Source organism: Nipponia nippon, unplaced genomic scaffold (assembly GCF_047370975.1).
Source record: "Nipponia nippon isolate SJK-2023a ecotype South Korea unplaced genomic scaffold, ASM4737097v1 scaffold_5, whole genome shotgun sequence".
Lineage (NCBI taxonomy): Eukaryota > Metazoa > Chordata > Aves > Pelecaniformes > Threskiornithidae > Nipponia > Nipponia nippon.
Window position 1 is genome coordinate 51,900,475 of NW_028262369.1, and position 121,896 is coordinate 52,022,370.

At 53.8% G+C, this 121,896-nt stretch overlaps 2 protein-coding genes across 5 annotated transcripts; one reads left to right on the forward strand and one right to left on the reverse strand.

The window, feature by feature from the left end:
* Positions 1-48,904: 48,904 nt before the first annotated feature.
* Positions 48,905-62,875, reverse strand: BRINP2 (BMP/retinoic acid inducible neural specific 2). Of its 3 annotated transcripts, none has more exons than XM_087731980.1 (8): positions 62,742-62,875; positions 55,245-55,591; positions 53,117-53,307; positions 52,755-52,945; positions 52,257-52,362; positions 51,662-51,898; positions 51,230-51,452; positions 48,905-50,879 (listed from the first exon to the last, which is right to left on the reverse strand). In XM_087731980.1, the coding sequence occupies exons 2-8, from the start codon at positions 55,523-55,525 to the stop codon at positions 49,763-49,765; spliced, it is 2,346 nt and encodes a 781-aa protein (XP_087588106.1). In that variant the 5' UTR covers positions 55,526-55,591; positions 62,742-62,875; the 3' UTR covers positions 48,905-49,762. The 3 variants fall into 3 exon arrangements, with proteins under 3 accessions (XP_087588106.1, XP_087588104.1, XP_087588105.1); XM_087731978.1 differs by having other exon boundaries at positions 48,906-50,879; positions 55,230-55,591; XM_087731979.1 differs by having other exon boundaries at positions 48,906-50,879; positions 55,230-55,586; positions 62,742-62,805.
* Positions 62,876-65,383: 2,508 nt separating this feature from the next.
* ASTN1 (astrotactin 1) lies at positions 65,384-121,539 on the forward strand. Of its 2 annotated transcripts, none has more exons than XM_009463596.2 (23): positions 65,384-65,702; positions 86,399-86,586; positions 89,802-90,195; positions 91,038-91,184; positions 91,673-91,780; positions 92,878-93,027; positions 93,185-93,352; positions 93,559-93,643; positions 101,296-101,370; positions 101,840-101,977; positions 102,354-102,504; positions 103,231-103,397; positions 103,594-103,788; positions 104,110-104,237; positions 106,512-106,616; positions 106,791-106,979; positions 110,064-110,332; positions 110,584-110,717; positions 111,390-111,541; positions 111,888-112,023; positions 112,154-112,254; positions 112,879-113,062; positions 118,129-121,539. In XM_009463596.2, exons 1-23 carry the CDS (start codon positions 65,420-65,422, stop codon positions 118,361-118,363), a joined length of 3,882 nt encoding a protein of 1,293 aa, XP_009461871.2. In that variant the 5' UTR covers positions 65,384-65,419; the 3' UTR covers positions 118,364-121,539. The 2 variants fall into 2 exon arrangements, with proteins under 2 accessions (XP_009461871.2, XP_087589493.1); XM_087733367.1 differs by having other exon boundaries at positions 120,523-121,539.
* Positions 121,540-121,896: the final 357 nt, after the last annotated feature.

Here is a 121,896-nt window from a genome sequence, read left to right on the forward strand (position 1 = left end):
TTGGATGGGAAGAACATCACTTGGTGATCTTTGTTAAAGACCTGTGGAAGGAGATCTTCCACGGGGGTTGCAGGAGTTGTGACTAGAGTGTGCTTTTGTATCCAAGACAGGCAACAGTGAACAAGATGGACGGTGAGCTAGCTGGTCTAGGAGTCTGTCTGCGGTGACTGGAAGATGCTCTGACTGCGTCAGAGGACTCTGAGAGCCTGGAGAGTGAGGCTGAGTGACCTTAAAAATACTGGTGACTTAAACTGACGCATCTAAGATTGCTGGAGGAGAGGCAAGGGGGTTGTTGTGGGACCTCCTGGGCAATTATATACATGGATGGTCAGCAATATTGCCTGAATGCCCCAGCAGTGATGCCAGTCTGTCCAGTTTTCTTTTATCGGAATTAGGGTCAGATGAGGATAAGATTGTGTTTTAATAAGTATTTGTTAACAAGTGCTTTCCCTCCCCCCTCCCCCCTAATATTGTTAATTTTCCTTGCAGTAACACGTGCATCTTTCAGCTTCTGTTGCTCCATGTGTCGTGCTCTGTTACTCCGTCTCGCTCGGAGCCGCAGAGCGGAGGGAACGCTGCCAAGGCTTTTTCTGGGAATTTGCTCTGGTCCTGGTACTTCCCTGGGAGTGCTCAACTGATGTGTTTTGTTTGCAGGGGGAATAAAATGCTCAAATGTCAGCTTCTGAACAGACTATCAGAGACCAAGGCAAGAACCAACTGCTCCTTTGTCTTTGTGAGCAGGTGCCCGCATACACATAGCCACGGTAAGTTTTGGGTGATGACTTTTTGAGAGAGAAAAGTTGCTAAGCAGTACATGTGATCTTCTTGCCCAGTTGTAAAAGATGTGAGACTTTGCTTAAGGCAGCCTTAGGATAAAGGTGATTTCCCCCCCCCCCCCCCCGCCAGTCCTTTCCCAGGTGCAAAAATGGGGGCTGCAAGTGGCTGCGATACGCCGCGGAAGGGCACTCCTCTCTGTCTGAGATGCAATTGTATTTTCACATGGGCTGGGTGTGAAACGGTGTTAAAAAAACATTGGTAATTGAAATGCATCGGTGAACACATTTTTAAAACACCTGCTTTCTTGTTGGAGACATGATTATACTTACCCAGACTAAACCGCTGCAGGGAAGGTAGAGATGTGGTACTCTCTGCGGCTGGCTGGGCCGTTCATTTGTTAGCAGAGGGCTGGATTTCTGATGACTCAGAAGGGAGCTTGGCTGCCCCTCAGCTATTTGCAGATCTGAAGATCAGTGGTACTGTGGTTATGAACCAGGACTCTGAGTATTGCATTGAGCAGAGCTGGGACCAAAAGCCACCTCAGACTCAAAGTGCATATAAAAGCAAGCAGCTGAGGGTTCCTGAGTGCCAGGTTTGCACAGGGCACTTGCAGGCAAGTCCCAAAAAATAATAAGGTGGATGCTAGGTATGGGATACTTGCTGCTTGCATCAGTTTCTTTCAGGCCATGGGAGGGAGCAGGGGGAATTAAAAATTTCAAGCCTCTGTTTGAACCGTCTGAAGTAGATTAGGAATGAGAGATGAATGTTGTGGAAAAACAGGGGCTTTACTACTGAAGGAGCTGGCGATATTGAGTATCTTATACTTTCTGATTTATAATTCCTTCCTGATCTGGAGTCTTCTATCAAATATCTGTATGCAAAGCCTGAGGAATATTTGATGGGACATGCCTGTGAGCCTTCTCTACCAGGTAACAGCAACTGCAGAGCTCTTGGCCACCAGAGTAGGCCAGAATTACACAAGCACAGGACTGGTAAGCAGTGGTCACTAGTTTGTATAGCTCCATGACCCACACCTATCCCTGCAGCACTCTGGGTTGCAGAGCCTGCGTGCACACTCAATGTATTTAACCTCAGCTCTGGCTGCAGTAGGTAGCTTCATGCTGTGCTCTGAGCTCCCGGGCTATGTTTGACCCTCTGTCCTACCTGGGTTTCCTCTTTCTGAGGTCTCTAAGAGTTGGACAGGTCAGCTGCCCACACCCAGTTGTAACACCCTTCCTTCTTGCCTTTCATTTGGTTCCCTGAGAAAACAGGGTTAATGTGGTTTTGGCTCCTTTTTGCCCACCCCTAATAAGAGGTCTTCAAGATGAGTTCCTACCAGCTTGATATAAATAGATGGCCAGGGAGAAGACTTTATCCTTGCCCCTCTCTGCCAAGGGAGTTCAATCCTTATCAGTCCAAGAGCATCTGTGTGTGAGAGAATGAGGGAGAGATGTTATGAATGCCTATGGGGAAAACTGCACTTGGAGCTGGTATCCTACTGCATCCTGGAGAATCCCTCCGTGATGTGTAACTCCATGGAAAATGGAAGTATTCCTGGCTCTGCTACTGGATGAGCACTGTGTGAGGCTTTCTGTTGCTGTATTTCACCTCAGCCTTTCATCAGAGGCTGGAAGCAGCGATGTGTGACGTGTTGCTGGCCTGAGTCAGAGCAGAGAGCTCAGGGACAGGAGCCTGGCACTGGAGCAGCGGGTTACAGCCTGCTTCCCAGGGAGATGAGGCTGTTTTAGCCTCTGGCTGGTTGACAGGGCAGCTTTCCCCTGCAGCAGCACTTGCTTTCCCTGGGCAATAGCCACTGTTTCTAGGATGGTCCTCTGGCTCATCACCCAGCTCCTTTCCTGCCCTCTTTGCCTCCTGCAGAAAGCTGTTTAATCAAGGGTGTATCAAAATCCATCTGTCTGCACTGGTGTCAACAACCCAGCTTCAGGGACATTTTAAACAATTTTTTCTTTCCACACCCTGTAATGGATTTCATGGCTGAGGGGATGGAGAGCAGGGCAGCAAAGGTATTTTAATTACATCTGATTGTGGCATCTTGCAGGCTTGCCCTGTCAGTTGTTCTGGCACAGCACCATTTAGAGCCCACGTTTGCCAGCACAGGCATGTTAGCTGGAGGTTTACTGGTCACAGAGGAGAACATTGACATCACCTTGGGGCTGTGTCTTCTCTCTCTAGTACACTTCTGTGGCATCAGCTTCTTCCACATTAGAGGATTTCAATCCTTCTATATCATGTCGCTTAGAAGCAGTAAAAAACACAGTTACCTGCCCTGTTGTGTGGGCATCATATCTGGGCAGAGCAGAGGTCCTTTGCTTGCTCTTAAGAGAACCTGCCTTACTGCAAGGGACATGTCCATTTGAACCCTTTCCCTAGCTCACATTTTAGTTTCACAGCCTATCAATATAAAGAGGGCTCCCCTTTTTCTCAGTCAAGCAGGGGAAGGTTGAAATGCTGACTCCAACAAGACTATTTGGGGGAAGAAGGAGGGAATGAGACAGGGAAAGCTGCTAGTCCCGCTGTGCTGAAACACCCCGATCAGACACACGGGGCTGGATCAGCAAGTGGAGTAAGTCCTGGGGCAGGCAGGAGTGTGGCAGGTGCAATAAAGCACGTTTTCAGAAGCACCTGCTCACCAAACAGGAGGAACTCCAGCTGGATGCGCATTGAAATGTCAATAACTATTTTATCTTTACATGGCTTTAGGTGTATTTTCATTAGCACTCAGGGCTAGTGGTATCTGCAATGCTGCCTGCGTGTTTTCTGGAGTATTCAGCAGGTAGCAGCTCCCAGTGCCCACACTTTGACCTGCCTTTTCAAAGTGTTTAGCACACAAAAGTCAGAAACTGTTTGAATCTAATCTGGGGTTTGGAAGAAGGAGAGTCCAAGGAGGAGGAGGGCAGAGTTAAGGTCATTTTTTGTATGACTACTAATATGCATTTCCATTCTCGCCAAAGCTTTTAGTTCTGATTTAATAGGAAACTTAATCCTCAATATCCACAATTTTTCAATGTTGGAATGTGTTTGTGTTCCTAACAACACTCATCTGTGTCATTTTCTCCTCTTAATAGGTATAACCTCAGCTGCAGATTAGAGAAGTGTTTTGTTTGTGATTCCTAGGTGCTCTACACTTGATGCATTGTCTTGCTACAGATGCAGGGCAAACTCTGCTCCTCCCTTCTGGCCTGGGTTGCAATGATGGATTAAGTAGGTAAGTAATAGAGTGGTAATGAGATAACCACTGACATCGAGCATTAACGTGGGAATAAATGAAGTTACCATCCAGAACTAATGGCCTGAACTATCACTGGGTTGTAATTAATGAATGTGGTGGCTGAGATTTACAAGGATATTTTAGGATGCTGCTTGCATGCAGCTTTGGGTTTTATGGCTTGGTTGGAGAGAAATCAATTAATGCCAAGAACTTAATGAATGGGCAGAAGCTGTTCTTTGTCAGTTTGTAATGCTCCTTTTGTGGAAGAGGCTATACTGGCACATGTGGACTATCTGCCTTTTCTTTACTTCAGGGGGGTGGAAGAAGGTAGGATGCTGTGGCCTCTGACTCCAAGTCACTCACTCTTTAGTGCCTAGTAGAGATGTTGCAAAGTATCTTGAAGGTTTTGTTTCTTCTTCTGTTTTATTAGGGCAGAGTAGCAGGAGTCTTTGTGGAAACAGTGCATTTGAGGTGAACTCATGCAGCAGGCTGCAAGTTTGCCTGTAGGTAGAAGGGATTGCTGGTGTTGGGGATTCTCCAGCCAGGACCTCTGAATTGGGCAATGACAAGCTGCCCTGTTTTGCCCCATGAAGGTAGGAGATCTAGTTCCTTCTTCAGATCTTCTTCTTCCTGCAGCTGTGGCTCTGTCTCCTGCATGTCACCCCCGCCCTTGCCCTGTGGTCTCACTCTGGTGTCCTGTGTGATCCGACGACTGCCTGTACCTAGTGCGTGAGCCTCCTGGAACAGGAGTTGAGGTGTCCAAGCTGCATACATGAACCGCGGCTCAAGGGGCCTTGTGTGGAGAGCTATCCCTCCCTGCTCGCATAGCTTACTAGGCACGTGACCCTGCTAAACACTTCTCAGATGTGTGAATAACACTTTTGAGGTGGTTGCTACGCTCTTGCAGAAAACACAGCAGAGCAGTCAAAATTCTTCATGTTAATTGGTAGGAATACTCCAGCCATCTCACTGCTGCCTCCCTCATCTTTCCATGGCAACACTCTCTCTACAGCAGGCCAGGTGCTTGTGGTTGGATATAGTGGGATTTTTTGAGCCCTCTGTCTTCCAAATTGCCCCTTGGAGCATGGAGGGAACATCTGTACTTTTAAAGTATGGGCATCACGTGATATATCAAATAGCTTCCCTTGGTGTAACCGTATTCCTTTTTCATGCTGTCAGAGACAGAAAACTTTGGAAACATGCCTGAATTGAACCCTTGCATTTCTTTGGTGGAAAGAGCTGTTGCTCTGTGTTTATTAACAGGGAGAGAAAGGTGCTGAAAGAGTCCTGCGTGTTTCTCTTCCCTCCCATGGCCTGAGCCATCACGCCTTTCTGTGAGCTGCAGAAAGGAGAGGGACCACAGCTCACAGCATCTGGTGGGCAACGGGAAGGACAATCTTTTTCTCTCCTGCAGAGCCTAGCCTGGATGGAGCTGTGATGTCTCCTTCAGGAAGCCAAGATGGTGGCTGGAAGGAGTCAGGATGAGAAGAGGGAGGGTGGACAGGAGAGAGAAAGCTCAGGCATTGCATCATCCTCACCTCTGCTCTCTGCTGTGAATAAAGGTGCGTGGGACACATGAGACAGCACAAATAGGGGCACTACCTGTTGGGTGATGCCCAACTCTGCCAGCGTGGGCAGAGTTGGGCATTGCAGAGCAGAGGGCTGGTGTGCAGGACAAGGTGTCCTCTCTTCCTGCTCTGCACCTCTCTGAAACGTTCTCCATGTGTATTCTAGCACTGTTATCTCTTTCAGGACCTGTTTTACAGGTGTTTTTAAGATTCCAGGGGAAAACGAGACTCAGATGGCCAGTGATGAACCCAGCCCAAAGCTGCCCAGACTTGGGGAGCTTGCCACTTTGCCTGGAAACATTACATTTCCTTGGTGCGGGCTCAGTAGTTCCCTTCCATGCTGAACAGGAAGAAGAAATTTCCACCTGCTGCACCAGCACAAGCCAAGACTCAAACTGAACAACGAATGGATGGTGTATTCAGGGATATGTCAATCCTCCTCCCCCAGCCTTGGGAAGTTTATTGCCCTCAACAAAGTACACAGTGTAGCTGTCATTCCCGAGGAGCCCAGGTGGGCCGTTATGTGACAAGGGAAAATTACCCAGGCTGTTCTGCAGAAGGCAAGTGAGCAGGAATTTTCCTCCGACCAGTTCAGGACAAAGTTAATGTAGGGAAAGCCATTAAAATTAATGCCAGTAAACAAGGATAAAAACCAGCAGGGTTGTTACAAAATTTGGACCAGATTGGGTTTCCCAGCTGTCATGCTGCATCCTGTCTTAAAGGCAGCAGGCGGAGGGAGAGGGTAAGCTGAGCTCAGAAAGCTCTTGTTGGAGGGGGCTGTGTGGTTGGGGTTGGGGGCATCTGGGCTCCAGTGGCACCGGCTTTGTGGTCCAGCACTCTAATCCACTCAGTCCCACTGTCTTTTTCTGGGAAGCAGTGATGCTGTTTTGTCTGATGGTCATTACATCTCATATCTATTAATGTAATGGTTATCTGCTCTCCTCCAGAGGCTGCCCTCAAAATCCAGGCCCTGCTCTAGGGCTCTGGAAATGAGCCCACGTGTAGTTGCTGGCTGCAGGTGTTTTGTGTGAGCATGTTTGGGAGCAGATCTCAGGCTGTTGGAGCAGTGACTCGCTCCAAGAACTGATTCTCAGAGTTCAGATGGGAAAGGTGCAAAGGGGCATGGTGATTCCCCTTTCCATTTCGTCTGCTCCGATGTGAATGGGAGCATGCTCAGGCTGGGCAGAGTGAGGATTATTAGGGATGGGGGTCCACTGTACTCGGAGGAAGGCTCAGGTTTGATGTCTTCTCTCATACTGGTGGTGGGTACAGGCTAAATGGGGCCCAGAGCATCCCAGGGAAAATACCTTGGCACGGGAGCTGTGTGCTACTGCACTCTTCTAGGTAAACGGCTTTTTCCAACCCCACAGCATACTAACACAAGCCAGTCAACTTCTCCAAAACTCCTGGCAGCAGATACTCAACTGACTTGATGCTTTGGAATAGGTTGAATCTAATGTAACCAAGCTAAAATGTCTAGCCCCAGAATTAAAGTGATGGCCCATATTTTGAAGTGACCACTGATTTGATGGTAGTGGTGAGAAGGGAGAGGTACAAAAGCAGCTAGATACTTTCTTGCAGTGCCTGAGAGACTTGGATAGTATGTTTGAAAAGAAAGAAGGCAACAGTCTCATCTGTGACCACAGCCATCTTCAGCATAGATGAACAACATAGATGCCAACAGCCATAGAAAACTCTCCAGTCCACCAGTCAGTGCAAATAGCAGCAGAAGGATCCTTTGGTTCCTCAAGAGGAATCATATACCTTGTGTCTCCCTAGTGAGGCTGTGTTTGCTCAGATTTCAATGATTTTGATGACCCTGTCCTGGATGGTCAGGTTTTGCAGGACGGGTTGGGTTCTGGTGGAGTCTTCATGCAGCGACTCACAGAGCAAAGTGAAGCTGCTGAGATAAAGTGCTGCGATGTCTCCAGCTGAGTGCAGAGAGCTAGAGCTGGATGTCTAAAGTCATCCTCATCAAACAGATGAGAGAAGGTCTGGGTAGGTTAAGACTGATGCTGGAATGGAAAGCAGTGTGGAGAGAGGCCCAAAACACAAGTTGTCTTTTGGAGCCCTCATCCCTGGGGGAATCCACAGGCTGCCCCTATGGGGAGACATCAGCCCCTTTTCTCCAGTCAAACTGCTGGCAGGTTGCTGTCTCAGAGGTACTGTAGGTGAGGTGGGCAGAGGTGGAGAGCTTTCTTTTGTTTTTCCTGAGACACCACCAAAGAATCAGGGTGACAGAATTATTTTTGTGGAAGTGACTATGTGAAATATTTTTTCATTTTGATTATTTGAAAACCAAAACTGTTCATGGGTTTTAAAATTCATGTCCCCTCCAGGTTGCTTTGTTTTGTTTTGTTTCTTATTCCCTCTCCCTTATTCCTCAGAGGGAACCATCTAAACCTAAACAGTGTGTTATTTCTTGAGGAAATGCAATCGATTTCTAGTCGAACCTAGGCTGGAAATGCTTCTGGTGATTCATTTGTCTGAGAAATTTAACAAAGCTTGGATGGAACAGAAACCAGGCTGGTTCAGGGGAAGCTTTCTTGTGTTTAAAGACCCACTTGAGCAGGGGAGTTGTTTCAAAAGCTTTTTATTGGAAAAAGAAATTTTTAATAGGCTTTGTTTGGGAGACTTGGGCTCCAGCCATTCTTCTGTTGCAGCTTCTTGTATGGTACCAAGATCTGGAGCCTGGCCATCCTGGTCCCAGCTTCCCATGCCTGCTGCATTGCAGAGCTGTGCCACCTCTCACCGAGTCCTGTGTCCTGAGCCCTTTGCTCTCCAGTGTCACCACTTCTGCAGGGTGGGATGGAGGTGATGCCATCTTTGCCTTGACTATACTTTGTACCAAAAGTCTTCCCCAAGAACGAGGATCATATGGGCGCAGAGCTGTGTCTTGAGTGCAGCAGGGACCTTCTGCTATCACACAGGGAAGGGTTCAGGTCCCACATTCATCGTTACAGTCTGCTCAAGCTACTCGCCACCAAGAACCTCTTTCTGAGGTTTCCCAACACCCAGTGAGGTTCAGAGCCAGGCACTAGAAAGGCAGATGCAGTGGTAGTAACCACCACAAAGTCCCCTGCAGAATATCTCTCTTTGGCCTTCAGTTTCCCCACCTATAAAACAAGCATGTTTTAATGGTGTGCTCTTCGAGGCATGGCTTTCTGTTCCCTCATACAACAAGGAGTTGTGGAAAACCACCAGGCAATGGCTGAAGTCAGATGAGCCGGTCTGTCACATCCCAAGAGCAATCATGGGTTTTGGGGGCTGTTCTTATCTCCATGGTATGTCCCAGAAGTAGCTTGATTGGAGGCAAGGTGCATCATGGAAAGAGGACCGTGCTGGAGAGACTTGGGCAATGAGGATGCTTCACGTGGGACAGGAGCGGTGGCAAGTGCCTGTGTGTCTGGAAATACAGCAAGAAGTGGGCTGGATAGAGCAGACCACCTACTCCTGTTGCTGACTGCTCTATGAGCTGCCAGCTCTGCTGTCTAGCGCTGGCCAGATCTGCGGTGTAACTGCTCATCTCTGGTCCCTGCCTTCTCTGCTGCTTCTCCTATAAATAGCCCGGCGGGAAGTGGAGCGCAGAGCCACCGCAGATGGCCCCCAGTTCCACGTGCAGTCGTGTGTGAGATCCCAGATAGGGGCTGTCAATTCCTTGCCTCAAGCCACCCATGAAACCTCATTAAAAATGGTGTCCTCTTCCTTAACCCCCAGCACCCCCTCCCTTCCCACTTCAACTTGCCTGCATTCAAGCACCCTTATTAAACATGCACTTCTAAGCAAGGAGCGCTGACTTCCCCTTAATTGAGGCATAATAATTAGAGCATTAACACATTAGGAGGGTGAGACAGCATGTTTAGCTTTTGTGATTAATTATCTGAGGATTGTAATAAGTTGTTAAGACATTAATTACTCTGGCATGTTTATTGCTCTTTATTGCAGAACAGACACTTGGTAGCAGCAAGTATAGTGCGTCTGGAAATACAGTGAGAAGTGGGCTGGAGGGAGGAGACTACCTACTCACCCACAAAACAGTGAGCTGCTGGTGGTGGGGATGGAGTAGGGACATTGTCCTCGGTGGACCTTGATGACCAAATAGGTTTATTTCTCTTCCGTCTCCAGGAGGCCACGGGTGGATAGAAATGGTATCTGAGTCCCTTAGGACAATCTAGGACCTGGAAGGTCCTTTCTGATCTTTTCATCTGGATTTTTCTCCTCTTTCAAATGAAGCGTTTCCTTCATGATGGTTTGAGCTCTCCCTCATTTGGGTCTTTGTGTTTCTGAGTCTAGTCAGTGTGGCTCAGTCTGTGTCTGGATCTTACAAGGGAGGTTGTCTGTATTAAAGACAGGCTAAAGTTCGGAGTGTCAGCAGTGGTCAAGGAATGGACCAGGACTCCAGTGCCCTCCCTCACTCTGCTCCATTGGATGAATTTTCTTCTGGAGAATTGGGAAGGAGGTTAGGGAAGGGTGTTGCTCCAGTGGCAGGAGAGATTTGGACTGCCATATCCTGATCTTTAGACAACAAGCTGCTCTGTGGCCCCTAGACAACTCCACGCTGGTCTGTCAGATTGTGTCTACTGGCAAAGTTCAGGCCTGGAGGACGAGTAGGTCTTGTGTACTCTTGAAACTCCGACGAAGAGAAAAGACAGCCAAATCAGCAGAAAGACGTGGTGGGCCTGTTCCCAGCCTTCTGCTCTTCCCATGAAATACGGACAGTGCCAGACCCTCACTGCCTTCACCTCCCTCTCCAGTTATCTGGGCTGGGGAGAACAGGGGAGACACAGTGGCAGACCCAACCACCGTCACGGATAAAGAAATTTGGGAAGATGATGAAAGAAAAGAAGGTGGGGAAGCTATGGGTGCAGTGTGTTGATATAGATTTCCTTTGGGACCCCTTGACCTGATGTTTCTGGTTTTTAGGCTGTTGCTGTGTCCTCAACGTTATAGCAACACGTGCTTGTGTCTTGGGGCAGCAACCGATGGATGCATGGAGCAGGAAGGGGGTCCTCCTGTGTCGCCTCTTGTCAGAGTTAAAACACATGATGATCCTGACCAGTCTTTCCCTCCCCACAACTGACCCAGTGGTCTCTTTCCCCATGGCTTCCACCAGCTCGAGCCGGTGTTGCCGTCACTCAGCTGTCTTGGTGGCAGGGGAGGCCGAATCCCTTCCCTGTGCGCAAGCTGGGATCCCTCTTGTGTCGGCTGAAAGCAATCTGCTGCCTTCAGCCCCTTGGCGCCCCTGCCTGCCTCTTGCTAGCCCAGCCTGGATTTGGCATTCACTGTCAGGTGCCTGATTTCTGCATTCATGGAAAGTGTCAGCCCGGCATTTCCCGCTCAGCTCCTAGGGACAAAGCAGGTCATGACTTATGCGTTTTATCATTAAAAAGATAATTTCCTCTAGATGTGTGCAATAAGACAGTGGCACTGACCTGTGATCCTGGCATTGCACAGCATTAATGATTTCCCTTTGCAGGTAATAAGCAGCAAATGTACACATTTTGGGGAGATCTGAAACTTTTTTTTTCCTTTTAAGACTGCTGTCTTCCTAGGCCAGACTTAATTAGCAGACCTCATTATTTCCTCAAATGTAACTTGACTTCCATTGAATGAGAATTGTTCAGTGGATGGGGAGCAGCAGAGCGGTACTGCAATATTCATATTGTTTTAATTGCAACATTAACATTTCATGCCACTCTTGGCATACTTTCAGGTGCGGCCCTTTAGCTCAGTGCAATGCTGTGAAAGGTTGGATCAGAACAATTAGGATAGAGTGACTGGATTTCTGGATATTTTTTTTTTTGTTTTTTTCAACAAATGCAAGCCTGGATTCAATCCCCATCACTCCTTTTGTTGGGCAGAACAGGGAGTCAAGCACCCCTGAAGTGTAAATCCTTTTTTTGGAATAAAGGATGTGCTGTAGTGCATGTTTAAATTCTCTTTTTGCGGAGCTGAAGCCCTGCAGGTACAAGTGATACATGATCCATCGGGCTGATGGCACCTCCTGGGACTTGACCTTTACCAAGTGAATCAGAGAAGTCCCAAAATGTGTCTGGTCAGCTGGGCCAGCATCACATACAAGCTGGAGGGAAAAAGGCTTCTCAGTTACTTCCAGGGCTCTGGGATGCCTGAGGCTTGAAATGACACTCTGAACAGGTAACGACTGGGTCAGTGCAGATCCTAAATGAGCAGAGAGATTACTCTGCTCTGTCCCCAAGCTACATATGGGGTTTGGCTTTCTTGCAGCGGGGTCAGACAGCACTGAAATGTTGGGCTCAGCCTTAGCAAGCTCCGGTCACCTTTGCTGCCTGGCTATGTACCATACACTTTCTGCTAACCGTTCCTGTACCAGAGCATGGTGATAAGTGACAGGAGTTCCCGGCAAAAGTGACTCCAGGTTCCACCCTGGAAGAGCCTGATGAGGGTCTCCTAATTGGGTCACTGAAAGGAGGTGAGCAAGGAAGGCCAGCCAGCAGCTGTAGTAAATGACTTCTTCATGTTGCTCTCCGAAGGCTATATCGCACTGTGTGATGTGCAAACTGTTTAATTGACTTTAAAGGAGAACCAAGAGGCTGTTGTGTCCCCTTCAGCCTTTAGGAAAAAGAGGAAGGGTTGCTGGGGCTCCCCCTGTCCTGCCAGGGAAAGGCTGAGCTTTGCAGCCCTGCTGCTGCCTGCCAGCTCTGTGCTGGCATTGGCTTGGTGAGTGGGTCTGGTCTGCAGCAAGGACCTGTGTGTAGAGGGACAAGCTCCCTCTCCCTTACAATAAGAAGTGCCACTAATCAGTCAACCCGCTGATGGGTAGCTTGGTGTGTAAGTGATACTGCTGTGAGCTCCCCGGGCGGCTGCTCAGACTCTGGGCTGCCTTCCTGGCATTTGCTGGCAGCAGCCTGCGGATGAAACATCTTGCTGGAAGGTGAAATCTCTGTCCGTGTGGCAGAGAGGCAATGGGAAGGTTGTGGGGCTGAGGGAGCCACTCTGCCCATCAGTGTTCCCCCATGGAGCTGGGCATGTCCCTTCCATTTCAGGGAGCATCTGAACTCATCCAGAAGTCTGGCATGGCAGTTCAAGCTGGAAGTGCAGCAGGACCTCAGCTTGGTCACTGGAAGAATGGCAAGGGAAGAGCACACAGCCCATTTCCAGAGGCTTTCCAGAGGCTTTCCAAAGGCTGAAATGACATCTTAGCTGGCTGGCTTTCCTATCAGCCAGGCATGCTCAAAACCTTCTCCTGTTAGTACTGTGTGCAGTAGGATCCATGAGGCCTCATCTCCTGTGGAGCCTGGGTTTGGATTCTCTGGTGTCTAGTAAGCTGCATGTGCTGAATGGAGCGTCTCCCCATACCAGGATATTTATAGCATCTCTCTCTCTCCCACGCAGATTGTCTGATGTCTAATAAGGGATGATACACTACGGTTTGGAAGATGCTAATAATGTCTCTCCTCTGTTTGACAGTCTGTTCCCATGAAATTTATAGACTCTGACTGTCTCTGAGACCTCTGTGTCTCTGTCAGATCAGGTTGAAATCTGTTTGCAGTGTCAGAAGTTGCTGGGGAGTGGGCAGAGGACAGACTGATGCAGCAGGATTACATATGCTTTGCACTTCTTAGGAAATTAGGCTGAAAATATGCCCAGCTCTGTTTCCTGCAGATCGGGGGGGCAGCTGCAGCTCAGATCACCAAATTGTGAGTTTGGGAAAGCAAGCTGGTTACGTGGGAGGAAGGTGATGAGCTCAGAGACTACCCAGAAGAAGAACTGCTCTCTGCCCCCAGCCGTCTTGCACGGGCTGCCATGCTGCGGGCTCTTCAGGCACGTTTGAGCTGCCTGGGGTGGTGAGTGCAAGTGTGGAGTGTGGCCTCTTGTGGAAAACAGCCCCTGAGGAGGATAAACGAGCAAGCCCAGAGCTCCTGGCTGGTGTGAAGAATTGCCCAGCTAAAGGATAATGAATGCCACAGCAGGAGACAGAGCGTTTCTCTGAGGCCATTCATCCCCTTTATCACCCTGCTAACAAGCCCCAGAGCGACTTCAGAGAGACTTCTCTGGAGCAGCACCATCCCTCAGCCGTGCTGATGGCTGGGTGCTGGCGGTCAGGAATACATCGTGTGGCAGGAGCGCTCAGCAGGAAACCACAGACCATCCCCCCAAATAACAGCCCCGAGTTTGGGTGTCAGCAGTAGGGACTGTGCAGTGGCTCTGGCTTTGCTGGCATGGAGATCCTGCCCTCCTTCCGGCCATGTGTGGTCCCACCTGAGAGATCCGGACATTAAAAGCCAAGCATCCGTCTTTTTTAAAGTACTTTTGGGCAGCGAGGGCCCTGCAGCACCCTTAGGAGGATTGCTCTATCCTAACTCCCAGCTCATCTAAGATTTAAGGTTTATAAGATTTATACAAGACCCAACAGGAGTTTGGTGCCGCCGGCACGGAGGTAAGTTGGTTCTGCTTCACTTGCAGCACAGCTGAGTCTGTGCATGAGTTGTGTGAGGAGGAGAGGGCAGGAGTAATGTGCTCTTTGCAAGAGCTAATAAAAGCTAATTCATCCCTTTGCTCCAAGACAGTAGGAAGCATTAGCAGCTGGCTGAGTGCATCCTCCACTGCGGCAGCATGCTGGGTGCCTGCGCCTTCCCCCTGGCTGGGAGCAAAGCATGTCCTCCCCGTGGAGGGGAAGGCGTCTCTGTCAGCAAGAGCTGCACCATCTGCAACTGCGTCAACAGGCAGCCCGTGGTGCTCTCTGTAGCTGGCATCCCTCCTGGGAAGAAAAAACAGCCAGATAACCTGGGCAGGCGGGTCTGGGAATGAGGATGGACATCCCTTGGGCAATTTCCCATGCTGGGCTTCAGCTCCAAGCAAGTGCGTTTGCCTCTGCCCCAGGGCTTGGGCCGCAGCTTGTGGGAGCAGAGAAGAGCACCGTCCCTGATGTGAGTGGACTACAGGAGGCCCCCAAAAGGGCTGCAGCCATTTGTGCCCAAACAGGTGACCAAATAGTTTGGAATACCTTCAGCAAGCACCTTGTGTGCTCACCTGTACACTGTGTATGCAGGTATGTGGTGTGCCAGCCTGCGTGCTCACCTACCAGAGTGATTGTGTCTGGGGCATGGTGCACAGCAGATGAGCAGTAAGTAGAGCTAATTGCCAGTAATTGGAAGTTTTTTCTTTTTCCTCCTGTCTGTTTTCTTAATTTCTCCTCCTTTTCCTCCAGGTTTAGCTGTTGGAGGATGTGTTTTGGGTGGTCCATGGTAAGCACTGCACATCCAGTGCCAGTGGCAGGCAGGGTTGGGAGAAGATAGGGAGAGGGGGAGGAGGAGAAGGAAAAGCAAACAGGAGAGGTTGTGTTGTGTTTGGGTGTCCTCAATGCTGGTGGTTTTGTAGGGGCAAAAAAGGAGGAGAAAAGCTGCAAAGCTTTGCAGGTGGAGGGTGCAGAGAACGCCATGATGGGTAATTGGGTTGTTCCAGTGAGGGCAGAAACAGCAGGAGAGCAACAGTTGGTGGGGATGGTTTGGAGTGTGTTTGCAGAGCTGTGGCTCTGGAGCAGAGGAGAAAGATTGGTGTGTTATGGAGCCAGGGACTTCCTTGAGTGCAAGCAGCACACCAGCAAGAGGACTGTAATCTTAATTTTTTCTCTCCATTCTTTATCAGTAGGTCTCCAAGCATTTTAAAAGGAAGCTAACACCGTAGATTGAAAAACTTCACACCTTGAGGCTTCAGAGACTAGTTCAAAGCCAGCCAGAGGAGCCCAGGCCACCACCTGTGAGTGCTGAGACCCTGTCACGTGCTCTTCTCCCTGTCCCCAAATATTCTGCACTCCAGACCTTGGCCTTTCTCCCAGGCCCCTGTGCTGAGCAGACTGATGATGGGGAGCTCGTTGGAGGCCAGTCATGTTCCACAAGATGACTGCAGGACACCTTGCCTGCTGTGGCCACATGTGATCAGCTGGACTGCCTCTGGGGGGAGAGCACACTGGCACATGAAATGGCCCTTTGAAGTGGGGTTGAATTTATAGGGGTATGCTCTGGTCCCAGTCCGTGAGGCCTCTGTTCCTGCCCTGACCTCTCTCCACGTTACGAGAGGATTTCACTTACAATCTAGAAACATCTGGCATTTTTTCTCCTTTTGCTAGCACCATTAAATGTCGAGTTGAAGGGAAACACAATACATCACCTTCCTTGTGGGCTGCCATTCAGCCAAGAGTAACAGAGATTAGCCTTCAATCACACGGGGGCTGGAGCTGAAGGAAACCTTCCCGAGGACACGCTGGAGAAACATTTTCATTAGCAGAGGAGAACCTGACAGAGATGAAGTGTCCCTTCACCTCGACTGCCGGACCTCTCCCCTGCCTGGCGTTAACAGGATGGGGAGATGCTAACCGAGGAGGTGGTGCCAGATACAACGCTTTAAGTGCTGTCTGCATCCAGATGTGAGAAACAGCTGTGGAACAGTGAAGCAGCACTTTTATAGGCTGGTGGGGGTGGCTTTGGTTTTTCTCTGCCTGTTGCTGAGCACTCACTTCTGGAAGCAAACTGGCTGTCAGTTGAACAGAGGAAATGGGTGCTAGGTTGCAAGCCATGTACCTGAACGGGCGCCCTAGCGTGGGTCAGAAAAAGATGTCCTTGGGTGATAATGTCCAAGGGTCCAGGAGGTATCATGGGCTCTGCCTCTTGCAACATGTTTTGCAAATGTAACAGGACTGCCTTTGGGGTAGCAGAGGCTTTCTCTGCTCCATGGAAAGCCATTCCACGACCCACTATTGCAGGCATGTAGTCTGCGTGGCCCCAGGGCAGTCAAGATGCCCAGGCCTCACTTCTGCTATTGATGTCTCTGTTGTGTTGGAGACACACAGCCTGCACCCCAGCTGGGTGCCTGGCACAGACCTGTCTGTCCCCGTTACTGGGAATTAGCCAGCAGGATCCCTGCAGTTGGCGTCTGCCATCCTCCACCTCACCTCCCTGGGGCTGGCGTGCTCCTGACAACTGCAGTCTCCATCTCTTTCACTCACAGCTGAAGGATGCCTTGCCTGGTCCTGTCTTGCAGGTTGGAGGGAAATTGTTTTAATTTGTGTGGCACATTCCTTTGGGGGGTGGGGAGGGGGAAGAAAAGAACCAACAGAAGCTCTGGCCATTCTGGGTATTTTTAGCTCTTTGCAAAGGACCGTTAACATCTCTTTCTCTCTCTCTTTTTTTTAACTCCCTAAAGGCCGTCCTCTCTTTGGGGCTGCCTGCGATACTGCATTAACATCACATCTCTGTGGTGAAGGTAGGCCGGTGCTCAGCACCCCTCAAGACTCTGACTCTCAGGGAGCCTCATTTGCTCTCCTTGCTCTCTGGGTGCCCGCCACGTGCACAGCCCTCTGAGAAGAGGCTCCCTGGGCAGGAGGGTGACAGGCTCAGAGATGTTCATGGCTTCTGGGAAGGGTTTTATCAGGAATGTGATTTCAGCTTCTTGAGAGGGAGGTGACGCAGCCTGGCAGCTAGGGCATTAGTTTGGGACACAAAATCCAGTGGCTTCTGGTTTTGGAGTGTTCTCATGTGAAGGTGCCTCTGACTTCCTCCCTTTCAGAACTGAGAGCAGACAAAATTAGAGGAAAACCTGGCTCCTGTGCTTTTTTCTTCTGAACCCTTCACCTGCCTTGTTTTCCTTTTTCTCCAACAGTCTCAGCTGGATGGGTTTCAGTGCCAGCCTATTGAAAGGAAAGGCACGTGCTGGCTTATGGAGGGAGAGAGACCTGAGACGAGATAAATCTGGAGGCAATGAGATTGGGGGGAGGCAAGTCAGCTGCTCTGGCGCTTTTATTATGGAGCCAGGCTGCTTGGGAATGAATCTTTCTTGAAGCATATATTGCTGGATGACATTTCTACCAGGTCCCAGCAGTAACCTTCGCCAAGCCTCGCTGCCCAGCCCTGCACTTGCCTGTTCCTGGGGCAAGGGGAGCGAATGTCAGCTGGAAATGCCACAGGCAGCAGGGCTCGATGGTGCTCGATGCACCTCTGATGAGTCTGAAAGCACCTGGACTTTAGCACCAGAAACTCTTCAGGCTTTGGTGACTTAAGCTTATGGCAACATGTGTTGTTTTGCAAGGGAGGTGTTGGCTTCGGCATGTGTTTCTCATTTCAGAAATGAAGAGGATGCAACAGAGATCAAAATGAAATCCTCCTCGGAGTTGCCCAGAAGGATGGATAACTGCAAGGAAAGATTACCCCACGGCTCTGGAAAAGGAAGATCTACTTGCTCAGTAACCTGGTGATGAGGTACTGGCTCTGCTTCATGCAGAGGCTGGAAGTCAGAGGAGATTTGGGGTTACAAAGAAGGCTGGGCGGTGTTTGCCGCCCTCTCCGCTCCTTTCATATATCACTGTCAACTTAGATTTCACATCAAGAGGGTGATGTTATGGCTGGCAGCGACAATAGCAGAATGTCACTGGCAGAGGTGAAATATTTCCCTCTGTGAGGGTACTTCTTCCTTTCCCTTCCCCTTGGCTTACATCAAGAACCGCTGGCTCCCAGTGCCAAGCAGGGCATGCATACATGCTGCCCGAGGGACAATGTATATTGTGCTGAGCATCACTTTTCTTGCTGTGTCGGTAAGCAGCTCTGTGTCACTGATGCCTCTTTGCTGCATGCGTGACCTGGGGCAGAGGGTGAGCCCTTGTCACTGTCTGAGGCAAATTGGGGCCATTGGGAGCTGCCATGTTTGCCATCATGGGGAGCATTGCACTGAGTGGATCTTTGCCATGCTGGCACCCTTGTACCAGCAGGAGGTCTGCCAGGGATGTCCCTTCAGAGCCCCAGGGGCCATCTGTGCTCTTCAGGGGCCAGGTCTGAACTAAGTCAAGGTCTGAGGGGCAGATAAACATGTGTTAATGGTTAATGTTCTCCGCAGGCTGTCTCTCACCTCCTCTAAATGGGAGCTAATCTCATAGAAGAGTGCCTGTGCCCACACCACTCCAGCAACTCCTCTGCCAGCCTTCTGTCCTGGAGGGCCAGTTCAGCAAAGCCTTAGTGCTGTTCTGGGTCCAGCTTTCGTTTTCCAGCTGGTTACGGAGGAGAAAATGAAGGTAGCTGCTGCTGCCAGGCCACGCTAGAAAATAGAGACAGGGGACGGGCCTCTTTGTGCACTTGAAGATCCAAGAGTTTAATCGGATTCTGGTTCTCTATTAGCCCAGATCCTGTCTTGCATCTTTTCCAGCTAATGCCTGAGCCTGTCTTTGTTTTTGGTTTGGATTTTTTTTTTTCTTTTTCCCTTTTTCCCTCACCTTATGAAAAATGGCTTTGCCATCTGCATCTGTCAGGAGTCCGCTGAGCCGGGTGTACGGCTCAGTGAATATACAAATGTGCGGTTGGATCGTGGCCCCCTCTGACAGGCCGGAGATGAATACCAAACGTGCAGGGAGAAGAGTGTGTTCCCTTCCTTCGTTGCTGCTGCCTCTCATAGTTGTTTTTCTTATCCCAAGGAGGTGTGAGAATCGCCTTTGGGAGCAGTGCTTCCTTCTGCTCCTGTTCCGCCTTGCCAAGGTTCAGTTCTTTACCATCCATCATCAGATGAGTCCTCTCCTCGCTCCCACATCTCAGCTGCTGACAGGAATGCCGGGGAAGGGGTAACCATTTTACCCTGCTTTTTGCTACCAAGCTTTTCCCTCTCCCTTTTGTATCTCACCTCCCAGGCCCATTACAAGCCAATTGCCAGGCTGGGGCTCGAGGACACTTGCCTTTTCTTGCTGGTCCGGGTGCCTTTGGAGAGAGGTAAGGATGAGGTAGAGGGGAGGGGATTGTCTGACCTTGCCCGAGTGGCTTAAAATGTAATTTTAAATGGAAGTTTTCAGCAGTGTTGTATGTGACTCCATGTACGATGTGCTGAAAGCACCCAAGCGCTCCTGCACATCTTGGCCTCGCTGCATCCCCTTTCCCTGCTGTAGGTGACCAGCTCTACAGAGCTCTGCAAGGAGGAATGCACCAGCTATGAGATGCTCAGATGCTGTAACTCTGCAGGTTCACCCCTGTACCCAAAAGGAGATGACAGCCTGCCTTGACACCCATGGATTTGCTCACCTCCTCCTGCCTCTTGGTTTCCTGCAGCCTGGTACACGAGCTGCTTCCCTGGCCTCGATGTACTAAGAAGCTTTCAGCCAGGTGGGCTCAGAGGAGCAAGCAGGCAGAAAATGAAATGAGTCTGTCCATGCTCTTGCCACAGCTATCTGGTCAAGGAGGGGAAGTTTCTGGGAGGGCGGACCCCTGCTTTGGCAGGAGAAGAGAGCAGGCAGGTTGAGCTGAGCTGTTTTTTTGACAAGCAGATGGATGTTCAGCGGGGGCCCAGGAAAACCCTCTTGCTTCAGGCTAGCTGCGAGCCCTCCAAACCAAAGCGTTGTGCTGATGCAAAAAAAGTATCGCTCCATTGATGCTTGGCCTGAATTAGCTCTTCCAGGCACCTGATTCGGGGAGCAGCGACCATCCCCTCCTGCCACTGGTTCCCAGGAGGAGCAGCTGCCTGCTTGTGACCAGGCAAGGATACAGCAGGAGCTGTTGAGCAGCTAGGAGGGAGGAAGGCGAGCGATGGCAGATTTCTCTGGCATCTCCACACCGCAGGGCTCTTGGCGAGTGAGCGCTCATCTGCTTTGAAAGCTCTTAGTGCTCCTGCAGGTGGGAGCCAATTTGTCTGCTTTCCTGCCCAGGTGCCATCTGTTTGTAGGATTGCCTGTGCGGTGGATGAGCACGACGGGGATGGCGAAGGGAAGGGCCTGCCGGCGTGGGAGAGATGAGCCTAAAACTTTCCTTGGGTAACTTCAGCACTTCTGGCTGCCATTGCTCCCTCTCCCCTGCATCGCGGCAGGGAAATCACAGCCTGTCATTTGCTGTTCCTGGAGCGTGATAGGGAGCCGAGGCACCGCTAATAGCAAGCTATCATTTTAATGCTAATTTCCTACTGTTAGCTCAGGCTGGGGGAGGCTCAGCCTGGGTGGAGGGAAGCCATTAGCAGATGGAGAAGGGGAGGATGTATGGGGATTGTTCTGCACCTCAAGAAGGGACTTCCAGAGGGCAGATGATTAACCACCACTGGGAAAACCGGTAGCAGGCACTGGGGTTGGTCTCGGGTGGATGTGGGAGGGAGGGAGAGGGACACTTTGTTCCAAGTCATCTTCATGTAGGAATTTCTCGAGTGCTTCAGGCTTTGGCTTGAATTTGGTGTTTGCTGTTTGTTGTGAGCCCTCAGTGCATTTTGACCAACGGGATGCTCAGAGTGCTGGCAGGGCTGCGGCTGGTGGCATCATTGTCCGTTTAACGAAGGACCCAAGCAGGGTTGGGTTTAGCTACTGTCGTTTTGTGAGGAGCTCCCCAATTCAGGAGCCTGGACATCCGTGTTGGGTGATGGGCTTCAAAGCAGGGAAATTTTGAAGCCATCCTTGAGATACCCAAGAGCAAAAAAAATTTGCCCTTTTGCCATGGGAACAAGCTCAGCTGCTCCAAGCTGGAGAGCTGGCAGGAGAAACCAGTGGCTGAGTTTGTAGTCGTGAAGGAAACCGAACCATTTCCCTGCCCTTTCCAGAGGTGGGAGTTCCAGCATCCAACCTCTTGCTCAGTGTCCTCTAGTCATACTTACCAAGCGGAAGAGCCTGTGCTGCTCCCCAGGCTGGTGTAGTTGCCTGGGAGCTCCTGGCGAGTTTGAAGAGAGGTGACTGGTTGTAGTAGGAGTGTAGGGCCTGTTTGGGATTGTGTTGGCAGCAGCCAGAGAGGTTCCTCTACCATTTCTAGACCTGCTTAGAAACCTTGGGACTAAAGGGACGGGAGCTCGGATGCCGTGCCTAGCTGGGAAGAAACTGGTTACCTGCTGCTGAGGGACAGCGTTGTTTTAAGGCAAGGGCCCAGTAGTCGCCTGGTCTGCAATGTGACACAACTCCTGAAGACCCACCAGCCTGTGCTGATCTAGATATCAGGGTTTAACCCCAGCTAGCAATGAAGCACCACACAGCCGCTCACTCACTCCCCCCGCAGTGGGACAGGGGAGAGAATCGGAAGAGTAAAAGAAAACTTGTGGGTTGAGATAAAGACAGTTTAATAGGTAAAGCAAAAGCTGCGCATAAAAGCAAAGCAAAACAAGGAATTAATTCACTACTTCCCCTTGGCAGGCAGGTGTTCAGCCATCTCCAGGAAAGCAGGGCTCCATCACACGTAACGGTTAGTTGGGAAGACAAACGCCATCACTCCGAATGTGCCCCCTTCCTTTTTCTTCCCCCAGCTTTATATTGCTGAGCATGACGTCATATGGTGCGGAGTATCTCTTGGGTCAGCTGTCCCAGCTGTGTCCCCTCCCAACTTCTTGTGCACCTCCAGCCTACTCGCTGGCAGGGTGGTGTGACAAGCAGAAAAGGCCTTGACTCTGCGTAAGCACTGCTCAGCAATAATGAAAACATCCCTGTGTTATCAACACTGTTATCAGCACAAATCCATACAATCTACTGTGGAAAAAATTAACTCTATCCCAGTCAAAACCAGCACACTAGACCATTGGCTTCATCATTGTATATGGAAGCATGCATGGATTTTTTTTAGACCACTTAAAGGCCATTTTAAAACCATTTTGCCATCTAGCAGAGAGGCAGTGGAGGGACAAAGGCAGCCATGATAAAGGGAACAGTAACTGGTTAAATGGCAAAGGGATGGGAAGCCAGGAGGGGACCATCCTGCCAGGAGGAAATTAACACAAAGTTACATTAGCACAGCAGCACTGCTCGCTGCGGTTCCCAGCTATCAGATCTGCCCCGGGGTGGAGCGTGACTCACTGTTTTTAGGGACCTATTTCCATCTGAAAAAATGGCTCCTATCTTTTCTAGAGCCTCTTCCTTGCCTTGGGCGAGGATAGAAAGAAAAAAGTGAAGGGCTACTTTTTCCTAGCTGAGGAGACTCAAACAAACTTTCCCTCAAGTAGCTGAGTGAGGAAGTCAACACCTTATGTATTCCCAAGAATAATACGATCAAGTAGTTGGGGGAAAAAAAAGAAATAGCATTGCTTTTCCCAGTTCAGCACTCTGAATAATGAGCCTACAAGCCGGAGGGAGAGCTCCCAGGAGAGGCGCCTGTGTACAGGAGATGGACACAACAAGTGTCTCGGATGGGCCAATATCTGAAGCGATCTCTCTCTAATTTTCTACATCAGTGAGAACACAGCATGGCGCCATCAATCATAGTCAACCTCCCCTCAGAAAGCCACCTCCTGCCTCGTTGTACTGCGGTGTCCCCCCTCCACTTCTGCCCCCGGCTGGGGACCGCAGGTGTCCCTGCCAGCAGCGCCCGCAGGCACGTTCTCTCCCAGGGGCTTTCTTCTTTGTCGCGTTTGAGCCTGCTTGTGTTTCTGTCTTTCTCCTTCCTCCACCCCCGGCACCTGTTCCTCGCTGGTGCTTTATTTCCAGACTGCATCTCCCTGTTCTGGAGTCAGAAAAGGCCAAATTCTCCTTTTATCCCCAATGAGGAGAAGGTGTGGAGCCACTTGTCCTGGGATAACAGCCCTTGCTTGCTGCCTGGAGGAAGGGTGGGGGTGGTTTTGGTGCCTGTAGTGCTCATCTGGGGAGGGAGAGGTTGGACTTTACAGCTCCCTTGAGGCTGCTTCTGCAGTAGTGGCTACCAGGGCATGTTCTGGGGATTGCTGGTTCCTTCACCCCAGCCCCAGCTCTCGGCATGGAGCCGCTCAGGGAGTTGTCTTTCATGCTGGGCTGGTGGTGCAATGCAGCAACTCTTGGTCTCTTGGTTTCTCCTTTTGTGAAGTCCTCTGCCCCTTCCAGGCCTGGCTGTGTTTCCACCAGACCCAAGGGCACCTCTTTGGCCCGAGCACTGGTGGTGGGTGTCCTCCTGACCAGGCCCAGGCCACATGCACTCCTAAGCTGGCTAGAAGGCTGGTGGGACACAGAGCTGTGCTTGTAGCTTTCTTCTACTGCAGCGTGGATACGGCTGGTAGGTTTGGTGGGTTTTGCTTCTCCATCTCTCTCGTGCTACATTGGGTACTCTTGCTTGATTGTGGTGGCTCTTGGACCTACCAAAGCCTGGCTAACTGATGGCAGCTGTCATAACACAAAAGTGGTTTGCAGTCCCATTTCTGGCTCCATGGACTTGAGCACCAGCTAGAACCAAGAACCGTGCTTCTTGCTCGAGCACAGCTCTAGACAGAAGCATCTTCTGAATAAACCCGTGCAACTGCCACCTGCCTCTCAGCTTCTTATGCTGGCTTCCAAGAGCTGCCAAGGATCCTTGACCTCTCTTTCAGGCATGGTTTCCTGCGTGTATCAACCATGCTCTGGTGTAGTGGAGCTATTGGTGCCTTCTGTAATAGCTGCTTTGTTTACTTCCCAAATGCCTGCCCTTTCTGTAATGAGCTATAATTCATCCTGGTTTATACAGTGCTCAGAAATACCTTGAGCAAGGAAGGTGTGCCATTAAACCATCTTCTAGGTTGCTCTCTGGACTGGGGTTGCTGATCTCCTGGAGATGTAAAACAGGGAGGACAAGGGGGATGAGATTGAAATGGGGAATAATTACCTAGCAGGGTAAAAGGGGCTGACACACAGGTGCAGAGGAATGGCTACGACAGGCAGGCAGGGCAGAGGGATGAAAGATGGTTTTTTAAAGCGTCTGCTTTCCTCTCTTCTTCTGCTTTATAACCTGTTTTTATAGAGACTGCATGAGGAACACATTTTTTTATTAGCAGCTTGGGAGTGGAGAGTAATAAAGATTAATTTTTTTAATAATTCCTTGCATTATCTTTTAATTTCCTGTGGCAGGGTTTGACTTTTAAATCTGCAAACGGAGTTAACCTCTAACATGCTCATCAGTTTGGAAGTGGCAGCTGAAGGAGCTGCGGGACTTGGCAAAGGTGGGGGAGGCCCCAAAGTTGAGCCTGGAGTCCCAGCCTCTCCTGGGCTGGCCACAGTCTGTTCCCTGGCCATAAGGATCTCTTCAGGTCTGCAGCACTGGGCTGTATCTCCATCCCAGGAAAACTCGGAGAGATCTGATCCATACTGCAGCTCATAGTGTCCATTTTGCTTCCTTCCTTTGATGGTAATGATGAAGCTTCCCTGAGGAGGAAGGAGGGAAACCTGATGGCTCTGCTCTGCTGCTGTGGGCAATGCATCCTTGTTGATCTCCATCCAGGACAGCATGTGCTGCTGGGACCAGGGCTGAGATGCATGGGATGGTGGGCACATGGGTTGTCCAGACCAGCTGGGATCCTCAGTAGTCTTTCTGGTGCTAGCGGGAGGTGGTCACAGGACTGGGAGGAGATATTAGGAAGAAATAACAAGAGAGCAGTTGAAGGAGAAGGGGATGAGGTGAGAGAGAGAGTGACAACACTGGGGATGTGATATAGAAAGGCTCTCCCTGCCCCCTTCATCTTCACCCTCTATCCCAGCCTCCGTGATGCTCTGCTGGGCTTTAACCTGCTGGGAGACTGGCTTACAATGCAGCTGAGCGACTTTCGCTGGCCTGGGTGAGCTCACGTGCCCTGAAGGGTACCCACAGCAAGGGGGGCACTGAAGCTGGGCAGAAGCGATGCCCAGCATGCAGAGACCCCAGCCCCAGCTTACTTTGACCGCTGACTTTCTTTTTGTAGCTTGTTCTTCATCATATGGCCATGCTGGCTGCTTGAGCTTGCTCTGAACTTCTGATCTCTCTGTAGAGCAAGTGGTGGAGGCAGAGAGCAGCCATTATGGAGAACCAGCCAGCGTGGACAGGAGCAATTTGGCTCACACTGGTATGAAAGCAGCTGTAGCTCAAGTGCCTGGTGTGGGCTTTGGGGAGGCAGAGGGGAAGCTGAGTGAAGAGGGGAGCACAGTGGAGTGTTGACCATGTCCTGAAAAGGCATTTTAATGGATTGCATCATTTCTGTGTTGGAACCAGGACTGGGATGAAGGTTTTTGGAGATGTCTGGGGATGGGAAATAGCCAAATTGTGCATGGGGAGCGCTCTGACCCAGACAGCTCCTGCCTCCCTCTGACAGATGCCATCTGGCGCAGGCTTTGCGCACGCCTGGGTGTCTGTGTGCTTCGGCAGCCCTCTGATGGCCAGCTCTGCTGACCCAGTGTGGGAGGACCGTGCTCTCCGTCCTCAGAGTCTGTCTCTGCATGGTTGGAAGACCTGCTCTGCATCATGGCAGAGGGGCTCCAGGCTCGATCCAGCCTCACAGCTGCTCCCACATCTCCCCTCACTCCTGGGAAGAGGAGAAGCACACCCCAGCCCATCCCCGGGTTGTGAAGGTCAGTTGCCCCATGCCAGGTCACCTGCATTTGTTGGCATTTTGCTGGACAAAGCTGTCCCTGATGAGGTCTGGGTTTGTGGGCACAGTGCAGAGGGATGCGGGTGGGTCTGCTTTTGGAGGCTGTGCGACTGCCTGGCACCAGACATCCCGCTCGCAGCAGTAAATGTGGTTTGGGTTCTGGTTTTGTACTTTGGCAGCAGGCTGAGGTCTCGTCCTGCTGGCCAAGCTTCATCCGACCTGGTCCTCTGGTGTCCAAGAGAGCGATAACAAGCTTTGGTGCATGTGGCTCCTGCATGTTTTGGGTGGGAAAACACAGTCCTCAGCCCTCTTTTTAGATTCTCTGAGTATTCAAGCCTTGGACAAAAAAAAAGACCTTGCCTTCTGCCAGCAGGATAAGACAGAAGTGCCTTATGGATGCTCCTGATCTCAGGGGGGAAACTGAGGCACAAAGAGGTGGCTTGGTGCCTGTACCACTAGCACCTTGGTCACATGCGCATCCATCCCTCTGTGTACGGCTGCCAGCCCTGGTGTCCCAATGTACTACGAATAACCAGAGTTGTGCTTTTCAGCCAAAATAAGCATCATTTGCTAAAGTTGCCGGGTGTCAGAAAAACTGGGGGGCAGTTCCCAATTGTCAATATCTGTGCAAAAGCAGAAACCTCTCCTGTTGCGGTGGGTTCTTTTATTTTTTTCTTCTGAAGTCACACAGAGAAAAATGGAAATAAAGAGCAGCAGGGAGAGAGCTGTTAAAAAGCTTAAAGCTGTCACAAGGCATTGGTTAGTTTATGTGCAGTGAAGTATACAAACAAGTTTTCAGCTTGTAGGTTGGAGCCAAGGAGCGGGGTTTTTTGTGTGATGAATATGTTTTATGGGTCTTTTATGGGATTTTTTAAAACTGCTGTCCCAATAAATTATTTACCAGGGTAATAAAAGATCAAGGAAATTGGTCCAACCGTATCGCTGAGCATCTAAATCCCAAACTTTTACTGGAGTGGAAGGACCTTCTGAATTCCCATGGCCTTATAAAAGATGGTCCAGGCATGCTGTTTGTCTACGGTGTTCTTCTGGAGGCCAGGTCCCCAGCCAGCCCCAGCACTCAGTGTATCTCCAGGAGGTCCTGGGGGCCTGACACCAGTTTTCAGCCCCTCAGCATCTACTCCTGGAGATGGATAGCATTTCCCTCCACCGCTGGCTCTCACAGCTGCAAATCTCTTGATAGTGTCTGACTCTATTTAAGTTTCCAAAAGGTCTCAGAAGCATAAGGGTCCTTCCTGGTGTGAAACAGGAGGTAGAAATCACTTAGGAAGAGGCAAGGAGGTTGAAGAATGGCCTTAGCCCCTGCACTACAGGCTGGAAAGACTACCACGTAGTCCTGCAGATAACGGGGACCTCCTCCCACCCCAGACGTCTGGGTGGGTACGTTTCTCCTTGCTTGGTATCAACCGCTGCGCAAGGGAAGGGCCAGATTCTGCTCGCTGCTGGCCTGGTCACTGTGGCAGACGAGCCCAAAATAGCCTTTGTGGCAGTGAAATAAAAATTTATGGCGTTCCAGCCACGGAGTCTATAAATACATCTTTTGGGGCATTGGACCAGGCTTTAAGAAGTTCAGTCACTCTCCCTCCCTGCTTCTCTCAAGGGGACGGAAGAAGGAGAGGGCTGGGGGTCCTACAAGGGTCCTTGCATCAGGACAGGGCAAATACTTTGGCTGCATCTCAGACTTTCTATAGTAAGTGGGATTAGATTTAACCCCCAGTACAGTTTAAAAGACACCCAGTTGTTAATGCGGTGGCTTCTGTAAGGACTCTGGTCGAGAAAGATGCATCCCTGTGCAGTAAGCTGCTCATAAATAAATTTAGATGGGATTTTAGAAGCAATTTCTGAGGTTTGAAAGAGATAACTCTGGAGTGGCCTTCAAAAGAGATGGTGGGTGGGAAGGGACAGCCACGGTTTCAAGACAGCTCTCAATATTCATGGGAAGGATTATTCATCTAGAGCCTTTCCAGAGGGGAGAGTCCTTGGGTATCTGATGTGTTGAAGTGAGACTGAATTGATCTTTGTTCGTGCTGTCTTTAGCTTACATTAATCCCATGCCTCAGGGCGTCTGCTGTCCTCCACATGGTCCAGGGAGGAATCCTCATCTCCACTGATGCATAATTTGGCTCCTGGGTTTGGTGGTGGTCCTGTCTCTCTCTGAGATGGTGGAGAGTGGCCAGAGCTGGAAACGCATCTGGGGACAGGGAGATATTTCCCTGGTCAGCCAACAGGGAGCACAGGGCTTTATTTGGCTTCCTTCTGGTGCCTGGAGGCTTTTCCAAAATAATTCCTCTGTTGTTACAAGGCCCTAGGAAATTCATGGAGCTGCTAATCTTCCTCGTTTGCTACCCGTGCCACATTACAGTGGTGCCTTTTGGACTTTCCTTGGGCTGGTCCTGCAGCCTGGGGCATGGCCGTGTCTCCAGACCCTTTGGTCTAACTGAAGCACTGGGATGGAGATCCTGGGCAGCTCCTGGATGTCCTAAGCAGCCCTTCTGAGCTGTCCTAAGCCTGGGGAGAGGGCAGGCAGTAAAAAGGGGGCTTGCTCCCCTAATCTGGGAACTAGCCCAGCAGGACCAGCCCCTTAGAGTCCATTCCCTTGGCTGGTGGCTGCCAATGCTTTGGGGTGTGTTGGCTGCGCCCCAGAGGATATCGGTGCTGGTGCCCACTTCTGCAGTGCATCCCCAGTGAGTGGGCTAAGCTGGGCTGAGGGCTCAAAGCCCATGAATCATTAAGGTTCTAGCCTGGGAAAGGTTTAAACTAAAGCTGTGTAGTTTAATGGGTGATGTTTGCTGGGGTCAAGGCTGTGTGGTTTGGCTTTTCGGCTGGCGGCTGGGGACTGGGTTTCAGTGCAGGCTTTCCATTGGGGGGAGCAGAGGCTGGTGCAGTGTCTGATGTTTGGCTTTAAAGAAAAAAGGACACATCTCCCCACATCTCTCTTATTAATTGTAAACATGTCCTGCCAGTTTGGGAATGGATGCTTTAAATTTAAACGAAGGTTGAGCCAGAATGGGACAGGCATAAGAAGCCCGGAAGATGTGTGTAGGCAAGGTTTAGCATCTCCTCCCGCTCGCTCCAGGCTATGCAGCACGACTCTGCTGACTTTGGTGGCATTTCCTCCTGGCTCGCCTCCTCGTGATGGGAATTGGACTGCACATAATTGAAAAGGATGGGGCGTCTGCCAGCAGACTGTGAGCCATCTTCCCCTTGGCAGCTTGAGCTTGCTGGTGGAGGACAAGGGAGACAGGCTGGGGTGGACACCTGCATCAGGGGGAAGTGGGGAGCCTCAGCATCATGGGGATCCCAAATCCATCTCCATCTGAAGCTCTCTGGACGCGGCTCCCCACTGTGTAGGGGTTGCCCATGCCCAGAGGGGGACTGATGTCTCCAGCTGCTGTTGCATGAGCAGTAATTTGCTCTCATTCGCGATCTCCCCCTCGCTGGCACCAGTACAGACATGTGAATAACTGCTCCTCCGAGCAGCTTTCTGAACCAAGGATTTGATCTTGAAAAGCATCCTGTGATCTGGCCGGCTGTTGCTGACCCTGGGCTTTGCACCACCATGTCTCCCTGCCCAAGCATCAGTCAAGAGAAGCCGAGGGAGGTAAAAGGCTCCCAGGTTTCCCGCAGTCCCAAATGCTAACGAGAGCTTGGCGTACACGGACGGTACAGCGGGTCTTGGTGTAAGGCCAGTGATCAAGATGCGAGGGCATTGTAAATCCAGCACCTACAAAGATGTGGGGAACAAAGCGGGGCAGGATCTGCATTTCAAAGAGCGTTGTCTCTGTAACCGCACATGGAGCAGACGTGCGTGCCTGCCTGCCTGCCACCAAGGCGGAGAGATGAAGCTGTTTGAACTACAGTCTCTGGGAGCCCGTAATCACCGGCTCCACGCTCAGGGCATGGTTAAAGTAAAGCTTTATAACCCCACACTAATTGCATGGTGCTGAGCCCAGGAGGTGATGCCTGCTGAGCATGGCTCTGCCTAACATGGGCTGCATCACGTGAAGATGTCTTGAAACCAGGCTTTGCTTTTGAGTGTATGTGGTCGCTCACCTGGCCACTAATGACGGAAGTGTCCCTGCTGCTGGACTGGGGCTGGCCATGCCAGCGCTAGGAGGTCCTCCTAGGGAGAGCCAGGTCCTACCTTAAAAAGCCTTTGGTCCAAGCAGGAGAGGCAGCCATAGGAGTAGGAGGTGAAAGAAAATCCAGCAGTGATGAAATTATTTGGTTTTATCTTCCAGTTATAGCAGGGATTGAGTTGGGAATGACTGGACATAGCCAGAGCTCCAGCCTGGCCACAGTCACTGGACAAGGTGGCCTCCTTCACTGCATATGGCTTCTTTAAAAAAAAATTGGGGTTGTTTTTGGCTGTGATTTTTTTTTGTTGGTATTTTCTGGAAGGAGAAATTCTAGAGGGTGGGTGCTTTTGGGCAGCGTGGCACAATTTTCATTTCTCTGTGTTGGCCAACTCAGTGGGAGATGGAGCATCGCCTCCTCAGTGCTGCTGGCTGCCATCACGCTCCCAGGGCAAGTGTTTCGCTGGGGGAAGAGGGACCATCAGAAAATCCCAATTTCTGAGTGACTCCAGCCTGCCCTGTTGGGCATGGGGTCGTGACAGGCTCAGTTCGCGAATGTCTCCAGGTGATGGACAAGATCCTCTGAACGCAGACCTCTGCGTTCCTCGGCAACCCTGCTGACATCCAGACCCTCAGAGCCAAGACTGGGAGCAGCATCCTGATGCCTGGCTTGTGTTGAAACCTTGGAAGGGGCTGGAAGGAGGGGCAGTTATAGGGGGAGATGCTTCCTGTAGGAAGCAAAATAAAATAGAGCAAGGCGGTGGCTGGACATATCAAATAAGACAGCTTAATGTCCCCCCTCCCATCACCAAATTGAGCGGGGAGCAAGGATGGTTTTTATGAAGAAAACTGTTCCATGTTTGTCCAGGTCAGTCACCTGTCCGGGTCACCAGTGTGCAGTTATTTACGTATCAGAGGGCACCGTCAGGGCAAAAAACAAAAACAAAGAAGAAAAATCCCATCTGTGCCACTCAAAACACCTCCATTCACTTGGGCTGTGGTCCAGAAAAGCACTTAAGCGTGCGTGAACGCCTCCCTGGGCAGCAGCGTGTCGCATCCCTGCCCGGGGCAGGTCAGCAGGGGTTTTGCTGTGGATGTCGGGAGCCAGGGAGGACCTTGCTCTTGACCCCTGCCTTTGCAGCATCCTCATGAGATCCTCTGCAAGGTAGCCCCTCTTGGTGATTCCTGATTTGATCATGGCTGAGCCTGGGCTGGGAAGCTACTATACTTTCATTTTTGTTCCTTAACTAAGTGACCCTGCCTGTGAGAAACAAACCTTCCTGGAAATGAGGACTTGCTCCTTCCTACTGGGATGACTGGAGGCCTGCAGAATGTCACCCTGAGGCAGGACATCTTTTCTCAGAAAAATAAGTACTTTGGGGTTGCTTGGATGTAAAAGCAAAGACCTTAGGTCACAGGACCGGCCTTAGGCCAGCCTCTGTTTCAAGGCTGCATCTACACAGTCTTGCTCCTGAACCCATGGAGACCTCAAGCCCGGTTGCCAACACTGGTGTGGCTGTGGGACCTGTGTGAGTCTCTCCTGGGAGCGGCAGAGCCCTCTCTTGATGTGCCTCTCCAAAACACCCACATTGGCAGGAGGGTGGGGGTGGGATGGGCTTCTCCTTTGGCTCAGAGGACTCCTACAGATGGCAAAAGGGTGGTGAGCATCTCCACGGCTGAGACCATATCTGGACCCAATGTGGTCACCACCATTGCCAGGCTGCCCCGGTCTGCTGCGACAGGGCACGTGGCTAAGAACTGCTCCAGCCAGCAGCCCCATGGAGACAGGGGATCCCACCTCATGCCGGCTGCCGGTGTGCAGGGTGTCACATCATCAGCACGCATTTGTGCATTTGCTGTTTTACAAACCTTGGCTGGGTCATTAACAGAGGAAGGAAATAAAAAAGCAAGGGCTCCAAATGGATCCCAAAGGGATTCCCTGTAGCAATTAGCTTTATACTTGAAAACATATTTCCAATCTTTACTGCCTGCTCTCTGTATTTGAAATAATTTTCTACCCAATAAACCTTAGTAGCCCCCAAACATAATTTTAGCAATGCATTAATTAACGACAAGGCGACCCGATGGTTCAAAAGCTGAGCAAAACCCAATGCATATATTAGGCAGCGAGGCAGTATTTCTGAGATGCTCACCAGGGCAATGTACGGATGCAAGTGCTTAATATAGGACATTACCTAAGGCCCGGCTGGCTCGAGTGGAGAGCAGTCTGGGTTCTCGGTTGCTGACGGGCACCTTCTGCATTGGATAACCCCGCTGGAATTTGAGATGTACCTCTTTCTCTTGCAGAGCTCTTGTCTGGTTTTTAGTCCTTCATAATTTTGGATATGTTAGGCTTAGGAAGGTCTCTGAATCTGAAAAAAACCCACTTAACATTCCTGGTGCTTTGTGGCACGGAGTTTCAGGTGTTAGACATGTGCAATATATCCCTTGAGCTGTTGTGCAATTGCCCGCTTTCCCTTTGCTTTGATTTACGTCCCCATGGGTGCATTAACCAGCAGGGCTAGCTGAAAATCCCTGGTGACTCCTTACCCACAGCTCCCTTGGCAGTAATTCGCACTGGAGGGAAGCACAAGCCTTGAGGTGTCTGGTTGCTTCTGGGGGTGCAAGCCCTTCAGTCAGAGCCTGTGAAGGCTCCTGGGCTGGGGAAGGCACCAGGCAGAGGGGGGAATATGGAGTCACTGCACAGTGCGGAGCTGATGCACGTAGAGCTGGGCTCCCCTGAGCACAGTTAACCCAGTCCCAGCTCTGGGACCCGCTCCCGTCCAGCTTCTGCAGAGCGTGGGCAAGGATGGCAGGAGCGTTGCCAAGGAGGTTGGATCTGCTCCCTGTGGGGCTTTACCCAGGCAGGTCTGCAGCCCACTGTGGACTGGTGGAGAATGATGCACTGGTGTGATGCCTTCATCAGGTCTCAGCTGGCCACCTGGGAAATGGCCAGCCAGTAGCTGGCAGTGACCATGAGGGTGGGGACCCTGCAGGTTGCCACCGTCGTGGAGGCCATAGTGGAGGCAACCAGAGCACCGATCCAGTGCCTCCTGCTCTCTGTGTGTGCGGTAAGCTTGTAATCTACTTAACAAAAGATGGGAGGTAGCATTACAGGCTGCTGGAGCTATCTGGGTTTTCAGTTATCGCAGAGTCATTCTGCTTTATCTGTTGCATGTGAAATATCCCATGTAAAGCTACGCAAAGCTGCAAAGCTACCGTAATCCTTCCTAAAGCCACCCTGCCCTTCCATGCGAATATTATATTAGATTATATGCTTATTAAACTCACTCAACAGAAGTTTTACTTCCAGCCGGTGGTGATAGTCTTGAAATGCCATTAAGGTAATAATTATATCACGTTGTCCTTGATCCAGATTTGGGGCGGTAATTGTTCACACCTGCTGCCAGCTGTTTAAGTGATAGTAGATGCAAGGGAAGGGTTGTGGCATAGCGGGTGGTGTGATCTCAGCTGAGTAACATGCTGGGCATGGGAGACCTGTGCTGGCTCCTTGGGGAAGTTTTGTTACTGCTCTTTGCTGTTATGCTAGTCCTGGTCAGAGCTCTGTTCCCAGGCCACCCCAGAGCTCCTCCAGCTTCTCCAGTAGGATGGGCTGAAAAAGGGGGAGAAGGCATAGGGCTGAGTGGAGGTGGGACCTGGGACACCTCTCTGGCACCCGCTCTCTGGTGGAGGACCTTCCTGGCCACATGTGAACCAGTGCCTCAGTCTGGGGCTGGTTGATGGGTGGGAGGTTCCCTGTCCCTCCCTTGCACATCTGGGTTGCCTCCATGCCTTGGAGACACGGATAGTGCCATTTAACACCTTCATAAAGTGCCTTGAGTTCTGCTGGCAAACTGAGCGATGGAAACTTCATGCTCAGAGGAGGAGAAAGGGAAGGGAAGTCTTCGAAATGGGACTGCTGTGGCTCATTCTTCATAGCCATGGTATTGTTGGATCCGGGTCCCTCTGGTTTGCTTGGTCTATGAAAAGCAGCTGGTTGGCCAAACCCCTGTGCTGGAGGTAAGGGACAGAGCCATGGATGTCACTTTGCTCCTGGCTCCTCCACTCAAATGTAAGGCTGAATTACCTTAGTTATTTCTATGAAGCTTATAAGTTATATGGAACTCACTCCTATCAACTCCACTTAAATCTTGGGGGGGGGGGGAAGCTGCAATTTTAAATTTAGCAAAATTGCAATAGGTAGTTATTTTATGAGTCAAGTGAACTCTATTTATCCTCAAGTCAGATGTGAGCCCACTGCCTATCACTCATCCCACCCCACTCTGCCACAGCCCTACTGAGATGATCTGTTTATCTGTAAGCCCTGTGAGCCTAGAACGTATTGCTTCCTGGGTTATAATTGGATTTAGCAGAGATGAAAGCTTCCCTTCACTTTGTTGGTATTGAGTAGGAGCAGAGCACAACCTGACGTCCTGGTCCAACAGGATTTGTAAGGCTAAAGACTCCGAAGACTTGTTGAGGTGTCTCCCTGGACTGCAATGGCCCTTTACTTCTAGTGAAGAAATCTGTTCAGATTTTGCATGAAATGGGATTGCTCTGAGTGACTTTGATCGCCAGCCCCAGCAGGAGCAGGAGGCATCCCCCTTCTGCTTTGGCCTCAGTGAGATACCAGGGAGTCTGCTAGGCTGCTGGGTAGCTTGGAGAGGGATCCCACCTCTCCTGAACACCCGGGGAGGAGAGGGAGCTGTGTGGTTGCACCTGGTGCTATGCAGAGGAGGTTGTGACTCTTGAGTGTTAAGAAGGAGCCCCAAGAGGACATGGCAACCCAACCTGGCTGTACCCCTCCTTTCAAAGATGGGAATTTAGTCTTCTCCCAGAAGCCATGATAAGCTTGTTCAGAGGAGCACTCCACCAGCCTGGGTCTTGCTCTTGTGCTGTCTTGGACCTGATGTCAGAGTGTGGACATGATCCCAACCACTATGAAGTCAATAAGGATCGTTATCTCCTTGCTGGGAACTGGATCAGGAAATGAGACACTGGCTGGGGGGTTTATTGCCCTCCTGGAGAGGATAAACCAGGAGTGACAACAAGCCAGGAGAGTTCCTTATGGCTGTGGGATGAGGTAGCACTCCATTCCAGAGGTCAGTGTGAAATGCTGCATGCCCACTAGCTGGTGTGAGTCTCTCTACTCTGTGGCAAAAGGAAATGAGCTAGTAATTGATTCCTGGGTGCAGCCAGCTGGGTGGTCACTGAGATCATTGAGAGGGCAGTCAGACCACCTTCCAGGTCCTCAAACCTCTTAGCACTGGTGGCTGAGCAGCAGGTAAGGATCTCCAACCCCATCGTCAAGGCCAGGTGGAAATGGTGGCGCATGTCTCTAGGAACCTCTAGGTGGGCCCCAGCTCAGCCAAAATAATTAGGTTTTGGGACTTCATGCCTTTGCTAATGTGTCCTGCTGCCTCCAAGGCTGAGCTACCAGCCGAAGGTGATTATGTACGCTGACACAGAGATAAACAGATGGACAGGCCATGGCCCCAGGCTCTGGTGTTGGGCATCCCATCCTCTGCCTTCAGCTTTCCACCTCTCTGAACCTCTGGACAGCAAGCTGCTGGCAGACATCTACTACCATCAGTCATGGGTGGGGAGTGATCAGCTGGGTTAGCATGACACTGATGTAAATTTAAATCCTTCTTTTGCTCTCTCTGCTAGCAGTCCTGCATTTTCAGGAAGAAAGAGAATGGGAAACAACTTTTTTAATGAAGTAGAGCATTTAAATTCTCTTTATATTTAGTCTGATCTGGAGCTCTTTACCCAAATGAAGCAGAAAGCATTTACAGCTGTATTTTCCATCACACCAACCAAGGAATATATTCATTTGCAGTAACATGGCACTCAGTGAAGTGGAAAATAAGCTCCCAAAATTGCTCTCACTATGAAACGGTCTCAATGACTAGGAAAAGCCCGTTTGGATTCCACTGACCAGTCACTTTGGGTATGATAAAAATTAATTTGGTCAAACACCTGAGCTGTGGCGGAGTAGACACTTGGCCCTGAGATAGCTCTGCTCAGGACGGGGCTTGGGGCTGCCTCCTCTGCCGCAGCTCCCACCGCTCCTGCTCTTGGCTTTGCTTGCCCAGGAGACCTGACCGAGACCCCAGTGCCTCCAAGGGCTGGCCATCGGTGGCACATGGATGCACGGCAGCTGATGTCCCATGCGTCCTGCTGCACATCTGCCACATGGCCGCAGGAGGGGACAATGCCAGCGCCGTGGCAGTGCTGGCCCACAGTCAGAGGCAGCTTCACTGCCCATGGCCATCATGCACAGACCAAGTGTACAGGAGTCCCTGCGAGCGGCAGGCTATGAGCCGAGGAGATGTAAATGGGTTCCTCCTTCCCTCTGCAGTGTCCCGAGGAGGACGTGAGTGGAGCGTTAAGCAGGTACCGACCGAACACCAGCGGAGGGTTCTGCTAATTGCTTGTGATGTCTAGTCCAACTCCATCGGCACAAGCAACAATTGCTACTAGAAATGCAATTAATAATTTAGCACCCAGCGCTGGCAGGTGTCAGCAGGAATCCACGGGGCCCTGCATCCCCCGCGTTGACACCTCCCTCTGCCCGCACGGGAGCCGGCAGCGCCAGGCAGGATGCAGCCCTTTGCTGCCTGGATCGATACTCGATGAGATGCAGATTCATGCCTTGAAGAAATAACTTGCTGGTGGTAGTTCCACAGCACGGATGATGGCTGCCTGCCGTTGGGGCTGTGGGCAGCGGGATGGGGGCCGAACACTGCCTGCCCAGCTGTCAGGACCTGGGTGTAGTCCCCAGTTAGCATTGCAGTGGCGCTTCCCGGCTCTATCAATCCCTGCCCAGGATGTTCTGTGAGTGTTTTCCATCCTTGCTGTACAGACAGAGTGACTTTGGGTGGAAACTGCTTGGCAGCGCTTCTACGCAGCATTGAAGACCAGGAGTGTCTCCCCCCAGGTCTGGCACAGCCACCTCGGGGGTGACCAGGGTGGCTGGGCTGCAGGTGGCTGAGGGATGATGCCCTGTCCTGGCAAAGGAGGGAGCTTGCTCTGTCCCTGAGCAGCATGTCTCCCAGCTGGGGATGATGGTACGCAGCGGAGCCGTCCCAGTCCTGGCTGGCAGAAAGCAGCACGTTGATGCATTGAAATGTCTTGCTGAGATGCCCTCCTGGCTTACTGCAGTCTCGGGACCCCCCTGCATCCCCAGTCACAGGCTCAGCCAGCATCCCTTTCGCTTGCAGCTTTGGCTGCTGCTTGTGATGACTTACAGCCTTCTTCAAGCTGGCTTTTATTTTTAATTACATTTTGCCTCTGAAGATGGGCTGCTTCGCTGGTTCGTTATTTTCCCCTGCTCTTTTTCTTTTACCTTTTAAAGGCCAACAGAGTTTAGGCTCCTTGAGAAATTGCTTCAGCTTTTAGGAAGGTGCAGAGCCTTTTCCCTGGGTAGCAAAGTGTTGATTTCCTACCACAGGGCTGAGTGATGATGATTCCCTTATTAAACTGCACTTAGAGGCAACGACTGTCAGGCAGGGATGGAGAGCTTCTCCGATAAGTTGGAGCTATTCATTATTAAATTATCTTCATTCACTTGAACATCTCATTTTCATTGAATTAGATGAAAAGTGCTCAAAGGCAGCTGCTGAGGCTGCCAGGAGCAGCGTGCAAATGTCACTTCTGTCCTTTCCTCCCACACCGGCTGCATCTGACCCTTTCCATGGGATGGCCGGGATCTTGCAGCTGGTGTAAATCTCCTGGAGGTAGCTGGGGAGTTGCACCAGCTGATGGCATGACCTTGGTGATCTGGATGCACCAGCTCTGAGAGCTGGAGCTAGCAGGGATCGACCCCACCGGGGACTAGGGTAGCATGGCCCCGGAGCTGATCTCTGACAGCTTGGGAGGGCTGACCAAGATGAGTGTCCCCAACAAGTGGGGGCTGGTGTGACTGCTGGGGGGGCCTGCCCCAGTATTTCAAAGGCTGCATGTCCTGCTGGGGGGGTTGCAGCTGGGCTTGGCTGAGTTACAGTTTAAGCTTGGCTTAAAGGACCCTTGCAGGGCATGTGAGCTCACCCAGGGTGCCAGGGAAGTGTGCCGCTGGCGCAGGCAAGAAGCAGGCAGGTAGCACGGGGTGGGCAGCAGGGACTTGGGCATAAAGCATGTCATGGTGCAGGCAGCAGCAAGCTGGCTTTGTCTGTGCCCATCTGAGGCAGAGACAGTGCGTGGCACGGGGGGTTTCGTCACCTCCGTCACAGCAGAAGGGATGCGGGAGCTGCCTGGGGCTAAGCAGGTCTCAGCCTGTCTAGAGGGGCTGCCTCTTGGTGTTGGGCTGTCTGGTTGTCTTACCAACGGCAACAACCCTGTCCTTTGTCTGCCACCCAAGAAAGAGCTTTCTCCTCCTTGCCACCACCCCTTCACCCCTTTTTATCACTGCCTTTCTTGGGCCGTATGTGCTAGGCAATCAAAAGCTGGGCATAAGGGCATGGCTTGCACTTAAACATGTAGTCAGCCAGACTCTGGATGCTCTTGAGAAACACCAGTGATGGCACGGGCTCCCTGCCTGCCTATCCCTGCAGATGGCTTTACCCCTGCTCCTGCTGCCCCTCCCCGCCTGGGCGGCAGCGTGTTCCCCCTTGGGACAGCCACCGGTCGCATCAGGCCCAGCTTTAGCTTTAGCCCTCAATTGCAGATGAGCTGGTGGATATTTTTGTGGGAGGATGCCATCTGGCTGCCCAATCTCTCCGCTTTCACCTTGGCATCAGTAGCTGGCACCCAGCCCCATCGCTCAGCACTGAGCCAGGGGGCTGCTGTCTGGGCTTGCCAGCTCACAGCTCTTCAAGAGGTTTTGTGGAGCCTGGGCTGGTTTAAAGCTGCCCTCGAGGAACAGGATGCTTTTGTCTCGAGGCAAAAGGCCTTGGACACGGCATGCTGTGCCCAGGCATCACTGATCTCTGTCCCAGTCGTATGTAAATCTGCATCTTTCCCTAGGAGAGCTCAGAAATAGGACACCTGGCTGCTACTCAATCCCTAACATTTCAGGAGCAGCCTACAACCTCACTGGTCAGTGAAAATCCCTTTTCTTTGGCGCCCTGGGTGCCATGAAGTCCTTTGCACCTCCTACCTGCAGCTACCATCTTGTTCCCAGCGAGGAACCGCCGGCCCCTTGGACCAGCTCCTCAACAACTGTTGCTTTTCCTCACCAGTAAATCTCACCCGAAGAAGCTGCTTTGATCAATGCACTTGGATTTCAGCCTTCAGCCTTGATCAAGGCAGGGGGAGGGACGAGATCGAGTACTCGCAGGCTCTTTGGGGATGGTCTAGAAAAGGAAGCTCATTCTCCAAGAAAAAACCTGCTTCAAAGTAAGAGGCGGTGCTGTCAGAATAAGAGTGAACCAGGCAGGCAGAGGAGGAGGAGGAGGAAGGCTGCTGGGTTCCCAGGGCCCCAGCTGGGTTGGGCCAGGTGTGGGTCCAGCGGGGACAGTGATAGTGACATTGCCGCGGGGCTGGAGCTGCTGCTGGGTGAGGGCAGGAGACCACAGCTTGGGAGGTACAGTGGGGAGGGGGAACCTATGCCTCCCCCTATGCTTAATTCTGCTGTAAACCTGATTTTCTCTGCGTGTTAGCTTTTTGGCTCTCCCACCTTCCCCAGCCCTGGGGACCTGGGGTCAAGAAAGTTTTCTGAGCCGAGAAGGGGGTTTATTTGCTTCCTTGGTTCAGTGGTTTCCTCACAGTCTTTAACTGGTGGGGATGGTGCTGCAGCTTGGGCGTTATGGACCTGAGGACAGCTCTGGGACAGGAGCAGAGGGCGAAACAGCACCCCCTCCTTGCCAGCCATGGTCTGACCCTTTCAGCCATAAGCATTTTGTGTTGGATGGAGGGATGCATATATACACAGCTCTAGGTTTGATCAGATCAGAGCTTCTGGTTAATGGTAATTAATGGCCAGGAGGAGACTTCCAGGGGCTCGCCGGCTTTGTTTCCCCCACTGGGGCACACAGGAATACTGTGTCAGCAGCTCCGGCAGGCACAGGCCCTTCCTCTGCGGGTTACATTACCCGGGAGGGGAGCAAAGGACTGAGCCTGGGTGCAGAACCTGGCGGTCCCCATCAGCGGGGGAAAGCTCTGGCCAGAAATCGCCCTCCAGCACCAACCTTCCCCTCTCTGCCAGTCCTCCTCCTTCTCCTCCTCCATTCCTGCTCCCGCTCCCTCTTCTCCCGCTGTCGCCTTCCTCAGGTGTGCGCACACACACGCACTCTCGCCTCTCCTTTCGGCAACAGATGGTAGGCAGAAAAACCAGCCAGCCAGATGTGTTTTTCATAGCTCCCAAGCTAGGCATAACTAAACATTTACATTTATTACCAATTAGAAGGGAAACAGACTGTAGTTTTATGTACTGTATGCGTCTGGATATATTTCAGTTTGTGACCTTCCTTACACCCCCCCAGGTTAGGAGCAAACCCTTGGAAAGCATCCGCAGCACCAGATCCCATCCCAGCATCCCATCTCCCTGCAGTTAGGAGATGACGTGGGTGCTGTAGCAGCCCCTGACACTCAGTGGGCACTGGCCACTTTGCAAACGGCTGCAGAAAGCCTGCACAGGGGGCTTGCTCCAGGAGGATGCTGAGCATCCCTAGGGACACTGGCCTGTCACATCCCGGTGGCAGGGATTGCCGTGGTGCCCCGCCTCCGGCGGGAGCCGTGTCCATTAACCCTGTGTACGGATTAGCACACAGCGCAGCTGTCAATTTATGGCTTGCGAATGCCCGAAGCCCGCGGCTTCTGAGCCAACATCACAGAGGCTTTTTAGCAATGCCCGAGCCAACAGCAAAATGCAAACAAATCCATAAGCAGACTTTGGGCCTCGCTGAGAGCGGGAAAAGGATGGAACAAAAACTGCGTGGTGGCAGTGATGCCCCATGCATGGTCACTAAGGGACTGATGTCCTAACGAAGACTGGATCTTGTCTAGCAATGGTCCAGCCCCAAGGTGGCCACCACAGTACAGTGCCATTGCACTGCTGCTCGCTCATCTCTGCGAGGCCAGCAGCTTAACCAGAGCTGGTTCAAGCCGCAGGAGCTCAGGACAGGGTTTGCATATGACCAGCTAGCCCTGGACAGACTGACGGACTCCCAGTCATGTGGGGATGAGGACTTACTGGTTCTATGGGGATACTGGGTTTGCTATACTGCGACGTTAGCTCTTGATCCTGCCTCGAGGAAATGGTTAAACTGCAAAGAAAAAAATCTCAGTCCCCTTCATCAGGCCACCATCCCCTTGGCAAGAGAAATGTGCAGCGAGGCCAGCACACGTTGGACAGGGGTGTTCTTTAAACGAGGTTGTCCCACATCCACCCTGATACTGGGAACGTGCCCACCCAACGCCAGCCCCGCAGCAGCCCAACTGGGATGCAGGATGCCGCAGCCACTGACCCCCACGCCGCCTGCCCGTGCCTCCCCCGCCCTCCCCCCCACTCCCAGCAGGTACCACAGCCATCGATTCAAGCTGCAACATCCCAATTCCTTCCTCGCTCCCGCTTTTTTCCCCAGAGGGTGCCCTGAACCCTCCGTCAATCGTGTCTGAAGCTCACCTCTGGCTGCACCGCCTGGATCCCTGCGCCCACCTCTGCTGTTGCTCAGGCAACAACCTCTGGGTTGGATGCGAGGTTTTATTTCCCTCCCCTCTCCAGGATGCTGCTGCTGGGGAAGCAGCCCAGACACGGAGGGAAAGCCACAGGCGATGCCATACGGCGGTTGCATGCATCCTTCCGGCTGCTGCCGGGGATGCCAGAGGGATTTATTCCATCATGAGAGGGCTTTAGAAATGCATTATTTTATTAGAAGCCTATTAAACTGTTCAAATAGGTGATTAAGAGAAGGGCAATGTTGCGGTGGAGGGTGGCAGCTGGTGCAAATCGAAGCAGGGTGTGGGCGGATTTCCCACTTGAGCAGGGAGAGCCATGGCCTGGCATGGCCAGAGGGCCAAGGCTGGCTCTACAAGGCAAAAATAAGAAATAAATAAAGCTGAGAGGCAGAAGCAGGGGGGTATGAATGGCTTCAGTATTTTGGCAGCGCTATTAGAGAGTGGAAGGGACCAGCTCTGGGGTGGAAATAGTCCAACCCAACCTCAGCCCATGGAGGACCTGTTGCTTGCGGCCATCTCGTGGGGGGCAGCATCCTGCCTTCATTTAGACAGGAGCCACCAGGTACAGACAGGACTGTGGGTGCCACAAGCCTTGGCCCCCAGCCTTTGGTCCCTTCTAGAGAGGAGCCGGCGTGGGGACGGGGCTGCGTGGGGAATCTTCATCTGGCAAGGGCTGGAGAGGAGCAAGATGAGAGGTGCAGCATCAACAGCTTCATGCGTGGATTTGTCCCGTCATCCTGCTAATCAGCAAATACAGGTGACGGTTTACCTGGAGAGCTGGGTTTAAGATTAAATAATAATATTTTTTTTTTTTTTTTCCCTCTCCTTTAACTTTGCTGGAGTGTGACAGGGTGGGAGCTCTTGGCAGCTGGCATGTTAAATGTTTTTCTACATGGTGCCTTGATTATTAATGGATTTTAGTACTTGACAAAGTAGAAATTAGGAGATAAAAGCTATTAGAAACTAATTTGGGTAATCACTGATTCAGTTCCCCCAGGAGCCTTTCTGAGAGCACTGCTCCCAACACCACTACTGAGGCTCAGGAGAGAAGGAAATCTCTTTTTAACTGAGTTTCATGGGCTTCAGGGGAGCTCCCTGATTTACAGCCGATGAGAAGATGGGTTGGATGGAGCAGGCATGATCCCAGCATCGCTCTTCTCCCAGCAGCCTACTGGGATTTATAGTATTTCACATCCCTGGACGCTATTTGGGGTGGTTTATATGCCGTATTTTTTTACTGTTATGTCAGTGAAACAACCATAGAAACTAGTTTGGGAAAACAACGTGGGAGATGATAGATAGATAAATTCTTGGTGGCATGGGCTCTCCCAGCAATGAAATGGGCTACAGGTGGAGAAAAAGGTCCCTGAGATCCTTTTCTCCTTCAATTCCCATCTCCCTGAGTGGATCAGTAATGCCAGGGGCAAGGAAAGGGCAAGGAACCATCGCAGGGAATTGCATTAAGGGAAAAGCTGGAAGGTAGCGGCCGATGTGGTAACCACCGCTGATTTTGAGGCAGATTGGCTGGGAGGGTTTGCGTATCCTCATATGGAGCAGAGGCTGCTTGTAAGCTGGGAGAGCACTTTTAAAAATAATTTGACTAATCTCTCTCCTTTTCTTTCTTTCCATTCATTTGGGCTCTGCTTCTCGCACGCGTATCGGGAGGGAAAGGTCTGGATCGCAGCTTTGTCTGGTTTTGTTTTGGTTTTTTTTTCCCCCGATCTTTGCCCTCCAGGGAGATCCCTCCAAAATTCACTGACCATCTCAATGCCCAGCCCAGGAGCAGAGCCAAGAGGTCCCCTGGGAGCGCTGTCCCGGGGGCAGCCGGGCCGGCAGGGGGGCCAGGGTCTGGCCCGATGAGGTAAGTCCTCCAGCCGGGCTCTTGGCCGTGAATCAGTGATGCTCCTGGCCCCGGCACTGCTGATTTACTCCAGCTGCGGTGGCACCCCAGAGCAGGGCACCCGTATTTAATGGACGGGGGTACCACTGCTGTCAGCAGTGGCTCCCAGCCCTGAGATGAGGGAGGAAAAAGCAATTTGCCATCGGTGTTCCTGCTCCCCTGTGAGTTTCTTTGCTTGCAGCATGGGATGCTGTGAAGATATGTTATTTGATGGTATCTAAAGAGGTCTTCAGATTCTCCTTGAGAGCTCCAAGGAGCAGCTGAGGGGCACTCAAGGAGGTCAGGGGCTGGTGCAGGCAGTGGGGTTGGGTGGGTGAGGTTATGATTCTCCATCTTCACTTATGGAGGACTCGGTGGGGAGGGAAGAAGGGAGCCAAGGAACTGGGACTGGAGCCTCCGGAGGTCCCCACCAGCTTGAGTCATCCCAGCTCCTCACTAAGCTCCTGGGGGACACACAGGAGGGTGGCCGGGACCTGTCCTGTGTGGCTGGGCTGGCAGCAACCTCCCCCTGCCTCCTCCCTGCCTGTCCTTTGATCCCTCTCCTGCCTTCTCCAGAGGCTGCAGCAGGAGGCTGAGGAGGAGGAGGAGGAGGAGGAGGAGGAGGAGGGAGGAAGAAGCCAAGGTTGTCATCATTTCAAGAGCCTGTTAATTGTCCCCCCATGCTCCCTAAGAAGTGGTCATTTACCACAGGCCCTATAAATCCTCTCCAGAGAGGGAACCCCAGGGAGCGCAGTGTGGGAGGATGAGAGCCCTCGATGGCTTTGAAAGAGGTGGCAGAGAGATGGAGCAGGGAGGAAAAACCCAGCCCACTGTGGGCGAAGGGAGAAAATAGACCGAAACAGAGAGAAACTGAAAATGTGCTGAAGCAGCTGATGACAACCTAAACAGCAGGAGAAGGCTCCTGCCTGCCAATTAACGAGGCTCTGGCACTAATTTGCCACCTTGACTGCACTTCTGAGCTTGTCAGGGGAAGGGGGGGGAAAAGAAAAAAAAGACGCAGCTGAAAAAGAGATGGCGAGTTTTTGGCTTGGCTCTTGGCTACGCAGATGTCGCTGGGCTTTGGAGAGGCAGAGGGAAGCAAGGGGGGGGCTAGTGGCGAACCCCTCCACCCATGAGCCTGGAGTGGGAAGGGGACGATGATAAGTCTCTGTGGGCTTGTTTTGGCAGAGTAGCTCCAGGCCACGGCACTACCCAACCTGGGGATCCTGGTTTCCCAGGGATCGCATCCCACTGTCTGCTTGGTTAGCTGGGAGAGCAAACGGCGATCCCACGCGTGCCCAGGAGCATCTCTTGTTCCTGTGGTGAAACCATGTTATAAGGAAGAAGCTGGAGGAGCCCCGTGCCGGGGTGGAGAGGTCCGCAGGCAGCTTGCTATCGCCTGCCTCCCCCAGAAATGCTGTCAAACAGCAAAACAGCTCCGTTGGGCAGCTGCCTGGTGGTTCTGTACAGCTAACGAAGCTGGAGAAGCCCTGAGCAAAATGCTCAGCATGAAGCCTCCCACCAAGCGAAATGTCTGATTTCCACTTCTTGCCTGTCCTGCAGCCTGAACCAACAGGGCGGAGACCATGGGGTGAAGTTCAAGCGAAATCTGCACCAGTGTGCTGTTTGCATGCAAAGAGAAAGAGCATCTGCCAGCAAAGCATGTTTTCTGGAGCCCCCCAGCCCTCCCTCCTCTTCTGGTGATGTTTTACCCCCTGTGCATCCTGTGCTCTCCTCCCAGGCTGACACAGCGTCAGCTGGGAGCTATGAGGGGGCAAACTGAGGCAGGCTGGAGCAGGGATGTAGGCAGGGATGCAGATTCAGCCCTACCACCTCTCTCCATCCTGGCTCTTCACAGCAAACCTGTCCTTGCTATTTCAGTACAGCCTGATGCAGAGATGCTCTTGGCCATGAGGCCAAAGCCACCACTTCATGGCATGCAGGGCTGGAGGCCCAGCCGGTGCTGTGGAAAAGGGGTGAAAACACAGGAGGGGAAAAAGAGTGTAGGTTAGATAGCCGGAGCTACGAGCTGTTTGGTTCAGGTGTAGCCGATCACAGACCATTACTGACTGTCTCGGGGCCAGGAGATGGAGGTGGGACCAGTCCGCACCTGGGAGCGGTGAGCAGGGATGCTGGGGGAGAGCACTGCAGATAATCCCATCCTGCTACCAGGGCTGGGGGTGAAACAGCCCAGCCTTTTCTCGGCCTCCTTTTCCCTGGCAGAGCTGCTAAATAAACATGTCTGGAGGGAACCAGAGCAGCTGCAATCAAGCGAGTGAGGAGCTCTGCTCAGTATTTAAGAGGCAGCTTTCTGGCTGCAGAGAGGAGCTATGTAAGGTGTATAGACACAGGGGCTTGCAAACCGGTGCACAGGTAAGGTGGGCCCTAACCATACCAGTTTTTAAAACCTAATGGGTTTGACACCAAATTCCTGGTTTGGGGAGACCTGGCAGGGTGGCACCCTGGCTTTTTGCATCCGGAGGCCAGATCCTGCCAGCTCCATGCGCGGCAGCGACTCTCCAGCCAGCCCCGCTGGTGTCGGCATTGTTCTTTGCAGGGGAAAGCGCTGCAAGGTAATCAAACGCTGACCCGCAGTTATTAACCTCCTCTTCTTAATCATCTCCATCGAGTGCCTTAATTGCTGAACAGGGATGGGAGGACCTGGCTGCTTCCACCCGAGATTAACATGCAGCCTGGCAGTCCCCTCCTGTCCATCCCGGGGCGGGGGGGGGCACACTGCTGTTGCTCTTTCTCTAACTCACCCACTTAACCTGAAAAAAGGTGGAAGTGGTTCTCTCCCAAAAGACAGCAATTTACCAGGAAAATTCAGGGAGCCACCCCTGTCTTTTCCTCCACTCTGTCAAAGAGGTGGTACAGCCCCACGTGGCAGGGAGCCGGTGGCCAGAGACGTGCTCGGCATTGCTGTCACTCCTCGTCTGCTGGCCCCTGCGTTGCCCGATGGGGTGCTTTGCTGGGAAGGCACCATGGCAGCTGCTGGCCTGGGAGTGCTGCACACAGCCTTGTTCCTGATGGGAATCAGCGCTTTGGGCCAAACTTGGTGCTTTTGGGCAATACACAATGAAATCTTGCTGGGGGGCTGTGGGGAGGGGAGGCTCCAGCTCTGCTCTCCCTGCCAGCCCAGGGGGCAGCCATCAAGGATGCAAAGAGTTGACGGCGCATCCCTCCAGCTGCCTGCCTGCCCCTTTTGGCCTTCTTTTTTGCATTAAATTGAAAGTAAACAGCCTTCATCCACCTCCGTCCCCGCACACGGGCCTGTTACTCTCGGGGCATCACCTGCCTGCCCCTGGAGCCAGCACCGAGGCAGAGAAGCCTGGCGTCTGTCCCCCACCGGGTGGAAGCTGCTCCATCATGTCTTCGCCAGCAGCTCCTCAAGATGCTGCCAGATGTCCCGATGGCTCTTGCATTCATGTTCAGGTGACTTTAGGATGTGTGACTGGTTAAGGACACCAAAAAGCATGGTAGGAAATGCTCTATCTGGGGGACACAGAGGATGGAGCTGAGGAACATCTCCCAGCGTGACGATGGGGAGAAGAAGTGATGTGATGGCCCAAAAAGATGTGTAGCAGAAGCCGAAATGGTCTTTCTAGCTTGGAAGCCTCCCAGCAGCCCTGCCTGCTCAGGAGCAGACGGCACTGCCAGCCCTCCTGCCTATACTCTCCTCATGCCTGGGCAGATGTCTGCCGGCTTCCCCCAGGGAGCTGAGATGATGGCTTTTACTTCTCGTTTCTTCCTGGTGTGTTTAATTGCCTGATTTTTTTCCCCTTTAGGACTGGGAGACAAGGGAGGAGACATGGGCAAAGGAAGACAGATGTATGGAGAAGAGAAGTCCAGGTGACAGATTGAGGGATGCTATAACCACAATAGCTGGTCTGATGGATTGATAGATTAGACAAGGAATATAAATAGCAAGCATGGTTTATCTACCCCCATTTTATTTTCCTCTCGCTTATCTCTTTATCTCTCCTGGTATTATTTTCCTCCCACTTATCTCTTTATCTGTCCAACCCGAGGATGGAGGAGAGTGGGCAAAAAGCGGGTGACAGAAGCAGGATGGATGAATTCGGGTTACCACTGCTTTTGCAGCATCCAAGCAGGCAAGTTTTGCCAGCCAGGGAAGATGAGGAAGCAGACTCAGATCTGCACACCAATACACTTTGTTTTTTTCCCCTGCCTCCTTTTCCCTGCATCTTGCCCATCCCCTCTGCCCGCACTCCCTGCTTTGGGGATGCTGTGTGTCGGAGGGTCGGCTCCTTCCTCTCTCTAGCCTGTCCTCAGCCAAGAAATCAGGGCAGCCGCCAAGGCGGTGAGCTTTGCTTGTCTGGATACCCAGCGTTACCATCCGAGAGCCAAGCAGCACCACTGCTTGATATTCTGGTCAGGCACTAAGCGCAGCAGCAGCAGCACCAGGGAAGGAGGGAGGGGAGCCTGGCTCCGCCGAGCCGTCAGCTGCCAGCTTGCCTGCCCCCGCTGCCTGGCTCTTCACCCCAGCTCGCTGGGCTGAGCTGAGCGGGCACCAGAGATGCCGCCAGCTCCCTGGCAGTGGGGCTGCTGGAGATGCTGGCCTCAGGGAAACCCACTGCCCCTTGATGCCTGCACTGGGTGTAGCAGAGGAAGGTGTCCAGGATGGGTTGCACCTGGTTTGGGGCCTTTTCTGAGGGGTTGATGAATGAGAAGGCCTTGAGGTGGTCAATGAGGATACTAGAAGTATGGCACAACCTACATATATGGACCAAGCAATGGAGCTAGGATGCAGAGATAACTGCCATACCTGTCTATACAATTCTAACTGGCCAGAAAGGGTGGCTGGGGGTCAGGTATTCCCTGTCTCTTCCCATACCAGAGTTAAGGAAAATCAAGTGAACCTCCCAAGGGCCATGCTTGACATGCCCAAAGAGGTGGTACATGCCAGAGCAGGCAACTGAGCCACAGCACTGCTCACCCTGGGGGCATGGTGGATGTTTACAGGGGATCAGGAGGAGGTTGGACATGAGGTGCGGCTGGTGCCACGTGGGTCCTTCCCACCAGCTCAGGGATGTGTTGCATCTGCTCCAGGCACCCCACCAGGAGCAAAAGTGAGAGCGTGGGGAAGCAGGCAGGAGCTGCCGGCTCCAGGTGTGAGCAGGATCCCTCCCTGCCTCCAGGCACGTCTGATGGTCTTAATGGGCCACCTCTGAGCCCTGTCCCTCTGAGTTAATGAAGACGTGGACAGGAGACAGATGGCCAGCCCATGTGGTGGCATCTCCCCTCCTTGGGAGGCTCGGCTAAAATCCAGAGAGCAGGACAGTGCAGAGACGGGAGGGGGGGACATGGTGGCCAGGCACGCGCGAGAGCCTCCTTGCCATCCCCTCCCGCCACACAGCAAGGGAAAAGCCAGGGCCAGAGATGACAGTAACTGTTCTTTTTTTTTTTTTTCCTCTCAGTTGTTTTTGGTTGCTCTTTTGCTCAAAAAAGGCATTTTTTTAAAAAATATATTAAACAGATACATTTTACTAAGATGTCTCTTGGCTGGAGCCACCAACAAGAAATGACCCTCCCCAAATAAATAGGCTTAAAAAAACCCCTCCCAAACAAAACAAATAAATACATAAATAAAACATTTTTTCTTTTTCTTTCTTTCTTTTGTTTTAGGTTTGGGTTTGGTTTTTTTTTTTTTGTAAGGAATTGCAGCCCAGAGGTCTCTGCCGGTGTCCGTGACAAGCAGCGTCCACAGGGCAGGTGCCAGGTCCTTCCCATACGAGGGGTGATGATGCCTTGACGAGCACGAGATGCTCGTGGAGAGGTGCCCAGAGAGATCTGCTGCATCTTGGAGGCCTGCAGCATGGTCCCCCCGTGCCGTGTGTGAGGGCACAGCCGCAGGAAGGGTTGCGGGGGATGCGGAAGCGAAGGCGCCGGTAGAAACCTCTCTTAAAAAGACTACAAAAGTTGGGGCACCAAGGAGACCGCCACTGGAGGATCCTCATGGTGGGTTGAGCATCTGCTCTGGTGGGGCCAGCAGCTGCCTCTGGCTGAGCCACATCCCCCCCGGCCATCAGAAAGTCCCCCCAGCCACCGACGCTCGAGCAAAAGTGCTGCCGCAGGGCAGCCGTGCTGGTATCGTCCCCATGCTTGGAGTCAGTCTGCGCTGCGCGAGCCATCCCTCCTCCATAGTCCCACTGGCGTCCTCCATCTGCTCAAGCCCTGCATCTCTTTGGCCGGTCGCTGAGTGTACCATGGAAGCACGCAGTTGGCACTAAGGTAAGGCCTTGATTTAATTTTTCAGGGTGGTTATTTACCCCCCTTCCTGCCCCGGGGAGTCCTTTCTCCTGGCCCCCTCGCTCCAAGACCTGAGCAGCCCCAGCTGTTAGCTGCACAGTTTGCCCGTCTCCTGCTCTACTGCATTGGGCAGCTTGGCGTTGAAGGCCCTTAAGGAGGACTGGATCCTCGCCACCTCGTTGTTGGCCAACTTGAGCCTGTGGCGGAGCAAGCAAGTGAAGAGGTCAAGGCGGGTTTTGCCAGGGGGTGACAACCTGTTCACCCGGTCCCTGATCTCCAATAGCTGGAGCATGGCTGAGTCCTGGGAGCCCTGGGTATAGGGGTAGTCCAGCTGAAGGATCAGGTCACGGATAGCATCTGGTTCAAAGGGCAGGCTGTAGCCGAAGACTTGCAAGCTGTTGATTTTCATGTAGCCCAGGTTCTTAGAGGGATCTGCCATCTCCAAGGGTTCGTAGTAGATCGTCTCATTAGAGCTGTCGTCCAGAGACTTGATGCGGCTCCGCAAGTAGACATGGACTGTTTCAAAGAAGGTCTTCCACTTGTTGCCCAAGGTGAGCGTCCAGTTTTGGCACTGGGCAGAAGCATCTACATTAGTCCTTTCCCAGTCTGGGAAGCTGCCCTCGTTGACGGGCATGAACCAGCTCTCCGAGTGGCTTCCCCCGAAGGGGTTGACATAGATGGCCATGACGGGCTCCAGCGTGCTGTTCTTGGTGAGGCAGATCTGCAGGGAGAGGGCCAACAACACGTGAACCAGCCCGGGCTTGTACTTGTTGCTCTTCAGGGTCAAGAGCATGCGTTTCCTCCAGGAGGGGTCAAACCAGCTCCCAAGGCGCATGTCGTTGCTGATGAAGATGGAGTGCACCTCGATGCGGCTGTCTCGTTTCTGCAGGAGGTACTTGAGCTCCAAGTCCTGCAGGTCCGTCTCCAGCCCCAGGTAGTGCTCCAGTGAGTCAGCCACCTCGGGGCGGCAGAAGCCCTGGGTGAGCACATAGCCGTGGTTGCAGGTCCCGCAGCGGGTGCTGTTGTCCTCGGCACAGCTGGCACAGGCTGGCCCCTCGCCCAAGGCACACGGTATGGACCCCTGGCAGGAGGGCTGGTCGGAGGGACACGTGCAGCTGTGGCTTTCTTCCAGGAAGGTCCCAGGCGTGGCGGTCTCGCTGCAGTACAGGAGTGACTGCGCACGGCTCCACCAGTAAGGGAGGGACCTGGTGGAGAAGAGACACAGGAGGAGAGATGCTTACGTGGCATCTTTACAGGTGTGACCAACTTTCCCTAGGAATGGAAGAGCTGCCCACCTTGCGTTCATTTTTCTGCACTGCTGGTGCCCCCCATGAACCAAGCCCCATTTTCCAGCTCCAGGTTTGGACGCAGCCTCTCAAGGCAACATCCCAGGGTGGCACAGCTGCCCCTGCTGCCTGCTCACCCCTGGGCATCCCTCCAGCAAGGCAGGAGCTCCTCCGGTCCCAGCCACGGGGAGGTTGGATGTGAGTCTAAGCCCCCCTCAAGGCTCTGAGCAGTGTCCCTGGCGTGGGACAGGGATGCCATGGCACCCTACCTCTCCTTTGGCAGTTTGAAGTGAGGTTGCCGGTGGCATCGTTTGCTGAGGTTGAAGAGCCGCCGGATGAGTCGGTGGGTTTTCCTGGAGAGCAGCTTCAGGCTGGTGCCCAGCTGCTGGTAGCGATGCTGGACATCCAGGTCCATGGCCCAGAAGTGGGAGATGGCCGTCCTGTTCAGGAAACGGTCCCCAGGGAGCCTCTTCACCAGGGCCTGAAACTCCTCTGCGGGGGGAGAGAGACGGCGTCAAGAGACCTGTCGGCGAGTGGCGAAGGTAGGGCTGGAGCCACCCTCCCTCCAACTGGGCTCTCAGGTCTTCATGGTGAGATGACCACCCTGGATCCTGCCCTGGAGCCCCACTGCCCAGCCTGCGTGGCTCCCAGAGGAGGGGCTGCAGGGAGGGGGATGCTTGGTGGGGTCTCCCCAGCCTCACCTGACTCCTCAAACTGGCTGTGGTGGCTCTCCCAGGCTCGCCAGAGCTGGGCCAGGCTGCTCTCCAGCGCCTGGACGTCGGCCTCGGGGCAGTTGCAGCGAGGGAAGGAGGGCTGGCACTGGCAGCGGCAGTCACTCCGGTGGCACACTAGCTCCCCAGCTGAGCTGCAGGCGATGTAGCTGAGGGCGGCCGCCACGAACCGCTCCCGCAGGTAGGAGGGGAGCACTGTCTGCAGCCCTGTGAGCAGGAGGCAGCCCCAAGAGCATCAGGGCACGTGCGGTGCCCCTCGAAAACATCACCCGGGTGAGGAGGGAGCAAGCCTTCCTCCTCCCCAGGTTCCCACCCGCATGTGATTTTCATATCAATTCGCTGTGGAGCCACTTGTCTGGGTTCTGCATCGATCTCGGCTCCTCTTGGCAGACAAGCAACAACCTCATCCTGCCCAGCTTTGATTATTTTCATCCTCCCTCCTCCCCAGCCCTTAAATTAAAAGCAGCATCTCGAGCCAGCATCCTCCCCTGCAGCCCCCTGTGCGCCCATGAGCATCCCACGGTGGCACTCATCCGTCACCGCATCCCTACCAGCCTCGTCCTACCTTGGAGCTGCACTTTGTTCTCCGGGCTCTGCACCAGGACAGAGCTCACCGAGTCCAGGTTGTCGTAGTTGCTGCAGCCAAGTGGCCCTGTCCGTGTTTCGGTCACCTAAGGGGGGGACCCGCATGTGGTCAGGGACACAGGAGGGGACCCAGGGCACATGCCACCCTGCCACAAGTGCTGCAAATAACCCCTGGCCAGGCTTGCGATGCCCCACTCCCCATAGCAAGGCAATGCTTGGAAAGGAGAACTAATTGCCTGCTAATTGGCTTCTTGACAGGCGGCAGCCCTGCCTGCAGCCCGCTGAAAAATGTGCCTTCATTAGTGTGCCCAATTTCCCATAAATAACGCGGATGAGCTAACTTTGCTGCTCTCCCCCTCCGTCTCCCCTCCCCAGGGTGTGATGCCACTTTAGGGTCTCGGGCAGCTTTGAGTGGCTGCTGGCGAGGCCCAGGGCCGCTGTCTCCTGGCACTGCCCTCTCCCTTGCACCCTCGCCTACCTTGATGGCGGCCGTGGCGATCTGGATGTGGTGGAGCCGGCGCAGCGTGCTCTCCCGGTCGATGAAGTAGGAGGCTGCCAGCTGGTGCAGGGTCTCCAGCGAGACCCCCGAGCTGTTCCCAGCCCCCCCGGTGGGCTCTGCCCTCCGGCTCAGCTTGCGCTTGTCCACAAAAATGGTCAGGGACTCCTCTCCTGGGGGGGACACGCAATGCTTTTGGGGGGCTGCTGGGCTCCCCCCATTCCCCTTCTTGGCCGTCTTTCTCCTGCAGTGCTTATTTTCCCACCCTCCCTCCTTTGCACACTGCCTTGTGCAAGGGAAGCAAGCAGGGAGCTAGTGGGGAGCGAGCACCCACCAGCACTCACCTCCCAGCGTGGCAGCGAGCAAAAAGTGGGTCCCATACTTTTTGATGAGGCTGTCGGTGATCTGCTGGGGGCTGGGCCGGCGCCCCAGCAGCCGGATGTTGCGGATGAATTCAGGGGCCAGGGGAAGCGGCAGGCTGAAGAAGTCTTTCCTCTCCAAGGCCAAATTATTCACCTTCCAGCGAGCAAACTCTCTGCGGGAGGAGAGCAGCGGTTGGCAGAGGGTATGAAGCCGGTCCGGCCATGCCACATGCATGTTGTCCCCTCCGCTGTCCCCAGTGTCCACCTCGGGGCAGGGGATCAGTAGGTGGAATAACTTCCATTGGGACCATCCCAACCTCCCCATCGCCACGGTGGAGGTGAAGGACCTGCTGCCTTTGCTCGGCAGCTATAGACCCAGCTGGAACGAAAGCATCATCCCTCCCTAAGCCATCCATGGCGATAACGAGCTACAAGAAGCGGAGATGCCTGACATTGATTAATCAGGCACCTCCGGCAGGCATTAATCACAGCCCAGGACAGGGCCAGAGTCTTTTCCAGCCCACTGGGCTGGATGGGCCTTATCCATCGTCCATCCTCATCCCTATGGATCCAGGTGAAAATCCAACATCTGGGGGATTTAATTGTTTTAAGTATTGGCAGCGTTTTGTAGGAAGTGTTGGGATGTGGTGGGGTTGGTGGTGGGTCCCCTCGTAGCCCTGGAGACTATGAATGTGCTCCCCCATCGCCCCACCGGCCCCCTGGCATTGCCCGGCCCTGAGGGGGAGCCGCCAGCCTGCTGCTGCCTTGAACTACCAACGGCCCCGTAAACAACCGGCAGCCGATTTCTGCCTAATCTTCAGCATTTTTCTCTAATTAAAACCAGGCGGCGGCTTTCAGACAGTTTAATTAGGGCTGGTTGGGAAAGGAGGGGGAGGAGGAGTGAGGAGTGGATGGGTGCAAAGCAGCCGAGGGGCTCGGCGGGTGCCGGGTTGCCTCCCATCATGATTTTTGGGCCCAGAAAGTGGGAGATTGGGGCCAGGAGCAGAGCTGGGGGTGAGGAAGGGGGGGATGCTGCCTCCCTCCTTGCATGCACGCTCCCTGGGTGCTGGGGCATGTGGGGCTGGGCAGCCAGGAGCCCTGCACCAGTTCCCCCCCATTCTACCCCATAGGCAAGACAAGCCCCGAAGGCTGATAGCAGGTTCCCTGCCTCAGAGGAGGCACAAGCCAGCTGCTGTCCCTCCGGCTGCTCCTTCCCATCCCACCACCGTCACCGGCAGCATCCCCGGAGGATGCAGGTCCCTCAGCATGGCAGCGTCAGCGCATAGGACAGGGGAGAGGGGGGAGAGGAGCTCTTTGGGGGTGCTGGGCTGCATAACAAGGCTGCCATCCCGGCACCCATGTCAGCTCCCTGGAAGGCAGCGGCTGGGCTTTGCTCCACTGCTGGAAACCCCCAGGGCTTGGCAGCAGTGAGGAGAGGAAGGGAAAAGGGCTCGTTAGCAGGAGGCGACAGCCCCAGTTAGTGCCGGGAGGCAGTGGAGTGGGTTTTCCACGCTGGCTGTCATCGGGTGGCCCTTTGCTGGGGTCAGTGGACCCCACTGCTGCCAAACCTGGTTCTCTACTGGCAAGAAACCCGCTTCAGCATTGGCCCCCACGCAAGTAGCATCCCACTGCCACAGTGTATGGGGTAATGGCACTGGGGACATGCCAGGGGGTCAGTCAGGGTGGCTTTTTGTGAGCCCCAGCAGCATCCCAGCCCCAGATGGCTGGCAGTCCAGGCAGGCTCAGTAATTTGGCACAGAGGTGCCTTTGTGCACGGCAAAAGGACAAAGTAGCATCCCTCTGTGCCTCCCACCATAAGGGCTGATCCCATCTCAATCTGTGCACCAAATCACTCCCAGCTCGGGGCAAATCCTACCCGGAGCCCATCCCAGCCATGCCATGAGCATCTTGGGGGGGCTGCTGTTATATTCCTTGGGAAAGCAGCATCTTGCATACATCCACCCACTGTCTCTCCCAATGGACAGCCTCCTCCCGCACACAGGGCTCTGCTCCATTGTGCCCCCCGCAGCCCCCCATGCTGCAGCCCACTCCCAGGGCGCCCACCGAAGGGCTGACCCCCGGCGCTGCCTCTCACCTGTAGATCCTGTACCTGGTGGTGAAACCCTGCCGGTAGCGCTCCATGAAGTCCACGTACTCCTGGGCTCGGTAGAAGGGTCCCCGGTCGGTGAGGAGCCAGTCGAGGGGTGCCCGGCCAGAGGAAGATGAAGAGGAGGAGGAAGCGGTCGCGGCGGCGGCATGCTGCTGGGGCACTGTGCTGCCTGCCTCGCTGGCCACCCCCCAGCGGCAGCACGCACTCAGGGCCAGGAGGGCCAGTGGCCACGGGAGCATTGGCGGGGGCCCGTCAGCACGCGGGAGGTCCTGCCGCCCCATCCTGCTGCTGCCCGGCTGGCTTCTTCATTCTCTCACCCCACGGCGATCCTCCGGGACAGCCCTGCCCTGCAACACACCGCACAAAGCAGGGACCCCGTGAGGCCAGCAGCACGGGGCAAGGGGCCAGGTGGCGCCAGTTTGGCATGGATATAAACCAGGTGCAACCACAAGCTAAGGGAAAGCAGGGTTTGCTTTGGAGAGGCTGCTGAGATGCTGATGAAGGGAAAGCCGTGCTCTGGGGAGAGCCATGTGTCAGGCATGGACCGGTTGTGCCGCAGGAGGTAAGAGTTAATGGGGTTAGGGGAGCTGGCTGCTGCTGACGTTAAATGAAAACCTGGCTAGTGCCTGTTTGAGAAATTTCTGGCTTTTTCTTTATGTTTTTCTCTGCCATGTGTCACCCCAGTGAGCCAAGCTTGCTGCTACGGGGTGTCCATGCGGTGGGGATGGTGGGCTGCCTCCATGCCCTGCACTTTGGGTATGCCCATCATGAGCATGTGCAGCTTGTTTTAAGGGGGCTAAATATTAGTAAGCATTGGGAACTGGAAAAAATGAGCTTCTCTAGGTATGGGTTGAGCCACATGTGGTTGATGTTAGACCTTCCTTTGCATCCTGCTGGTGGCTGAGATGATGGATGGATGGATGGATGGATGGATGGATGTCCACCCCAAGCCTGGCTGGGCTGATCACAGTGGTGTTTTGAATGCAATCAGCATTTATCTCAAGACAAGACATTTCTGGTCTCAGTTCAGTGTGGCACTATCTGTGGGAGCACAGAGGGACGTTTGCTGGGAGCAGCGGCCCTGGAGCCAGAGCCTGAATTTGCAAGTGAAGGGGGAAGACGGGAAGCTGCGAGGTCCAGCAGAACCGGGGTGAGGCAAGGTGTCCTGCAGGGCAGCAAGAGCTGTTTGCCTAAAAATAGGGCCCCCATCACCGCAGTGCTTCCAGGGGAGGTGATTTTTATTCCAGGAAGGTGGACAGCGGGGGCCCGGTGCCTAAACACCAGCCCCACGCTCTCCCAAATGGGGCTTTGCCGGATGAATCATCGTGCTTCAACACGTATTATTATTTTTTTTTTAATTTTTTTTCCTCCCTCTCTTCTATTTTTAAACCCTTAAGGGTGCGCTTTGATTACACTTTCTCAGCTTCTCGCTCAGCCCTCGAGGCCGGGGCCCTGTTAATTTTAAACAAAAGCTGAGATTTTCATATCACCAGATTGGGGGTGCCAGGGCAGTGGGGTGGGCAGGGGCAGCAGGCAGGGTTTTTTCTGTCCCCCCTGCATGGTTTTTCCACATGTCACCCTGGTTTCTCCCAGCCTTGCAGGCAGCTGCATAACGCCTGGTTGTTGCCTCCTGCTCCTGGCATGTGGAGTCCCCCGTGGCCATGACACGGCCAAATCCTGGCCCGAACGAACGGGCCCCCACGCCAGGGTGGGCAGGGGTTTTGGGACCAGCAATGTCAGGCTCGTTTCCTTGCTTCACGCTTCAAGAGCTGGAAGGGGGGTGTCATCGTGTCCCCCCCCATCCCCCCTCCCCATCGTCGTGTCCCCCCCCCCCCGCCCCGAAAACGTGGCAGAACCCGACGCTGGCTGCTCATGGAGCTGCTCGTGTGCTGCCACGTGTGGGTGATGGCTGAGCAGCTGAGGCACTTCAGCTGCTCTGAAATCCTCCCTGCCTGCAACCAAAGCTGGGCCAGGGGCAAATAGGCAGCCAGGATGCTGTGGCTGTCCGAAGCAGGCAAGCACCTTGCTCTCTTCCCCAGGAATTTTTAAAATTGAGGTGTCCTGGGGACCGAAGGAGCATGCAAGGCTCAGGATTAAACCTTCCCGACCCCCTGCTGCCTTGCAGCTGTGAGTCCTGCTGCTGCCCTGTATGGGGTGACCCGGGGAGCCAGGACAAGCTGCCATGCCTGGGAGGGCATGGTGGGAGCCAGGGCCTGGCAGCAAATCCTATGGGTGGTTTAGATGCTGACCACAGGCTAAGCCCTCTGTGATTTGGTCCGTCTCCCGTATAGCAGGGAGGAAAGCAGGACTCCGGCTCTCAGCTGAGAAGCCGAGGTGAAAGCACTCCTTGAACAGCACCTTTCTAAACCCTGCTCATGGAAACACACTGCTTGTAGCATTAAATATGGCTGTGCCTGCAAAACACCTTGCTTAAATAGCCGGTGCACTAGGTAGCCTGCCTGTTGCACCATGAACGGGCTTGGCACGGCTGATCTCCTTGTCCCCTCTCATTGTCTGTGGCTTTTAGGTGGCTCCTGGCCATCCCAGGCGAGGTGGGGCTGGGGGCAGGGGATGCTCCCTGGCTGGCCCCCTCTCCCTCCACCCAGCTCTATACAGCCAAGGGGATGCTTTTCCACGAGCACCGTGGGAGACTGGCTTCATCCATCGCTACTTCACACCACCACGGACTGGTATGGATGGTCTTGCACTGCCCTCCCCAAGGCTTTCTTGGTATAAATCAGGAGGTCGAAGCATTCTTCCTTTGATTTGAAAGCACAGAGCGGATTTTTGCAGGGGGACCAGGCAGAGCACTGACTCTTCCAGCAAACCATCCTGGGTGCTAACAGCTTCCCACCAGCACTGACCAGCCCCTTGCCGCCGCCACCACCACCACCACACAGGGCACCCCCACTCGCCTTCCCCGAGAGGGGCTCCCTGTGCTGCCCTTCCCCTCCAAACCCCCTCTACTACCTCCCCTGCCAGCACCCCAACTTGAAGCAGCAAACCTCCTCTGGGTGACCATCATGGGGACAAACATAAGGGATGGGGCCACCTTGGGCCACCTCTTCCCTTGGGCTGCAGCCCCCAGACCAGCTAGAAACCATTTCAGCCCGCTCTGCTGCCTTCCCTGGGGAGTTTGTTCTGAGATTCAAGGCTGAGCATGGAATGTTTCCTTGTGGCCATCTCATGTTTTACTGCAGAGCAGCAAAAATAGTCACAATTGGGTATTTCCAGTGCTTGGCTAGTGCAAATGCAGCAAAGGTCCCCTCCTGGTGTGCAGAGTCCCTTAAAGCAGCAAACTTTCCAGCCTTGCTAAATGAGCTCTTATTTACACCTGCCTCTTATTTACACCGTAAGTGCTGGCACCTCTGAGCCGGGCTCTTGCTTGGGGACGGGCACTGACGCACACGAGCATCCTTGCCAACAGAAACTTGAAGCACCAAGTCAGGCAGGAACGGGCAAGCCACCGTGCAAATGAGAGCCTGAGCAAGGGCTGCACTGAGTTACACGGCAAGCTTATCCCTGAGGAGCAGCTTTCCTGCACCATTGTTAGCTGGGCTAATTTATTTGCTCGTATTGATCAGGGTTTATATAAAATAAGTACATGCGGAAATTGCCATAGCTCCATATAGTCTTTAGTCCACACAGCTGCATGTGTGTGGGGCCTCTGGTTTTGCTGGGGGGCTGCTGCCGCTGCTCTGCAGGGTTGGGGGCAACACTTATCAGGGTGCACCTCTGCCTGCTCACACCAGCATCTCCCTGGGATGCCAGGGAGAGCAAAGCTCTTCAGAAATGAGCAACCCCCTTGACCTTACTACTAGAGCTGGAAATAACTTTCTAATCACTTTTCCTTGATCCAAAAGAATGAAGATTTGATGAGAAGCATCTGACTACTCATTTTTTTTTTTATTTAGGGTTTTGCATCACAAAAGTTGGAAAACTTCCAGCTTGTTAATTTTTTTTTTTCCTTCCCCTTTTCTATAAAAATGTTAAAGTGAAGGAAGAAGAGTGCCAATGCAAATATTCTTGGCAAACTTTCCCAAGACCACAACCTTGTTCCTGGCCAAGTCCTCCTGATCTTGTTGCAGCCCTCCGTGTCCCCGCTGCCTGCAGCAGAACCCCCCGGTGTCCCTCCAGTGACGGCCGATGCATGGCCCAGACTCTCACTCATCATGAGCTGCATCTTAAAAATAGCTTGCAATTTCTAAAGGCACCTTTCCACCCTTAGGCTTGAGATGGCAATGGGATTGCTTCTGCGGTGGGTGTCTTCATCCAATATGGCTTGAGAGACTGAGGCAGGGTGGTGCAAGGTGTGGGTGGGGATGCTCGAGTGCCCAGCGAGCAGCTCAGGTGAGCTGCAAAAGCCTTTCTCTGCTGCCCTTGGAGCTGACGGTGACAGCAGCAACATCCTGCAGAGTTATGCTGAGGTCCTGCTTGCTTCCATGCCGACTGCATCTCCGGAGCCATGCGCTCCACCGCTAATCAGGCAGAGTTCGATAATTAAGACGTTAGCTAATTGTCAGGGACATTAACATCGATTTCTGCCCTTTCATGCTGCAGGAGCGGATCTAGAGATACATAAACTGGGAAGCGTGCACTGGGGAGAGGCTGCGCAGGTTCAGGAGGGCTCTGCCCCAGCTGATGCTGTGTTTGCTGGGTGCCGTGGGACTCCAGACGGACCCCGGCACTACCCTCTGTAAACGCCGAGCTGAAGCCCAGAGCAAAAGCAGCACCCGATGTCTGCGCCAGGCAGAGCAATACCTGTTGGTGGCAGAGCTGTTGGACCTGCCCAGCCACAGGGGGCTGGTCCCTGGGGCACGGCGGGAGCAAAGGCGCATCTCTGCGGGAGCAGGGAGCGATGGGGATGGGTCTTGAGCTCCCAGCGGATACCTTTCAGTGAGAATGAACATCAACTTTAGCGACCGAGTCACCTTCTCATTAAACATGGGAAAGCTTTATCAAATTAAAGCCACTTAAAAGAGTCTGGGCAGAGGCTAAGTGCAGTTTAGTTTCTGAAGTGGATTTACTCAGCTGAGCCGTGCCTATGCGAATTCACACAGGCACCCAGGGCACTTCTTGCTCTGCCACTTGCACCTCCCAGGACAGACAATCCCAAAGGGCTCAAACCTGCAGGATGCTCAGCCCTTTGCTCCAGAGCCACCAGCGTCACTTGGGGCTTTGTGGGACACAGCTCCCTTGCACCCAGCCCTGCCTGCACTGCTGCCTCCTCTGTCCCCTCTGCTCTGTCGTGGTTTGCAATGAGCAGCTCCCAGCACGGTGCATCGCACCCCCAGGCTCACATCCACACGCTCCCAAGGAAGCGCCAAGGCCTCATTGATCTGCCGGGGTAATTAAGAGAGCAAGCCAGGCACCGCCGGCGCGACAGCAGCACGGTAATCGCTGGCAAAGTGGGCACGGCATGGTGCTGTCAGCCAGCTGGCACCTGGCCTGCAGAGACATGGCTCTGGGCAGCAAGCATGGGGACAGCCACCTCGGAGCCTTCCATCCCTGCCCGAGCAGCATCATTAAAGATCATGATGGTGGCTGTGAACCAATTCTCACTAGGCTCCTGCAAACCACCCTCTGTAGCCCATTCAGTCACTATTGCTAAGTGACTTTAAGTCACTGCCTTCCCCCCCCAGCTCATGAGACTGGTTTAAGAACCTGCAAGACTTGATGACTTGGGTTCTTTTTATTAGCTTTTCTTCACATCCTTAAGAGCACGACACTTGAAGATGAGAGTAAAGGAAAATAGCAGAAAATCCCAAGACTCGAGGAGCTAAGGATTTGCATAAGACATCAAATGAGATGAAGCCTGGGCTGCCATCAGGGGAGATAGCAGCTGCGTGCACTGTGTTGCACCAGTGCCATGTGTTCTGCCCTCTGGCTTTGCTCACCCGAGACTTTCACACCCACAGGCAGAAAGCCTCTTTTAAGAGTGATGTGCAAAATACAACTCCCCCCAACGCAGCAACGGCAGCAGCAGCGCCGGCTTCCCCCGCCTTGTGCTGAGCTCTCAGCCCGAAGCATCCCTGCAGATGGGTCTCTGGGGCCGGGGAAGAGCAGCCCGCACACGAGAGCTGGGGAAGAGCATCCTGTGGCCCCCTCCCTGGACAGGACGGCTCCTTGCCCCCCCGGTGGACCCTGCTGTCAGAGTAAGCCAGGTACCAGCCTCATGCAGGAGCTGGAGGCAGTGCACGGTGAAGACCGCTCCCTCCCATCCCTCCCTTGCCTTCACACAGGTGACAAGTGTCACGGGTGGGCAGTGATGCACAGCAGTAGCTCAATGTTAACAACACAGGGTAAATAAGGCAGTGGGTGACTGGTGCTGGGCAGAGAACCAGGAGGAGATTTGGGGTGCCGGTGCGGGGCCACCCCTCTTCCCAGCACCCCGCTGCTCCCCAGGTCTCAAAGCTGTCACTGAACGCCCCCCAGAGCCAGCGCAACTTGGAAAAAGCGCAGGGGGCTCCTTGCAACATCTCCGGGGCTGGTACGGACCCTGCTGGCTGCCGACAGAGAGGGGACACTGACATCTGCCGGCTGGTCCCACCCGGCCCCGCAGCACCCGGCTCCCGCTGCCCGGCCCCGGGACCGCAGCGGGGCGCAGCCCTGGCACCCACCAGCCCTGCTCCAGGGCAGCAGAAGGCGGGACCCCTAAGGAGGGGCAGGACAGGGTGGACCTCACTGCGCTGAGAGCTGATGCGCTCCAGCCCGGTGCTGGAACGACGCAGAGTTTTGTTTCCTACCGAAAAAAATTAGCGTTTGGTGAAGGGAATGGAGCCTCGCAGCCAGGGACCCCCCTCCCCCAGAGGTGCCGGAGGCTGTGTCACCGGCACCGCGCCGGTGACCGCCGGCGGCTGTCGGGGTGGGCCAACACCTTCCGACAGGGCACCCGCTCCTCACCCGGCCCGGTGCTCCGGCGGGAGAGCCGCGGCAGCGGGGCCCTGCGTTGCAGCACGGGGGAGAGGAGACCGCTCCTCTTGATCTATACACGCCCAACAGCAAAGTCGGTGTTGGAGCATTTCGGGGGCATCTCCCCCAGTCCCTGTGGTCCCAGGGCACCTCACACTGACACGTCCCTCGGAGCGGGGCACGCTGCACAAGCAGCGGCAGGTTTCCCGCCTCCCGGGCATCTTGTTTACCCCGGCAGCCTGCCAGCACCCGGTTCCACCGGGCCGGTCGCAGCCCCCCGGTCCCGCAAGGCCCCGCAGTCGGGCACCGGGGTGGCTCCTGCAAGCAGGGGCTCGATGCCTTCCTCCACCCCGTCCTCACCGGGGCGGCTGCGAGGCGAGCCCGGAGCAGGGAGGCAACTTGGCCAAGGTCACCGAGCGAGCCGGCGGCGGCAGAGCCGCCTCTCCACCGTCGCTCACAGCGGCACCCGGGATCTCCGCCGTGCGGGGCCGCGGCTCCCCCCGCACCGCTCCTTCCCCTTCCCGCCCGCCATCCCACCCACGCCGGCTCCCCCGCCCCGTCCTACCCCCAACCCCGCAGACTTACCCCAGGCTCCCGCTCAGCGCCGGCGGGGCACCGGCCGCCTCTCCGTCCCGTCCCGTCCTGCTCCGCTCCCTCTCAGCGGCCCCGGGCCCTGCCCCGCCGCCGCCTCCCGGCCGCCCCGCACCGCCCCATCGCCGGGCGGGCAGGCGGCCCCCGGCGGCCCCGCCAGCATCCCACGCCCGCCGCCGCCGCCGCCGCCGCCGCCGCCGCCGCCGCCGCCGCCGCCACGACGGCCGGGCTCCGCGCTCCCGGCCCCGCTCCCGGCCCTCGCCGGGTCCCGCCGCGCTCCGCGGGCGCCGCCGCCGCCGCCCCATAATATATGCAGGGGCGGCAGCCAATCAAAGGCGCCGACGGCGTCCCCGCGTCTTCCCATTGGTGATGCCGCGTTCGGCGCGGGGAGGCGCGGCGCGGGACACGCGTGGAGCGGAGCGGGGCGGAGCGGAGCGGGGCGGGGCGGGGCGGGGCGGGGCGGCGGTGGGGGCCCGCGGGCGCCCAGCCCGGTCAGCGGCCCGCACAGCGCGGGGGCTCCCGAGCCCCGCCGGCCTCTCTCCTCTCCTCCCCTCCCCTCCCTCCCTCCCGGCCCCCAAAGCCGCCTGTCCCCGCAGAAGGGCCGGGTGGGTCCCCCGCGGTGCCGGTGGCGGGGAGGGGCTGCTGCCTCGAGGCCCCGGTGGCGCGCTGGCGCGGGCTTCGTCCCGACCTCAAAGGAACCCCGGCTGTGCCGAATTACGCCGTCAATACCAGTAAAGGATTAACGAGGTTCGGGATGTGGATGTCACGTGCGGGGTGTTACCGGCGATCGGCAGATCCGTCGGTGGCGCTGGATTTGCCGTTCTCTGCTGTTTTCTTCTTAAATGTTTTATTTATCTGTATGTATTATTCACGCCTCTTCCCAAGCCTCTTGTTTGCTCCTCTTCGTGCGGCGTTAGGCATTAGCGGGGTATCGCTCTCAGGGATGCACCCCGTTTCTAAACAGGGGCGGAAAGGGCCTTCTTGGCGACCCCTTCTGAATGATGCAGTTGGAGTTTTTTTTCCCAGAAAACTCCTCCTTTTAATGAGTTTATGTGCCCTGCTGAAAGAAGAGCAGTGAAAGGGCCTGGCGGCAGCCCTCCAAAAGGATTTCCCTGTGCCCCCCCAAAGGGAGGGCCGTGCCCTGTCCTACAAAACACCGCTGCTCGTTTTTCCTCATTTTTCCTGATTTTTTAATTTTTTCTGCCGGCAGCTGCAGCCAGCCGGTGTGGGCAGGGTGCAGTGCTGCTGAACCACCTTCCCAACCAGCTGAAAACACCCTCACTGTTATATGGTTAGTGCTCGGCTCTGATTGTTAACGAGGCTGGTGTTGAAAATGGGTAATTTCTGGTGAGCGTGGCTTTTATTCCCCAAAATGTAGCGGGTAACTGGGAGGGTTATTATAAATCAGAAACAGGTCTGGGGAAAGGCGCCCGCTGTGGCTCCTCTGCGTGGTGTGTTTGGGGCACAGCGGTGCCCCCTCGTGATGCCCACGCTGCGGGGCTTCATGGCTGGCTCCAGTGGAGGAGAAATTTGGGGAAATCCTTGCAGCTGCTGCATGGTAAGGGGGAAATCTCCGCAAAATAAAAAAAAAAAAAAAGCGCAAGATTTTTTTAAAGTAACAGGTATCTGCTGTGTGTGGTTTTCTTTGGAGGCGCTGAGCAGGATGGTGCCGTGCTCTGCAGAAGCAGGCGGCGCGGAGCTGGTGGGGTGGGAGCTCCACGTCCAAGGCAGCAATGCCTCTGCACCCCTCTGCTCCGCGGGTGTCAGCCAGCAGGAGCCTCCGAGGGGGGAACCAAACCGGCAGGGCCGTGTGCTCCTGCTGCTGTCGGGTTCCAGGCCGGGGCCTGGGCCTTTCACCCCACCTGGGGAGAGGAGAACAGCTACCGCCAGAGCGCTTTGGCTGCAGAATCACGGGTGTCTGCAGGAAGGTTTGGTGGCCGGGCAAGCCGTCGGTGCTGCTTTAAGCTCAGAGTAAAAATAAAAAGCATCTGGTGCAAAAAGAACCAGCAGGTTTGGGGTTGGCCCTTATGCTCCCAGTATCTTTTTTTTTTTTTTTTTTTTTTCAAAACACACAGGCTTGGGGGCTTTGGATGTCTGTGACTTCTCCTGGGGCTTTGAAGGTCTGCAGCTCCTCCTGGGGCTTTGGAGGTCTGGGATTTTGGAGGTCCATGACTTCTTCTGGGACGTTGGAAGTCCATGACTTCTGCCGGGATTTTTGGAGGTCTGGGACTTCTGCTGGGATTTTGGAGGTCTGGGATTTTGAAGGTCCATGACTTCTGCTGGGATTTTGGAGGTCTGTGACTTCGGAGGTCCGTGATTTCTCCTGGGGGGGGGATGGGTTGCCTGTAAGTTACTCTCAGGGCAGAAAGAGGCAAAGGCAGCCGGGCTGGGCCAGGCAGCCCCGGCAGCCCTCCCGCCACCGCATCGCTCCGCAGCCCTCCCGGTTTTCCAGGGATGCGGGCAAAAAACGGAGGAAGCGGAGGAGGGGGGAGGCGCGGGGCCGGGGCTACCGGGGCTGCCCGTGCCGAGCCGCGCCGTGCCGAGCCGCGGCGCGCCGAGCCGCGCCGTACGGGGAGGCGCCGGGCCCCGCGTCCCCGCCCCTTGCCGCCGCCGCCGCCGCCGCCGCCGCCGCCCGCCCGGCCGGCGCTGGGAGCGCGGCGCGGGGCTCCAAGATGGCTTTGGCCGGGCTGTGCGCCCTGCTCGCCGGGTGCTGCCTGGCGGCGGGCAGCGGCCCCGCCGAGGCGGCGGCGGAGGCGGCGGCCAAGGAGCTGGAGTGCAAGCTGAAGAGCATCACGGTGTCGGCGCTGCCCTTCCTGCGGGAGAACGACCTCAGCATCATGCACGGCTCCTCGGCCGCCGAGCCCAAGCTGCTCTTCTCCGTACGGAACGATTTCCCCGGCGAGATGGTGGTGGTGGATGACCTGGAGAATACGGAGCTGCCTTACTTCGTGCTGGGTGAGCCTCCGGGCGGGCCTGCGGGCAGCGCCGGTACGCGGCGGGTCCCCTCTCCTCCCCGGCCGGCAGCGGGCCCCGGCTGCGGGGCTCCTCCCTGCGGCACCGGCGTGCGGGTGCCCTGCAGCAGCTCGGCCCCGCTGCCCGCTCGCCCCGCTGCAGCGTCTCGGCAGCGGCTGCGGCTGCGGCAGCAGCGGGCTGGATGCCGTGGGGGTGCTGCAGGCCCGGGGCGCTCGGTGCATCCCCGGGTTGTCACCCGCGGGGCTTGTCTCCAGCTCGGTGCACGGCCACCGGCGGCTTGTGCTGGCAGGAGGCCCACAGCCTGCTTCCAGTGTGGCTGGCTGGAGGTGGGGGTTTCTGCATTGTCTGCCCCCAAGCAGAGTCACTTTTCCTGCAGCCCGGTGGAAAAATACTCCGGTGCCCAGCGTTTCCCATCCCGCCTGTATGTGCTGTCTCCAGTACTCCTGTCCCCAGGTTTTAGGCTTTGGCCTGCTCACATGGTCCAGGTGGTTCCCACCTGCTCTAGCCAGGCCTCTGCACTTCACCCACTGTGTGAGGCACATCTGCCCAAATCTGATGGGCTTCTTCAGTTTTCATCCACCAAAAAAGCCAACAATTTGCTCCTTTGTTTATGCTGGGATCAGAGCAAGGCCTCTGCCACTTGTGCGCAGGCACCCGCTTGCCTCCGTGCCGCCTGGAACAAGTCACTGAGATTTTTAATTTTTAGTGATATTTGTGCAGAATACCAGTTTCCTACCACCGCCTGCACGTAACCCCCTGCCCTGGGCAAACACTGCCATCGCTTTCCTAGCAGCCCCGCTGTGGCTGTGCACACCTCCTGCAAGCCTTGCCCACCCATCGCTGCTCCTGCAGCACCTTGGGTGCCCTGTGAAGTTCTTAAAATGCCACCCTTGTCTGGACATTGTCCCAAAAATGAGGCACTGGCATGTTGCTTTGCATGGCATTGCCTCTCTGTGCCACCCTTTTGTGTGGACAGAGCATAACAGTGGCTCCAACCTGGTTTTTCTCCCCAGCGCTTCATCACCTCCCTGGCCCCCAGGCCCTTCTGTGTGCAAAAAAGCTCCCAGTCCTGGGTGCTGCGTGGGCTCGGGGCAGCGCTCACCGCTGCTTGGGCATCCCCCTTCTCCCGTGAGAAAGGCAGAGGCAGGCGGGGGGCTGTTGATGCCGTTGGAGGGGGATGTATGGGGACACCCAGGGATGACTTGCTCAAGGCCAGGGGCTGTGCAGGGAGGGGGCAGTGGGCTGTGCTGCCCCCCCAGCCCCTGGTCCAAGCCCTGTGCTGCGGGATGCTGCAGCGGAGGCCGGGAGCGTTGCTGTGGCAACAGGGCGGCAGAGCGGCAGATGCAGGGGACGTGCAGGCATGGCCGCCAGCCCCGCGCCGCCTTCACACCCCAAAGGCGACATGGGTGCTTGTCCCCTCTCCCCCTCAGACCTGCTCCCAGGGAGCTGGACCCCAATGGGCCCCAGGGCCTGGGATGCTGCCAGCAGGGAGCATCTGGGCGGGGATGTATGGCTTTGATCGGGCGGGGGTCCCCGGGCATGGCCCCTGGCTGGTACTGCGGGGATTTCCCCCAACATTTTTCAAATCCATGAGGTGCCATATGCTGGGCAGCACAGGAAAGGATCCACCCGCCCTGACAGCCCCCGCTGCACCCAGGGCTTGCACTGATGATGCCGGGCAGGGGTTTGCTTTCACCTCCTTCTGCTTATGGCCACCGGACAAATATGAGGATGGCTGGCCCTGTGTCAGAGCACCCTGATGTCCTGGTGGTGGCCGGGCTCTTCTAGGCGTTGCCACCTTGGACATTGGTCCCTTGAGAGCCTGTGGGTCCGCGGGGCTGCGCCAGTCCCCGGCACACAGGGGTTTGGGTTGTGGAGACACGGAGGTCGTCCCAGTACAAGTCTCCCGCTCCAGGATGCTGGGGCTGGGGGCTGGACTGGCAGGACAGGGCACCTCACGGGCCCCCTGCTTGCCAGGGTTTTGGCTTGGTGACTCCTGGGAAATGCCATGTTACATCTCCCTTCCTCCCATGAGACAAGGGCTGGCTTCGAAGCTGGCATGGCCACTTTGCCATGTGTGGGTATTATTATTGTTGTTGCTGTTGTGCTGCTTTGCCATGTGTAGGTGTTGTGGTGTTGTTGTTGTTGTTGTTGTTGTTATTATTATTATTATTATTATTATTATTATTATTATTATTATTATTATTATTATTATTATTATTAGCCTGGGCATGCCTTTGCATGGCGGAAGCCCTGAAGTGCGCAGAGGTCTTGCAAGACCCAGACTTAGTAACTCAGAGGCTGCATCCTCTGGAGCCAGAGACCCCCCAGCCCAAGAAACCTGTGGGGCAGAGAGCACCACTGCTGGTGCTGCGCACTTGGTGGGGACATGGCCATGTTGGGTCGATGTGTGGAACTGGTTTCGGCGGCTGTTTGTGTTTCCACAAGGCTTGTGTGTGGCTGGAGGGTGCATTTGAGCATCCTTCCAGGAACCTGGCTTCACATGGTGCTGACTGCACCGTCCCTGGGAAACCCCAGTCCCATTAATTGTGCCCACTTTGTTGAGTTTGAACGTACAATAGTGTGTTGGAGTGGTGGATAATCCCCACATCCACCTCTGTGCCTCCGAGCCAGGTCTGGTTTGGGGTGTCTCTAATGGGGAGGGAGCTGGGCGACTGCTCCTTCTCCTCTTGGTGGTTTTCAGATCCAGGGCCCGTGTACAGGGAAGGGGTTCCTGAGGCGGGGGGAGCTGCCCCGCCAGCTGGCAGGGGCTTGGACCAGACCCCAAGGTGCTGCCCCCGGGCTGGGGAGGGCCTGGGTGTGGGCTTTGAGCACTGCGAAGGGCAGGTGGTGCTTCACGGGTGCTCCTGGCAGCAGCACGTTGGGTCTGCCATGTGGGCTCTCGAGCAACTCACTCAAGGTTGCTCCGTGCCTCAGTTTCCCCACAAGGATGGCAGGACTATGCAGGGAGGTGGCTGCGGCAGGCTGGGACTGCAGCGGGGGAAGGGGCGAGGGGAGCAGCCAAGAAAGGATCAGGATCAGGGAGCCCAAGGGTATCTGGGTGTCATCCCCCTCCAGCCCTGGCTGTCCCCCTCAAAACTCCCCTAAATAATTCAAGTGCTTTCAAGCTTGGCTGGCATTCGTGGAGACCGGCGTGTGTGGTTTCCCCTGCCTTGGTGGCACCTCCTTGCTGTGGTGGCCAAGCCAGGCATCCCACTGATGGGCACATGGATCAAGATTTTCCCCCCAGCTAGAGATGTGCTGGGGTCTTCGGAGAGCCACGTATGTTGCTTGCTAAAAATAGGGTTCTGGGGGGGTGGGTTGAACTGGGCACCCCAAAAATGGCTGTCACTCCCCACCCCTGATGAGATGCTCTGGTAACATAATCAACTTAATGATGAGCATGGAGGTTGTGGGCATCCCCTCGCTGGTGGTGGGTGGTGTGGCAGGGACTTTGATGGGCCCCCCCTGAACCAAGCTCTGCTGGGGTTCACCTGTGCCAGCAGGGACGATGGGGACTGTCTGCCCGACCTCGGGGTCTGTGGGGGGTGGTGGGAAAGTCATGCCTGGGGACTGGCATCCATCCCCTTCGTGCGTTTTCTTCTCCCCACTGCGGGTAGCGGTGAGCTGCGGCTCAGCTGGGGACTGGGGGGGATGCGCTTGCTTTGGCTTGCCCTGATCTGCTGCCCTGTGGCTTTAGCTTTATATTTATCTTTACCCAAGAGGGTGAGGCAGCACTGCTCTGCATGCACCATTTTTGGGTCTCATCCCACCTCGCAGCCGTCCCAGTGCCAGAACCGGGTGTGTTGAATGTGTTGGTACTTGGCCCTCCCAAATGTGGGGACCCTGTGGCTGCTGCCACGTTCCTCCAAAAGCAGAGGGCTATCTTTTGGGATTACTATCCCTGGTTTATGGTGAGGGGAGGCACTTGAGCAGGGCTTTCAGCTGCTTCGTAGCTCCCTTTGCTAACAAACGGTGTGTGTTTTAACTGCGCTGGCCGCCTTTTTGTGCACGTGCTGCCTTGCTGCCTGCGTTTACTCAAGAGCAGCTCAGTGGCACGCAGTCCCCACGTGCATCGCCTTTCACGCTTGTACCCATAAAAACTCACATGGTTTTATATGCATGACCTCAAAGGGACTCTGACACCATCCCCCCATTTTGCTGCGATGTTTTTTCCCACCTCCTGAATTTTCAGGAAGCGGTGAGGGCGTGGGAGCAGGGATGGGGCTGCTTTCTGGTGTGCGCTGGGCTGCCTGCCTTTAAAAGCACCCAGTTTCATCCTGCTTGAAATCAAGGAAACCTCCATTTGAAACGGTCACCTTTCATCTCATTTTGTGTTTGTTGCATTAGTTGTATTTTTTCCTGAAGGGAGGCCAAGTCTCGGTGGTCGGTGGCCATTAAGAAATGCTAATTAGCAGCTCAATATTCTCTGTCCGCTAACCTTCACACCCCCTTCTTCCTTGCTGCTTGGCTCGGCAGCATCCAGCTGCATTTGATATGTCATTAACTGGATTCACACTCCTGCGGGCTGCTAATTTTTTTTGGGCCCCATCCTTCACAGGTTACAAACAGGCGAGCAGGGTATTTATTAGCATCCTAGCTTCCCTTAGCCCCTTGGGCTCAGCAGAGATTTGCAATGCAATTAAAAACTGCGCAGAAGACGGTGTCTTTGACTCCTTCGCCCAAGTAACGCACTAGAGATTTGAAAAGTGAAGTCTTGAAATTCAGTTTTGTGCATAAAAGGGACTTGAGGAATGAGAAAGCGGAGCTGATGGGTCAAACCCGTGCTTTCTGGGTGCTGGATAATTCAAGTTCTTGAAATACCGGGTGGTTTCTCATATCCTGTTTTCTTTTTCCCGAGTGTGGAGGAGCTGAAGGAGCTTTTTCTGTCTCCCCGGTTTCCAGCCCAGCTGCCATGCCCTGAAACAGGGGCAGAGCAGCCCCGCGTCCCCCAACTTCCCCCGCTCCCTATCACCCTCACGGGAGCCTTGGCAGCAGAGGGTGGGAGAAGGTTCTTAACTTCAGTGGCTTTAATAGATTATCATAAACTCAGGCCTTAATACAAGCTGTCATGATTTCAAATTATCTTACTTTTAAATTAAATAGATTCCTTTTTAAATACAAAATCAATTCTAATTTTGTAGAGGGGTGAGATTTTTCAAAGGCACCGATGAGCTGGGCATATTTAACTGCTCTTGAATATTTCTCCGAAATATCTAATCCATTTTTTTTTGTTAAATCTCTGCTAAGCTCTTGACTGTGCTGGTGGATACTCTGGCCATGACTTCTCGGGGTTAATAACGGGGGAATAGCACGGGGGGTTGTGGGGATGCGAGACGGACCGCCACGGGGACGCGGGCTGCTGCTAATCGGCGTGATGGGACGCTGGTGTGCCTGCCCGCCCCAGCTCTCCTTCCAGGCTGCAGGGGGAGGCGGTGAGATGTGACACCCGTCGGCTCTCATCCTCATCCCACACATCTCCGCGCCGCTGTGGACTACAGGAGGTGGTGTCCCCCCGCCATCTGCCCTCGACCCCTGGCTCCTAAATGGCCCTGGAGGAGGGAAGCAGGAGCCAAGGGGCTGCAGGATTGTGTTATCCCTTTTTTTTTTCCACTTCTATGTCAAGTGAGAAGAACATCCCATTGTTTTTTGTTGGGGGTTGCTTGGCCCCAGTCCTCTCGCTTGGGTCTCGGCACTGGTTGTGGGTCCCAAAGCTGGTGGCACACAGGGTAGCTCCTTGGTCCCAGCGCTCTGTGGTGGGAAAAGGGGTCTCAGGGTGTTGTGGTGCTGGTCGCCAGCTCAACTTCTTTTCCAAGGGAGGCGAGGGCACCCCAGTATCACCAGTGGAGCTCCCCTTCCCCGTCATGCGTCCCCATCCTGTGAGACCAGGGCACGGCAGAGGTCTGCAGTGGGACTGGTCCCATGGTGAGACCCACAGCATCGCTCCGGTGCGAACCTTGCACCTGGAAATAGGTGTAATGGCAAAATAATGAAGCAAATATTAAGAAATTCTTAAGTACCTGGAGAATAACCGAGTTAAATTATACCAGAGGAGCTCAATTGCCTTGCTTAGATTGATTGAATTACTAAATGAGCCTGACTAATGGAATGGAGTGGATATATTGGACTTTTACTCAAGATCCTGAAATAATTTCTCTAATAAGATTGTGAGCCATTAATTGAACTTGGCTTTGATCCTGGACACTGTCGCATGCACTGAAACCTGGCGGTATGATCTATGCTGCTGCGTGCCTGGCCGAGGGGGCGGCTGCCGGCACCTCCCCGCCGGGCAGCTTGGAGGGCAGCCAGGAGGTTCACCCAGGGGGTCCCAACGCACCCATGCCAGGACCTGCCATGGGGAAGGGACCCCAAAATGCCCCATCCCGGCAGCTCTCCTGCCCCTTGGCAAAACCTGCCCTGGCAGTGGGATGTGCTGAATTCCCTTGTGCTGCCAGCAGCTGATCACCTGGCCAGCATCCTGTTGCTGTGGGGTGAATTTGAGATGGGTGCTTTGGGGTTTACATCTCCTGCAAATCCAGGGGTGCCACCTTCTTCCTGGAGTGGTTGGTGCTAGTGGTGGGATGTTGTCTGTAGCATTCAGACCACTGTCGGCTGCCCAGTCTGTGGTGTGAGATGCTTCCCTCCCCATCGCTTGCTTCCTCATTTTTTCTCTGTCAAACCTGGCCCATCACTGAGACCTCAGCGCTGCTGCGCCTCCTTCGCCCCCAATGCTTTGATGCTTGCTTTTCACACTGGATGCGTCCCCTTGGGTGCTGGCAGCAGAGGCCAATATGTGCCCCAAAGGGTACCACCAAGGCCTGGGGGCTTGCAGAGCTTCCAGCAAAGTAGAGAGGGACCTGCTGAGGGGAGGCATCCTGACCTGGACCTGCCCTGGAGCACCTGGTGGGACATGACAGGCTCATCTAATAGGCTTTGGGTGCAAACTGCTGGTGGGACCCTATTCCTGCCCTTGCTCTTGGCCATGCAATGTAAACCTGACCTCTCCACATCCCTTTTCCAGCTGAAGGATGGGGCCAGAGTGAGTAAGGTGACCTGCTCAGAGCCACTGAAGCACTGAGCGCACCCCCCATGCCTGGTCACATACTCTCCTCCAGGTGATGGAGCCCAGCACCACCCTCAGCTATGAGCAGAGGCAGCCTTTGAAACCCAGCGGCTGGGGTGGAAAATGCTACAGGAAAGTGGGCAGCATCCCTGGGAGGAGCATGGGGTCCCCCATGGCCAAATCAGGGGTGACCGAGTCTTAGGAGGGAAGCATAGGGTGCACATCCCCATCCTTATGGACACCTTGCCCCCATGCTGTGCCCATTGCCGACTGGCTGCCTTACTGGGAGTGGAGGTTTCAGGGGCACGGCGGATGTAGAGGGCCTCTTGTATATTTTTTCTTAACCAAGGAAAAAAAACCCAAGAAACAGGGATTTAGTTTCTGGGAACCCGTTGCCACAGCAACCGCGCATCCAGCCGGCACCAGCGGCAGCAGGGCTGGGAAGGGATCTCACTGACCCAGAAAGCAGCGGGGGAGCGGGCCGTGGGGCATTTCAGTGGTGGGTGTCAGGGTCTGGCAGTGCCCGACAGGGTGGGCACGGGACTGGCGCTCAGCCAAGGGGGCTGCGGGGGCCTGGCCTCCTGTTTCGGCTGGATGTGCGGAGTGATGCTCCCAGCTCTGTTTAATCACTCCCAGCCTTAATTTCTCAGACTGCTTCCTGACGGAGACGCTCAGGCTTGCTCCCATTCCTGTGCCAAGACTTGTCCCAGTTTCAGGGGCCAGGCTGCCCTTGTGGGTGCTCCTCGAAGGCCCCCAAAGCTTTGCAGACATGATTTACCCCCAGGAATTGCCTGTGGTCCATGCGGTGGAGGGGACCCTCAGGCAGCTGCACACCTCCCTGACGCTGCTATCTCACCTCTACCCTGCTCTTCCCATGCTGGCGGCATTTGCTCCTGGGCTGCAGCCCATTTACCTACCATTTTTTTTTTTAATGGTTGCTTAGCCAGCTAAATGGAGGCTCTGAAATCATCTCTCCTGGAGTCTCGCTGCAGAGTGGTTCTTCAAATGAAGGAATTTTTGCCTGGTGGGATTAAGGCAGCAGCTCTGTCATTAAGACTGGTTGTCCTTTTACCTGCAAATTGCTGGGTTCTGGCTTCTCTGCAGCCAGCCTGGCTGTGGCCAGCAGCTCACCCCGAGCAGCAGTGCTCTGGAGGCTGGAGGATTTGTCTAGATGAGGGAAGATTTTTGTTTGCCAGGTTCTGGCCGCCCTGCTACGGCTTAACGCTGAGAAAGTGCCTGGAGGAAAGCATCCTCTGTTCCCGCGTGGCATGTTGGTATTTCTGATCCTGTTTTGCTGCCCTGGAGCCAGGGGATGCTCAAGATGGATGCTCACCCCGCGGCACAGGTGCTGGGCTCTTTGGGGTCTGGTTTGGGATGTGGTCTAAGCTGACCCCGTGCTTTGCTTTGCTGCAGGGCCTCATTTGCTGGTGATGGGCATGGGTAGGAGTCTGAGTCTGTCCCCTCTGCTGTGTCCTGTCTGCAGAGCCTGAGATGTGCTGGGGAACAGGCAGGGGCTTTTTCACCATCGATAATTGAAGGGGGGGTAAAGGGTCCTTGAGACACCCTCTGTCTGGTGGTGGCACATCGGTTGCAGAAGTTTGGGGTCCATGGCCCCGATTCAAGAGGAGACATGGTCCCTTTCCTGGCCGGCTCTGAGGCACTTCAGTAATTAGGATGACTAACGAGCGTAGCAGAGCAAGCAGCTATGGGAGATGCAGAGAGCTGGCTTTGCTCCCGCAGGGAGCTGATCCAGCTGAAAACTAACCTGGTGGAAGAAGGAAGTTGTAGAAGGATTGGAGAAGGCAGCAGGAGATGTTAAGGAGACCCTGCCCATGCCCTTGCGTGGACACATCGTTTCTGCTTGGCCTGGCAAGGGCTGTGTTGCCTTGGGAGTGCTCCCTGAATTGGATCTGGAGTCCAAGCGAAACCATTGCCTGGCTGCTGGCACCCTTTGGGATGGAGGTCTGCCTGGTAGGCAGGGGGAACTGGGCACAGGCAGGATCTTGACCTTGTTTTTTTGGGGCGACACCTTCTGTTCCTCTCTCCTGCACCCCTACCCTCCTCCCCTGCCAAAAAACCTGGCCACGATGTCACCGTCACAACACAGTGGCTGCCTGGGAAAGCAGATATTAGCAACCCCGAAATATCCCAGGGACAGGCTCTTGTGCGATGGGAGACAGTTACCATGGAAACCTCCTTCAAATAAAAAAAAAAAAAAAGAAAAAAACCCAAAATTTAAAGCAGCCCTTGTAGCTCGGAGGAACTGTAGACCTTATTATGGGTTTTGGCAAACCCCCCTTTTTCTTTTATTTGTTCCAGCTAAAAGCTCCAGGAGACAAGGCAACTAATTTGAGCATCCCAAGGGGAGCAAGGTGCTGGGAACCCACGGCCCGGGCCGGTGGGCTCTCGGTCCTCCCCAGTGCCACTGCCTCGCAGCCACCAAATGCCCTCCCATAATGGGGTTTCTCCACCACGAATGAAGCAGCAGGGTGTTTTTTTAGAAGAGGCAGCTTAAGGCTTAAAAACCCCCTTCCTAGCTCCGTAGTTGGAGAGCTGGGGGGGGGGGGGGTTGGTGTGAATGAAAGGTTCAGGGCGCTGCAGGAGTGAGGATATGGAAAACGACTGCAGGGCACAGCTCCAGCATGGGGGCGGGCAGCTCAGCGCAGGTCGGGGTGATTTGTCTTTACGTGTGTGGCATCAGGAGGCAGTGCCCTTTCTCCTGCCGAGAAGGGCAGCATTGTGGCAGGAGGCCTCGTGCGGGGATCGGCTACCCAGCTTTGGTGGGGAAGGGGAGATGCCTGGGAGAGAAGACATTGCTCTCCCAAATTTTCTTGCCAGGGTCAATTTTGCAGCTGTGGCTACAGGGTCCCGGGGGGGCTAATTCCAGCTCAGTGTGGACTTTAAATTGCTGCGGTGCTCTCAGCCCATCCGCTCCCCTAATGATGTCCCCAGTGTCTGCAGCCGCTGGGAAATCTCCTGGAAAGGTCAGGTTTGGACTGGAGAGCCTGCTGTGCCTCCCACTGCCCCGGGCCGTCCCTGACCTCCTCCGGGCACTGCTTTCCCAGTGGCCGTCAGGCCAGTGTGGAGCTGTTTTCCCCATCCCAGAGCTGCATCTCCCCAATCTTTCCTCTATTGCTCAGCCAGAAATAGCTGGGCTCTGGCTTTCACCACTTTGGGAGAGCTCTGGAGAGGAGCAGCGGTGAGACTCAACAGCCGTCACGCTGCCATGGAGCTGCTGTCTTTCTTGCTGGCAAAAGGGACAAGGGAGTTTGTCTTTGCAGACATGACACATGTGGCCCGGGAATTGGGGGGGATTAGAAATGTCTCTGCCAGGCCGCGAGCTGGGAGCTGCAGGGGTCTTGTTCCAGCTCACGCCAAGGCACAGCTTTAGCCAGGCTGGGATGCGTGTCCAAGCATCTGCAAACAAAGCAATGCCTGAAACATCCTTCCAGGGAAAAATCAAGCCATTTCATTAGCTTTTCAGCAGGAGCTGCTCTCTTTCCGGGTGTGCCGTGCTCCTGGTGTACTCAGACCTGGTGGGCAGAAGTAGCACAGCCCCCTCGGTGGATGGCAGAGAGGAGTGCATCGCATGCATCGAACCTGCTTAGTCAACCTTCGACGTGGGCTGGCTTCCACAGCTTTTTATTATCACGTTTCCCCCTTTTGTTGCTTGTTGAGTAAAGCACACGGCTGGTTAACAGTCGGAGGACTCAGCCGCAAGCCGCCGGCCCCGAGCATCCCCCCGCAGTCCCCCTACACCTGCTGGCACGAACTGGTGTGAAGGGGTGTCCCATGGGCACTGGGGCTGGGGGGTGAATGAGAGATGTGGAGGTTCCCGGGATGGACGTGGTGCACATCTTCCCATGGGACGGTGGTGGCGTGGTCAGCCTGGGCTGGATCCAGCTGCCTCCTCGTAATTAAAGCTCAGCACCAGGGAAGAAGGGCTTTTCACGTACTGCAGGATGAAAGGCAGCATGCATGTGAAATGCAGCTGTGCCAGCAGTGGGAAAGTGTCGGGATGATGGAGGGAGGGCAGAAAAGGAAGGACCACAAGGTGGGAGGAGAGGCGTGATGGCAGGAGGTAGAAAATAACCAGAGGGGCCACGCGAAAGCTGAGGGATGTTAGGAACAGTGATGGAGGGTACTGGCAGAGCCGCTCACCGCAGGTGTGAGCTGTGGCATCCCTGGTGGCTTCCTGAAGCTGCCATGCATGGACCCCTGTAAAGCACCCTTTGGAGCTAATCACCGCAGGAATTAATGGCTGGTTTCACAGCGGGTGGCAGCATTCTTGTCCTGGGAATAGCGCTGCAGAGGCCGTGGCTGTGTATTTGGTGGGTTTCTGGCCAAGGAAGGGAGGAGGTAGCAGGCTGGCCAACTGAATCCCAGTCTTGGCAACAGCCAGAGCCTGTGGGGATAAAGCAAAGATGTGGCCGTAAATGCAAGAGTTTGCAGTTACCCAGTGCTCAGAGTCTGGCAGGGCTCTTTGCTCTCGAGATACCGAAAACGCAGCTCACTCCTCGCCTTGATTTAATTTTGTTTGCTTACAGAAATGCTGCTTATTTGCTAACATGGGGTGCTGCTTCCCTTTGGCGCAGGAGGAGCAAGAGGCATCAGCCCCTTCCTCAGAAACCCCCCGGTCACAGGGGTGCTGCCCTGGCTGGAGCAACCCTCGGCACTTTGCTGGGCTGGAGCATCCCGGCTCCATCCCCTTTTTTCTGGCCATCCCAGATTTTAGCCCTAGACCAGGAAAATAAGTAAATTTTCCTCCTTTTTTTTTTCCATGTGAACAGGAATGAACTTTCTGCCCATGGTTATGACATTGGGGTTTCCTTTTCCCTGCCAAGGGCACGAGCCCTGCTTGCAAAGACAGGCAGGTAAATACAGGCAGGGCCGTACTGCTGTGCGATCGCATTAAAGCTGATGGGTGCTGAAACCGAAGAGCGGCGTTACATAATTCGGACTGCAATGCAGAAGCACTTGCTTAATTTTTAATTATCCAGTTACCGCACGTACGTAGCGCTCAACCTGGGAAGCAGGGTTGGCCCGTGGGCACGTGCGAGGGGGCCTGGCTGGCAAAGACGATGGGAAAGCCTTCTTTCGTGTTCCTGTCCCTCCCAGCATGGCGGGAAGAAACGTGTCCCCATGGCACAGGCACGCATGGCAGGAGCGGGGCTGAGCCATGGCAGCTGAGAAGGATGATCTGCAGCCAGCCCCCGGACTGAGGGTTGTCCTGTTGAGCAGTGGGAGAAGGCTTGCAGGTCTGCAAAGGTCTTTGAAGTTTCTCTGTGTCGCAGTGTTAGATAAATGGAAGACACTGTGGTTGCTTCGCATCTGGATTTCCCGTAGCTGCTGGTAAAAGAGCCCCGAGTGCCTCCTGGAGTGGGTTTGTTGGGATGTGGAAGAAATGGTGAAGGAGCTGCTGTAGACCTCAGCTGTGAAGAACTGTTTCTTCCCCTCCCTATTCTCCCCTCTTTCAAATCCCCACTCTGCACTTTCTGTCCTTCCTACAAAGGCAGCCACCTCAGAGGAGCTTAGGCTTCAAAGTTCCCAAAATAACAAAGGTTAAAATAAATTAAAAAAAAAAGAGTCTCTGCAAGATCAAGTCAGTGCCCCACTTGCAGCCAGGCTCAGACCTTCAAAGTGGCTGCAAAGAGCCCCCCATGGTGTCTGCGGTTGGGCATCTCAGTGCCCATCTTCATCTTCCTGAAGTCACGGGAAATTTGTCAGTAGCCAGGATGAGATCACAGGTAATTGCATCCATTGAAAGCGGCGGGGGGATCCTGCTGCTTTTGCTGCCTGTGGGGACAACCTGGAGAAGGTCTCTCATGGAGGAGAGGGTCATGGTGGCTGCGGCGATGGGCAGGTCCATGCGGGTGAGATGGGTGTCCCTGGGGCTGTGTCCTGCACCTGCCCTTCCTGTCCCCTGGCCAGGCAGATGGGCAAACAGCTCCTCGCAGGGAGGCTCTGTGCTCAGCACAGTGCTTTGTGCCTCTGCTGGCTCCCCTGATTTATATAGATCGTCAATATGACAATTATATACACCTGCAGATTTAATTACCTCCATTTTCATCAGGCGGCGACAGATTTATGCCTCTATTCAGTTCCTGTAAATCTGAAACAAGCTTGACTAGACCCAAAAGTCCTCCCATTGATCACTATGCACTGGCTGGTCTCTGGCCCTCTTGACAAGCTCTTCCTTCAAGAGTGATAAATTCAAGATGCACAGTCAACTTTTTCCCCTTCTGCATCTTTCTTCCTTCTTCTTTTTTTTTTTTTTTTTTCCTTCTCCTCGTTATTTTTCAAAGCCTCTCCACAAACTTGAAAACGGAGCTTGAAATCAGGTAAGAGTTCCCAAGTACCAAAGAGTTTATGACATTAGGCTGCAGTTGGCAGTAGCCCATGCCTGCCTTCTCCATCCTGTTATGGCGCCACCAGTGAAGATTCATCCTACTCCCAAGACAAGCATCGGTCTCTCCAGGGGAGGTGGAAGGAAGAGAAGGACCACCTCTTGGAAAAACCTCTTGGCTCTGCTGTTGGCAGGAGAGCGGATAGGATTATTTTGGTCCTGTTTCACCCCCTGGGAGGGCCACCTCATCTCTCTCATGCCCCAGAGGACAGGCAGGTCCTGGCTCTCCCCCGAGGAGATGAGGAACGAGCAGCCGTGCTCGTTTCCTGTGCTGAGCATGAGAACACCAAAATAACATCTAATTTGCCCAACCTCTTGGCCTCAGCGCAACGAGCACTTAAACAAATTACTCTGTAGGAGCGGGCTGAAGTTTACCCTTGAAGTGAAGTCCGTGTCATCACTGTAATGCATCCCCTCGCCTCCCCTGCCTGTCCCACCACCGCCGCTGCCTGACCTCGCCTGTACGATATGCTCCAATGTCTTGCTAAGTGCCTGGCAGATGGGCTGGAGTGGCCGGCCATTACCTTCTCTGCCAGCCCATGATGGATATAAATAGCCCTTTGCCTCCCTGTGAAAATTGCTGGCTGGCTTGGAAAGCTGAAGGTAATCTTGGCAGGCGTCTTGGGTCAGTAGGGTCTGATGGCACGGGCGGCTGGGGTTTGGAGTGGAGGAGTTGCTGGCTGGGTGGTGAGAGGCTGTCTCAATGGGAGGGAGCTGCCTTGGGGTCTCCTTCACCCAGCACGGCAGTGCCTGGAGGAGCAGAGGGTCTCAGCTGCCCCTGAAGGGACACGTTGATGCGGGGTGCATCCTCAAAGGGTGGCCTGGGCAGCATCTAGCTGGCTTTGCAACCACCTTCCATCCCCAAGACACTGGGCAGTGTGGGGGAGAGCATTTTTGTGGTCCCTCGACATCTCCGGCCATGGCAAGCAGCTGATACTTCGGGGAAAAAATGTAAAAACCACAGCATATATTGCGTGGCCCTTTCCCTACTGCCAAGGTGTGTGCTGCAGGGATTTCTTGAGCTGGGATTTGCCTCTGGGCTGTCTGGCTCAATAGCCGCTGGTCTTCCCTGAATTCAATTCCTTTCTCAGTGCTTTCATACTTTATGGTGGATGAAACAGAGCCTTTTGTTAGTTTTTACACTCCTAACTCTTGCAAAGTGAGAAATAGTGAATAATCATTGCCTTTGCCACTGCTCCGCTGGCTTAATGATTTTATAGGCTTTTATCATGTCCCTGCTCAGGTATATGTTTTCCTTGCTGAGGTGTCCTAACGCAGTTGGTTTCTCCTCTCCAAAAAGCCGTTTGTGACATCTCATCTTCCTTGTACCCCTCCCCTGAACCTTCCTAGCTCTGCCTCCTCCGTTATGAGATGGCTGACCTGAATATCACTTGCAGGATTCAAGATCAGTTTGCTTTCACCAAAGTTGAATTTCACCTGCCCACTTCCTTGCCCACTTCCCTCCAGCACTTCACAGCTTTAGCTTTGTGGAGACTAAATTTAGCGTTGGTGACCAACTTTGTCATTCACCTCCTCTTCCAGAGCGTTTCTGAACAGCTGAGGTCCTGACAAAGATCTCTGTGGGGCTTCTTGGTAACCTCCTTTCATTTTGAAAACTAACCTTTTATTCCTTCCCCACCTGGTGGGCTTCAAGAGGACTTTCCCTCTTATCCCAGCCCCACTTCAGCGCTTTGGGAAACTTTGAGGGTGGATTTTGACATGGACTCTTTGAAACGAGTCCATCAAACTGGATCACCCTTATCTACTGGATTACAGTGTTGAGTGACCCATATTTATCCACGCACCTTCCGGTTCCTCTAACAAACTGTCCAGGACAGAGGTAGGATTTACTGGTCTGTAATTTCCATGATGCACGAGAGCTTTTTTAAGAGACTGGGGTCTCCTCTGCCAAGTTTTGCTCCTCCAGTTGCTCACCCTTTCTGAGTGATAGCTGGTGTGTTGGTGGAGTTCAGCAGCTGTCCTCCTCCACTGCTCGTAGGTGAGCACCATCTGGGCTGAGGGGTTCGTGTTCTCCATCTCACCGATTTGCTGGGAGGCGATTTGGTCAGGGCAGTAATTTTCCATGGCTGATTGGGAGCTTCTCCATCATTTGGGCTCTTTCCATGGAGACCTGGACTTCCTTCTGGAAGAGGTGATGTGATGGCATTGCAGGGTGGGATATCAACTAGAAATGTCATCCTTTCTGGGATTTAAATATCAACCTTGCATCTCATAAGTTGTCACACATCCTCGTTATTTTGCTTTGGTCACTGTTGTGGGGTGGGGCTTTGGGTTTTTTTTTGCATGACCATGTCTCCCAAGTGTTGGTCCAGGAGGTGGATTTGTCTCTCTTCCCACATCTCCTCTGTAGTTCACAGTTATGGCAGATGGGACCAAACTAACAAAATCAAACACCAGTGAATGTCCCAGCCTGCTTGTTGCAGCCACATACATTAGCCAAGTTTTTCCCAGTTTTTGGTCAAAATTGACAAATGCAGTGGAAAATGTCCTCGAAGCGGACATCGCACAGGTGTAGTTGGGCACATCCTTGGGTCCGCAGGGAAGAGTGGGGCAATGGGGCACATCATGTTGTAAGGTCAGCAGCTGCAGGGCAAACTCAGTCGACTCAGACCCATTAATGATGAATCAGTGTCCTTCGCTCTGCAAATGGCCACGCGGCACAATGTCACTCCCAGAGTGATGAAGGGTTTTGTTGTTAAAGAAAGGGATGAATTAGGGCCGTGGCATATTTGGGACAAAAATCCCAGTTCAAGGCTAAAGTGTGGCTACAGCTTTGAAATGTAACTCCTTGATGACCTTCCCAAAAGCAAAGACACCCTACGTTTCAAGGAGAAACCTGGTTGGCTGTCAGCCTTGCTACAACAGCTAATGGCTTCACGTGTACCAGCCCCATGTGCAGATGTCATGGTGGGGCGATCTCTCTGACCTAGACAGAGAGTGGCTCTAGATACAGTGGCTGGCTTTTCCTTGAGCCTTTAGGTTCTCCCATGTCTATGGGTCTTTCAGAAATTTTGCCCAAGGTGCCCTGTCCTGTGAAGCAGATTCCTAGTAGGTAAAGTGAGGTTTCTGTTTGCTGGTATGGAAAAGCTGGATTGTCTTGAAAAGGCAGAATGACCTGCAGAATGACCTACAGAATGAGCTGGTTTTCCTACCTTAGATAGGAGACAGGAAAAAAAATGCAAATAAAATATGGATAGTCAGTGAAGAATGTGATTTTTTTAAATGGGTCCATAAAAACATGAATATCATCCCATGAAAGATGTGTCACTAAAACCTCAAAAGTAAAAATGAGTTAAATATCAGGATATGCGTTTTGACATCTGAATTGATAGGAATCAAGGCCTGAGGTCCCCACAGAGAGTGTGAGTGGCTCATGGTGGGAAGGTCTTCTGAGTTACTTTAGACATTGGAGATTCTTGGAGGAGTGCAAGGCCAGGACTTGCTTTAGCTGAGTTAGAGCCCTGTGTGCGAGGTTTAGACATGGAGCAAAAACCTTAGCTAATGGGGAGCTTAAATAAAAACACAGTCAGGTTCCAGATGGAAAAAAAGCCAGGTTTAAATGTTAACGAGGAAATGTAAGTCCAAGTCAAAATCTGCGCTCTGCTGTATGAAATGAGTCTGCAGAGACGGGCATTATGGCAGAGTTCGTTTGACTAATCGGAGGCGTCTATTGGTGCAAAACGCTTCCAAATGGAAAGGAAAATTGTTTTGCCTTTTTTTTTTTCATCAAAATGCTGGTGTGCGTTTTTAAGGAGAGTTGCTCTCTTTGTGTGCCATGATGCTGGGTCTCGGCAGGGGGATGAGGATGTGGGAATGGGTCCATGCCGGTGTTGGGCTCGGGGGCCACAGTTTTGACGTTGCACCAGCTCAGGTGCAGAATTGGGCTGCGATGGAGGTGTTGCCTCCCAAAACTGGGAGATGCAGAGGTGTTACCTCTAGAAGGACTGGGTTTTCTTTGGGTGGGACAGCTGTCCCTGTGGAAATGAGGTTATTTAGGATGATCAATAATGAAGCAGGCATAAATCCACCCACATCCAGCAACTTCATCTGGACTTTCATCCTCTCCTCAGTTTGCTCCTCTACAACCTTTCCTTCCCCCCTCCCTCCCCTCGCAGATGGTCTGGGAGGGGAACAGCCGCGGCCGTTATGTTGAAAGCATCAGCCGGGGTCCTTAGAGGCTGCTGCTCCTGTAGATATGAAGGACCTGGGCCACATTTGATACCAGGTGAACGCAGCACAGCCTAATTAGTGATCCCCTACCGTTATTAACCCCTGACTCAGGCAGGCTATTTTTTAACAGAGGTGCAAGAAGTTAATACTAGTGCTAATGGCTTCATATCCAAGGCCTTAATGAAAGCCATGCAGGGACCAGGCCTATCATCAATATCTTTCAAACTTTGAACTTGAAATTATCCTTTCCCCCCCTGCCTTTCTTTTTTTGGCTTTCTGCCCACTTTCCGGCCTCCTCTGGGGTCTCCTGGCCTGGCAGTATGAGCTGGCCAGCAGGGTTGGGACCTGCCAGCCCCATGGCAGAGCTGAGTCCCTACGGCACCCAGATAAATGGCCCCAGTTGGCTACATGGGTCACTGTAGCATGTTCCACCAGGTGATGAGATGTCTGCTTGGAGAGCAGTGGAATGCATTGGACTGGGAGAAGAGAGAGCAAAGAGATGCTGTGTTAGGGAAGAAGCTTGGTCTTGGTCTTTATCTTGTCTTGGTCTTGCTTGAACCAAACTCTGGGAGAACTTCACAGGTGCAGGAAAGCATTTATATGTATAATTTTTTCAAGTAGAAATGGGGTGGGATATGGGCAGCTGGCGTGTTGCTAAGACCCTTGAGGAGAGGAGGTCCAAGGATGAAGCTTGCTCATCCAGGTGCTGCCTCAAGAGCCTTTGCCCAGGGCAGAAGCAGAGATGGTGGAGCAGCGTTGTCCTGTGGTGGGATGGAGGGGTCATAGCCTGCCAGTTTGGGGTGATGGCAGTTGATTTCTGGGATGTTTTCCTCTGTTTCTAGCACTTCTGACTTGTGTACGATGCAGCTGCAGGGTCATGTCGTGATGCCTGGTGGGATAGGATAATGCACTCAGGCTCTGTGGCTGGATTGTGCTCTTTTAAAACAAGAATCCATTTTTTATTGAAATACATTTTTCTTTTTAAAAATAAGCCTGTTTAAATAAATTTGAAATTATGACAACCTATTCTAAGGCTCAAATTTACTATAATCTATTAATCATTTAAATAACTTCCATCAAGAAGTCCTCCTCAAATATTAATGAGCTGAAGGGTGCTGCTTTTTCAATGATATGTCAGATCAGGGGGAAAACATCTTTAACTCTAGCTTTCTAAATGTCACAATGTCATATACTTAGTATCTATTATTTTCACTCTTTACAATGGAGCAAATGCTGGTATTTACATTTTTCCAAATGTCAGTACGTTGAGTTCCTGTTGTGCATAAAAACTCTTGCCTTAATTACTCCTAATTTCACGTTAGCAGGCAGGTGCAGGGAGAATATTTTCTTCCCTTTGAGCTAGTTCATTTGAAGTTGAGAAGCCATGGGGAGCTGGGAAAGCAGGAAAGCTTGTTTTCCCCTTTCAGCCCATGAATAAAGACCAGGTGGGAGAGGAGGAGATCTGCTTTCTCAAACCCTCCCGGCTCCCAGAACCAGCTTTTCAAAGGGGATCCGTGTGCCTAAACACGCAGCTCAGCAGTTAGAGGGAATTTCAAAAGTGCTTCTGGCTTCCTAGATGCTTTAACTCCTCTCGGTTTTGCTTCCCAGTGGCATCAAGGAGAGCTCAGCATCTCTCTACTTGGGACACTCGAAGCGCACTGATTACCGCCAGAAATATGGCCCATGCTGAGCAGAAACAATCTGCCAATTCGCTCGCTGCGGCTAATGTTTCTTTTGATTAATCAAATCAGTTTGGGAGGATGAACCTGGTTCCTGATGCAGATTCCCCCCCCCCCCCCCCCCCGGTAGCTAGCTCACTTAAGGCAGCCTAATGAAATTAATTAACAGTAAATTTAAAATGTTGTTTTTCGGCACTGTAATTGAATTCCGGTTTTCATTTGAAGGCAGCATGAAACAAGCAAAATAAAGATCACAATTTGCAAAGTGAGCCGGGCTCTTTACAATTGCCATCAAAACACACAGCTACAAATGGGATGGAGTGGACAGGTCTGGCTGGACTGTTCCCATGGGGCAGAGACACGAGGGAAAGCTGCGTCTTGCTGGGAAGCACATCACGTTTTTAATGGTCATTCCAACAAATGCAATTGAAGCTAATATTTTCAGGAAAAAAAACTAACGGGCAACTGGCAGGCTCGAGCTGATGGCTGAGATCAAGGTGATCTGAAATGGTGATCAAGGTGATCTGGTCTGAGATGGAGGTGATGGTTAAAACGGTGCCCGTCTCTCCTAGGGATATGCTGGTGTCGCCCCCCCACCCCCGTTTTGCTAAGCCTCAGCCATGGGATGTCCCTGAAACTTTCGAGTCAGCCAGGTGAATTTGGTTTGATTCAGCATTCAGCATCCTGCGGCATGAGTCAGGAAAGTTGGGGTGTTTGGGCAGAAGGTGTGGGTACGTCTGCAGATCTCAGGGCTGTGTCCTGTGTGGGAAGGTACAAAATGTGGCTGAAGACTGAAAACCTCAGACTGCATCTCAATCAGAGCCAGAACTGCAGGTGCGATCGCAGCCATATGCATGTTTCTCTGTTCACGAAGGACGGGGAAATACTTCCTGTTTGCAATAATTTAGTGCCATGATCCCAATGATTCCATTAGTGCTGCTGAGAAGACGACCTATATCCTCTGCCCCGCCACGGCTGGAGCCGTGTTTAACATGAAGCATGTGGGTGAAACCTGGCTGAATTAGGACTGGAAGGATGCTGCCGGGCTCCCCGACTCTGGCCCCAAGATGCTGTCAGTAAGTGCTCTATCCCTGCACCGCACCTGCATTTTTGGAGGGCCCCACACCTGGAATTTACCCAGAAATATGATTTTACTCCACTTTAACCCTTCAGGCTGTGGGTCATGTAGGGGCAGCCATGGTGCTGGCAGGACGTGACCAGAGGGAGCCTGCTGTGTGTGTCCCTTGGTCCCTCCACCCATTTTTTGGGAAGAGATGAATGTCCTCCATCACCCCTCTCCTCCATCGTGTTTCCCACATGACCAGCTTTGCTTTTGCAGAGATCTCGGGCAACACGGATGACATCCCACTGGTGCGCTGGCGGCAGCAGTGGCTGGAGAATGGCACATTGCTCTTCCACATCCACCACCAAGACGGAGCCCCCAACCTGCCTGGCTTCGACCCTACAGATGAGCCCCAGACTGAGTCAGCAGAGGAAGAGCTGAGGATCCTCCACATCTCTGTCATGGTACGTGATGGGAAGGTAGCCCCCGTTTAGGTGTTCAGAAACCTGTAGAAAATATAGGGGCTTTTGAATAGCCATATATTTCCCCATCTGGCTCCAGCTGTCCTAGGATGGGGAGATAAGCCCACTTTCGGGGGCTGGTTAAGATGCCCTGGGCACCTCTCCGAACCATGCTGCATGCAGGGTGCTTTCACATCGGGCTGCTTTAAACCTCTCCCTTAGTTTGCATTGCTTTGCAAATATGTTTGCAGGGGTGCCTTTATCCGCAGGGGGTGCTGGGCTTTGAAAGTCTCAACCACCTTAACCCGGGGTTAATTCTCATTGACTTTGTCGGGAGCCCTTTGCCCAGTGGATGGTGCCCAGCGCCTGCTGCTCTGGTGCGCGGCGGGTGTCACGGTGCCACTGGGCACTGTCACCATCGCTTTTATCAGGACGGCAGCCCCGTGGCCATGGTTTCGCAGCGTGCAGTAAGCAAGAGCATCCCGTGCACAGAGGCTGCATGGCTCTCCTCCTCCCTGCAGAAACACGGGGACAAGGTTTTGATGGCAGAGAAAGGAGGGTGAGACAGAGATCTGTGTGCTGGAGGCGGATCTGTGGTTTGTTGCTTTTTTTTTTTCCTTCTGTTGGAAAAAATCTGAAGAATCTGACAATTTTTGTGCCACTGGAAGATAATTAGCCGGAGACAATGTGTTGACGAGGCTGCAAACAGGCTGTTTAATGGTGCCTACCTTAATGAGAGCGTCAATAGCTCTTCCAGATTGCAGCCCCAGGCCAGGTTTCTCCTCCATCATTTGTGCTTGATTAGTCTCGAAGAAAAAAAAAAAATCACTGGCAAAGCCACTCCCAAAAAACATTTTGGACATTTTCGGTTTTTTTATTGTCCATTCCCAGCTGCTCCTGAGAGGGTGCATCACCTTGGGAGAGGCTGGCCCTGCTCTGCCACCTGGGTCTTGGTTTTCATGGGCACCACTGAATACCAAGACGGAGACAGGAGTGCCTGAAGCAAGGCTTATTATCGAGCTGATGAAAACGATGTCTTCAGCTCATCGCTCTCGTACCAAAATGTGTAAATACAGAAAGAATCCTCCCTCTCCCCCTTTTTCCCCATCACTCTCAGCTCCGCTCCAGCGGCACCCTTACTCCCGGACAAATAGAAGTTGGCTTTTGTGCCAGGAGTCAGGATCACGGAGAGTTTTCAAGGCTGATTTTCTTTCTTTCCCGTGTGGTTGCCAAGAGAAGAAATGTGAGCGAGGGTTTGTATCCGTCGTGACAGCAGTCCGCACGTGGACCGTGCAAGAACCACTCCCGCTCCTGCCCAGTGCACGGCTCCTCTTGCAGCCCATCCTACGAGTGCTGGGGGGTGAGGGGATGAAGGCAGAACAGGATTTCTGTGCTGCCGTGGAGAGGAACTGAGGGTCTGAGGTGGTGCCCTGACTCCCTCCAGCTAGCACAGGGTGGAGGATACTTAGTGCTGGTTTTCTTCCTCCCTTCGGAGCCTCTTGAAATCTCAAGTGGTCACAGGCTGCTTTTCCTCAAGGATAATTTAAGCTCTCAGACTATCAGGGCAGAAGAAAAACAGTTTCAATTAAATAACAGGTCTTTTTTGAGAACCCACAACTGCAGTCCTAAAGAAATGGGTGTCCACCTGACGTGAGCTCCAGCTTGGTCTCCCTTGTTTACCAGCACGGGTGTATGGCAGAGCTCTCTGGCGTTGGGGGATATAATGCGCATACGGAGGGCAGCAAAGGAAAGCCAGGAATGTCCTGGTATTAATCCTATCTGCTTGCCACTCCATCTGCAGGTGGACCTTTCCCCGGGGTGATATAGAGCTGTGACACGGGAGGCCATCTGCAGTGGGGATGGGGATAGCCCCTACTTATTTATGGATCAGAGGAACTCAAAGGGATTTGAGCATGATAGAGAACTGGGCCCTGACTTTACCACTAAAAAACTCAGAATGAGCATGGCTGGGCAGGAAGCCAGCGCCAGTTTTCAGCCCTGGCGAGAGATTTCCCATCCTCCCATCTGCCTGCTCCTGTCCAGAGAGATACTGCGTGCCAGCCAGCCCCCCCTCCTTCGCTGGACTGCTTGTCTCCTTAATCACTGGAGTTTCTTTGTTTTTTCTTTCTTTTTTAAAGAAAGTTTGGAAGGAGGGCTGGGAGGGTGCCTTCACAGCTCCATTATCCTGGGAATGAAAGAGGGTTAAACCGTAATGTCCATTAGAGATCTGTTTCCAACTGCCTCTCCTGCTTCTCATTCAATAATTCCCTTAATGTTTTGTCCTAATGGAGCAGATTATTACTATTATTTTATTTTATCAAGATCACCTATTGCATAGAAAAAAGGAGGAGGACCAGAGCCATGGATAGACATGGAGCTCTTACCTGGCTCCGCATGGTCTATTATTACTATTACTATTACTATTACTATTACTATTACTATTACTATTACTATTACTATTACTGGTACTGGTACTGGTACTGGTACTATTACTATTACTATTACTATTACTATTACTATTACTATTACTATTACTATTACTATTATTGTTATTATTATTGGCAGACTGGGCATAAAGGGACAGCTTGGGCTTTCATCTCACTGCCTCTATCTGTGTGCAGTGACAGTTGTCTCTGCAGGAGGGTGACCTTGGGGACAGTGGCAAGGTGGCAGGGCTGGGTGCAGTTTTGGGGTCTGTCCCTGCGAGGCAGGAACTTTTTCAGCCTCTTCGCCCAGGCGTTCCCCAAACAACGCTTCAGGGATCTGACTGTCTCGAGCCTTGATCTCCTTTAATCTGTGCTGCAATTTCTGCAAGATACCCTGGGAAAATCTCCCAAGATTGAGAGTGACAGCATGAAACCAGTTGGAAATGGGTCAGAAAAAGTTGCCTGTAGGAGAGTTTGCCTGGAATAAATCTGATCTCTGCTTTCAAAGACGTGTTGTGGGAGAGTGAAACAAAACACGCTCTGCTTTAAATGCTGCTTTTTCATGCCTCGGTGGTGACTTCAAAGCCGGTCCAGCTCAAGGCAGGCTTCAGCTGGGAGTGCTTGGCCAGTGCCAGGCGCTCCCTGTGCCAGCACCCTCTTATCGGTGTGACCGGGCTGCTCTTGCTGTTGCCTCTGCTTTGGCCACCCTGGAGCATCCCTGGTGTGTTTTCATCCCCAGGGGGTGGTTGGCACTGGTCCCCGGCTGAGCCCTACTCGCGTTTGTGCCCACAGGGAGGGATGATCGCCCTGCTGCTCTCCATCCTCTGCCTAGTGATGATCCTCTACACCCGCCGGCGGTGGTGCAAGCGACGCCGAGTGCCGCAGCCCCAGAAGAGTGCCAGCGCTGAGGCGGCCAACGAGATCCACTACATCCCCTCAGTGCTGATTGGGGGCCACGGGCGGGAGAGCCTGCGCAACGCCCGTGTGCAGGGCCACAACTCCAGCGGGACGCTCAGCATCCGCGAGACCCCCATCCTGGACGGCTATGAGTACGACATCACCGACCTGCGGCACCATCTCCAGCGCGAGTGCATGAACGGCGGGGAGGACTTCGCCAGCCAGGTCACCCGCACCCTGGACTCACTGCAGGGCTGCAATGAGAAGGCCAGCATGGACCTCACGCCAGGTGGGGATGGGACAGGAATCATGGGCTGAGCTGGGTCCTTTCCACCTCATCTTCTCTCCATCATTCCATGTTTTCCCTTGAGTGTCTTCCCCATTTCTCTGGGTTTTCATTGCGTGTGAGATGTTGGTGGCACACTGAAGGCAGTTCCATTGCTGGGGAGACCTTGCAGCTGTTTGAGAGTGGTTGCCATTGAGTGGGACGTGGATGGGACAACGCAGGGTGGAACTTTGAGGGGAAGGGCTGTGGTTCCTGTGGCCTGATGGAGAACCAGAATGGTGTCCCCTCTGAGCTCCTCCATGGTGCCCCCCAAAATTCCCTTCTATATAGAATCATAGAATCCCAGAATTTCCAGTGTCTTCTTCAGCTGAGGTTTTTAGTAGCAAAATTATACTTGCCATCAGTATGATTCAGAGTTAATGCTGTCTTCTGATCACCAGCAGGGATTCTTTGAGGCTTGTAACACACTTGCTTGTTGGCCATATTACCAGCTGAGCCACACAACTGGAACCTTCTCAACTGAGACATGTTTTAGGAAGACCATGGTGTGGTTCCTAAAGCTCTCTAGGCATTTTCTTTGCAGACCTGGGTATGCAGAAGTGTCCTGAGAGGCTGAATGTTAAATCTCAGCTTTTGGCTAGGCTTGGAAGAAGTGCTGGTCCCCTTCAGGCTTTGAGGAGCTTGGGAGGGTGCACTCGGGGCAGCTTGACCCATTGGCCACAGCACCCTTGTCACCTCATGCAGATGCTGGAGGCACATCCAAAGAAATCTTTCTCTTTCTTGTCTCCCTCCTTTTTTAAAATCTTTATCCCTGAAAGATTTTGCCTTCAATTCTTCCTGCTCAGGGAGCGATAACGCCAAACTGTCCCTAATGAACAAGTACAAGGACAACATCATTGCCACCAGCCCCGTGGACTCAAACCACCAGCAGGCCACGCTGCTGTCCCACACCTCCAGCAGCCAGCGCAAGCGCATCAACAACAAGGCGCGAGGTAGGGGAATCTCTGGGGCAGATGGGGTGCTCTGGGCTTCCACCCACCCATGCTCCAGCCACTTACCCACTCCTGGGATGCCGAAATAGGGCCAGCATTGGGTCAGAGCATGGAAATGAGGGTTTGGGTGGGGGGAAGCAGAAAAAACAGTGTCTGCAAGGATGCAAATTATGTTGAGTTGATTGGTTGCAAAGATGCAGAGGGTGTTGGCCATGGTAAATATTTTACGATATTGGCATGGCCACGGGGAAAAGTTGCAAAGTAATGGGAGCCATGGCAGGGGGCATGGCTGTGTGTGGTGGGATGGGGAGAAGATGCTGTCCCCGCTGCACCTGGCAGACAGGGCTCCTGGTGTTCAAGGCAATGCTAGCCACGTAGGATGTGGCTGTAGGTGATGGATGTAGGCTGTAGGATGGTGATGTAGGGTGTGGCTGGTTGGTGTGGTATAGTGCCGGCCCTGCTGTGACCACACTCGGTGTCCCCTGCAGCCGGCTCAGCATTTCTCAACCCTGAGGGGGACTCAGGGACAGAGGCGGACACTGATCCCCAGCTGACCTTCTACACGGACCCCTCACGGAGCCGGAGGCGCAGCCGAGGTGGGTGCGGGCACAGAGGTGGGCAGTGAGCTGTGGCCCCTCTTGCGTTGTTTGCTGTCACTTCTCTGGATTTGGACACTTTGCATCGGCAAAAGATGGAAGCCCAGGCACAATCCAGGCTGCCGTGGGCAGGTGTCGGTCCCCGCTCCCACAGCGGGCTGCTGCTGCTCTCCAGTGGAGTTTCTCAGCAGAGGATGAAATATATTCTGATTTTTGCTGGAGGCTTCTGCGGGGCTTTGGTGTGTATTAATGAGTAACATGCTTCAAAGGGCTGGCCCGTGAGTTCCTGTGCTGCCGCTCGGCACGGTGGTGCCGCAGGTTTGCTCTGACACCGTGCACGTACGAGCTGTATGTGCAATGGGGGGTGGAGACAGGCTTGGCTCCTGGGCAGGGGTCTTGCCCTGCACCACCCTTTGGGAGGTTTCCTCCCCTGGGGAGGAGAGTTTCTGTCTGTTTTCAATCCTTCTCTGGACATTTCCTTGTTTTTCTGGGAGCGGTGGGCCTGGGAGCCATCTTCTTCACCCCCAGCACCCGTGCTGGGTGCTGGGAGGCCAGTTCAGGCTTTGTCTCTGCAGGGGATAGCTCAGCCCCCAGACAGCGTTTTCCACTCAGCTTCTTCAGCTAAGAGATGAAAAGTCAAAAACCTGTGTGCCCTGAGCAGTTAGGGCTCTCCTGTGCTTTTTCAAAGGCATCCAGGAGGCTGTTGTCATGGCAAAATTAACCCAAGAGAAATGCCGAGAAGAAGGAGGGGGAAAAAAAAGGATACTGCATTTATCTTTCTTCTCCTCAATATCTCTGCTCTGCTTTAAAGTCCTGCTGCTGCAAAGGTTTTGGTGTGCAGCGGTGCAGGAGTGCAGGAGAGCCCGGGGTGTGGGGGCTCCAGGAAACCCCAGCCGCAGCAGTCAGGATAGAGAGGCTGCTGTGGCAAAGGCTGCTTCATGCTCTTGAAAATCCAAAATGACTTCGCTCAATTGGATTGATGCTGGATTTCCAGGGGGCTGGGCAGGGTCTCTGCACCCTGAGATCCTCTGGCTGCACCCCAAGATCTTCCTGGGTCCCTTGGGTCTCAGGTTTGACTGTGCTTTTGTGTTTTCCAGTGGGCTCCCCCCGGAGCCCCGTGAACAAGACCACGCTGACCCTCATCAGCGTGACGAGCTGTGTCATCAGCCTGGTGTGCTCCTCCCACATGAGCTGCCCCCTTGTTGTCAAGATCACCCTTCATGTCCCCGAGCACCTCATCGCTGATGGTGAGTGTCCCGCGGTCCTCGCCACCCCCTCCTGTCCCACTCTGCGAGCTGTAATGGAGGGGAGGAGGGAATGATGGAGAGGGCAGATGCAGGGGACCATCATGGGATGGAGGGGACAGCAGTGGGTTGCCACCGCTGACTCCCCTCTCGGCGGCAGGGAGCCGGTTCATCCTGCTGGAGGGGAGTCAGCTGGATGCCAGCGACTGGCTGAACCCGGCACAGGTCATCCTCTTCTCCCAGCAAAATTCCAGTGGGCCCTGGGCCCTGGACCTCTGCGCCCGGCGCCTCCTCGACCCCTGCGAGCACCAGTGCGATCCTGAGACTGGTAGGTAGTCAGGTGGCTGGAGTGGGTTTGGGAGCTCACCTCTGCCTGCTCAACCCAGCTTTGGTGGGAAGATGCTTTCTCACCTTGCTCCACGTGCAAGAACGGAGCTGCTGGGTGCCCCAGGTGGCTGCAGACTGGGTTTTGCAGGGATGCACATGGAAAGCCCTGTCCTCCCATGTCCCTCATGTTCCCCCCTCTCTCCGTAGGTGAATGTCTCTGCTACGAAGGTTACATGAAGGACCCCGTACATAAGCACCTCTGCATCCGAAACGAGTGGGGAACGAACCAGGGGTGAGTGCGCTTGCCGCAGCATGCCCAGGCTTGGACCGTCCTTGCACGAGCTGCTGGGCTTCGGCAGCAGCATAGTAGGGCTGTGGCAAATCCTCTTGAGTGAAACAGTTAGAGGCATCTCGGTGAATCGTAAGGTCAGTGCACAGCTGGGGCCTGCAGCTGGTCTGCGGGAGGTGAGGATTTCTATTCTTGGAAATAATCAGAGGTGATGTAGAAGAGGCCATTGTTCAGTTTCAGAGTAAACACCCCCTGGAGAGCATCAAGGCTGCGCACCTTCCCCTTGCGGGCACTCTCCTTGGCATCCTACACTTTGTGGCGCTTTCAGTTTGGGTGTGCGAGGCGACAGGAGGAGGGCTGAGGTTAGGCTGCAGTCCCCGGCAGAGGAGGGAGGCTGCAAGGTGGGGACGCCCTATTGAAAACTGGGCAAATTAGATGCTTCCATGCCATGGCCTGAGGGAACAAAGCAGTCGCTGTCTGCTCCACAGCTTTACACCCCTGGAAGTGCAAAGGGAAATTTTTCTGATGTTTTGGCAGCAATTTGGTGGGGGACCCCAAACGTTCCCATCTCTCTGTGACCCTCAGGGGATGCTCCATCTGGTCCTTAACACTCATGGGTCTCTGACATGCAGATGGGGACTTCCAGGGATAGCTGGAGGTAGTATGCAGAAAGCCAAGACACCCCCAAAACCAGGGGCCCCACATGCACCGGCACTTCCAACCCCCTTTTTCCTCCCCTTGTCTCATTGTGCCGCAGCTGGATCTGCTGCGATGGCAGCCCCGAGCATGGCAGGACGCCCTCTCTGAAGTCATTAGTCTTCACAGCAGGAAGAGAAAATCATCAAAGGCTGGGCTTGGCGGCACCCCTGCCGTGCCGCTTCACCAGAGGATGGCAGCCACAGGGGGCTGCCCATGCCGGCCGGCCCGGCTGCGTCCCTTTGAACTGAGGCCTGGGGAGAGCACTGTTGCTCTGCCTCCAACCCCCTCTCTGTTTTTTTCATTTTAAAGCAATTTAGCAATTAAACCCAGTGCAGAGCACTGGCCGTGGGAGACAAGGGCGGCCTTTGTTGTGGGTGCCCTGAGCCAGGCTGGGGACACGACGATGCTCATGAGACAGGTAACCCCGTGCTGGGGATGTGCTGAGTGGTGGTCAGGGTCCCCAAACCACTGCGAGGTACCACTGCCAGAGTGGGAAAATACAGGCAGAAATACAGCTCCCTGCCCTGTTTGTCCCCAGGGGACAAGTGTCTGACAGAGATGTCCCCAGCTCCTCTGTACCCAGCTCATAAGAGGCACTGAATGAATGGGGACTGGGTCGTGGGAGGGTTATTCCCCCTGCCAGGGACTTGCTCATTTTGGGATGTGTTGTGTTTAGGAGTGTCTCACAGTGGGTTGGAAAGAGCCCATGGCCACCCACGACCACCCATGGCTTTGGTGACAGCCTGTGCCTCGGTCAGAGCTATCAGCAGCATGCTGGACCCACCACCTTGCAAAGAGCAAGAGGGTAAACGACTTTGTCCATTGAGGCAGGTAGTAGAAATGGATAAGCACAGGTGGAGAAGCATTTGCTTCCATCTCCTCTGCTTTTCTGTTGCTCCTGGACATGGGACTGCAGCTTCACGCTTTTCTTCCCATGCACATTGCTCTTCTCTAGCTTCTTCCTGATCTAGCTGCTCCATCATCTAAAGGGAAAGGGGAGAAAAAGCTGCTTACAGGTGAATTGGGAAAAAATATGGATGGTAACAAGCAGGAGAGAAGCCAAGGACAGGAAGGACAGCTCCAGACCCAGCTTTAGTCTCAGCAACGCCAACCCGAAAGGTGCTCAGGACCCACTCCATTCCTCCGAGGGTTTTGGGGCTGCTTTTCAGACCCAGCTCCATCCTGATGACCCCATGGGAGCCTCCTCCATGCTCACACTTGAAATTCTGCCTTTCTTCCTGCAGCAGTGTTCGTACCTGGCCAGGATACATGTTGTCATGCATCTCTTCTCATATACCAAAGTTGGCTATGATAAATCACATGCAGCGTTTCCAGCATACACTTCTGTTTGGGGCAGAGAAACCTAGCAGATCTCTTTTTCTCCAAGGTGCAACACAGCCTTAGACTATGGTGGGGCTGTCAAAGTCCTTCTGCATTTCTCTGGGCTCTTGATGCTGGAGTGTTGGGGCTTTTTCGACGCTGCCCTTTGAGGGCTCCTCTCCCAAGCTGCTTGAAACTGGGGTAATTTCGTATTTCTTCCTTGAACATGTCAGGTTTTTGTTTCAGAAAATGGTAGCAGCTGAAACCACGCTTAACTCAACCATCCCTGCCTGCAGCTTCCCCTATTTATAGGGGCTCTTGAAAGTGTGTCCACACTAAGCATTGTGATGCTGGGGCTTGATGTTTAATGAGGATTTTTTTCTGTGCTGCGCTCTGTTCCTGATGTCCAGGTGCTGCTTGTTGCAGCTCTGCCTGCAAGGGCTTGTGATGGTGGAGGTCTCTTCTACCTGTCCAAGGTGTCCCCTGTGAACCCTTGGCCTCCACAGGGTAATGTCTGTGATGAACTCTCTTTGGTCCAGCAGAACCATCTTGTCAGAGCCCATTTAACTGAATAACTTGTAACTTTAACCTGGTATTTACATTTTTTGGGGTGGAGGTTGAACTGCCAGGCCACACTGTGTTTTGTCATGCTCATCAGCTCACTCCCAGCTCTAGCAACAAGGTTGCCCACAGGCTCACCTGAAAGAGATGTCTGCAAATCCTCTGCTCTCTCTCCTTGTCCCAAGGCGAGATCAACTGTGTCTGAATAATTTCTGACCATTGTTTGTCTAATGCACTCTTAACCCCTCCAATATTGCAGCGATGTGCTGCAGCCATGGGTAGCTCAAGCCAGGCAGCGAGTCAGTCCCCAAAGAAGCCATGCTGGCTCTTAGCAAAGGGGGAGGTCGGCAAAGCAGGACCTAGGGGCTCTGCCAAATCCCTTGGTGGACTTGGGAGTGACGTGGTTTGGCTATGACCTCTTTTGTTTTCCTAGGGTGGTGTTTTTGTCTGAAAACTCATTTCAACCCTTTGGTTTAGATAGGTTTGCCATTGGTTTGTTTTTATTTACAGTGATTACGGGTTGACTCGGTGTCTGTTCACCCAGCAGCATCTAATTTTGCTCATGAAGGCGATCTCATCTTTGAACTTTATTGGCAATGGCAGCGAGGCTTTGTGTGTTGTGTGTATTTTGAGTACCATACTGAGATCCATGCTGTCGTGGTACATCCTTTACCCAATGCATCCAGTCCCTAGATCAGTTGTTCAAAAAATAAGATCTTTTTGATCATGGGTAGCAGATACATTTGATCAGCTGCTTTTTTTTTGTGCTGCTCTTCAGCTGTTTTAAACAAATCTTGCTGGTGCTGTTTGTGTGTTCACAGTCTGTCTTCTTACTTTGATATGCATTGTTAATTAGCTGCTTTTCGACTCTTAGTCTAACATTTCCTGGGCAGGATTCAGTTTTCAGCAATCCAACCAACCCTGCCTTGTCTTTGCTCATCAAACCAAATTCCTGTGATTACTTCATGGTATGACTGAACCAAAAGTCAAATCATCTCATTCTGCCTTTAGTTAACAAACTGTTACCTGCCCGCATTTGTACTTCTTCATCTCAGCCCTTAGATCCATCATGCGATGGCCCATGGCTTTCCCATACCCATGTGCTGTTCTTGCCTGGGTGCCCTTTTCAGACACCCCGATGAGATTTAAGATGGTCTGCATTTAAGGGGTCTTTATCAACATGCCCTTTCAACTTGTAATGGACTTCATCCTGGCACAGGGAGCTTTTAGGCCAGTTTAAGGCAATTTGGCGAATGCATCTGGCTGGGCGCTCTCATCCTCTTGTAGCAGTTGGCAAGCAGGGGCCACCCCAGCCCCCTCCCATGCTGGGCAAGTTACCCCTTTCTCCACCCTGCAGCCTTGCAGCCATTTTTTCCAGCACAGGACCTGAATTAGTGCAACAGCCCATGCCCTGCTCAGCCACCTCCCCTCCCCATGGTGCCTCTTCTTTTCCGCATGCAGTTATCCCCCTCTCTGGCTGTACATCTGCTCCTCCTGTCCCATCGCCATGCACCATCCGCTCCCCACTCCACAGAGGAACTGGGGACATGCTGAAGTGACAAGGACAGCACTTTTCCTGCTTAAGGTCTTTTTTTTTTTCCCTTTTTCTCTTTTTTTCCCCACCCCTTTTTCTATCTTTTTGTTTCCCCTCTGCCTCTCTCCATCCCCTGCTGTGTGCCTCGGCTTTGCGAGCTTGAAGGATGGCCAGATAAAAAGCTCCTCTTTCTTTCAGATCCTTTCACCAAACTACCCATCCGCCGCCTCCTCCTCCCGCCCCATTCTCCTCGCAGATTTACGGGCAGCCCAGGGAGAAAGTGCCGGCATTAGCATTTTTAATAAAGAGCTGCTTGGAAGGGATGGCAGGGGGTGGGGAAGTGGGAAGGGGAGAAGCATTGGCAGCTGAAGCCTGAGCGAACCCATTGCAAAGCAAAGCAAAGCCGGGGAGGAGCTGGGATGGGCATCGCCAGCAGGAGAAGTCGGAAGCTCGGTGCTTGTGTCATATCTGCTCTCTACTTGCCCCCCATCAGGGTGGTGTTGGGTCTTCATGGATCCCTACTTTGGTCATCGTGGGGAATGGGTCCTGGGGCTGCAGGAGGGGTGCAGGTGCTGCGGGAATGCTTCTGGTCCGTTCACCGTGGGCTTGAACTCCTGAGCCGCCAGTGGAGGGATGTGGTGAGTGCCTTTGTCTGCACCGCTCGCTCCCAGCACACACTTGGAGCTGGTGCTTTGATGCCTTGATGGGGTTCAGCATGGCCGTCCTCATGCCATTTGCTGGGTGAAACCCCCAGGAGCACAGGGGGTCAGGGAACCACACATGAAGTCACCTATTTCGGTGCGTAACAGCTGACCACCTTCTCCTCCAGTGGCATTTCAGCCACGTTCACATGCAGCAGCTTCTCAGTGCCCACTGCAAAGCCCCTCTCCTGCACCCCTCCGACCTCCCTGCCAGCTCCCCTCGAGCAGCTGCTCCGGGTTAGCTCATCATGGCTTCATCCTGCGGACACTAGCCGTTGATTCCTCATCCCACCCATCTTGTCTAGAAGAGCTTTGCAGGGAGCAAGGACTGGAAGGAGCACGGTTCTCAATGTTGGAAGTCAGTCTGGCTTCGTCCCCAGCTCCATGCTGGAGCTTCCACTCAAGCCCAGATCTGGAGCAAAGCGTAGCTTATGGTCCAGCTGGAAAAAGTAAAGAGGTCTGAAGATCATCCTGGGGATGCACTGGCAGCGCTTCGGCCGTGGGAACTTGCTGACTACATGTGGGGAGTTTGCTGGTTCTCAGCTGCCCTGGTGATCCCCTGTTTTGTTGTTTCAGATGCCTACCTGAGTGCCAAGGCTTGCAGGGAGCGAGAGCAGTCATTTCTGGCCCATTTAATCCAACCTGATCAGGCGCAGAGCTGCTTCTGATAAGTCCAGCTTTCCTTTGTGAGCTCTGAACACCATGCAACCAAAATACCTGCCAAGGGCAACAAAAACCAGAGCAGCGAGGCACCTCCAGTGATCACAGAAAGCAAGGAGGGAGACAGCTGTGGAAGCACACACTTGCGTGCATGGGAGAGGAAGGAGGGGGTGAAACAGCGGCAGAGGCACAGGGGGCAAAAGGCAGTGATGGAGGAGGTGAGGTGTGCCTGGGGGAGGAGATCTTGCCCCGTCCTCTGCAGCATAAGGCATGAGTCAGTAAGTTACAGTGCGTGGGTGGAAATGTTGGTGCTGAGTTCCTGGAGGGCTTCCTCAGAGATGAGGATGGATAAGTGCCTCTTGTTGAGCTGGAGGTCTTGTATGGGGACTGTCCCAGGGCTTCCTTGCAGAAAGTACCGCGTCCTTGCAGACTCAATGGTGCCTGGCAGCATTGGTTGTCCCCTACACATAGCTAAAGGCTGAACCTCCCTTTTAACAGGCCTTTTTTGACCCCAAGTAGAGGCAAAGTAAGGCAGGTTGGGGAGATGCCACATGGTCCCTTCCTGGAGCATGGAAACCTCTTCCCCGGCTCAAAGTCATCATCACACGAATTTTAGCCACAGTGGGAAATTGCACCCTGGGTGGATGCAACCTGGCCTGGATGTTGATTTCCATCTTGCAGACAGGTCCAAGCCCACTGGCTGTGTGTCCCAGACGTGTCAGCATCCATGGGCTGCCAGATGTGCTGTCTGGCAGAGGTCCGGCAGCCACCACGCCTGCGCAGCGCCTACCCCAGGGCTGAGCTCCACTGCAAGCCAAGAGCGGCTCTTCACAACCGCTTTTCCACCTGAGTTGATGGGGAACAATACCTTGCCTCTGCTTTTGTTCCCTGCCTGGCGTGCTCCTGAGAAGCAAGAATAAAACCCATCTGCAGGAGCTCTGGAAGGCGGAGGCGTGAAGCATTCAAGGCGTCGGTGAGACGCAAGGAGCACATCGCTTTCCGGCCGAAGCTGACCTCATTCAGGGCAATCCGATCTGTGGGCTGAATGTAATCCCCTGCTCCCAGTCTACTGGACGGGAAAGTGGCATTGTATCCCAGTGAGGAAATGAGACAGCGCACTGTAATCCTGCAATCAGGATTTTTTTTTTTTTTTGTCCTTGCTGAAATAACTTCAGATTAGAAATTAAAGTGCTTGTGCAGGAGAGCTGTAATTGCCTCTGGAGAAAATCCCCAGGCTTGTTGGCAGCACCCAATGCTCTCACCCTGAATTTTAACAGCAGCAATGCGATGGGATGGAAAATCTCTTTCTTTCCCCAGCTCTGAGCTCTTGCAAAGGGGATTTGGAGCTTTAGGGTTCGCATTGCCTGATTCAAAGCCCACCGCGGTCACGTCTCTGTGCCTCCCCTTGCCTTGCCTTGTCAGCATCGCTCTGCAAGTGATGCTCTGCCAGCAGGGCCATGCTGCGGGGGATGCACGTCCCGAGGTGTCGTGGCCACAGGTGTCCCACCGAAGGGCAACGGCCACCAAGTCGTGGTTGCACGTCACCCTGTGCTATCTAGGGCAGCAGAGATGGAGGAGACGGGGCCATCAGCTCTCCAGCCTCCTGCTTGGTTCCAAACTTCCCGCTCATCTTCCAGACCCCTTTGCAAAGTCCTGGGGGGGCTGAAGCTTCCTCAGTTCCCCTCCTGAAACAGTGAAGCCCAAGGGGAATAAGGCAGGTGGTGAAGCTGCGGCCCTGGACCTGACGTGCTCCCTTGCAAATGCCTCACAGAGAGAGGGTCCAGCTGCTTTTCGGGTTTTTTTTGCAGTTCGATGGCTGTGATTCAAATCCCTAAAATGGGAACCAGGCAGGTCGTACCTGAGCGTGCAGAAGCATGAGGCTCACAGATGCCGGGTGGGCGGTGGCAGACGGGAGCGTGCTGTACCCAAAATTAAGGATGCAATATGCTACCAACCCATTGGTGGGTTGGGGCTGGGGTGAGGAGTTGATGTTGTAGGAACCCCAAAATTAAGATCTTGGATGTGGGGCTAGTTTATCACCTTGTCCTGGCTTCGCTTGAGCTGACTCATCCCAGGACTCCTCTGCACATGAGCTGGGGGCTAAGCAGGGGAAGCATTTCGGGCTGTGAGGGGTAGTGGGAGCATGATGCTGGCATGATGCTCCTGTGTTTCTCTTCCAGGCCTTGGCCATACACCATCTTCCAGCGTGGCTTCGACTTAGTGCTAGGCGAGCAGCCATCTGACAAGATTTTTCGGTAAGCAGTAAAGGCAACCTGGTCAGCCCAGGGGGACTCAAAAATCTGACTCAGGGCATACAGGAAGGCTGGTCCCTGAGCTGGCAGGGCTGAGCACAGCTGTGCTGTGCCACCTCCTGGAGACATGTGAGCATGGCTGGGAAGGTCCTACCACAGCTGCCATGTGGGCTGCTGGATGCCCAGCAGCTGGTTCCTCCTCTCTCTCCATGAAGAGAGCGAAGTTTAGGCTCTGAAGGAGGATTTCTACCAAAAAGAGAAATTTCTGTCTTGTCTTTTTTTTAATTACCTAAATTATGTGTGTCTTTTGGGGTCATTTGGGTGCATTCAGAGGACCCACCCCACTTTACCCTGCCCATCTGCCTTTGCTTGGGCTGGCATCCCTGCAGGGCAGGGGGCAGGTTCAAGAGCTTCGTTTTGGGCAGAGGTTGCCCTCTGGGCTCAGCGTTTCCCTTTGCTGCTCTCCCTGCAGGTTCACCTACACCCTGGGGGAAGGCATGTGGCTGCCACTAAGCAAAAGCTTCGTCATCCCGCCAGCCGAGCTGGCCATCAACCCCTCGGCCAAATGCAAGACCGATATGACGGTGATGGAGGATGCGGTGGAGGTCAGGTAGGTGCAATGGCGGGGCTATGGCATTTAGGAGGCGTTTCAGCAAATCTGGTGGTGCAGCCCTGGAGTGAGAGGACCAACCCAAAACACGTGGGGGTTGATGAGAGCTGGGACCCCCACCCCACGTTTTGCAGGTGGAGATTAGTACGTCCATTAACCTGCCCCTCTTTAGTACCTGCAAAGCTGAGTCTTCAGAGGTAGCTCTCATCATCTCAGTAGCGCCTGCATCCCTCTAAAAGCATGGCTACCGTTCAGTTCACTGTCCGCCCAAGGGAAACCTGAGCTCCGGAAAAACCCACTTAGCAGCCATGTACACATTCGCAACGTCTCATCGGAGCAGTGACACACCTCCTCCTCCTCCTCCTCCTCCTCGCAGGGAAGAGCTGATGACTTCCTCCTCCTTCGACAGCCTGGAGGTCCTCCTTGACTCCTTTGGCCCGGTCCGCGACTGCTCCCGGGACAATGGGGGCTGCAGCAAGAACTTCCGCTGCATCTCGGACCGCAAGCTGGACTCGACAGGCTGCGTGGTGCGTGGCCCCCTGGGAACCTGCAAATCTCCTTCGGTGTGAGCAAGGAGGGGGAGGGTGGAAGGGGAAGGGCTGCATCCTTCCTCCTTTCCCATCACCTCGGGATGGATATTTTGGGGTTGGTTTTGCAGCGGGAAGAGATGTTTTGGGCTTGGCATCTCCCCCATCCCTGCCCTTGCTGCACGCACACACGAGGGAGCGAGAGCCCATCTTCTTGCTGGCTCTCTGGGAGGCCCCACTTCACTCATGTGTGCCCCCTGTCACCACTGCAGCTGCTTTGCTGTGCAGGGAAAGCGTGTGCCCCGAAACGGAGGGGTTTGTGGGGCTGAGGCGTCCTGCTGTGATGCCACCAGAGCTGGACATCAGGGTGGGGAGGCTGTGAACATGGGGCAGATGGTGGGTTTGGAAAGGGCAGCGTTGCTTTGGCAGTCACCAGAGCTGGGTGCTGGTGAGCAGGGTTGATGCCAGCACATTACCTTGGTGGGGGGTGGCTTGGGGGGCTCCCACCCAGGGGCTGCACTCCCCAGGGCTGCAAAGAGGCTTTGGTACAGGAGGAATATCTGCAGCTGTGGGCACTGTTGCTGCCGTCCATCCCATAGCCCCCAAGCATCACTCAGGCTGCGATTTCCAGTGGAGAGCAGCGTTGGAGCCCTCCCCTCCGCCTCAGTCCTGGGGCTAGGTTTCTTCCTCACGGGCTTCATCTCTTGCTTCCCCCACCCCTGCCAGTGCCCAACGGGACTGAGCCCCATGAAGGATGGCACAGGCTGCTATGACCGTCACGTTGGTGTGGACTGCTCAGATGGCTTCAACGGGGGCTGCGAGCAGCTGTGCCTGCAGCAGATGGTCCCCCTGCCTGAGGACCCCCTGCTCTACAACATCCTCATGTTCTGTGGGTGAGTGACCCGTCACTGCCCCGGCCATGGGGACACCCCCAAGGTGTTCCTGTACCTTGCCACTGCCACCCTGAGCTTGTAGGGTTGGGAGGGAAGGTCTCCTCTGTTCCCAGCATCCCTGCTGGGGTGACCTGGTGTCCCCAGTCCGGATTGATGGGGGCTGCAGCTGATGGTGGACCCCATGCTGGTTTCCCAGGTGCATTGAGGACTACAAGCTGGGCACGGACGGGCGGTCATGCCAGCTCATCTCGGAGTCGTGCCCTGAGGGGGGGGACTGCGGTGAGCCCCGTGAGCTGCCCATGAACCAGACGCTCTTTGGGGAGATTTTCTATGGCTACAACAACCACTCCAAGGAGGTGGCCCCAGGGCAGGTGCTCAAAGGGACGTTCAGGTGAGTCAGGGATGTGGGGAGGTGACCCCAGCAGGGTCAAACCTCACCATCCTCTCCAGGAAGAAGGCATGGGAAGCAGCCTGGGGCTGGACCTTAGCAGACTGCCATCCACGTCTTGCCAAGCTTTGCAAGAGATGGAGCAGCTGGTGGGGAGGGTGCATCTGAAGCTTTCAATCGAGAGTAGGCATCTTTGTAACCTGTGCCCAAAGAAAAGTCTTGATGCTGAGTGGCTTTTTGGGATGGGTCACTGGCTGGTGGGGATGATCCCAAGCAGTTCCCCTGTCCTCCAGCCCTGCCCTCCTCTCTGCAATTAACTTCCAGGCAGAACAACTTTGCCCGAGGCCTGGAGCAGCAGCTGCCGGATGGGCTGGTGGTGGCCACGGTGCCCCTGGAGAACCAGTGCCAAGAGGAGCTCTCCGACCCCATGCCTGACCCCGAGTTCCTCACCGGTGAGTGAGTCAGGCTGGACCCGCACCTCTCCCAGCAGGGCAGCTGCTGGCGTGCCAAGCTTCAGCACCTAAGCCTCCCAGGGGATATATCTACCATGGGATATATCTAGTCTGGCTTTAGCATGCCACACTCACCTGCAGCAGCAGCGGTAAGAGGAAGGCATTAAAAATGAAGGAGAGGGAGAGGCTGTAAATTAATTGTGTGGCATAAAAGCTCAAGTGTCCATTGGATATTTGGGGTATTTGCAAAAAGGATTTTTTTTTACCAAGATAAAAAAGTTTTCCAAACACCTCTCATTTGATTTCCAAATCAGAAACCCTTTGCTGGCATAATGAAGCATTCAAACCTGCTGCAACCAAACCAAAATGTTTCGGTTTGTCCTGCCAGAGCATCGTGGGCCATGAGCGACAGGGTTATCAGGGATTCCTAGACAACCTTCAAGGATTTACCTTTCTTCCACCAAGTTGCCAGCGCCCCAGGTTGCCAGCCTTTGTTTCCTTGGTGCTTGTTGCTGTTGGCTGAAATGGCTGAGGACACTGGGCAGCTACTAAATGAGGGATGTGGCTAGTAAGGTGTTTTGTAAGGTGTCTGCAGGGTCGTCTCATACGAGACCTTATGCATTCGCTTCGTTTGGCAGACCTCCCAGGAGGGTTTTCGGGAGCACATGTGGGCTGCACCCAGGGTCCAATGGGTGCTGGTTGCTCCAACAGGGTTCATGGCAATGTAGGTGTGTGTGCAGGCAAATGCAGGCAGGGAGGAGGGTGCTGGTGGGTCCCAGCAGGGCTGAGCTACCCCAAGAGAGCTGTGTTGGCAGGTCACCCCTGCATCCATGGGGATGCTCAGCCCTGCCTGGAGGTGCTGGAGGACACCTGCCCCCTGATGGGGCTCTGCTGCCCTTGACATGGCTACATGGATGTAGGGAAGGCACTGCCACCGTGGCCTCAGCATCATGGCAGGGTCGGTGTGACTGGGACTCTGCTGGCAATTACGCTGGGAAGGCAGAAGCCAGTAGATTATCCTATTCATTTCCCACTGCTCTGCTGGCTCTTTGTGGCTGATTAAGGCAAAAAAAAAAAAAAAAAAAGGAAAAGAAGTAAAATCTTCTCTGCTTGTCAGTAAGCAGATCTGGATATTGCTGTGAATACATGAGAGGCAGAGCTGCTGAGTAAGGAAGGGTTGTTTTTGCATAAACACTTTGCAGGGAAGAGCAAGCCTTTGAAGCTGTTGGTAGCAGCCAACACCGAAGAGAGAGGCACTGGAAGGCGAAGGATCTTCTCCTCCTTCATTTTTTATTATGGAGTGGGGGATGCCCATTGTTATCTTCCTGAACTCTTGCTGTGTGGCTGTTTAGCAGCAGAGTTTGCTGCTTCACTGCTGAGCAGAGGTGTGCCGTGTTGGCTGTACGGCAGCGGAGCTGTGAGGGAGGAGGTGGCCATGCCCTGGCATCCTGCTGTGGCACACCACGGGTTGCTCTGGTCACCAAAATCAGAGCCGTGAGCACCCTTCAATTGACTTTCTGGGGCTTTGTCCAGGCTTGGTGGCCTCTGTCCCTCTGCTTATGGAAGCTGAGCTGCTACGTGCTTTGGCTCATGCCTTGGGTAGGACAAAGTGGCCACCCAGCCCTGGTCTCCATGAATTTCTGGCTCCCGTAATGCGCAGTTAAATGGCTGGAGAATGGGATGTCTTTGCCTGAAGAGGGAGAAACCCCAGGTCCTGCTCAGCTCTAGCATTGCCATAACGTCCCAAGGGAGCGGGAGCATCAGCAGGCATGTGGTTTCCTCTGTACGCATATGTCCCGCTCGGCTTAGTCCTGGCTGAAAGGAACCCCAGAGTCTCTCAGTTGGCTGCACTCAGGCGCACATTGCATGACGGTGACTGTTCCCAGGCCTGCAAACTGCTCATTAAAAAGTGCAGCTCTCATTAGTGAAATAATTAGCACACCTGGGCATGTCTTGGGAGCAGGCACCAGGATGGAAGGAGGGGATGCAGGAGGAGGCTCGTTATCTTCCGATGCAAAGCCCTGGACGTCAGGATGAAATGAACCCACGTGTTTTCCTTCAAAGCCATGATTTTAATTGCCAAGGAGCAGCTGACCCTCAGCTCTGAATGCTTCGCCGCCTCCTCGGGGGGGACATGGTGTACGCACAGTCCTTTCCCCCAGCTTCTTCCCACCCTGCTGGCTGCGTTGCCCCAGGCACAAGGGACTGCAACCATCCCCATGGCAAGGCATCCCTGGGCAGTGGCACTGAGCCCCCGTGTCCTTTCTCTGGCAGGGATGGTGAACTTCAGCGAGGTGTCTGGGTACCCTCTCTTGCAGCACTGGAAGGTGCAGTCCATCATGTATCACGTCCGGCTCAACCAGCTGACCATCTCCCAGTGTAAGCATACGGGGCAAGGGGGAAGAAGGGAAAAAGGTGTGGCGAGAGGACACACAGCTGCCTTCTGGCAGGTGATGGGCTCAGAGGTTGGTTGCCCATTGCAAGCGTGTTGGAGGGGTGGCAAGGGCTCAGGATCCCCTGGGATTTGAGAATCTTCTCTTGTCTCCTCCCCAGCCTTCAGCAACGCGCTCCATTCTCTGGATGGGGCCACATCCCGTGGAGATTTCATGGCGCTCCTGGACCAGTTTGGCAACCATTACATCCAAGAGGCAGTGTATGGCTTTGAGGAGTCCTGCTCCATCTGGTATCCCAACAGGCAGGTCCAGCGGCAGCTCTGGCTGGAGTACGAGGACATCAGCAAAGGTAGGAGCCCCGCTCATCTCCAGGAAGAGTTCCCAAAGCCAGCCCACGGAAGTGGGAAGCTGAGTTTGCTTTCGGCATAGCAGGGAAAGTGCTCAGCCTGTGTCAGGGCAGCATCCCATCTCAGCCTCTTATTTACACCCTGCTCTTGCACCCTTTGAAGCCGGCTGGAGGACTCCCGTGGACTGCAGTGGGCATTAGTCTGGGCCAGAAAGGAAGATAAATACCCACATCCCCAGGGAGATGAAAGACAAATGCACTAATCCCACCAAACCGTCTTGCCTGATTCCGGACTTAGCTGTTATTTGTCTTTAATCCTGTTCCTTCCTTCCTTTTGTCTCTGCCATATCTGCTCTCTTCCACTTGCATCCTGCGGCCAGACTTTTCTCCCTCTAATGTGCTTTCTTCTCCCAGGCTGCCAGTGCTGTGCTTTTAATGTCTGGAGCCCAGTTATGAACTGGAGGTTCACCATGGCGCAGAGGGCATCTGGCACTGCTGCATCCCCTCTGGAGCCCTTGCTGCAGCGAGATGCGACGGCTCTCCTGTGGAAGGGGTTTTGCAGGTGGGCGATGGCTGGTTTGGACACGAGCTTTCCAAAAGCAGAAGGAGCCTAATGCCTGCCTGCTGCTGGCTGTCACCAGGACCGCAGCATCTCTTGTGCTGGCCTTTGCAAAGCCGCCTGCAGGCGTTTTGCTGTCTGTGCTGGGGACGTTGGGTTGCACCACTCAGGCTTGGGCAGCAAGCAAGAGCCAGCTCCCAAGCCCAGACATGGGGGATGTCGAGCGGAGCCGCTGCTTTTTAGGTGACCTTGGTTTCCTGCCCCCTGCCCAGCAGCTGGCAGCGTGAGCTTGGAGCTCACAGGCACTGTGACCGCCACATCGTTTCCATCATGAAGCTTCATAATTCTCAGTATTGGCACCAGCCTACGGTGCTGCTCTTGCTGTGCCCTGGCCGCAGAGACATTTGTTTTCTCTCCAGGGCTCTTGTGTGGGAAAGGCTTCTTTCTGAGCCTGAGTCTGGATCCTGTGGGCTCAGACCTCCTGGAGCTTGGACTTCTTCCCAAGCCCACCTGCAAGAGTACACACCCGTTGCTGTTTTGCTGTGGGCTGTCTCCAGATGTAGCATCTTTTGATTGCAAGTAGGTTTTTTTCTCCTGCAATTTCCTCCTCTTTGATTTTCCTGCTTGGAGGCTTTTCAGGTCTGGCAGTCTCTTTCCACCCACAATATCACATTTCGGTTTCGTTCTGGCACCTGCCACTTTCCCTCCTTTGCTTTTTGTTTGCAAACGTCAGGAGCTGGATATCGATTGAGGAATTGCAAGAGACAAATCATTCCCTGGCTCCTCTGCTTTCCCTCGGCGCCTGCTAAGCTGCAATTCACAGCTAGCCCAAAGCGATCCATTTCTAGCTTGCTGGGGGAGCGAAGCAATGCTCTTGTACCCCAGGTTTTGTTTAACAGCCTTGTTTTCCTTGCAGGAGTCCCAAGGATAGGCTAGCGGTGGCCCATTTCTCAGCAAACCCTTGCAATAGGAAGGTCTTCCTACTGAGCCATGGATGTGCTCTCCGGCAGCTCCCTGCAGCAACCAGCCCGTACCAAACTACCGCTGGCAATGCCCTGAGCCTGCCTGAAGGGCAAGGCTTTGCCTGGGCATCCTCCAGCTTCCTCTGACCCCACTGACCATCATCAATGGTCCCTCTGGGCCCCTCTTTCTTTGGTGCAGAGCCAGGGACATCCTTCGGCAGGGATTTTGGGTGTTCCCCTGCATGACAAAGCTCTCAGCGGCAGGGTGATGCTAGCCAGGGCACAGCAGTGATGGGCAGATCCTACCTTCTTGACTGTTGTGCTAGGACATGTTCCCTTGTGTCAAAATATTTCCTGCTATGGGAGCGCTGGAGAAAAGCCCACCAAGTGCAGGGTCTGGCTCGCTGCCCCGTGTGGTGGAGCCATGGCAGCACCCAGCGTCAGGCACCTTTGCGCGGAGCTGGGAAAAGCGTAGACCGTGGTGATGTTTTTGTGCTGCAAATCTTTTTTCTGAGCCTGTTGGGTTGCAGGGTTGCCTGAGTGTTGGCAGGGTAGGACCTGCAGATATTCCCCCGTGTGTACGGGGCAGAGGGTAAACAAGTCTTCAGTCTCATCACAGTCTGGCTGGGGGTCTGTGGTCCTGATGAACGTACCTGCCTCCATCTCACCACTTTTTTTTACTTTGTGATGGTGCTATGTAAGCTAAGCCCTTAGGGAGAGACCCTGTTTCCTTGCTCAGCTGCAACTTTGTCCACCTCCATCATGCCCCATGACAGTGCAAAGAGACAGGAGGAGCCAAGCTTGAGCCAGCTCCCCATCTCCCTTCCCCCTGTGTGGGGACTGAGTGCAGGAGAGGTAGAGGGGCTGGAGAGGGGCTTGGTGGCTTTGTAGCCATCTCAGGAGCTTTCTGGGCATCATGAGGCACTGACAAGTCTTTCCTGCTCATTCTGAGCTCTTCAGTGCTGCTGGCTGCAGACCTTTTGTGGTGGGGGCGGGGGGGCACCGAGTCAGCATCATTGCTGTGCACCCTGGTCTGGCACTCATTCTCTCTGGTCTCCAACATGCTCTGTCACATCAGCTTTGATGGGGGTCCTTGGGAACCGAGGGAGTTGAGCAAAGAAATCAGCTGTTGGGCCAGGAAGGCTTTTGCAGCAGAGTGGTTTGGCAGGGGGCTCTGGTGGGGCGTCAGGGTGGGGTGAAGCTGCCCAGCAGGTCCTTTGTGAGTCTCCAGCCACATGAAGGAGGCTCCCTCTTGTGGGGACCTGCTGCAAGGGTGGTCTGTCCCAGTGCCAGGCAAAGGGCTGGGGCTGGGGAAACTGAGGCATGGGGAGACAAAAGGACCCGCAATGGTAGAGGTCAGGGTGGACTTTTCAGTCCTGATTTCTCCTCTGAAGACCAGTGAGCATTTCATCCCTACAGAGCAAATGGGGAGCTCTTAAGGATACAGAAGGGTCTCTGGGTAGCACTGCCTCTCTCCTGGCTGGAAGGCAGGGCTCTAGCCCCCTCGCATCCCCTTATTGATGGCTCGGAGCCCACCCTGGTGCCACTCTTTTCCCCCTTCCCCAGGCAACTCCCCCTCAGACGAGTCGGAGGAGCGTGAGCGGGACCCCAAGGTGCTCACCTTCCCCGAGTACATCGCCAGCCTCTCTGAGTCGGGCACCAAGCGCATGGCGGCTGGCGTGCGGATGGAGTGCCAGAGCCGCGGGCGCTGCCCCTCCTCCTGCCCGCTCTGCCACGTCACCTCCAGTCCTGACGTGCCCGTCGAGCCCATCCTGCTGGAGGTCACCAAAGCAGCCCCCATCTACGAGCTGGTCACCAACAACCAGACCCAGCGGGTGAGGAGCCACTGGCTGGGGTGGGGGGGTGGGCGTGGGGGGTGGCAGGACAGCATTGGGGTGGTCTTTGCAGGCAGCTTGCCCTGGTAGCATCACATCAAACCATGGCGGCCCTTGCCTATTGGCCAGTACTGCTCTCCAGGGTGGATGGACCATGCTGAACCCACTGGGGGATGGATAAGCACTGACTTGGGTGGTGGTGGGATGGGAGCTCACCTGCCCGGTGCTCACCCCATTCTCCTCTCTCCCAGCTCTTGCAGGAGGCCACCATGAGCTCACTGTGGTGCTCGGGCAGTGGGGATGTCATCGAGGACTGGTGCCGCTGTGACTCAAGTGCCTTTGGGGCTGATGGGCTGCCCACCTGCGCACCTCTCCCGCACCCCATGTAGGTCTCCATGCATGCCCAGCCTGGCTTCTTGGGTCTGGGAGGAGGTGGTGATGGCCAATGGTGTGGTGGCAGGAGGTGGTGGGGCTGGGGTGGCTTTATGGGACAGGTTTGCAAGCGGATGGGGGACCTGGAAATCAGGCAGAGTGTGCAGAGATGCAGTGTCTTTTCTAAATTCAGCTGAGGACTGGGGAGCTGTTTTTGGATCCATCCTGGTAGAGCAACCCCAGAGAAGGAGCCCTTTGGACCAGCATGCCCAGAGCCAGGAGGGGTAGGAAAGGGGGAGTCACTTCTCTCCTGGGGTTGGTCTCTTCCAGGCTTTGAAGCCCTTTTGCTGGGAGACAGTAATGCAAAAATAGTCCCTACATACTACCTTACAGAAACCAACTAATTTCTGGTGCATTTGTGTGTGGTCTGCACAGCAGAGCAAGTGGCACTAGCAAACACACTCATGCTGCCTTTTGCACTAGCCATGGGGACTGGCTGGAGAGGTTGTCCTCAGCATCTTTCCTACACTGTGTGCCTCAGTCTGGTGGTTTTGCTGCCTTTTTAAGGCACAGAAGAGCAGCAAAGCACTGATAGACATGGGTGAGGGTGAGCACGGGTGGGTGGTGGGGATGGCTGACAGACCTTGCCCTCCTGAGATGCTGACCGGTCAGCATTGCCCCCCAGCCTGCGGCTCTCCACCGTTCACGAGCCCAGCAGCACACTGGTGGTGCTGGAGTGGAGGCACTCGGAGCCCCCCATCGGGGTGCAGATCGTCGACTACCTCCTCCGTCAAGAGAAAGTCACCGACAGAATGGACCACTCCAAGGTGGAGACAGGTGAGTGGGGACTTCACTGGTTCTCTCTGGGGAGGGTGGGATGGACATGTTGGAGGACAGCCTCTGTCTCCCTCTTTGCAAGGGAATGCTGCAACATATCTAGTATCCTGTGGAAGAGAAAGCAGCCCCTCTCCTGCCCACCTTGCTGCAGAAGTGACAGCTCCACGCCATGGTGATGAGCCTTGCTGGAAAAGCAACAGGTCCCTCTCTGCACCAGCCTCATGCATGAGCCTTGGTCCCCCTCGGCACCAGGCAGCGTGGTAGCGGGCACAGACCTCAGCGGCTCTCCACAGTCCTGGGGACATCTGTGTCATCACCTGCGGTATGTCCTCCCCTCTCTCCCTAGAGACAGTGCTGAGCTTCGTGGATGACATCATCTCCGGTGCCAAGTCACCCTGCGCCATGCCGGCCCAAGTGCCTGACAAGCTCTCCTCCACTATCTCCCTCATTGTTCGCTGCCTGGAGCCCGACACCACCTACATGTGAGTCGACTCCCCCGTGCCATGCCGGTGGCAGCACCGTCTCCCTGACCGTGGTGCTCTTGCCTGATTCTGCCTGGGTTTGCATGAAATCTTGGGAGTCCAGAGCTTCACCTTTTTCCTTCTTGGCCAGGTTCACACTTTGGGGAGTCGACAACACAGGAAGACGCTCCAGGTCCAGTGATGTGACGGTCAAGACCCCCTGCCCTGTGGTAGACGATGTGAAAGCTCAAGGTGAGATGGAGGGAGCTGCTGGACTGTGATGCTTGGGACCAGCAACAGGGAGTTCCCCCTTCCAGCATGTCGCCACACACGTCTTGTGTCCTGGCTGTAACATCTCCTTCACCCATGGTGGCCCAGGTGCTGTCATGTGGTGTTGAGGGTTGGCGTGGAGGGTAGCAGGAGGCACGCATCCTCTCCGCAAACAAACGCAGAGGCAGTCTGTGCTGGTGGAGGCGTGGGAGGATGGGTGGAGGGGCAGGCATTCAGGACATACCAAAATAGCCCAGAAGACCTGTCTGTCCTGCCCAGAAAGCAACTGGTAGTGTAGGTGGTGGCTGTGCTCAAGAAACCCCTTCCTGTAAATAAATGGTACTTCACTAACAGTCCCTGATGACACCACCAGTTTCTTTTCCTAATTGGACCAAACTATGGGAACCTAACCTGCACTGAGTCCGGGGAATGCCATCTACTCTGTTGCTCCTCCATTGGGACCTTGTCTTGATATGACGTAAATCATAACTCAGGGGACAAATCTTGGCTCTGGTCTTGGTTTCCCTAGAGCTGAGCTTTAGCCTGGTGGGCTTTGTTCATGCCTTTCCTTGCACCCTACTGAATACCCCCTGTCCTTCTGCACAGAAATAGCAGACAAGATCTACAACCTCTTCAACGGCTACACCAGTGGCAAGGAGCAGCAAACAGCCTACAACACTCTGCTGGACCTGGGTTCCCCCAGCCTGCACCGAGTCCTTTACCACTACAATCAGCACTACGAGAGCTTTGGGGAGTTCACCTGGCGCTGTGAAGATGAGCTGGGACCCAGGTAGGCTCGGGAGTTGGGTTGGCTAGGCAGGCAGGCCCGCCCACCAACAGGCTTATCCCTCGTAGATGTTGGTCACCAGTAAGGTGGCTCTCTGGCAAATCTGAATTTGTTTGATGATAGAGCTTACAGTCTCACAGTGGGGTTCCTGTTTTGCTGGATGCTGTGCATATGTTTCAGGTCCAGCCATCTCCCTCGAAGCACCATAAACACAGGACAAGGTGGAAGGCGGTAGACCATTGTCAAGCCATCATCCTTGTCCATCCCACCAGCCCTATACTGTCTCTGGAGTTTTGCCTAGTCTATTCACGCTATGCAGGAAGGGGATGGGATTCTCTTTTTCTCTCAGTAGCTGCTGCCACAGGCAAAAAGGCGGAAGGTCTTGGAAAAATAATGCATCTTTGAGGAATGGAGGTTATTGAGGGTGAGAATGGGAGGGAGTGTGGTCATAGCGTGTTGCTAGAGAAGGGCCCTGGGCATTGAGGGAGGCAAAAAGGTGCAAGGAGGTGGTTGTACCTTCAAATCTGCTGGAGAAGGTGACACAGAAGAGCTTGATTGTGGAAGCTGCTGGATGAAGTGCGTGCAAACACATGTGTGTGCTGGGCCATGCCAAGGTCAGACTTGGCTTTCCTCCTTTTCCTGGGCTTTGGCTTGAGTTCAATGCATCTCTGTGTGTTGAACTCGCTGTCACTTGTGGTCCAAAGCAGGCAGTGGATTGACTTTGGGTCTGAATTGCACGTGTTCTTCCATTTTGATCCATGTCTGTGGTTGTGTGGGGTGATCTCAGGGACACAAGATTTTTTGGTGCCCAGGCAGTGCTCAGCTGCCATGGCAGGTTTTGAAGGAGGTTGCCCTGAGCTCTTCCTGGCTCAAACAGTCCCTTGATGCCTGAGTGAGCACCATGTCCTCTTCCTGGGCTCCTCCGGGTCACTGCAGCCCCTCCAGCTGCCTGGGGATGAGGTGCCTCGTGCCCCGGGCTTGCAGAGGCAGACAGATGTTCCCTTTTCCTTTGTCCGTCAACGTCTGCTTTTGTCTGCGTGGTTTCCCAGTAACGTGGATGTTTCCAGTCAGTTTAGCAAGCTGGGCTGGGAGATTGTGTGGGCTGCAGTGGTGTTTCATAGCATCTGGCCTCCAAAGAACTGGAGCCTTGAGCCCATCCCGTAATCAGGATTACTTCAAATGTACGTCAGCAACAGCTCCTATCTATGAAATGCATGGCCTCCACCTTACCCCCTGCTCCACAGCTCCTCTTGCTGGTCTCACTAGTAGCTGTCTTCCAGCCCTGCTTCTCCAGGTGATCACTTGTGGATTTCTAGGAGAGGATTGGAGATCCTCTGTGTACCTTCTCTGTCCTCCTGAACTCTGCTATGTGGTCAGAAAGACTCAGCAAATAGCTGGTGGCTGTCTTGCACTTAGTGTCTTAGGCATGTCTCCTAGTTCAGCTTTAGTGGAAAACTCCTAAGAGATACTCCACTCCCCGGGGCAAAGCTGAGGTCTCTCCTCTTTTCCCTTTTCCCATTTGTGTTCTAAGAAATGTGAGCTCTTTGAGGCACAGCCTCAAAGCTCAGTAGCGACATCCCACAGCACGTGGAGTCTTGTTAAGGCTGAGGCTCCCACCAGCTCCTCTGCCCAGGGTTGCTTTGTTCCCATAATACCAAGTGGGATCAGCAGGCTTGGACTTACGTCTCACCTTCGTCTCGAGCCCAGCTGCAATGATGCTGCTTTGTCTCCATTTCCAGATGTGAAATCCAGCCCCAGTTTGCACAGACCATCTGACATCTGTTGTGATGGTTTGCGTGAGGGGTACATAAAATTCCATACATGACAGACTGGAGTCATCACACAGCCACTGCCATTGCCAAGGCTGAGCATTGCCATCACTGCTCGCTGCCTCAGTGGGGAGACCAAGGACCAGCCAGAACATGGGGTGGAAGCTGCCTACGACACAGAGGTGCATTGGCATGGAGCAGCCAGAAATGCCACTGAATTGCCCAAATGTTACCTTTTGCTGTGTGAATCTACGAGCCAGAGGGTTAATTCCACCCTCTGGAAATGCTGGAGCACTTAGGATGGGATGACGCAAGTTGCTGATGAAGTGTTTGCAGCTCGCGCTACTTGGAAAGAGACATTTAGGCAGCTGCAGTGGGTTCTGGTGATGACAAATCTTGGAAAGCAGACCTCCTGTTTGATCGTCTGCGAGGGCGAAGGATCCAGACTGGTGGTGGCAGGACAAATCACTTGCAGATGACATTATTTAGCCAGCAGAGTGTTTGTTTGACTGCTGCTGATGCTCTTTTGAAGTCCTGGATGTGGACCCACGCGACTGACTCTACCATGTCCCTCCTCCTCCACGCGGCCATGCCGCCTTCTGGCTCTGCTTGCTTGGGGTGCGCTTGCCTCCCTTCTTGGCGATGCTGGCTGCTGGACTGAAGGAAGCAAGGGTGTGTGCAGATAACTTCTCTGGGGTTATGAAAGCAAGTCGCTCCCTCCCAGTCTGAGAAAGCCTGGAGAGAGGTCTGAACTTTGCATAAGGAGAAGAAATGGAGGGAAACACAAGTCATTTTCTAGCAAGTAACAAGTGAAAGTAGGATTTGATGCAAAGCCTGGTGAAGTTGGGTAGTGTCTATGGGCTTTAAGCCAAAATCTGTGGGATCATATTCAACGTTCCTGTTACGGTACCTGTGACGCCGGAGGAAGAGAGGCAGTCGCAGCACCTTGCCTAGATGTCTAGGTGCGGGGACCAAGACAAGTGAGAGGTCGGCTACCTTCTTATGGCTGGAAGACCTGGCCAGCTTGGGTGACTGTCTCCAGAGTCAGCACCATGCTAAGCACCTTCACCTCTCTGCTGTGCTCTGGATGTGAGCCCCGGGGCTGCAGGTGTCACATGGCTGCAGAGCTGGACAACCTCTCTATGGCTCCAGACCGGCCCCTTGGAGCTGCAGCCACCTCTGTGATGGACCTCTTGAGGGTTTCCTCTCCAGGAAAGCCTAGGTTGGCTCTGGCTGGGTCTGGGGTAAATTAATTCCTCTCCAACCAGCTCTCCCATGGTGCACCTGGCCTTGGAGGAAGGTGTGGAGGGGTTGTGGATGTTCCTCTATGGTTGGTACGCATACCCTTGAGCTGTCAAAGCAGCCACAACACAGCCATGTGCTCCACACATAACCCCTGCTTATCCAATTAAGAATGTGACAAAGAGGGTTTTTTTCCCTGGCATCACAATTTGTACCTCTGCTGCCTGTTCTGTGCTGAACAGATGCTGAATTAAAACTACCAAGGGGATGTATCTTCTCTTCCCTGTCTATACTAACCCACCAACTGACCTTGAAGCTGGCTAGGAAACTTATCCCAGCTCTCGAGTCACTTAAACTTCTATCTGGGTTTCCAGGCACATGCGATACTCACCTTCAAGACACTCCATTTGAATCCATTACCTCCACATTTGCCAGATTCCCTGGAGATCACCCAAAGTGCTAGACAAGTTTAAAATGAACATAATGTGTTTTATCTGAACAAGCTGTTTTTCTTGATAAAAGCATTAGAAGCACAATTTTAAGAGGAAAAATGTGAAAAGAAGAGAACACAATTTAGGTCATATTTGGCCAGGATCCTCTGCGCTCTTCCAGTATCTCATCCAACATGCAGGATTGGTAATGTAGCCCTTTCTCTCTACCAGAACAAGCCCACACCGAGGCTATGTTGCCCTAGGGGTGCTGCACGTCTGTCTTCTACTGAAGATGGATTCCTCCTAGACCTCCTCTCCCTCTCTCACCTGACCTTCTCTCCTGCCTTCCTTGGCTGGGTTGTAGCTCTTTAAAAAGCGCCACTGCCATGACCTGCCTTTCCTTGTTTTGCTGTCTGCAACTGGAAGATGCAAAATGCACATGCAAAGAACTGGGGAGCTCCGCCACATCTTCTGCTCTCTCAGAGCTTTTTTGGTCAAACCGATGTTATATGCCTCAGTATATTCCTTCTAGTTTGCACACTATCCTGTAGGACACATTTCCTCAACTGTTACTAAACATTACAAGTCATGTAGCAGGAGTGTCACTCATTGTACTTATATCTTGTGATATTGCATCTTATGAGGATCATAATTTTTATCTCGCCCTCAGCCTTCCACACAGACCCCCACAAGCCAGGCATGATATTTTGAGTGTTTTTTTTTCCTAAATCTCCTTCATGCTCAGTGGTGTCCCAGCATGCTGGCTCCCAATACTGTGCATTTCTTCTCCATCATGTGCCCCTCAGTCATGTGATGGCAAGGGAGCGATGCTCCTGGCATGCCTGCCTTTTCCCTGCCCTTCCTGCCATGTCACTGGAGGTGTCTTACACCAAGCCATGAGTGACCAGCGCAGTTCCCAAACATGCAACACATGCACTTCACGGAGAGGACACACGTGGTGACACTGCCCTGGGCTGGCCACACACATCATGCCTGACACCTTTTCGCGTTTCTCCCCACTGCCTGCAGTGCTATCTGCTCCCACTTTTCCATCCTGTCATATTTGGGGTCCGGTAGCTGCAGCAGTGACTGGTGATGCCATTTGAGTCTTTGATGATGTCCATCCCAAGGGGTGTTGGGGGTTTCACAGCTACACCTGTGACTGTTGCCTCACTAAACCCGCAGCAAACCTGGCGTTGTTTAAGGGATGATAGTGGAAGGAGAAGGGAGGGACGGGGCAGGGAAGTGTAAGGTGAGTCCCAAGACCAGCGTAGCAGGTCCAGCACCACCATGGTGGCATGGGCATCTCTGACCTGGGTAGGGGCTGTTCTTGCATGCATTTAGGCTTTCAGTGCTGCCACGGGGCTGGTGCGTCCCCCCAGCCCTGCCGTTCCTCCTCGTCCTAGCAGCATCGGGCTCCGCTCAGCCTGCTCTCCATGCTGCCTGACTCTTGTGTTATCTCTTCTCCATCCAGGAGCTCCCGCGGTGTCCTTAACTGTCTTTGCTTTTCTCTCCTCATACACTTCTCCTGCCCTTCCCACCATCCCCCTGTGGTGTTTCCATCACCCCTGCCGCCCCTTCACTGTCCATCCCCTGTGGCATCTCCCCTTGCCCGCCCTCACTGCAGGAAGGCCGGCCTCATCCTCTCGCAGCTGGGGGACCTCAGCAGCTGGTGCAATGGCCTCCTGCAAGAGCCCAAGATCAGCCTCCAGCGCTCATCCCTCAAGTACCTTGCCTGCCGCTACAGCGAGATCAAGCCCTATGGGCTCGACTGGTCAGAGCTCAGCCGGGACCTCAAGAAGACATGCGAGGAGCAGACGCTGAGCGTCCTTTACAATGACTATGGTGACAAGGACTACTGAGGGTTGCAGGCGCCTGCTGTCATGCTGGCCTTCCCACAGGCGTTTGTGAGGGTTTTATACATGGACCCATGGTGGGGAGGGTGTCACTGATGTTTCTGGAGGCAAAAATTTGGACTGGGGAGCGAAACCGGCTGCTCTGTGCAGGACTGTCTCAGTATTAGTTTCTTCTTCTACTTGGCCAAAAGCCTTTCTAGTTAGAAGTCTTGTGGGACCCAGTTTTCTTGGTTTTGTTTCATTCATTTTGCCAAGAGGTTCCTCAGCATTGGTGGAGAGGGCAGGTCTTGCCCCATCCCTGCCCTGGCTGTGGGGACCATCCCCAAGGGTGGGGGACACTGTTCACAGGAGAAACACGGTGACACAGCCAGGACAGGAGAGCAGGTGTTGCAGGGTTGGGAAAATGGAGGCAGGGCATGCAGGTTGAGATGCTAACGGTTATGGCTGAGCAAAACAGCCACTGGATGGCCAAGAGGGTTGGGATTTTTTTTTTTTTTTTGCAATTGTAAAGCATGAGGTCTGGATGAGACCTGGCCAAGCAATGGTGCCATTGCAGGGCAGGGCTGGTGTGGTGTCACCTGCTCGGGTGAGAAGAGAAGAGCATTGGTGAGCCCATCTCCTCAAGTTCTTCTGTCCTGGTCAAAGCCCACATCTGCTCCAAGATTCAGAGTCCTCCAGAGCAAAGGCAGCTTGGCCTCAGGGCCAGTGGTCAGCTGGACATCATGAGCTTTCTTCTTGTGGGACCACATTCCTAGGAAGTCAACTTAAAAATCTCTTCCATTATTTTATTTTTTACCCACCATAATAAAGACTTTGAAGCAATGTCAAACTACTGTTCAGGAGTGTCCCAGCCTAGAGAGCAGCACCCAGATGGCACAGACAAGGCTGCCTTCTGCACCAGCCATGCTGTAGCTGTGGCATAGCCCAGGCTCTGCATGGCGAGGGGAGCAGGGTGTAGCGTACCCCAATGTGGTGGTGCAGGATGGTTCTGGAGGTCCTGATCCCAGAGAAGGTTTGGTGACATGACGTGGCAGGCAGGCTTCTGGGGGTGTTGCTTGCCTATGTTCAGGCTCACATCTGCAACTCTCACCAGTGACTTTTTTTAAACCAGACAACTGGGGTTGTCCTGGGACACTGGGCTTGGTTCAGAGCAAACTGTTCTCCAAAACCCTGTTACCACTGTTGGAGGCAGCAAACGGCTTCCTTTTAGCTTCAGCTTCCAGCCTGGTTTGCAGAGGAGGCATCTCTGGACTTGCCAGCTGTGCATCTTTGATCTGGACAAGCCAGGAGCCCTACAGTGGGATTTTTATGATGCCTCTTCAGAGAGGAATTTCCTTTTCATTTTTTCAGTCTTGGCAGGAGCAATCTTCAGCCTGTCTCTTATGATTTTCTGCCTCATTCCTCCTCCTCCTACCTGCCAAGGACACGGCTCGAATATTTGCGTGGTGCTGAGAGGGAGGTGGCTGTGGTCCACAGCCAGTTACAGCCAACAGTGCTGCAATACAGTATTTGCTCAACAGCAGGTCAGTATCTTCTTGCAGGACCACACAGTGCTTTGCTCTTCCCTTCTTGTGGGCAGACCTCTCCTCCAGGGGCAGCTGGCCTGGACTGGGGAGCTGCTGGGAGCAGCCACCAACAGTCATTATTACCTGAGCATCCCCATGTCATTTCTGTAATGAATGTGTCTAGCAGGGGTCATCAGGCAAATGGATGCTCTTTGCAAGAAGGAAGTCTATTGGATCCTTTTGGCTTTTTCTCACATGTTTCTCCTTATATTTTGATGTGCCTGATGCTGGCAAGGGCTTGGGGCTCAGAGCAAGACCAGCGCTGTCTCCATGTGCAGGTATACGTGGGCAGGTGGTTCGTACTGAGCCATTGCTCCTTTTCCTTTCAGCCACTGGCAGTGTTGGCCAAGACATTTTGTTTTATCATCTTGCTTCTCCCAGTGGATGCTGAGACAACTTTTAACTTCCAGCCGGGCAGCCGTCCACAGATGGGCAAAGGGCACCTCCGCTCAACACCTTCAGAGGGATGCTTGAACGAAGGCTGCTCTGGCCTAGACACAAATTGGTTGCTCGCCAAGTAATACCGCTTACGTGGCCTTTATATGAAACGCAGACTGTTTTCCTTTGGGTAGCAGACTCCTCTCTTTTATTGCTTACTAGGTGCAGCAGCAGGGACAGGAGCAGTGCAGTCTGCCAGCCACTCGCTGCGACGCTGCCAGGAAAACCCTGGACACCCCATGCATTCACACCTGCCTAGGTTACTTTTTCGTCCGGCCCCAAGATTTGCACTGGGGCTCTGCAGATATTTCTGTTCTGCTTCTGTGCTCACATTTCAAATCCCTTGCGTGGTCAAACAAAACCCCGCAGCATCATCAGCTGGCTGGGCCGGACTCTGCTTCTGCGGCCCCAGCTTCACCATGGGCTGGGAGATGGACCATCCTGGAAGGTGAGGGGAAAGCCACCCATCCAAGGTCCTTCGACAGCACCCTTGCACAGTTGGAAGGGACTTGGCATTCCTATCCCGTGGTGGACTGCCCAGTCTGCTGGTGAGGCTATGCTCCGCTTGGTTGACCGCCGCGGTGTTGCTGCACCTGCTGTGCCGGCAGATCCTGCCGGCGTGGCATGTCTGCAGGGCCATTTTCACGATGGCCCTGGCTTCATGAAGGCTTCCTTCTTCGTTTCGTCACTCTGGCTTTGCAAGTCAGAATTTTGCCCAAACTTGGATTTTCTTGCCAAAATCCCTCAACTAACACATGAGCCCATCTCAGACAAATGCCAGCAGCCTGCCATTGGGGCCCAGACCAGAGGCAAGGGTTGCACCATGGCTGCAGACCTGGCCTTGGTGGGATGTGTTGTATGGGGCTTGCTCATCCAAAACAGCTGGGGGCAAGCCCCAATGTGTACCCTTCCCTGCAGAGCTGACACCATCCATGTCTGCTGCAGGGCCCTACTATTGGGTCTGCACGGTATTTTCTCTTGGACTCCTGGTTCTTCCCATGCTATCAACCACATGAAAGCTGGAGAAGACATCATTTTCCATCCATTTCTGCAACCTTCCTTGCCCCCCTGCCCTCTCTTCTTGTTTTGTTTCTGAATTAATGAGCGATCATTCACCTGAGATGAACCTCTGGGTCGTTATCTTTTCTTTGCTGCACCTGTACCCCTGTAATAGCATTACTACCTTTTACTTGTCGTGGAGTTATTTAACATACAAAGATGGTTTGGTCCTTTTCTTTGCAAAGATGACTACAATTCATGTTCCTTGATGTTCTATTAAAACTCTAATGTGACGTTTTACTACTGTAGATTGAAAGTAGGGTGCTTTAGGGTGAGATAGCCACGTGGCAAGAAACACAAAACCCTTCCGGATTACTTAAAGAAAAAAAAGGTTTTAAATAACAGCAACAAAAAAAATCATTGTAACAATATGTAAAACTCCAGATGATAATTTAACTGACTATTAAACGGAGCTGTTAGTAATCTGTGGCTCTGGCAAACTGGAGTGTTTGTTTATAGTTTTGGTCCAGTTGATGT

Excerpts from the sequence above, each read along its gene's own strand:
- ASTN1 (XM_009463596.2), top strand. The coding sequence starts at position 65,420 with ATGGCTTTGGCCGGGCTGTGCGCCCTGCTCGCCGGGTGCTGCCTGGCG. Across the intron at positions 91,781-92,877 it reads GAGCCGGAGGCGCAGCCGAG|TGGGCTCCCCCCGGAGCCCC; the intron begins GTGGGTGCGGGC and ends TGTGTTTTCCAG. Across the intron at positions 112,024-112,153 it reads GAGCCCGACACCACCTACAT|GTTCACACTTTGGGGAGTCG; the intron begins GTGAGTCGACTC and ends CTTCTTGGCCAG.
- BRINP2 (XM_087731978.1), bottom strand. The coding sequence starts at position 55,525 with ATGGGGCGGCAGGACCTCCCGCGTGCTGACGGGCCCCCGCCAATGCTC. Across the intron at positions 52,946-53,116 it reads GCTCGCTGCCACGCTGGGAG|GAGAGGAGTCCCTGACCATT; the intron begins GTGAGTGCTGGT and ends TGTCCCCCCCAG. Across the intron at positions 52,363-52,754 it reads TCGCCACGGCCGCCATCAAG|GTGACCGAAACACGGACAGG; the intron begins GTAGGCGAGGGT and ends TCCCCCCCTTAG.